The 142,928-nt window shown below is 33.6% G+C and overlaps 14 protein-coding genes, 1 long non-coding RNA gene and 3 pseudogenes across 21 annotated transcripts; 9 read left to right on the top strand and 9 right to left on the bottom strand.

Moving 5' to 3' along the window:
• Positions 1-199: 199 nt before the first annotated feature.
• LOC110738575 (polygalacturonase-like) lies at positions 200-2,648 on the top strand. The gene is made up of 5 exons (XM_021918972.1): positions 200-674; positions 1,240-1,561; positions 1,751-1,979; positions 2,091-2,301; positions 2,584-2,648. Exons 1-5 carry the CDS (start codon positions 200-202, stop codon positions 2,646-2,648), a joined length of 1,302 nt encoding a protein of 433 aa, XP_021774664.1.
• Positions 2,649-3,685: 1,037 nt separating this feature from the next.
• On the bottom strand, positions 3,686-5,919 carry LOC110738536 (polygalacturonase-like). Its single transcript, XM_021918939.1, has 4 exons — positions 5,455-5,919; positions 4,664-4,953; positions 4,308-4,536; positions 3,686-4,107 (listed from the first exon to the last, which is right to left on the bottom strand). The coding sequence occupies exons 1-4, from the start codon at positions 5,896-5,898 to the stop codon at positions 3,889-3,891; spliced, it is 1,182 nt and encodes a 393-aa protein (XP_021774631.1). The 5' UTR covers positions 5,899-5,919; the 3' UTR covers positions 3,686-3,888.
• A 3,045-nt stretch (positions 5,920-8,964) lies between these two features.
• On the bottom strand, positions 8,965-18,127 carry LOC110738673 (annotated as a pseudogene).
• Positions 18,128-20,566: 2,439 nt separating this feature from the next.
• Positions 20,567-26,842, top strand: LOC110738672 (eukaryotic translation initiation factor 3 subunit I-like). Its single transcript, XM_021919074.1, has 9 exons — positions 20,567-20,717; positions 21,013-21,204; positions 22,457-22,672; positions 24,138-24,265; positions 24,463-24,585; positions 24,665-24,754; positions 25,374-25,460; positions 26,149-26,228; positions 26,355-26,842. Exons 2-9 carry the CDS (start codon positions 21,021-21,023, stop codon positions 26,428-26,430), a joined length of 984 nt encoding a protein of 327 aa, XP_021774766.1. The 5' UTR covers positions 20,567-20,717; positions 21,013-21,020; the 3' UTR covers positions 26,431-26,842.
• A 265-nt stretch (positions 26,843-27,107) lies between these two features.
• LOC110738671 (eukaryotic translation initiation factor 2 subunit gamma-like) lies at positions 27,108-31,319 on the top strand. Of its 2 annotated transcripts, XM_021919072.1 has the most exons (9): positions 27,108-27,125; positions 28,023-28,128; positions 28,230-28,291; positions 28,557-28,669; positions 28,839-28,941; positions 29,276-29,503; positions 29,605-29,823; positions 29,997-30,257; positions 30,340-31,319. In XM_021919072.1, the coding sequence occupies exons 1-9, from the start codon at positions 27,108-27,110 to the stop codon at positions 30,646-30,648; spliced, it is 1,419 nt and encodes a 472-aa protein (XP_021774764.1). In that variant the 3' UTR covers positions 30,649-31,319. The 2 variants fall into 2 exon arrangements, with proteins under 2 accessions (XP_021774764.1, XP_021774765.1); XM_021919073.1 differs by lacking the exon at positions 27,108-27,125 and having other exon boundaries at positions 28,020-28,128.
• A 7,920-nt stretch (positions 31,320-39,239) lies between these two features.
• On the top strand, positions 39,240-43,202 carry LOC110738670 (polygalacturonase-like). The gene is made up of 4 exons (XM_021919071.1): positions 39,240-40,117; positions 40,891-41,180; positions 41,303-41,531; positions 42,724-43,202. Exons 1-4 carry the CDS (start codon positions 39,659-39,661, stop codon positions 42,943-42,945), a joined length of 1,200 nt encoding a protein of 399 aa, XP_021774763.1. The 5' UTR covers positions 39,240-39,658; the 3' UTR covers positions 42,946-43,202.
• A 339-nt stretch (positions 43,203-43,541) lies between these two features.
• Positions 43,542-47,384, bottom strand: LOC110738574 (annotated as a pseudogene).
• Positions 47,385-55,111: 7,727 nt separating this feature from the next.
• Positions 55,112-57,565, bottom strand: LOC110738573 (annotated as a pseudogene).
• Positions 57,566-60,704: 3,139 nt separating this feature from the next.
• Positions 60,705-63,365, bottom strand: LOC110738669. The gene has a single exon (XM_021919070.1). The coding sequence runs from the start codon at positions 63,057-63,059 to the stop codon at positions 60,912-60,914; it is 2,148 nt and encodes a 715-aa protein (XP_021774762.1). The 5' UTR covers positions 63,060-63,365; the 3' UTR covers positions 60,705-60,911.
• A 3,667-nt stretch (positions 63,366-67,032) lies between these two features.
• Positions 67,033-70,682, top strand: LOC110738535 (polygalacturonase-like). Its single transcript, XM_021918938.1, has 4 exons — positions 67,033-67,512; positions 67,982-68,271; positions 69,200-69,425; positions 69,679-70,682. The coding sequence occupies exons 1-4, from the start codon at positions 67,069-67,071 to the stop codon at positions 69,898-69,900; spliced, it is 1,182 nt and encodes a 393-aa protein (XP_021774630.1). The 5' UTR covers positions 67,033-67,068; the 3' UTR covers positions 69,901-70,682.
• Positions 70,683-78,364: 7,682 nt separating this feature from the next.
• LOC110738572 lies at positions 78,365-79,375 on the top strand. Its single transcript, XM_021918971.1, has one exon. The coding sequence runs from the start codon at positions 78,365-78,367 to the stop codon at positions 79,373-79,375; it is 1,011 nt and encodes a 336-aa protein (XP_021774663.1).
• A 5,795-nt stretch (positions 79,376-85,170) lies between these two features.
• Positions 85,171-88,760, top strand: LOC110738534 (polygalacturonase-like). The gene is made up of 4 exons (XM_021918937.1): positions 85,171-85,650; positions 85,906-86,195; positions 87,354-87,579; positions 88,180-88,760. Exons 1-4 carry the CDS (start codon positions 85,228-85,230, stop codon positions 88,396-88,398), a joined length of 1,158 nt encoding a protein of 385 aa, XP_021774629.1. The 5' UTR covers positions 85,171-85,227; the 3' UTR covers positions 88,399-88,760.
• Positions 88,761-89,333: 573 nt separating this feature from the next.
• LOC110738571 (ATPase 11, plasma membrane-type-like) lies at positions 89,334-94,569 on the bottom strand. Its single transcript, XM_021918969.1, has 19 exons — positions 94,534-94,569; positions 94,307-94,426; positions 93,947-94,027; positions 93,722-93,859; positions 93,470-93,607; positions 93,210-93,389; positions 92,915-93,115; positions 92,602-92,721; positions 92,378-92,497; positions 92,154-92,282; positions 91,974-92,078; positions 91,756-91,900; positions 91,495-91,659; positions 91,173-91,411; positions 90,859-90,891; positions 90,682-90,763; positions 90,354-90,580; positions 90,035-90,220; positions 89,334-89,931 (listed from the first exon to the last, which is right to left on the bottom strand). Exons 1-19 carry the CDS (start codon positions 94,567-94,569, stop codon positions 89,740-89,742), a joined length of 2,637 nt encoding a protein of 878 aa, XP_021774661.1. The 3' UTR covers positions 89,334-89,739.
• A 1,219-nt stretch (positions 94,570-95,788) lies between these two features.
• On the top strand, positions 95,789-97,717 carry LOC110738667. Its single transcript, XR_002514645.1, has 2 exons — positions 95,789-96,835; positions 97,453-97,717. It is a non-coding gene; the product is annotated as an uncharacterized LOC110738667 (long non-coding RNA).
• Positions 97,718-100,034: 2,317 nt separating this feature from the next.
• Positions 100,035-105,407, bottom strand: LOC110738666 (eukaryotic translation initiation factor 3 subunit I-like). 3 transcript variants are annotated; one of them, XM_021919067.1, is made up of 9 exons: positions 105,179-105,407; positions 104,788-104,990; positions 103,226-103,441; positions 102,308-102,435; positions 101,997-102,134; positions 101,817-101,906; positions 101,128-101,211; positions 100,584-100,663; positions 100,035-100,456 (listed from the first exon to the last, which is right to left on the bottom strand). In XM_021919067.1, exons 2-9 carry the CDS (start codon positions 104,969-104,971, stop codon positions 100,381-100,383), a joined length of 996 nt encoding a protein of 331 aa, XP_021774759.1. In that variant the 5' UTR covers positions 104,972-104,990; positions 105,179-105,407; the 3' UTR covers positions 100,035-100,380. The 3 variants fall into 3 exon arrangements, with proteins under 3 accessions (XP_021774759.1, XP_021774760.1, XP_021774761.1); XM_021919068.1 differs by having other exon boundaries at positions 104,788-104,977; XM_021919069.1 differs by having other exon boundaries at positions 101,997-102,119; positions 105,179-105,402.
• Positions 105,408-112,616: 7,209 nt separating this feature from the next.
• On the top strand, positions 112,617-116,328 carry LOC110738664 (ankyrin repeat-containing protein At5g02620-like). Of its 2 annotated transcripts, none has more exons than XM_021919064.1 (4): positions 112,617-112,911; positions 113,110-113,696; positions 114,609-115,018; positions 115,258-116,328. In XM_021919064.1, the coding sequence occupies exons 2-4, from the start codon at positions 113,150-113,152 to the stop codon at positions 116,119-116,121; spliced, it is 1,821 nt and encodes a 606-aa protein (XP_021774756.1). In that variant the 5' UTR covers positions 112,617-112,911; positions 113,110-113,149; the 3' UTR covers positions 116,122-116,328. The 2 variants fall into 2 exon arrangements, with proteins under 2 accessions (XP_021774756.1, XP_021774755.1); XM_021919063.1 differs by having other exon boundaries at positions 113,071-113,696.
• A 116-nt stretch (positions 116,329-116,444) lies between these two features.
• On the bottom strand, positions 116,445-123,205 carry LOC110738665 (type I inositol polyphosphate 5-phosphatase 13-like). Of its 2 annotated transcripts, XM_021919066.1 has the most exons (11): positions 121,693-123,205; positions 120,792-121,044; positions 119,750-120,560; positions 119,354-119,478; positions 119,005-119,089; positions 118,691-118,856; positions 118,551-118,591; positions 118,169-118,436; positions 117,960-118,083; positions 117,489-117,849; positions 116,445-117,259 (listed from the first exon to the last, which is right to left on the bottom strand). In XM_021919066.1, the coding sequence occupies exons 1-11, from the start codon at positions 122,594-122,596 to the stop codon at positions 116,918-116,920; spliced, it is 3,480 nt and encodes a 1,159-aa protein (XP_021774758.1). In that variant the 5' UTR covers positions 122,597-123,205; the 3' UTR covers positions 116,445-116,917. The 2 variants fall into 2 exon arrangements, with proteins under 2 accessions (XP_021774758.1, XP_021774757.1); XM_021919065.1 differs by having other exon boundaries at positions 118,551-118,856.
• A 6,488-nt stretch (positions 123,206-129,693) lies between these two features.
• Positions 129,694-134,066, bottom strand: LOC110738663 (probable thiol methyltransferase 2). 2 transcript variants are annotated; one of them, XM_021919062.1, is made up of 8 exons: positions 133,713-134,066; positions 132,375-132,510; positions 131,754-131,840; positions 131,400-131,500; positions 131,227-131,326; positions 130,840-130,886; positions 130,629-130,707; positions 129,694-130,152 (listed from the first exon to the last, which is right to left on the bottom strand). In XM_021919062.1, the coding sequence occupies exons 1-8, from the start codon at positions 133,907-133,909 to the stop codon at positions 130,099-130,101; spliced, it is 801 nt and encodes a 266-aa protein (XP_021774754.1). In that variant the 5' UTR covers positions 133,910-134,066; the 3' UTR covers positions 129,694-130,098. The 2 variants fall into 2 exon arrangements, with proteins under 2 accessions (XP_021774754.1, XP_021774752.1); XM_021919060.1 differs by lacking the exon at positions 132,375-132,510 and having other exon boundaries at positions 133,709-134,064.
• Between the last annotated feature and the right edge of the window lie 8,862 nt (positions 134,067-142,928).

Here is a 142,928-nt window from a genome sequence, read left to right as displayed (position 1 = left end):
TAATTCCACTTTATTGTTATATATTTGCATGTAACGTACAAATTAAGTATACATTTATGAACTATCATACAAATTAAATCCTATAAATACCCTCCACCTTTCCTTAATATCTTCCATCCTCAACACTCTAACTTCCTTCACTTTTATCATCACTTACAACATTTCTATCTTTTATTTTCTACTAGTTAATCAAAAGAAGATGGAAACCAAAGTTAAAGTAACATCATTCTTAACACATATACTTAGAGTTGTTCTCTTTACCTTATTTTTCGTCCTAAATCGACAACTCGTAGAAGCTAATGATATTAACTTGGTGAGCCTAGGTGCAAAATCAGACGGGTTTACAGACTCATCAATTGCTTTTATGTCTGCATGGAACATTGCATGTGAGTCACTAAACCCTTCCACAATTCTTGTACCACAAGGAAGGTACTTGGTTAACAAAGCTTTAGTATTTAATGGGAGGAATTGCAAGAACAAGGCTATAAGCTTTGTCATTAGTGGTACCTTAGTGGCTCCGGCTGACTTTGAAGTGCTCGGAAATGCCGGTACTTGGTTTTCTTTTGATGATGTCAACGGAGTTTCTATCTCCGGCGGGGTCTTTGATGGACAGGGCGCTGGCTTGTGGGCTTGTAAGAGGTCCGGGAAGACTTGTCCCCCCGGAGCTACCGTAAGTGAACCTTTTTTTTTCTTATGAAAATTAATAATTATTTGCATTTTGGTGCAAGGTGTTATTTTTGCTCACTCGATGATTAAATGAGCAATAATTATCAAAATGAAAAAAAAAATAAAAATAAAAAAAATCCTTTGATGCACTTTACACCCCATAGTATACAAGAATTTCTCTTCTTTCATTCTATCCTTATCTATGTAGCATGTAGCAACTACTAGAAAGTTGGTTGAGGACGGAGGACCTATGTCATCATTCTTAACTATTCAAAATCAAAATATAAATACAATTCCTTTTCAAAAAAAAAATATAAATACAATTAATTTAATGGAAAGTTTTTAATTTAATAGCTTGAATTGCATCAAAGTATTGTTGAATTTTGTGGTCAATACAAGCTAACTAAAATATATGAAGTATATAATTTCAATAAATTTTTATTTGTCTAAATTAATAATTATCAAAGTATTCTTATAGTTGTTGTTACTCCATATAATGTTATTAATGTATTGATTTATCACGAATGTTATATTGATTTATTTTTAGAGTTGACATGGTTATATAATACCTAGCTTATGATCTAATTAATACTATGTTTGTGCAGACAATTCGATTTTCAAATTCGATGAACATCGTGGTGAATGGGTTAACGTCATTGAATAGTCAATTGTATCATATTGATTTTGATGGTTGTAAGGAAGTAAAAGTTGAAGGTGTGAAGGTCTCGACTCTAGGTGCAAGTCCTAACACTGACGGAATTCATGTTCAACAATCAACTGGAGTAACAATCATGAATTCAAAAATAGGCACAGGAGATGATTGTGTGTCAATTGGAGCCGGCACTAGTAACTTGTGGATTGAAAATATTGATTGTGGTCCTGGACATGGAATTAGGTATGTATTGAGATCAAACCCAACCTAGAGTATATATGTTCATACTATTATTCTATTTGAATTTATATAAGATGTGTTATTTTGCAGTAATTGTTGTAAAAAAATAAGTCTTATTTACATTTCAAACGCAATAATGTCCTAAAATTAGATGAAGAGTAGGGATTTAACATATTTTACGTTGAATTTCAGCATTGGGAGTTTAGGAAAGGAGGTAAATGAACCCGGAGTAGTGAATGTGACAGTCAAGAGTTGTACTTTTGTCGGCACTGAAAATGGAGTAAGAATTAAATCATGGGGAAGGCCAAGCAATGGATTTGTAAGAAATGTTCTCTTTCAACATCTTACAATGGTTAATGCTCAAAATCCCATTATCATCAACCAAAACTATTGTCCAAAGGAGAAAGGTTGCCCTGGACAAGTAAGAAAACAACATTATTTTCCATTATTTGATTGATCATGAAAAACTAGTCATTCATATCTTCTACTATGCTAAATTACTAACTTCTGTATTGCCTAAATGATTGATTAGGTTTCAGGAGTAAGAATCAGTGATGTAACATATCAAGATATTCATGGAACTTCCGGGACACCAATTGCTGTGAAATTTGATTGTAGTTCAGAATACCATTGCACGAATATAAAAGTCGAAGACGTGGTTCTTACCTACAGAAACAAACCAGCTGGGTCATCTTGTATTAATACTGTTGAAAGCACACTTGATTCTATTGAGCCTAATAGCTGTATTAGGGGTTGATACTCTGTCATCTTGTATTAATACATACATAATTACATACTCGTACTAAGTAATTAAAAGTACTTATTCATATTCAGCACCATTAAACTATTTTGCTTAAATGATAATTATTAACCATGCACTTGTATTCTAATTTTGTGATGATATTGAACAAAAAAAAAAAAAAAAAAAAAAAAAAGGTTGTTATTTGATTTGTCTTTATATACTGATATTGGATAGAGATTACTATTTACTATACTATGGTTATAGACAACATTTGGAATCACAGGTGCTCTCCTTGGCATAGAGACTTCTTGTCTTACTAGCTCCAATTCCAATCTCGTTAAGGCATAAGAGTTACATCCTTCCGTTCTTTTTTATTTGATTGACATGGCTCTTCATTTATGTTTGCCAACACATAAATACAACAATTAAATATCTCTAATCATCAATTAATAAAATTTTTTAAAAAAGTTGACACTTTAAGTATTTCGATAATTTAATAATCATCGCATGACTCTCTTTTGTTATATTTATAAAACTAAAACGAGCAAGTAAATAATAAAATTTATTAATAGTGTTAAAAGTTAAACGAGTTAACATAAAAGAAACAAAAAAAAAAAAAGTAATGTAGTTCTCTAGTATGCGAATCAAAACTAACATGAGAGAATGGCAAATTGGTAATTGCAATTGTAGTGGGATCACTTCCTTTTCTGCCCTTTTCTTGATCATATTTTTTATTTTAGAGGTCTTCTCTTCTCAATGGTTGAGTAGTACTCAAGCTACCAGATTCCTCAATTTTTTTTTTATTTTTTTGAAAGAAAGAATCCTCAGTTTTTAGTAGATGCACTCCCTTTATTTATGTAGATAGGTTGATAAATTTTGAGACTTTATAGCAGTATATTTCAATGCAAACGCAATTTAATATGAAAATACTTCATCCATAAGTATGAAAGTCAAACAAATTGTATGTGAGATCTTTGGTTGAGACACTTTGGTTTATACTTTTCAAATAATTTCTCAAGTAATATTTCCTCCATTTCTTTTTAATATTCAATTGATAATGTTTGAAACTTTACACCATTTAACACGTACTCCATTTTTTAATTTATGAGTTATAGGAAAAATATAGTAATGCAAGATCTTGTAAGATTTGTCTTAATATATACTTCCAAAATCCAAAATATCAAATTTTGTAATTTTGTAATTTTTATTATATGATATTACAATATACGTAAGATGAAATAAGACATTATAAAATATGTATTAACGAGCGTGAAACTGTTAATTAACTAACGTAGAAATTAAAAAGAGCATAATAATAGAGGAAGTATCAAAATACAAGTATGTGCCAAAAGTTAGTGTAAACAATTTAAATAAATAGAGGGAGTATCACTTTGACTTTAATCATAATAGAAGTTTATATTCTTCAATATGTAGATTAGCATCCAAACTCCAATAATCGGGTTTGGCATAATTACATTAATGTAGATTAACTTACATATAAAATAAACAATAATTTGCTTAGATTATACATACAAAGATAGAACACTTGTGAAAATCATACTATAGGTACACTTGTGCACACTTGTATCTACAAACAACCCGTTGGCACTATCATACCTTTTGTAGATCCATCAGCATAAGTACATGATGAAATTGATGGTTGGTCTTTGTAGGTGAGCTTTACATTATCTAGTTTTATATTTTCACAAGGATGCTTTGAGCTACAGTCAAATTTTACGGCGACTTCTGTTGATGATGATCCGTGAATATCTTGATACACGATATCACTTATTTTCACCCCGGAAACCTGTCATACAAATGAAACAATTCAGAAACAAATTTATATAGTTATGTAACGTTTTTTTTTTTTTTTTTTTTAAGAAAAAAAATTATTTTTCCCCTTCACTTAAGTAAGGATATTGAAAATTTTAATTATACAATGTTAGTTTTATGTATGGTTATAATTTTAAATATGATTATTATAATTTAGTATGTGTTGTGGCTCACCTTTCCTGGACATCCTACTTTACTGGGGCAGTAATTTTGGTCAATTAATATAGGATTTTGTACATTAATCATGTTACACTGTTGGAAGACAACATTCTTCACAAATCCATTGCTAGGCCTTGCCCAAGACTTGATCCTTACACCATTTTGGGTGCCAACAAATGTAACATCCTTAACGGTCACATTTTGTACGCCCGCCTCATTCAATTCTTTTGCTAAGCTCCCAATGCTTCACGCAAAAAAACACGTCAAATACATATTAGCACTTATTCGAACTTAAGTAAATTGGACAACACTTATAGCAATATGATGTAATATTCGTACACATATAATGGGTTAGAATCCTTGTAAATTACCTGATTCCGTGACCAGGACCACACAAGACATTCTCAATCCAAAGAGCTGATGTGCCGGCGCCCACCGACACACAATCATCACCGGTGCTTATCTTGGAGTTCAATATGGTTACACCATTTGAGCTTTGTACATGAATCCCGTCTGTGTTAGGGCTGTTATTAGGAGCAAGCACTTTCACACTTTGTACTTTCACATTATTGCAACCAATAAACGCAATGTGGAATAATTGACTGTTTAATGATGTCAACCCTCTTATAACAATATTATTGGAGTTTGAAAACGCCAAAGTCTGCAAAAGAACCACAATATGTAAATATTTATTAAGTCTTAAAACCTTTATTTTGGAGAAAAACAATGACAAATCATCTTACTGCAACGCATAGTACTTCATCTGCTTTATAATATTTTAACTATTTTTCGTTTTGATTTATTTAAAATATTCGTAACATTTTGACTTTATTCTGGTTTTGGCAAATCATAAACCTTTTACTACCTTACCCCTCTTACACCATAACATTTTTTCTTTTTAACTACTTTTTTCTTACATTCACATACATTTCTACACTCTCTCCTTTGATTTGTCTTAATTCATATGCAAATTGTAAATGTTAAAAACATTACGAAACATATCGAGTTAATCTAAAAAAACATTTCTAACAATTAAATTACTCAATAGCCCTTGAAATAAATTATTGTCTTCATGTAATATATAATGAAAACAATTGTTTAAACTTACTAGTCATTGACTATTTATATAGCAAAGAAAGACCAATTCATTAAGCTAGCTTACCGTTGCACCTCCTGGACAACCACCCTTTCCGGACATCTTGCAACTCCACAAATCAGCTCCTTTTCCATCAAACTTCCCACCAGTTATAGTAACCCCATTCACAAACTCAAATGATAGCCAAATCGCCGAGTCCTTAAGAACTTGATAATCAGATGGCGCGACTATACTTCCCTTAACATCGATATCTATAGTGGTACTTCTACACTTCCGTCCATCAAACTTAATAGCACTTTGAATCAAGTACCTCCCTTTAGGAACTAGGATTTTCAATTTTCCTAACGAATTACAAGCTTCATTCCATGCCTTAACAAAAGCCTTAGTTGCATCCGTTTTCCCATCGGATTTCGCTCCTAGGCTCTTCACATTGTACGTTGGTAATCCTAATATGAATGTAGGGAAAAAGATTATGAACACACAAAATTTCAACATTATTATGGTTAGCATTATGCAATAATATTGACTTTTGTATGTAGTTTGTGTTCTAGGTATTATTGTAAAAATGTTGTACGTTATATATGGAGTTGAATGGTGGAAAAGATGATTAAGTTAGTTAAAAATTATCTAGTATTTTATGTTAATTAGTTTCTTGTTACAACAAAAGCAAGTTAAGATCACAAGAAATTGTCTATAGATTTAACTGCCACAAACTAATTAAAAATAATTAAAGTAAGATACTATAATTAAGATGGAGTAACAAGATTAGTTTCCTTTGATTAGCAGAAAGTGAAAAAGTATTATGTGACATATTTAAATGTTAAGACGTAAGTATGTAACCACTGCATATATTAATGCAAAAGACTTGTCAAAAATGATAAGGCACCCTCACAACAAGCTCAAAACTATATAAAGAATAAGGGCATGTTCACATTTACTGAACTGAGCTGAACTAAACTGATTGGAACTGAACTGATTGGAGCTGATCTGAACTGATTGGAACTGAACTGAACTAATTGGAGCTAAACTGAACTGAACTGAACTGAATTAAACTAAAATGAGCTGAAATGAATATTTTATGAGAGAAGGAAATTAGGAGCTAAACTGAGCTAAACTGATTGGAGCTACTGAACAGAACTGAATTGAATTGAATTGATTGGAGCTGAATTGAACTGAACTGAAATTAAGCTGAAGTGAACATGCCTTAAGATTATTTTTCTAATGTGTGTCTATAATAATAACAATAATAAACAACATATGTATAGTAACAAGAATATTATAAAAAAAGTTATAATCTGTATATATTACGAGAGAGAGAATAAAAGTTAATATGCGCTCCATAATTATAATTCTGTAAGCTTTCATCTTTCCATTTTAATTATACCGCATGTACCCTTATTATTACAATAGGAGTTATTTATTTTGACAATATATCAACTGAAAAATAAAGTATAACATACGGAGTATGAAGTATGTTTTAATATGTGTCCATGGATACGTATTAGATAAAGAAGAATAACAATATTAATAACAATACTCCGTACTTAAAAGCGGAGAAGAAGGGATGAATCAAGAAACTAGGTGATGGATGAAAAGTTGACTTTTAACGTAGATGACAAGAAGAAGAAGATTTGAGATAACTCAGGTTAATTTTTATTTGGTTGTTACGTTGTTTAAAGTCAATGCACATGTTATGTATTAAAGATTATGCTTTGAGCTTACGTTTTGGTTCCTGCATATGACCAATTGGATTCACAATTTGTATTCTGTTAGCCTTTAATTTATCGGTTTATTTGTTACAGATTTGTTGAAATTATTCGGTTTTTATGCTTCTGCAATGAGCCAATGACATACGAATTATGTCATATTCTTTTATTTTTTTTATAATATAAGGTAAGAAAAAGAGAAAATATTAGGAAACCCACCTCACAAGAGGAATTCCTAATGCATTTGAAGAAAGGATAGGAATTAAAAAAGAATTGTATATACTTCGTATGTTGTTGCATGCCATTTACGGATTATTACATTGAAAAATTGTTACTTGTACTCCTATCATTTTTTTTTCTATAAGCAAGTGTGTAACAAGATATAGTACGACTATAGTACTATGAGTACAACCATTATAAATAAGTATACAACTTTTAGATGAAAACTTGTTGAGGAAAAAAAAATTACTCGTTGTATAAGGAAATTTATATACGTTTTATTTTTTGAGGGAATTTATAATTATTACTCTAAGTGATGACTATAAGTGAGAAAATTATTTTGGCACACCCTTAATTGATTTTGGCACACTCCTATGTGAGAGCATAGTTTTCTATGCTCTTCTCACATAAAAGTGTACCAAAATCAATAAAGGATGTGTCAAAATCAATTTCCCTATAAGTGGTATTTGAGGTCTAAAAAGACTAGAATAGAGTATGGAGTACTGAATTTAATATTTTATATTATATTCAAATTCAACTATCAATGCAAGTACTACCTCCGTTACAGATTATGTGCAACGATTAAGCATTTTCCCTCTCTGCTTTAAGTCAAATCATTGGACATAAGTTATTTCAATTAATACAATTATATACAAATATAAATACAATGAATTTTAATAATAATCTCATAAATGAGTGCATGTGCACTACACACTTTCTTGAACCGAGTTAACCCAACAAGCCAATGAGAATTAAGATTATTTTGTTGTCCTTTGTTAATTTCATAAATATGATATTATGTGACTGTCCAAATAATCAAGTGATTCTGGTATTCTTGTATTGATCCTAGCTAGGTTGGTTAGGTAGATAGTGTTTGTTAATTTTTTTGTCTGCTTGTAATCTCTGTCCTTTGTAGTTTTTACAGTTAACTTCGGTTTTCTATAAAGATTCACATGTACTCGTATATGAGTTGAGTCATTTTTTTTTATTTATTTTTTTTTTTTTTAAAAAAAAAGTTGAGTCATGACCTCCTACTCGTATTTGTCTCAAGATTACACAGAGAATTCTGTAGCTAAATTTTTCTACCATAAAATAAATATTCAACCAAAAAACCCGTAAAAGTTTAGCTCTAGTTACCCTCCTAATAACACCTTTCTAAAAACAATTGGGATATATATATATATAAGGGTCTTGCGGCTTCAAAAATTTCTTTATTCTACATTTTTTTTAATAGAAGTTCTTTATTCTACTTGCAACTTCATATTAGAGCTATTAATTAAAAGATAACGAGCCTTTTAGATGTTCATAGGCTCTGTGTAATCAAACCATCAAGAAAGATTTATCTTTTACTAGATCGAAAAAGAAAAAGAAAAAAATGTAAGAAGGATAATACAAGATTACCAAAAACATGTGAAGATTGTAAAAGTAAATACTACTTCCGTTACATATTATTTGCAACGATTTGACATAAAGTAGAGAGGAAAAAAATATAATCGTTGCACATAATATGTAACGGAGGTAGTACTACGTACATGAGATTGAAGTGATGTATTGACATCGCTCTCACCTCGTATCCCTGAAGTCTAAGGATCAAATCTCACAGGACTCATTTGAGAAATTTCCCTTATCTCCCTCCTCAAATGAGCCCAAGTTACATAAATACATGATATCAAATTATGGAAATTAGCACAGTGAGCATGGAGTGAGCATGGTACTCATGGGTGTAAAATATACAATTAACTTCATATCTTCGCATAATCTTCATGCTGTTTGTTTATACTTATTGTTAGCAATTGATTCTATTTACGTTAACTTTGGGCATTGCAGACGTCACAGCAGAATCCTATATACCTGTACAAAAGCTATATTTGTGTAATTACAGACCAATCTCTCAGAAACAAAACAGTAGTTTCGTCACATATCTGTAACTTTATCCAGCAGTTTTCTGAACTAATAAATTTGAAATTTCGCGATTAGAGAACTGAGAGACCTACTTTAGAGAGGAAAGGCTTCTGAACAAAAGAACTCCTAAACTTCCAAGAGCTACAGTTGCGACAACAGGGATGGCAATTGATACAGAATCAAATGTGCTGCCTGTTCTGTCATGGCGGGATTTCTCTCCAAAATACTCGTGAAGAAGGCTGCTCAGAGTATCTAACTGATGCATAATTTGGCGTTGCCCTCTTGACACAAGCATCACCTGTTAAAAAGAAAGCATTAAAAAAGAAAATTACATCAAAAAAGATTCTGGGTAACTCTTATGGCAGAGGTCTGGAGACAAATTAAGCTACCAAGTCATAATATGATGCAGATATTTCCAGGTGAATCAAAATGGAAGCCATTACTAAACTCCATTACAATGTGAAAATCTGATTCTGGTATTCTATTTTCAGTCAGTCTAAAACTGATTGTCTGAAATGTCCACTATACCTCAACGCCATTAATGATAATGGCTTATTTCAACCCAAAAACTTTGCAACGGTTCTGAATTTAAAAAAAGTCTAATGTGTTCAATGAGTTCTCATGACATGCTCTAAAGATATATAGCTGAGGCATGAAAACCAGAAAACCTTGCACTTTCCCACCACTCAATTACTATAATTACAATCTTAAAACTCCTTCGCCCAACATATAATAGTTACCAACACTACACATATGTCACTTTCCAAATTATATCCTCCCTCGTGTCTTGAGCTCTTTGCAAAATCCCCTGCCTTAGAATGGGTTGCTTTTGACAAAGATAGCAAGACATCAAACATGCGGTGCAAAGACTGTTGGCACCTATCCAGAAGCAATTGAAGAATGTAGGTCTCTTAGTAATATATAGGAGTAATTAATCACAAAAATTTTCCAGAAATAACATTTCATAGTGCAGAAGCTGCCAGGACTTCATTGAAGAATTTCACCAATAATAAACATCTGTACCTTCAGACTTGAGCAAGCTCTAAAAAAGATAATTTCTTAGATTCTGGTGACTTGAACAATGTGAAGTATACATCAAACCTTAATTACAAGTGGATTAACCATGTGACTCTTTAGCAGACGGAGGGACTTATAACACAAGACAGCAAGTAACTTCAACGAAAATACTGAGATTATAAGAGGGTAAAAAAAATCAAACGCAATACCTCTTCAATAACTTGAGAATCCTTGGCCAATTGGGAAGATGAGGAATGAGGTAATGGTCCAGCAATCATTGGACCATTGTTTAATCCACCAGCCATAAGAAGTTGAGGTGTAGAGCCGTTACAGGCTTCAGACTGTAGAGCCAAGTTTTGTTGACTAGCAGATACCTTCCCAAGGGAAAAATTTGTGTTCAGTGCTTCGATACTAGATTTTAGCTCATCCATTCTCTCATTCAGCGTGGATATCTGCTCTGAGAGATGAGTCACAGCTCCCTGATTGGAAACAACCCATAAACTCATGGAATTAATGTAATGACTTAAGTCTTTAGCAATTTTAAAAGCATAGAAAGCACACAATCAGACAGTTCTTATGATATTAATGATTACTCTCAATGATGATGAGTTCATTAAAGCACAAGCCTAAAGGTAAAGTGGAAAAATAAGCAAACAAATCTGTAAAAGCTTTCTTTTCGTTCCTCCATCATATATATGTAATTTAAACAGCTAGTCAAAGACATTACTTTATGATATATAGTGCATTAAAGTTATTAGTTATACTAACTTGGTTTGCAACGCCAGCGGGTGACTGGGGGACATTTCCATTAAAACTTCTTTCAGCCACATTGAGCCTTGTCATTTTGGACAAATGCTTCTCTCGGTGTGTTGAAAATGAACGTGAAACAGTCCTGTCAAATTATAACAAGAGATGTTTCCCATAAGCCCCAAAAAACAAAGAAAAACAAAGAAAATGAAAAGACAGATGTGATAGAACCTTGACTTGTGATGGGATGGACTATTAGATTCATTCAGATATTTGACCTTCCAGTCAGCAGAAGCTCGAGAAAGTGCCTCTTTAGGACTAGAAGCTACTTCATCGTCTATGCTGAGCCTTGTCTTCAAATCATCTGGCAAAGTCTGTAGATAATTGGTTGTGTTAAGTAGAGAAATACAAGTTCAAGCAATAAAACATACGAAGTAAGTTATAAGAAGTAATACCATGACATCATTTACAAGTTTCTCCAGCTGGATTTGTTCAATGTAAGTACGTGAGACATACGAACCATCCAAACCCAGCTGCTCCGCTACAAACTTAATATACGAACGATCTTTTCCTTGAACCTTCAAAAAAAATCAAGTTCTGAAAACACAACTAGAAGCCCCCAAATCAACTAAAAGGCACATGTGCATTGTGCATGGATCTTTGTCTCACGACATTTTACCACTCGGGTTAAGTAACTAAAGAAAGTAAAGATAACATCGCATTGTAATATCAAAAGTTTTTGACTTCTAATTATGAAATTTATTAGCAGGCCATTCATCCATTAATAACTGAAAGTACACAACAGAAAAATGGAAGCAAAAGAGGATATACTAGCAAGAAAGTTTATTTACGAGTTCACATATTTATATGATATGTCCCCCTAAAATATTATCACTCCCTCCCATCCTACATTTAAGGGTTTCTCTCTCTTTTTTTTTTTTTTTTGGTAGACAAGACGTCCTATATTTAAGTTAACAGAAGAAGATGGCACCAAAATGGGGCAAGTTTTATTTAAAGTAGAGAGAAAATTTTAATTGATTAGGGTATGCTAACTTATAAAGTTGGACGGCAATAAATAGTATGTGATGAAGGGACTAAGGGCTTGTTCTCTTACGTTGAAATTCAGTTCAGTTCAGTTCAGCTCAGCTCAGTTCAGCTCAGCTCAGCTCCTAATTTCCTTCTCTTATAAAATATTAAGTTCAGTTCAGTTCAGTCAGAACAGGCCCTAAGACATTGTAAATTTGTAATTGGATCTCTCTTGAATCTTGATAGTCGATACGCATAATTATACTGTTATTAGGTATTTTTGTATGATCATGCTAAATCCTTTATTATGCAGCAATGGGATGATTTAAATATTATATCCATACACATGAGCATTAAAATTATAGCAAATGAAAGGATAGCTAGAATGGTAATACCTGGATGTACTTGCGGTTTAGCTGTTCTAGCCAATCAATTTTCACAATAACCTTATCATCAGAGAAAACATGGCTTCTTCTTTTCAGGATAGCCGCAATAGTATAACCCAAAGCCATCAAACCACCAAGAAGACGGACACTGACTTCAAAACTGATTCTTGGCGATATTATGAAGGGAGTGTCCGTAACCCATTCCTGAAATCAGCAAGTAGAACTACTTGAACAAGAGGCTCATCTTCACATGCAAACCTCCTACACTACAAAAATTCCCATAACAGATACAAATAGGTATAGTCATAGTTATCTACCAGCAAGTATTATAATCATTAATTATATTCACATGTAAGGTTGTGCAAATCATATCCTAATTGCTTCTAAGAATCTACTCCTAGCCATTGTTTATGGTGCACATTGAATTTTTAAGTGGCCCATAAAATAAAAGGTCACTTTTGGTTCTTTACTTCTTTGTGTTGTTATAGAAACTACAACTTATGGCAACTAGCTTCATCACAGCAGAAAATTCCAGAACATGGCCTTAGAATGCAAAGATCAACTCAACTAGGATAACTGGTTTTGGGTTAATAGTAGTAAAGATTAACAAAACACACACACACAGCTATTGTTTATGGTGCGCATCTAATTCTCAAGTGAAGGTCAGTAATAAAGATTAACTGATTATACACACACACACACACACACGCACACACACACACACGCACACGCGCACACACACACACACACATGACCAAACATACACGCGCGACCAATTTTCACTTAACTATGATTTTTTGTTAGATTTGTCATAGTAAGCCTTAAACTCACATCACAGTCAGGGCTCTCAGGAGACATGTAGAGAAAATGCATCTGAAATGAATTTAACAGTAGTCAAAAGACAAGAAAGTGAGTAAAAGAAGGCCCAAAACCTCAAACATGAGATTATATTTTCCATCCCTGTTCCTCATTCTCAGGTATGACTGGCAAGCTTCAGGATCTTCACCAGGTGGTAGAAGGTAAATATCATACGTTTCCTCCTTATTTTCCTTGTGTTCCTCTGACACACTGATTTGATTTGCTCTTCCTCCACAATCTTTGTTGACTACAACAAGAGAAGTCTCTCAGTACTAAAGATAAAGATGAAACATCAATGTAATGTATTTAAAAATAATCAACATGGTAACTGGACAAAAACAGAAGCGAAAAACGAGCAGTCAACCTTCAAAATATATGTGGGGTTCTGAAAGCCAGTAAAAGGATTAAATTTGTTCACAATCTTGATATGAGCTGTTCGAGGATCGGGCTCAATAAACGCCTTATACATAGGATACACCTGCCATAGTGAACCACGATCAACATTCACAGTACATAAAAATGTTTCAAAACAAATATGTAGTATTACACAAAAACTTTAATATCAAACAAAAGGAACAATAACAAACTGTTTCAGAGATCTGATGAATTATTTCTTCAGGATCCTGCCCAGCACGCTGGATGTCCCGTAAAACACGTTTCACTAAGTCAAAATGTACTCCGCCAGTAATAGACACACGAAGATCCAGGAAAGGCCTCAACTTCTCACTTAATGCATAAATACCCTCGATTATTACTATACGAGAGCTGGGTACTTCAACTGTTCTGCAAAATGACCAAATGTTAAGCAAAGAGACCTTGAAGAAAAAGTAATTTATAAATCATGACAAATCTAATCAGTGCAAGTTGCCAAAAATTATGATTTGACAGTTTTCACTATACAAATCCCAGAAATAATAAGCCAAAGTAAGAGAAGGAATGAAGCCAAAATCTGAATCATGCAGTACTTCACTTTGTTAGGTTTTTAAGTTATTATTATTATAAGATAAGATGAAGGAAGATGTCAAAATGAGCTTTGCAAAAATTAAAACTGGAACAGAAACAGAGCTTTGAAAATACCTCTAGACGTGTGACAGTGCTTACAGAGAAATGCCTAAATAGGCCCTACAGTTTTCTCAGTGATATTCTTAAGTTTGCTAGGATACCACCAGTATAATAGATGCTCGGCATATTGATCCACAGGATGATCTCTTAAGTTATAATTATAGAGGTAGCACACAACTCACTCTCACAAACCATACAAACATAGGAATGGATAATTGAGATGAGAATGAGGGGACACATTTATCTCAGCACCTTACATAGTGCTACAGAATCAAACTAAACATCTATCTCTATACTGAAAAGGCTTATTATGGAGCACTTAGACTTTATTGAGGTATTCCCAGGCTAGACAGAATGCGAAGTCAGGATATCGAATAACTCTTTTGGTGCCAGGTTACATCAAAAAAAACATTGTGTTCTTGCAACCTTTCCTATCTTCTACAATTTTAAGAAAGATTCTTTCCATCAGTCTTTTGATGAAATTTAAGCACGTGTACAAATATTTATGTTCCATACATATTTACCCCAAAATATTTCATACATCTAAACCTTCCAAGACTTTTCATGTAGTTTGCAAGGAATATTGTGCAATGCCCTAAAGTAGAAGCGTATTGTTGTGTCCCCCAAAAAGGTCATAATTGACACAACAAAGATCTATAAAAGTTTGATGCAGAATAGCTCCTTGCAAAATGTCAGTTCAGTGAGCCAAGAAACTGATGCGTCACAGCCAATGGCCTAATAATTGCACATGACATATGGTTACTATTGCTCTTAACTTTGTGTATGCAAAATTTGAACATTCTCTTAGCTGCAGAGCTTTAATGTTAACACAAAGAAGGACCATGCATATCTGTTGTAGAATACAGCAGCTATGAGAAATATATGTGACAGGCTTCCTCATCTTTCAACTTTCAATCTAATCAAATGGAAGTTGGCTATATAGTAGAAAAGTTAGCAGAGAAGAAAATAACAAGATGCCAACCTGTAGCCCGTGCGAGAGCTAGACTTGAAATCATATATTGGAACCTCAATAGGCTGTCCTGCTCTCAGATCTTATATATTTTGAAGCAGTGTGTCATAATCTGTCAACCGTGGATCTGGTTCAGGATAGAAATATTGTTAGCACCAGATTTCATATTTATAAGTGAGAAGTATCAAGATTTACTAAAGATGAAATTTTATCACAAAATACCCACAGCCAGGGAAACAAGTGTAGCAAAAGAAATACTCTCCTCCCCCCCCCCCCAACTTTAACAAATAACACAAAATATTCCAGAGCGTTGCCATAGGTTCAACTTTTAATTTTACTTCGTACACACACACACAGCGAATTGACTACTGAGAAATTAAAGTTTCGTCTTGATAATAAGCGTGCAAGTCCACAAGACCTATTTGTGCTCCAAGGTCCAAGATAATTATGCATAGGATTAAATGTTATGAAATTTGTGACGAGACATCAAAAAACGGATGATAAATGCAAGAGCCATACTGAAACTTTTTGTTCACTAGAATTTCTTTTTGTTCCCCATAGATGCTCGACGCATATATATACGAACGGCATGAAAGTATAGCTTTCAAAAGCAGTGAAAATCTCCAAAAGAAGCCAAGTTTAATACTCTAAACGTGTCAGAAATATGCATTGTGTATATAATTTTAATAAATCCTTGCTCTCGAGTAGAATATAACAGTGCACATGAAAATTATTTTATTAGCCAAAATGGAGTGCTTAAAAATCAGATGAAGAGAGGATAGATTTGAGGCCCAACCATCAAAATTCCCATCAATGATTCGGCTGGAGTCATTATAGTTGTCCATTGATATAACAGCAATACTAGGCATAAAGTTGAGCGTCTTTTCAGTGAACACAGTCTTCCCTGCACCTGAAGGACCAGCAACTCCAACTAATATTATTCCTTCATTATTCTGGGCTAACAACTGACAAGCACGGATCACAACAAAAAATCCCTTCTCAAATTTTAAATGGGCGTCAATTGGGACAATCTCATAGCGATCGGAGTCCTTTCTCTTCACTAACTGGACTTGATCCCTCAAGAGGTTAGACCGCGGCCGGGGTGATTCAAACCCATTTGCAGCATTTTCACCCATATAGGCTGTGAACAAACTGCAAAAATCATAGAGATTAGAATGGCAATGAAATTCATTGCAATTCTCTTAGTCAACTTAATGCCTCCCAAAAATTTAAGTAATTAAAAACTTCTGTCAGAATTGAGTTCATATGCCCCCACCTTCTATCTAGTCAGTACCAACAAAGTTCATATATAAATTCATCTTTAAATATCAATTAAGAAAGCTACGAAGAATTTGTGATCAAATTTCAAATTGCAAGATATTATATAGCAATATAATGGACGATGACACTGCATGTTTTAGTATTACAATTTTACAATTTAGAAGCTCTTCTGAGTTAGAATCAATAAATAGAAGCATCATATTATATCTCCTGGAAGTTACACTATAACGCATTTTGCAAGAATACCATTCATTCAAACAGTCTACACGAAATCAAAAGGTCTCCTAGTGAACAGATTGAACACATCAGCCGCCCACCCCTCAACCAAAAAAAAAAAAAGATTTTCTACATATTGCTCCCACATTTTTTAGTTTTCTAGTAGGACTTCCCTTTGTTGGTACACTCTAAAATCCATACAATCCCCTGAAAATCGAACTACAGTAAAACAATCAAGTTTTGTCTCTACACTAGCCATTACAGCTAGACAACAATGCTCCATGAGTCGTCCATGGCATCGAAATTTAACTCGATTTTTTTTTTTTATTACCTTATATTCAAATTTTTCACTCCAATCCCCCTTTACTGGTGTAGCCCTTCAACCTCTATTCTAAGTTTATCCACTCCTTTCCCCTAAAGTCTCCTCCCCTAGCAACTCTCCTCTCTCTCATCTACACTTATTCGTCTCCTTCTGCCGTGAATTCTGCCCTATCTCATCTAATCCCATAACCCTCTTCCTCGTTTTTCATATCCCCTCTTTATCTTTATCCCTCATTCTATAGATGATCTCAATCATTTGAATTTCAAGATTTCCCCCAACTTTTCGCCTCATAACACAGCTTAAGCAAGGTTTAATTACTTTAATAAACAAGAAGCAACATAATTTAATCTAATTCAATCCAGTACTCATACAATTCCCATAAAAAAGAAACAAATAACCCCAACAGAATTAAAATTCAGATAACAAAAACCATTAACAAGTACCCAGTAATCTTAATAATGAAATAATCGCAACTTTATGATATAAAAATCAAAATAAGCAATGAAAAATGAAATGAATTGCAGGACACTGGACACCACAAACTTAGAACACACCCAGAAAGCAAAACACTTAAATAAAGAAAATGATCGTAAACACCCAAAAAAATCAAACATGTAAAGATTATTGAATTGGGGTTGTGATCATCAGCATACCTGGGAATTAATTTGTAGCTTGGAATTAAGAAGAAGATGATTGAATTAAAGAAATTGTGCGTGAAGGGAGTTGACAATTTGTTGGGGTTAATAAAGATGTTCTAGATTATGAATAATCGTCCACTACACAAGTCAATAGTGGTCTACGTGATTCAGACCTTCAGTGGTGCTGGACCCAAACAATATAAGATACTCCATCATATACCTCGGCCATCCTAATTTTTTATTTTTTTTTAACAAATCAATTCATTAATAAAAAGTCATCTGACATCTACAAATGAAATTTAATCTAATATATTTGAATATAAAGGGTCATTTTTTTAGGCTATTTGACATACCAGAAAATAAATTTTAGTCAAAATTTTAAATTAAAGAAATCTAAGAGGTTAGGTTCCAGCCAAAAAAAAATGTAAGATTTCCTCAAAAAAAAAAAAAAGTAAGAGGTTAAGAGATCACAAGAAAAATATACAAAAATTAAGACAAGGATTTCCATGTCACTATATATAATTTTTTTTTTTAAAGAAACTAATAAATTGAAAATTATGAAAACCACATTCAATTAAAATTAAAAAAGTATTCAATTTTATTTGGATTAGATTGAAACATATGGAAATTGGTTATAATATAACATACATCATATATTTAATAAAAATAATAAAAAAAAACTAATAAACTTAAAAATGATATTCACATTTAATTAGTAATCTGTTTAAAAAATGGATTAGATGAAGAAAATAATGAAATACGAGAAGTGTTTAATAAAAATAAACTAATTAAAAAAACCATGTTCAATTAAAAAGAATATATTAGTTTTGGATTAGATACAAAAATAAATAAAAAACCTTTGAAAATCCTTTTCTCTTAATTTATCATCTCTAATGTTAAAACTTTATGATCACTTTAAATTTAACAATTTTCAATCCTATATAAACTCATCTAATGTCGATCCCACACTAATAAACGTTAACTTTCATAGGCAAAGAAACTTTTTTTAAAAGTTGAACATCATGTGATCATGTCATTCCTTTTTATCGTGTTAAATTATGTGAGAGTTTTTAAATTATTTACTAAAAATATTATAATACTAATCACGATTTAGGATTTAATTATTTGAGGATTTGATTTTATGTTCCACATAGGTTACAAAAATACTAATCATGATTTACTATTTTAATTATTTGTTAAAAAAATATCTTAATAATGTCGCATTATAAATTACATAAAATTTCAATCAATTTTTATACAAAAATTATCTTTTTTTAAAAAAATAATTTTAAAAATACCGTACATCGCACAAGCTTACATCTAGTATTGTAATTTTTAGAATTAACAATTAAATGTACTTTGTATGTTAAAAACCCTTGACGTCAAATCAATTTTTGTTGATGTCCAGTTTAAAATATGAAACGTGTTGTTGTTTTATGTTAGCTTTTGCAAGCTCTACATTACATGAATAAAAATTCAAGTTTATCATGAGGTGACGGATATATAATGATAAAGAAAAAAAAAGATTTATATACCATTAAGGTCCTCTACTGAACTGAATTGAATATTTATGAGAGAAGGAAATTAAAAACCGGATTGAACTGATTGGAACTGAATTGAATATTTTATGAGAGAATGAAATTAAGAACTGAACTGAACTGATTGGAACTGAACTTAAATGAAAATAATTTGAAGAGAACATGCCCTAACACCATCAAGATTCCACATAAGGTCTGTTTTGATTGACTGAACTGAGCTGAACTGAATATTTAATGCGATAAGGAAATTAAGAATTGAATTGAATATTTTATGTAAGAAGAAATTAAGAATTGGATTGAACTGAGCTGAACCTGAAAATAATTTGAAGAGAACATGCCCTTACTCATTTTCCCCTCAAATTACTACTTTGTCGATAATTAGAGCACATGACCATCTTTGATAATAAGCTACAAATATGAAAAACTAAGCAACGTAACTTGTTTGAGGATGGTAGCTTAATCAAGCTCTATCTATGGTTTCATTCCAATGGTAAGCTACATGCTTGCAATTTTATTTAATTTATAATCAGCAAGTCTCTTTTGTATATCACTAGGTTAGATCATGTGCCATGCACCGTGATTGTCATAGATTATTGATAGACTAATATTATAATCATAAATTAGTCGAGGAATAATAAAAGTATGTGATATGTTAAATTTTAAATGTAGATTCTAATACACAATTAAAATAAAAGTAGGCAAAACATCACAGCAATTTTTTTTGGTTGTAAAACAGATCACAAAATATTTTTAAGAATATATTTTTTGGTTTATAATTGTCAATTTTTTGTTTAGAAAGATTTGTGAAATCTTTTTATTTTAAATATACTACATTAATATGAAATGTGTGCAACAAATAATATTATTTTTTAAATTGATTTATTTCCTTAATTAATAGTTTTTTATATAAAAAAAATAATAACTAAGGACACACCAGGAGATGACACATGTCACTGCTGGTGTGTCTTTTAGTATATATATAGTAAGTAAGTATATTGATTGGAGATCTCATATACTCCTTTGAATTTTAATATTCATCACTTTCTATAAAAGAAAAGTTTTGAGTTAGATGTATCACCTTTTCTTTTAGTCAATAATAGAAGTATTTCTCTATCTCGTAGTCTCTACATGCGCCTAAACTTGTCAATTTAGGTCAACGGGTTGGATACTGGTCAAAAATAAGAGAGGTGAGGTTTATATTTCGTTTAAAATCATTATAAAGCCCAGCCCGCTTGGGTGATGGTATTAAGACGCAGCCCAGTTATTTATTAAACGGATCTGACCCATTTATAATTGGGGCAGGTTAGGGCTTTTAATAACGGGTCTCCTCTCTCTCTTTCTCTTTCTCTCTCTCAGTCTCTCCATTGAAGCGCACTCAACCTCGCATATTCGCACTTTGACGTTCTCCATTACAAACTATTCGTTCTAAGCAGCTTCTAAGGTAAATTGTTGTTCTTTTAGTAATCATCTTATCAATTTCACAATCTAGGGTTTTGTTTTACTCTATTGTTGATTCAATTGTTAGTTTAGTCAATCTAGGGTTCTTAAAAGGTAGATTTTTTAACTATTTTTGTTTATAATTTCTCAATTTATGAAATACTATAACAATCCAATTTGCTGCTTTGGGCAATTTACGTTGATATTCATAAGCGAGAAGAATTTATACCAAGTATTATTTTTGTACCCTAATTTGATAAAATGAGTCTAATTTGTTTGCTAATTTGTTAATTTTGTAGTTAAAAATATGAGGCCAATTTTGATGAAGGGCCATGAAAGGCCTCTAACATTCTTGAAGTACAATCGAGACGGTGACCTTCTCTTTTCATGCGCAAAGGACCATAATCCTACGGTATGGTTCGCCGACAATGGTGAACGGCTCGGTACCTATCGGGGACACAATGGCGCGGTCTGGTCCTGCGACATCTCTTGTATTGCTCTATAACTTTTCTGTCTAAATTCTTTTACTTTTGAGCTCAAATAGTGTTTATTTGACTGAATTGTATTGGTTTTTTTGTTTGATTAATAATTAGGGTATGTTGATGCTGTGTATGTTAAAAATAAGGTCACGGCTATTCTGGTTTTGTTGATCATTGATACATTTGTGTATAGTGAAAGCAGCCGCCTTTGGGCGATTAAGATATAAAGATAGAATATTTTTAGCATATTGATAGTTTTGTAACTTTCGTTATGAAGTTGGTATTGGGGTGATTTGGATGATTGTTATTATGTAGGTAACGTTAAGTTTGTTAATACTACATGGAAGTTTAGAGAAGGATATGGTTGATGGCGATGTTTGCTGGAGAGTCCAGAGAAGACAAAGGAAGATAAGTGGTATAGGGAGGATTCGAGAAAGGTTCTGATTTTTTCTCTTTTAAAGTGGTATAGAGGAGAGTCCAGAGAAGACAAAGGAAGATAAGGGGTATAGGAAGAGGATTCGATGAAGGTTCTGATTTGTTCTCTTTTAAAGTGTTACAGAGAGCTGTTCTGCATTTAACATGTGTCTCGCAGTTGAAACTTGTTTTATTCACTGCATTATTGCAAGTTTGCTACTGGATAAATTCAATTTGTTGTAAATTCTGAATTATCTCAAGTTTGGTTTAACCCTGGTAACTTTAGGTTCTTTGAAGTTGTATTTGTTCTGAGATAAGTATCATGGATGAACATTTGAGAAAAAGTTTATGATCTTTTTTTTTTTTTTGGGAAGGCCTTTCCTTCGAAAGTTTTTTGAATTTGGGGTAGTTGTATATGGACTGTAGTGCAGAGAAAGAATTCCATGCGGAAAAGAGGATGAAGATAGGGGATGAAGTGTATTTATAAATGAGGAGGAGGGGGGTGGTTTGTGATTTCTTTAATGTTGGTTAATTGCCGAGTTGGAAGGAGGAATTTGGAGTGGGTTGTATAGGAATTTTTCATTTAAACCTTATAATAATTCTGTTTCATAGATATGACATTATTATAGATTTCCCTTTTTAGGTTATTGTTAAACTTCGTATTGTCTTGGTATAACTGAAACTTGGGGCTGTTTACTGAATGTTGAGCAAACTTCCAATGATCCTAAATCTTTCTTTAAAGAGCTATTATAAAATGTGGATTTGATTTCATTATGAATATATCTAAAGTACCTACACTTGTTTAAAATTATGAATTTGTGCCCTAAACTGATGACTTCTCTTCTTTCAGGGGATTCTTCCCGCCTAATTACCGGAAGTGCAGACCAGACTGTAAAGCTCTGGGATGTCAAAAAGGGAGAGGAATTGCATACTTTCAAGTTTGACTCTCCTGCGAGGTCAGTGGACTTTTCAATTGGTGATAAATTAGTCGTTATCACTACTGACCCTTTCATGGAGAAGACATCTGCGATTCATGTATATCGCATTGCAGAAGACGATGATGAACGTAAGTCTGTCTTTATGTTTTTGATTTTCTGGACTTCTTGGCCATCACTTCTGGCTTAGCAATGTTTTTTGTTGTGTTTATTTTTAACTACCATTTATTTCACTCGCAAGCTTTATTTTGTATACTGTTTGTCTGAAACTCTGAACCCATTCCACCCTTCTTTGGAAAGAAAGAAACTAAGGTTGTGTTTGGAAGCAATTTTATTCGTAGATTTTCAAGTTTTAGGGGCTGGTATTGTAGAGTTGGAGGTACCTTCTACAAACAGTGCTTTGGAATAGTTAGAATTTGTAGCTTTAAAGCTTTGAATTGGTAGATGTTGCTTTTAGAGGTAGAAATTAGTGTTTCTTTTTCTTTTTTCTTTTTTGTTTATTCCTAACAATTGGGAATCTAATTTTACCCGACACTTATTTTTGAGCTGTTGATCTAACATCTCAACATCTTACATCTACTTTTGCATTTAATACATCTAATTGCTAGTAACAACTACTACTTTTAAGAATGTTAATAGGACTTAGGCGTCTTTTGTTTATGAGATATGTAATCTTGGCAGATGATGCTTTGGGGGCATTATCTACTTTTAGCAAGCATGTAATTATTTTTTGATTTACATTTTTTTATTTAGGAGGTTTGGGATACTTTTTTTTAGCTGAACAGAATTATCTTCACATTGAATGGTACTTAGATTTTTTTAATAACTTAGATTAGCTCAACTTGTCAAGCTGAAGTCTCGGAACTAATGTACAAACAAGCCCCCAAATGTTTTGCAGTCCTTCAGTTGTTGCTAAGTTTTGCCCTATATTGTGCGGTCTTAAATTCACTAAGGATAAATGCAACTTTCAATCTGTAATTTATGTGACTACTGATACTTGAAGGAATTTAGGAGTTACAATATATCATCCTGATATGCTTAATTGAACTTGGATATGAGACAATGCACAAATTTCATGCTCTTTCTTTCTTGCTGGCATGCGAGATTGTTGTTCTGCAATTTATGTTTGATTTTATTTCTCCACTTGCTATCTGGAATACACTATGGAATCGTTGTATTTCATCACACATTTAGCGATGTCTTTTGCATGTAGGTCACATTTGTTTTCTTCACTATCAAAAGGTTGATATAGGATATCTTGTGGCCTCACATTGTACGATGCACCCTGTTCCCATTTCAGATGATCATGTTTGCTTACTATGTAGAGAATGTGAGAGGCAGCCTTTTTTTTATAAGCAACATGTAGGCTTTCTGTTTTTCAGTAAACATTACTTCTCATATCATGTGAGGAATTCATTAAATAGGCTTAGCCTTGTGGGCTCGTCACCCCACACCTTCTCTTATTTTGTAGGCTTTTGGTTTTTGCTTCTTTATCTATATCTTATTTGTGTGCGTATAATCACACTTTTAATCCCCTCACTTTATTTCTCGATATCTGCTTCTGAAGATGACATCATTGTTCATTTTGATTTGCAGAGAGTGATGAAGCTGTTCTTGTTATGAGGGGCCCAAATGGAAGAATTAATAGAGCTGTTTGGGGGCCTCTGAACAAGACTATTATTAGCTGTGGTGAGGATGCTATCATTCGCGTATGGGATCCTACGGTAAGTAGCAGTACCAATTATATCATTTCATTTTGTTGTAGTTTGTTATATACTTGTATACAGATAGCCTAGAGTCTTGGAATTTCATGAAAAAACAGTGCACTTTTTAATCCTGTTATATGTTTTACATATGTTTGGGGTTCTTTTTTCTGCTTTTGCCATGTTTGGTGGTTTAATTTTAATACTTCAATTTGCAGACAGGCGAAGAGATAATGTCAACAAAGGACCATGAAAATGGTCACAAAAAACCAATAACATCACTTTGTCTATCTGCAGACAAGTCACATTTCCTCACTGGTTCGCTGGATAAATCAGCTAAGGTTGTATAATTATTAAATTAGTAGGTAGTGTTGATTTGTGGTTCCTTTTGTACTAACATGATTTTTTTTCTTTCTTCAGCTCTGGGACACAAGAACTTTAACACTTATCAAAACCTACGGTACAGAACAACCTGTGAATGCTGTTACCATGTCTCCCCTTCTGGACCACGTATGTTACTTGATTTTTAATTTTAATTTTACTTTTTTTTTTTTACTTTTTTTTTTTTTTTAATTTGTTGTTGCCAGTTTTACTTGCTGTGTGGTTTCTATATCTGTGCTGCTCCAGTTTTCCCATGGAAATTTTCCTTTGGTAACAAATTTGGTATTTGAATTTTTTTCACTATAGGCTGTTTGATGAGTTTTAAGCTCAACTGGATCAACATCTATGTCTCTTTCATCTTGTATATCCCCAAACCAATAATTCAACTGTCATCACGAATCATGATTAGTGAGAGATTTGTGTGTGATATCAAGGGTAGGATAACATAATGTGTTTGATGTATTTAGTTTTTGTTGTGATGGGACATATTTAAGTGACTCAGTTATGTGCAATTATTATTTATTGTGAAGTGGTATACAGATTATGAGTGCTTATATCTGACTTTAGTTATCCTGCTTGAGGTTAAAACCTTTTTAGAAGAGGTATTAGGGGTGATGATGATAATAAAGGATACCTCTAATTGTGCATGTGGTGCAGCAGAGCTTTATGTCTGTGTATTCTGTAATATTCTCATATATTCCTATTGTTAGGCTACTTCACATTGTTTGAACTGTGCTGTTTTCTATAGGTTGTGCTCGGAGGTGGTCAGGAGGCATCACATGTGACAACTACAGATCATCGTGCAGGAAAGTTTGAGGCAAAATTCTATGATAAGGTAAATTACAAAAATAATTTTATGTGAATGAAATATTGATTTTGCTATTAGTATGAATGGGTAAATATGGGACTGAAAGGACTTATCAGCTTACTCAATTGCATTCTGTCCATAAATAGTATAAACTTAATTCGTAAAGACTTGTTCCATTTTTATGTCGATTTCTTCATGTAATGCATAACTGGTCAAAGAAAGAGCATGTAATCTCCCCAATGCTCATGGCTGTGGTATAAATATGCTTTATTTTACATATTTTTCCATAGTCAATCAAGATTACATGATATATTAGTATGTTATCAGCTTAAGCATTGCACTTCATATATATTTGAAATGGCACCTAACACCTCTCAGTAGACTTGTAGCAAACACATGTCAAGGCTTTTGCAAAACAAACACCTAAGTTTTCTATTATAGAGCTTTTTTTGCATAGTAAATTTAGCAATGCACATCATATTTCTTTTGAACTGGTATCCAACACCTCTCAGCAGACTTGTAGCAAACATGTCTCAAGGCTTTTTGCAAACCAAAAACTTGAACACCTAACTTCTCTATTTTAGAGGTTTTTTTTTCCTAGTAAATTTAGCAATTACTTTATGGTATTGGTTGCAAAGAAAAAAATCAATATTCACTGTAACTTGCTGAATTTAAGAATTTCCTTAGTTATTAATTTGTATTATTTTGATTATAGATCCTCACGGCAGAAATTGGAGGTGTTAAGGGGCATTTCGGGCCTATAAATGCCTTGGCGTTCAATCCTGATGGTAAAAGGTAAATAATCTCGCTAGATTACATCCATATTTAGTGCTTTTTATTCACCAGTTTTTCTTTATCCTTTGGAAGTTATCATAAGGGTTCATGGAAGATTTTCTAAAGTATTTCTGTTGTGTTATGCAGCTTTGCAAGTGGAGGTGAAGATGGTTATGTGAGGTTACACCACTTTGACCCGGATTATTTCCATATCAAGCTCTAAATATCTTGAATTAGCCTTTTTACCAAGTGTAGTTTGCAACGAAACAAGAAAATTTTCCCGAGTAATTATGAAGACACTGCTACTGTTTTTCGTAGAATAGCCTATACAGTAGCTTATAGCGCTAATGCTGTCCAGAAGCAGCTTATTGTATCTTAGCCTGGTTTGAGCTGACCTTTGTTTGCTTCATGTGGCTTTGTTCTACTGGTGTTCTTCTGTCTTTTGGTAATAAATCTTGTTTTAATTGCCCAAAAATTAGTCCTTTTTATTTTTGGTTCACTATAAGATTAGTCTGTACTCTGTAGGCTTTCTTCTATTAAGTCGCAAAAACAGCCTTGTACTATTATTTATTACGGAGTTGTATTGTTACTATAAATTCACTGGTCTTCAGCAATACAAGTTTTTGGTTGTATCAGTTTTCAATGTTCTCTTCTTGCCTTCTACTCCTCCATATAGCATTGGTAAACCAATCTTATAGAACTACTTAACTTTTACATATTGCATTAATATAGCCTATGGACTCAAATTTTACCTACTAATTCCACAAATTCTCTTTCCCCTTATCACATTAGCAAGATCTTAATATAAAAAGTTCACACTTAATGTTCAGATGTGAAGACACTGGTATTATTCGTTGGCCTCTTACTTTAATTTTCAAATGACAAAGCCTTGGTTTCAAAATGATTCAGAGTATCATAGTAGGACACAGTCCATGTCGAAGTGTCCGAATAAATAAAAAATAACTGACATGATATTTAGGTGTCTCACCCTATCATAGTAGGACAGTGTGAAGTGTCCATATATCGTAGGTGATATGTATGTTAGTCAGTCAAAGGAATCGTGTAATTACTTGGATTATTTGGCCATGCACGATGCATAAGTATTTAACCCTAGTGTTGTACCTACACCCAAGTAGTTTCTCCCACCCTCACTCATCATTCTACCGGCAAAACCTTCCGATCTCTCTGATTTTTAAGGTTAGTAATCTCCTTTTCCCTTTAATTTCTCATATTTGAAGTCATTTTATTTGTTCTTGTAATTCATACGCTGATTTCAATTTTCGTATGTGTTCTACTCATTATTTCTGATTATGGGGTTTATGAGTTTTGTATGGGTAATTAATTATTAGGTAAATATTATTAGCAATTATATCTAACTTGGATTTATTTATCGTTCTTCATGCTGTGAATGTATGTTTAGTTTCTATCTTAGTTCACCTTATTTCAAGAATTGTTCTTTACATTATTAATCTTGTACGTATATCTTAATTTGGGAGGATTTAGTATTATGGTGTAATATTATATTGATGTTTGCATTATTATAGATAAAATTATTAACATGGATGTTTAATTTGGCGTGGCAAAGTTTTCTTTAGCTAATCCCATTCCTTTTTGAATCAATAATCTGATATATATTTTTTCAAAAGAAATCAATAATCTTATATTAGTGACCAAAATCCTTTTTTTTTTTAAACTACAGTTTGAGTCTCTTATATACACATGGTTAGTTTTTGGATAAATAGCGAGTTGAGGACTTGACTTAATCTGCTCAATATTTAGTTTTTAGGGAGGGAAGCTTAGACTACCGCGATTAAGATGGCACGCAAAGGATTGATGGAGCAAGACTTGAACAAGTTAGACGTGACAAAATTACATCCTCTATCGCCTGAAGTTATTTCTAGACAAGCTACAATTAACATTGGTATTTTACGAATTATTCACCAATGTAAATAGATTTAAATTAGGATCATTGTTTTTCTTAGATACATTTGAAATATGTATTCCCTTGATTATATTTCGTAGGAACTATTGGTCATGTGGCACACGGAAAATCTACAGTTGTGAAGGCTATATCGGGTGTTCAGGTGATTTTTGCCAAAATTCTATATACATGAACACTTTTTGTTTTTGATTTCTTATGAGATATTTGAGAAAGTGATCTGAATACAACCAGACGGTGGAACCAACTCGTGTTTCAACTCGTTGCTGCATATCTCTTTAGTCCTTGAATTGGTATGGTTTGGGATTTGGGAACAGATATTCGTGTTTGGTTTGGGAAGATTTTTTTTTGTATGTGTTTTTTATAGCTGAAGAGATCTCTTATATATACTTCGTATTTCTTTTATGCAGACTGTACGCTTTAAGAATGAACTGGAACGTAACATCACTATCAAACTTGGCTATGCAAATGCCAAGATTTATAAGTGTGATGATGATCAGTGCCCACGACCAATGTGCTACAAGTATGTTGTCGATCTGTTATGCCTAATGATCTACTGAGTTGAGCTTAATAACTCGACAATTATGCTTATGCTAGATTCTTGTTCTAGCACCTGTAGAACTGCTCATTGAAGATGAATATGTCCTGAAGTTGAGCTCATGTGTTGCAATTTTGTACTTTTTCTTTGGCAGGGCATATGGAAGCGGAAAAGAAGACACCCCCTTGTGTGATGTACCTGGATTTGAGAATGCTAGGATGAAGCTTCTGAGACATGTTTCCTTTGTTGATTGTCCGGTAATCTACTGCTGCTGCAACTAACAGCCCTTGATTTCTATTATACCTGATTTAGCTGTATGCTTTTTATATTGGTACTTTGATCATTATTTGTGTAGAAATAATCAAGTTATTTTCATCTTACCCAATCTAGCTTGGCTGCTTGGGTGGGTTGTGTTTTCTTTGCATGTTTTCACACATTTTCATCTATAAACTCTGTTCTTTTTGTTGTTGTTGACCCTGCTGATACATATCATCGATTAAAAGGGTTTGTGTTTAAGGTACGACTCATGTGAGTTCTTGTTGGATTTGTCGTGTTTGTCACAATGTTTACGTTTCAAATTCTTTTTGACAGGGTCATGATATTCTTATGGCTACTATGCTTAATGGAGCTGCTATTATGGATGGAGCTTTACTTCTTATCGCTGCTAAAGAGAGCTGCCCCCAACCTCAGACTTCTGAGCATCTTGCTGCAATTGATATCATGCAACTTAAGCATATTATCATCCTCCAAAATAAGGTTGATCTCATCCAAGAAAATGCTGCTCTAAACCAACATGAATCCGTTCAGAAATTTATTCAGGTAACTTGTTTCGAATGGTGAACCAGCTGACAATGCAATCGTCCAAATTCCTTTGATGAGATGCTGAAGCATGTTTCTGAAGCACCCCTTGTTTTCTTCAGGGAACTGCTGCTGAAGGAGTCCCTGTGATTCCAGTTTCTGCCCAATTGAAGTACAACATCGATGTTGTTTGTGAATACATTGTCAAAAAGATTCCTATTCCTAAGAAAATTTTTGTCTCACCACCAACTATGATCTTGATCCGATCTTTTGATGTTAACAAGCCAGGGTACGAGGTTGATGATATACATGGCGGTGTTGCTGGTGGAAGTATCTTAATGGTTCCTGTCTTTCTAGTAATCGTAACAAATTTCATGGGATTTGCTGTATAATCAGCTGTTAGCTAAAGTTTCCATTTCTGCATCTCACTGTTTCTTTAATATTTGTAATACATCATACTTGGTATATGTTATACTTTGAGAAATGTTCTCATTATATGTTGTTTTGAATGCAGGGTGTCTTGAGGGTTAACCAAGAAATCGAGGTACGGCCTGGAATCATAGTGAAGGATGAAAGAGGCAACATTACGTGCACACCCATATACTCGAGGATTGTTTCTTTATATGCTGAGCAGAATCAGTTACAATTTGCTGTCCCAGGAGGTCTGATTGGGGTTGGAACAACCATGGATCCGACTTTAACCCGAGCTGATAGATTGGTAGGTCAGGTACTCGGAGAGGTTGGATCTCTTCCAGATGTTTACATCGAACTAGAGGTAATTTTAGTACTATTTATTTTTCAGTATGTTAATAGTTATTTTGGTTTCTGAGCTCCCTACTGATGGTACATACAAACAGGTGAATTTCTTCTTGCTTTGGCGGCTGATTGGTGCGAAAACAAAGGGGACTGAGAAACAGGGAAGGGTATCGAAACTGAGCAGAGGAGAGGTTCTTATGTTGAACATTGGTTCCATGTCGACTGGTGCTCGTGTAATTGCTGTCAAACAAGAAGTGCATTTGGCAAAATTGCAACTTACATCTCCGGTTTGCACAAGCAAAGGAGAGAAGATTGCCCTGAGTCGCCGGGTTGAAAAGCACTGGCGACTCATCGGTTGGGGACAGATTCAAGCTGGTGTTACTCTTGAGATCCCACCAAGAGCAGTCTGAGTAACAAGTTAACAAGTGAGTGAAAGAGACTAGATAAGAAAAAAGAAATGTGGGTTGGGAGGGAACTTTTAGGTTCAATTTATTTGAGATGGAGGAGAAAACCAATTCTTATGCTTGATTTTGGTACATGTTTCAAGATAATATTTGCATATGATGCTATTAAATTTTTTTTTTTTGGTTTTTTTTTCCCCCAATTTATTAATTTTTCGTGGGAATTTAATAGTGTTATGTATGCAAGGAAATGGAAGAAAAGGGAGAGAAGATTGCAGAAGGGGGATTGTTTCCTTTAAATTGGATAAAGGATTATTGAGGGAAGGAAGGGGAGAGGGAGGGAGGAAATGAGGAATCCATTTTCCTTTTTTAATTACTAAGTACTCCGTATAATCTATCAAAAATTGGAGAAAAATTGGAGAGATTTGGAGAGGAAATGAAACTTTCCATTTCTCTCCCCTCCTCCTCTTCCCCTCCCCTTCTTATCTATTTCTACATTGTTATCCAAATAAAGCGTTAATTATCTAAGAAAGATAAATGCATCATAAATTTTTGTTATGGGTTTTGGTTTTATATTATGTTCCGGTACGGTGAAAAGAGAAATTTCACCTTTTGACTTTTAATCCTTTTTTGTTCTGGCAAATTTCCTACTAGGGCAATTAATGGGCTGTTATATACAATGTTTGTTGTAATATAAGAAGTATTTTCAAGGCTACAATGAAATTAAAATAATAAGATCGAAAAGTTGATCTTATGACAATGGAAAGAGTACGGTGTGTCGTGAAGCAAATTCGCTGACTTGAAAACAAAATTCCGGCGCATCGGGGTGCACAATTGTATTCATCGGCACGTTCTCTAAGGTTAACACACCACTTCCACACAAAGGCACTTTTGGGTGGATGGTTGCATTGGCACCAAGTAACTTATGGTCAATATAGAGTATGTGTTTAAGCTTGTGTTTAAAGATTATGTTCAAGTATGTCAAAATCAGAAAAATGATTCTTCTATTTATAATGATGGATGAAAGAATATGAAAGAACATAGAAGAATCTCCAACATCAATAAGGGTGATAAACTCAGAAATTAAGGCATATTAACAACCCCTTAAACCTCCCATTAATTGAGAGTTAAGAAGAAGTTACAAAGAGAAGAGGAAGAGAAAGAGTTGGAACTTCCAACGGTCACCTAAGAGCTCTGTTTGGTGGCGCGCCCGACAGGGCGAACAAAAGATGAAGATCATCTTTACTCTCGCACCCGATTAGGCAGATCTTGCCCGATCGGGGCGTCGGTACCAAGGTCAACATTCCATTTTTCTTCCTTTATCCCAACAATGTTTTCACGATATGGTAATATATTCCTGTCAAAATTGCATTTCATAACTCAACATCCTTAATATTTGATGTTAGAAATGAGAGCTGGGATAGGTCCTTCAATTTGATGTCCTAGATCATCAACAATAATATTCTTCCTTTCTAGAATTAGATTTACGGATTACGGTTTCTCTCTTATAAAGAGTGCGTTGTTTATATGAAGTCATCTTAATAATGATGAGAGAAACCTTTTTATTGAAAGGAAGAAAAATATTAAATTAACCTATGAAACAACAAATCTAAAGATTATACTACAAAAATAACAAAATTGGAGCTTTCCACTCACAAAAATCAATTTAATTTTTTTTATAAAAAAAATCACCAAGGGAGGCTAACTTTTATGAGAGAAGGGAACATTATTTATTTATTTATTTTTTGACAAATAATAAAAAGAGACTACAAACTAATACTAAAGCAAATAAAATTAACCGCCACTTCCCTGGCAATTTGATGAGCTTGATGAACGCGCGAATGATCCGCCTTATGTATGCTGCAGTACTGAAAGGTTAAACCAAGTAACCGAATCTTGCAAATGAGCCAGAGGAGAGCCACATTACCATGACCGTCCCCCCGAAGAAGGGTGACAAGATTATATAAGTCCGTAAAAACCGTGATAGAAGGATAACTTCGAACAGAGGCCCATTGGAGGCCATACAAGCACGTAAGAGCCTCTGCATGTAATGCTGAGTTACACACCCCAAAGTTGCTACCTCCTATGATCCTATCATCCAACGGGTCATCATTATCCAAGCACCAGCCCATCCCTGCATGAAGAGAGTCTTGAAACCAAGCGCCATCAATTTGTAGTGAGAGTAACGTATTCCCATGGTTACTCAGACCAAGCTGAGCTGTGTAAAAACCAGGCGGAGGAGAGGCACTGAGTCTACTGATGAAACAAATGCTGAATGAGTGTCCATGACCTTCGCGAGCTGTGAATCAAAGGGCCTGGCAGCAGAAGAATCCCTAAAGATTCTAAAGTTCCGACATAATCATAAACTCCAGAGCGTGCCGACGAAGGTACCTAAGCGAGCACGGGAAGACCCATCCTGACTAATAAAAAGTCGGATATATTCTTGGATCCAATCCGAAAGAGAAAGGTCTCCATTAAATTATGAGCGGATACCAAGGCATCCACTCCTCCAAACTGAGCGTGCATTAGAGCACATTCTAAAGAGATGTCGTAAATCCTCCGAGTCTGAATGACAGAGGTCACATGACACATCCTGAAGGGAACATTATGAGTATATGACATCTGCTAGTTAAACTAGTGGGTTAAAGTATTTGAGTTGAAATTTTAAGATTTTAAAAAAAAACAATGTTTTTTTTTTTTAAAAAAAATAGAAATTACTCCGTATGAAATAAGTTAAAATTGTACATCTTCGGAGTTCATGTTACGCTACTGTTATCAATTGGATAATCCGCCCACACAAATAGATGATAAAATTTAATTATATTATTGAATCAAATTTCGTTTATGATTTATTTGTGTCTCTTATGGGTTGATTATCCACTAGATAGACAAAGTTTTGTTCAGACGCACATCTTCCTTGTTCAATTAAGGGATTGGATCACGGAGGGAAAATATTTCTTGCTTGGAGACACTGATTGATTAGATTAGTAATTAGTTATTTCAAATCTTTTGCTTAGTAATCCAAAAAGATGATTAGAAATGGTTGATCATGTGAGATGGTAATCATTGGAAGGCTTAGAGATTAATTAACCAATAATTGAGAATAACATTATCATTAAATCCCATGTGAGTTGGAGTTCCTCCGTAATGAAAGAAAGAAACAAGGGAATGTAGTATCCTTATGTACGGGCAGCTTGTGCGACTTTGCTAGTAATTTTGATATTATAAAATTAAGCCTTAATTATTAGATTATAATAATAAGTGAATTACTTGACCTTTTTTTTCTGTTATCAAATAATTAAATTTAAATAGAATCATAAACAAATCCATCGTGTTTCTCCATAAATTTCGGTATTGGTTTATGGTTACATTCACACTTTGAATCCTTGGCTTTCTTAGGTCCTTCTCAATCTATAATGTGTAAATGTACATCTATTATTATTGTTAAAAAGTCATTAAGAAAAAGGAATGAAGCCGATAACGTGTGAACAAATTAATGGAAAAACAAAATAGTCTTGGTTGTTTGGTGTACAACATACATTATTAGAATTTTACACAAGATGACTAATGCTTAATGTCCATGGTATTGGAGTAGTCCTATCTGAAATTAGATATATTTCTTGATAGTCCCATTTTACACAATAGTTGATGGCGTAATTCTAGGTTAGAAGGTTTACATTTACTTTGATTACAAAGATAGTCCCATTTTGACTATTTTATAGTCAAACTTTTAAAATTTGACCAAATATAAATAAATAAATAAATAAAAGTCATATGAGATAGTGTTGGATTCGTCTCAACATGTGTAGTTTTATAGTATCATATCTTTATATTTTTTGTTAATACTACGTATTATGGTACGGCCTCTGTTAAGTATTAGGGTTTTTTTTTTTTTTTTGAGGGGCTGTTAAGTATTAGTTGAAACAAATTAATAAAGTGGTTTTATTTGTGAAATATAAAAAAAAATCCTTTATTGCGGACGTAGTATATAATTAAGATATTGATGATCAAAGTCTCAAAGGTGCATTTAAAAGACCGAACAAATTAAAATGGGATGAAAGGAGTATAATTAATTTTGGAATTAATTAAGTCAACTCTATGAGAGATAATCATGGAGTAAATTTATTTTCAGTTACTACCATCAAAATTTTTGCTTTTTTTTTTTCCTCTCATAAATTTTCATTATAAGTCACTACCAATTAATTAAATGACGGAAAGTATGATGAATTGGAAAGTGTCATTTCATAGCAAACAAACTGAGGTATATATCTTATTTTTTTTTGTGAATTAGAAGCTCAAATTGGTTCCTCAAGAAACAAAAATAGCCCCCAAAAACTTTAATCGTGCAATTCTCTCGTCTTTGATTCGATCTTATAAGTATCAGTCCCCAAGATTACTTTATGTAGCAACAACACTAACAACAAGACGGTTTCCAATTTCCACTAAGGCTTAGCTTTGTCATTTATCATTACTCAATACTTCCGTTACATATTATGTGTAAGTAGTGTAACAAAGGCCTTGATATAGACTCTTAAACAAATTTTTAAACGGACACAGAAAAATACATACATATGTGCAGAAGAGAGAGATAAAAAAATTAATAACTTAAAAAGGAAAGAAAATATTTATTGCACATATATCCTATGTACTCGTAGTAAGACTAGTAACTATTTGTAGTAAATGTTTACATTAATATGAAACGGAGGTAGAAAAAAAAAAGTGGTAGTTCTAACTTCTAATAAATCTAAATAGTGGATAAGTCCAGTGGGGCTTCCTATTTCCTATTGATTATATATTCATAGTAGTTTAAGTCTCGTGCCATGCACGGGTTTTATAAAATTATTTAATAAACTATTACATTAATTTAACAATTATATTTTAACAAAGAATTACATTTGTAAACTTCAAAAAAAAAATGTTTTACCTTTTTTTTATAATTATTTTACAATGATGCATGTAAAGGTTATTGATGCGTTAGACTTTATAAATATGAAAAAATAAATAGATAAATAAATTAGGGGTTATTGATTATTTAGAACCCATACTATATACCTTATCATATCCCTATTTTGTTGATACAATTTTGACATACACATTTGTTAATACAAGTTTAATTAACTTTAACTTTATTTTTCTATATATAAAAATCAAATTTTTAAAAAAGAGTGAGTTAGTCGTAGGTTTTTATTATAATACATAAGTAAACTAAGGAACATAATGAAACATCAAATACTATTATTAAAAAAAAAAATTAGCATGAGATTATTATAGAAGGCTTTTCCTAATAGTAATATTAGCATGTGAAAATATTATAGAAATATTGGAGAATGTTACAAAAATTATTTAATATAATATGTATATATATTTCATTAAGAGAATATAATTAACGGGCTATAATTATTTTTCTTGGAAAATTGACGAAATTAAAAAAAAAAAAGGAAAGAAAAATTGAAGGGAAAAATTTTAACTAATGAATGACATGTGTCATCGCTAGTTTCGCTTTTAGTATGTATTAAGTTATGGATGACTAGTTTTGTGCCCCGTGCGATGCCCGGGTTGTTTATGTACTTTTAAGATAAAATTATATTATGATTCAATTTAATTGAAAATAGAATTCTTAATTAACCTTTTTTTGCCACAAAGTCTATCTATATTTATCCAATGTGGTACGACACTTGGTGCGTGAAAAATTAAAACGCTAAATGATGTTGTCTTGTGGCCTAATTATAAGTTTATTATTTTGTATTTTATCGAAAATAAAACTCTAAACTAACAATCTTATTCTAAATTAACTTTTTATCTTATGAAGTCTATCCAAATATATCTAAAGTGGTGCGACACTTGGCGATTTTTATGTATAAAGCCTATTAAAATCTATTTACGGTGGCGCGACACTTGGCGAAAAGTTGAAACACCAAGTGTCGCTATTTCGTGAGCTGACTAAAAGTTTAGCTTTATATATTAGTTATATGATTATTGATACGTAAAGTAGGCAGCCAAGGGTATTGTTTCGGGGTTTTCTGATGTCCTGCGGGAGAGTTACAATTCCGAGACTGGAACCGGACGCCTGTACCTGCAAAATAACGGAGACTCCTGAGAGCTCCGCCTCCAACGGTCAAGTTAGTACCTGATTAAGGAGTAATTAATACATAAATTAAAGTAATGAGATCTCTCTAGGTGAGAGTGCTTAGTGTTGGTAATCTGCGTCGTAAGCGAGATTAGCCGGTTGTTAATAACTCTGTTCTTCTCTGCTTAATCTCTTGATTATTCGATTCTGTGATTAATGAGGATTAATCGAGTATTTATAGCCTTGGGAAGCGTGCAACTCTCTAGGTTTAAGGTAAACCTAGGGCTGACCGGGCCTCTAGACTGGACTGGGCCTTGATGGCCGGTTTTCCCATTTGGCATGGGCGGACACGTGGCGTGTCTTAAGTGGTCCGTGGAGGACGTATCTGTGATTGACACGTGGCAGGTTCCTGTTGGCCTTCATGAAGAACACGTGGCGGAACCTGGTTGGTCCACTTGTCAGTCGGTGATTGGTGGATAAAAATCCCCTAATCAGGTATGTCTTCAACTTTGTAAATTTGTAATCATGCAGGCCGGGTTGTGATTATTAATTTATTAAAAATAAAATAAAAAACAAAAAATAAAATAAAAAATAAAAACCCTTAAAAGTGAAATTTTAAAATAGATTTACGAATCAACTGTTGCATGTCTTCAACTTTGTAAATTTGTAATCATGCAGGCCGGGTTTTGATTATTAATTTATAAAAAATTAAATAAAAACAAAAAAATTAAATAATTAAATAAATAAATAACAAAAACCCTTAAAAGTGAAATTTTAAAATAGATTTACGAATCAAATGTTGCACTAAAAAGTTGACACATAATTAGGCCAATAATAATGAAATAACCTTACAAAAAAACTTTATGTTATAATTAGCTGGATGAATATATAATATAATTAGGGAGGGTCAACAAAAATCACATGGTAGGCTTATCCCTAGAATATAATGAATTTGGCGTAGAACAAGGCAACGTGATTACATGATTAAACAAGTAAGATCCCTGACATTTTCACGATCAATTATTAAATGCATCAAGGGTTTATGAACCAAATTAGCCAGACCAATCATTGCTTTGTTAATTAAATTCCATCTAATTAGCAATGTTGTTTGATAATTAAAGATAACGTATTATCTTATAAACCTATTAGGATATATAGGGCATGCTTTTTACTCGTATATTGTCTAATCGTGTTTTAATTTCCTAATTTAAGGTTTGATGTATTGGAATGTGTGTTAATGGAGTATCATTAACTTATACTCCGTACTAATTGACGTGCGTTAAGCCGTTAATGAAGTATATGTTAATACTCATTGTGAAGTGCAAATGCTTTCATTGTTAGCATCACAATTTCTTAGAATAGGGGTTTTAGTGTTCCACCAAATCACTACCCATACCATGTAGTACGTCTCGATTAAATGGCAAGGATAACAGAATCCCTACCCCAAGTACATACATTGTTTTCGATAATTGTGTAATCGAATTGTCTCATGTGGTTAGTTAGGTAGAAGCATATATGTTTGACACTTTCTACCTTTTTATAATCACACCGTCTGGAATTTTCCTCAATTCACAAACAATTTTAATATTGTTTTTATGATTTATACGTTGGAAAATATATAATTATGTGGGATCTTATTATATTTGTCCCGAAATATACTTTCATAATTTTACTACATATTTAATTTATAAAATGTACATTGTTAAACGTGAAATCATCAACGGAGATTTATTTTTTTAAAAAGGTACTCCGTATTTCATAGTAGAACAACATTATATCAATATTGTTTGAGGATTAGGTCCAAAAACATTTGGTTAATTCTCTTTGTTTTCGTACCAAGTTCTCTTTACCAAGCCACATAATTCAGGACCCTAGTTGTTGCGTGAGCTAGAATGTTTTTGTGAATCATAGCAAATGGCAAATAGGCTGTTGGTTAACACACTTGCCCCGGAACATATTTAAGTATCTTTTTCTTTATTCTTTCCTACTAATTACTAACCTCAAGTCTAGAAGAGATTTATATAACATACAAAACAAAATCCAAAACTAAGGTAAAAGCATTAGTATCCGAGTTTATAATGGTTGAGTGAGGACATTTTTTTTGGGGTGGGGGGTTGTTGGTAAGGAGAAGGGTTCTACCGAGGCAAGACCTCTCACATGCAAATAAGGAACGGGAGGGTAAGGGTTGAGTGAGGACATGTTATCAGGCTAGGCAATTTAATTAGGAAGGGGTGGGGGTGGGGGGAAATCGTACGGAATACAACATATTTAAAATAAAATCTTGCTAACGAATGCCCCCAGGTAGATAAACATTTAAAACATTACCTAAAATGATATTAATTTAGGAATGCAAGATAAAATCACGCGTCTCAGTGTAACTAATAATGTTTTTAATTTAATCTTTTTACTTTTAGCTATCTTATCCAACGCTCTAAGGACATTCGTTAGCTTTTGCATTTAAAATGTTATTTTTATTTCCCTCTAATAAAATTTAGCAACAAACTCAGGTTCAACCTATTTTCTAATTAGATCAAGCAACTAGACAACTAGTATAACCCATTTGATATGATTAATTGGTTACACTTACAATAATTAATTAGCACAATAACCAAAAAAACTGAAAGGTTGCTTTACGGCGCTCTACGTTATGGCCTTTTTCGTCAAAATGTAACGGTAATTCGGTAATGATCCTCTGTACTCTTTCCCACCATCTTCTCATCTTCCTTTAACTAACTTTTCAACTCCCACCAAGGCTATTTTCGTCATTTCTCCCCTTCAAATTCTCTCCTAAATAAAATAAAATAAATATTCCTATGTTGTTATTTGAACTACCTTCAAATTCCTATAAATACCCTTTTAAATGCATGTAATGCTCCTCAACACACCCAAACTCAATTACTCATATACTAGCTCTAATTTAAATTTTCTCCCTCTAGAAAGTTCTAATTTAAAATGGGGAGAACATTCACATTTTTTTTCTTTACACTTTCTCTCCTGAATTGTGCTCTTATTATAGCAGCTAAAGGAGTAGGAGGCGCCTTGTACAATGTTGCCACATTCGGGGCGAAACCCGATGGGAAAACGGACTCTACCAAGGCATTTGTGGATGCATGGGCCGCCGCTTGTGGATCCACAGGGCGGCCCACAATTCACGTGCCCCAAGGCCGATTTTTTATTGGTAATGCCATTACTTTCAACGGGGCTAGATGTAAAAATAAGGGTGTTAACTTTGATATTAAAGGCACCCTTGTTGCACCCTCGAATTATCGAGTTCTTGGCAACAAGGGTACTTGGCTAGCTTTTCAATACGTCACCGGAGTGTCGATCTCCGGTGGGGTATTGGATGGTCAAGGTGATGGTTTATGGGCTTGTAAAGTGGCCGGCAAAGGCGGATGCCCAAGTGGACTCACGGTAAGTGTATAAATCTAATTACATTGTCATTCTTCTAAGTTATTAGTCCACGTTACATGAATTTGGTCACCAAATTAACGAATGAAAAAAAAAATGTAAATTGGTCAATGAAGACTTCAATAAGAAAGTAGCTAAACAATGAAAATTTTCTACAAAAAATTATGCAAAATTTGGTGATTACCCATAAGCAAACATAACCTCAATTTTTATTTTTTTTTAAAAAAATGATTTTTATTTCATTAAATTTAAAAGTGGTCATACAAGTCATTTCCAAAAATTATTATCAATTCCTTAATAATTATGTCCCCTTTAAGACTAAGACGTTTTAATACAACCGTTTAATGGGAGTAGCTTACATGTGACTTGATCCAGATTGCACGGGGTTGCAACACGGAGTTAATCAAGCATAAACCATATATAGCATAACGTAATTGACATTATTATTATTATTGAGATAGCATAACAAATTAACAGCCCATAAAATAATGATAAAGTAACTAACATAATACACCTGAAATTCCATGTGATTTATTGTGTGTAAACTATAGTAAAAACATTCAGAATCTCAGAGATAATATAACACATGGTTTTGATTTGGTTTGTTTGAGTACATATACTACCTTCCTTTCTGTATGATGGTACACAAGGATAATAATTAGTACGTGTATAATGTACTTGTCGTACTTGTAAATTATGATTATTCATTTTGGGGATAACTTTATTTTTTAGAGTTAGCTTATTGAATGTTATTGTTGTTTCTATGGTGCGTGCAGAATATTGGGTTTACCAGCTCCAAAAATATTGCGATCAAAGGATTAACCTCACTAAACAGCCAATTATACCACATTGTATTTGTTGGTTGCCAGAATGTGAAAGTTCAAGGCGTGAAAGTTTCAGCTTCCGGATCAAGTCCTAATACTGATGGAATTCATGTACAATCGTCGACTAGTGTAACAATTCGAAGTACTACTATTGGTACCGGAGATGATTGTATCTCGATTGGCGCCGGAACCACGAATATGTGGATGGAGAACATCAAGTGTGGACCTGGTCATGGTATCAGGTATATATTCCTCGATTTTCAATTGGAATATATAATTGTCAATACACAACCTAAAACACGTGGATAATACGATTTTTTTTTCTATATTTTGCTTACCAAAATAAATAATTATAATTGTGCAGCATTGGAAGTCTAGGCAAAGAGATGAATGAGCCCGGAGTACAAAACATAACAGTGAAGACGGCAACATTTACCGGTACCCAAAACGGTGTCCGAATTAAATCTTGGGGAAGACCTAGCAATGGGTTTGTAAAGGATGTATTATTCCAACATATTACTATGGTCAATGCTCAAAACCCCATTATTATTGACCAAAATTATTGCCCCGGAAACAAAGGTTGTCCAGGAAAGGTAACACACCTTACACTTTTGTACAATTTTCGACTTATAATAATTATACTTCGTATATATCAAATATGTATGTACAAACGCACTTTTAAATAATTTGTAGTGTTAGTAGAGCTGTCAGTTTCTGACCTGAACCGTTAGACCCGACTGTTTCCAACCAATCCGAAAAGGAACTGAACTGTTTAAAACCCGTTTTTTGGAAACCGAAAACTTACCCGACCCAATTTTTTCCAACCCGAAACTGAATTGAACCGAATTTGTGCAAACCGTTACTAACCCGACCCGTAATCAAGCCAAACCGTTACAACCGGAACTGAAAGCAACCCAAACCGATTACGTTAAAACCCGATAGAAACCCGACCTGTTTATAAACCGAAAACCGTTAAAACACGATAAAAATCCAATAAACCTAAATCGTTCCAACCCGTAAGCTATTGTGACCGAACCGGTTATAATCCGTAACCCGTTGTGACTGAACCGTTTATCAATCGTAACCCGTTGTGACCAAACCGTTTAAAACCTGTAACCCGTTATGACTGAGTCATTTACAACGTGTTACCCAATATGTTTATGATCTAATCTGTTTCAACCCACTACTCGATAAACCCAACTCATTCATGACTTGACTTGATTATAACATGACTCGTTCCTACCCGTTATCTGACTAATTCGACCCGATAATCCAACTCAATTTAAACCGATATGATTTGATTAGAAACCCGCTTCAAATTGGGTAAATTCGTTTTCAAACCAACCAAGTTCAATCTAAATCGATTATAACCTGAAACGATAATGATTGGACCCGATTTCACCCAATCTGTTTTGAACCGAAACCCATTTTCGAACTGACCCAGTTAAACCCAAACTGATTATGACCCGAACCTATTACGACCCGTCCTGATTAAGACCTGAACTGTTTTCAAACCGACCCGCTTCAACCCAAATTGATTATGACTCGAACCGACTAGAACCCGACCCGATAAGGACCCGATCCGAATAGAAACTGCAATTAAAAAAACCAAACCGAACTGACCCGATAATTTTCAAAACCGACCCAAACTGACCCGCTTATTATTTCAACCCGTTATAAACCGACCCGTTATAACCCGAAACTGATAAACCCAACCCAAACCCGAATTGTTTAACCGAATTGACACCCCTAAGTGTTAGCTAATCTTCATCTATGTATTCACAGGTCTCAGGAGTAAAAATCCACGGCATAAGCTACCAAGACATACATGGATCGTCGGCTTCTCCGGTTGCTATACATTTTGATTGTAGCGCGAAAAACCATTGTACAGGGCTAAGATTGGAGAACGTTAAGTTAACCTACAACAACAACAAACCAGCCTCCTCAATGTGTGCCTTTGCTGGTGGATCAAGCTATGGATTAGTTCAACCTAAAGGGTGTTTGTAGAACTATATTTCGGAAATTTTCGAGTTCTATACGTTAATTCTTCCCCCATTTTTTTGTATGAGGGAAAGAGTGTACGTTCCACTAATTGATATTCAAGCTAAGGCAGTAGAGTATTGGAAGTGCATGCATGTAATTACATGCCTCCAACTCTTTAAACTTGAGTTTATGTTATTATCATATTTGTAAAAAGGTGTTGTTTTGATGCTTGCTTAATTTGTATGTTGATTTCCAAGAATGTAATTGAAATTGCATTATAATTATTTATTGTGAAATTTTAATTTCAACGGGAATGTTTCAGTTATTTTTTTTTTTAAGTTTTATGGTGATACGACGTATAATTTATGTTTATCTACTTTGGTAATTTAATTTACTGGTAATCAAAATGGTGTCCGAATAAATAACATACAAAAAACGTACTACTCCACAATTGATCAAAATAGAATAATCTTGGTATGAAAGAGAAAATTAGTGTACAAAAATGTAAACGTTAGTAAACAATTCTAGAACTAACTAGAGGCCGTACATGCAAAAATAGTGAAGTAATGAACCGATCTGACATCTATAAATACATTATATTATATTATATTATATTTAATCTTAGAGTTTAAATTTAAAAAGCAACATGTATATCTAAACATGTTTTTCACATTCTATATAAAAATGAAAAAAAATAAATTAAAATAAATAAATATAAATATTTGAATATAAATTAATCCAAAAAATATATCAAAAAGTATAAATAAATTAAATTAGTAGATTACTCAAAACAACTTTTAGATTGGACCTGTTGTGAGTCAAATTTATATTTTTCAACTTTATGTTTGAACAACGATGCATTGGGCTACATTCAGGTTGCTAATGACCCATGAATATCGTAATATGTCACGTCACTTATTTTCACCCCAAAAACCTATTCACAAAATAAAAATAAAAATCATTAAAAGATTTTACAAATATTTAAAATAAAACTCAAATTTAATCAAAAATAAAGTTTAATATACCTGTCCCGGGCAATTCTCGTTATTGGGGCAATATTTTTGGTCAATAATAATTGGATTCGAGCATTCTCCATCGTGAGAGGTTGAAAGACAACGTTGCTTACAAATCCATCACTTGGCCTTCCCCACGACTTGATTCTCACCCCATTCTCAAAGTCGACATTTGTACTGTGACATTGTACACTTTTGGCTCAAATAAAGTTTTTCCCAAACTCCCAATACTTATGCCATTCCCAATACTTATGCCATGACCGGGACCACAGGCAATATCTTGAATCCACAAATTTTTAGTTCCCGGTCCAATTGAGATACAATCATCACCGGTAGCAATTGATGAGTTCAATATTGTAACATTAGTTGACGATTGTACGTGAATGCCATCAGTATTTGGGCTATGACCTGAAGGAAATCGTAACCCCTTGCACTTTCACGTTTCGACAACCATCGATAACAATATGATACAATTGACTATCGAGTGACGTTATACCATTTATTTCATTGTTTTGGGAATTTAGAAAACCTAAATTCTACAATTTAATAAAAAGTAAATGTTAATTAAGTATTAAATACTAAATTTAGAAAACCTAAAATATTAGGTATTAAACACGAAAATTTCATTGTTTTGGGAATTTAGAAAACTTAAATTGTTAGATATTAAATACGAATATATTCAATTGATTATAATGTATAGTAAAATCCTGAAAAAAAAAACAATAAATAAAAGTAGATACTACTTACCTTGAGCGTTGATTTATCATATTATGTCTAGATGCAAATATAACAACGTATGCATGCCTTTATATATATATATATATATATATATATATATATATATATATATATATATATATATATAAAAACATATGCATGCCAATATATAAACCGCATATATATTAAATTTTACATATAGAAAATAATTAACTTACTTCGACACCACGAGGGCATGCTCCTTTTCCAGATCGTTTACAATTCCATAGTTTAGTTCCTGCACCGTCAAACACTCCACCAGAAAGCGTAACACCATTGACGTGATCAAATAACACCCATGTTTTTGAATTTTGAAGCACCCGAAAATCATTAGGGGCTACTATGGTACCGTTTACAACAAAATTAATCTTACTACTTTGGCATCCCTTTCCCGAAAAGGTAAGGGATTTTCAAAGAAAGAATTCTCCTTCGCGAATATGAATTGTAGACTCGCCTGATGAATCACAAGCTAAATTCCAAGCCGCCTTCAACGCCTTGGAAGAGTCAGAGTTTGAGTCGGGTTTAGCCCCGAGTGATACTACATCATAGAGTTGTAGGTTGCGCTAACAGAGTTTAGGTTTAGGGTCACCAAAATTATTGACAATGTTGCAATTACGGTCTTCATAGTTTTTATTATTAACAAAAAGCCACTGTAGTTATTAAGAGAAAGAATACCTGAAATTGTGGTGGGACTGTTTAATTTTTAAGAGAAAGAATATGTGAAATTTTGGTGTTTGAATCTTTAATTTATAGATGTTGGATACTAATAGCTAGTTTCATAAGCATAAAAAAACACAATTTACGATTATGGATGGATAATTTTTAATCTAGCGAGATGATTTGATAAATTTTCATTAGATTCTAATTATACATATATAGGTCTTTTTTTTATCTTATTCTTTTCCGTGTACTATCAAATTTAAATAATATAGTAACATTAATTTTTCTTGGATAAGATATGATATAAAATAAAAAAAAAAATAAACCTATATTTATCTCTACCGCTAAGTGATTAATCTGATGATTATTTTTTAAAATTTTTAAGACAATCTTTTTAAAAAATTGGTTGTACAATAAATTTATTGTACATCCGTTGTAAAGTTTCTCTATAATGAATTAATGATCCAAAGTTATCCTAAAATAAATAAAAGTTACCCTAATATATAAAAGTTACATAAGTTTTATTTAGATAAAATTACACATAACTTAAAATCACATCACAATAGTTGAAATTAAATTATATTTCCGCAAAAAAAAAAAACAAAAAAAAAAGTAATTATATTACCCTTATGAAACTTATCCCAGTGACTATTTATCTTAAAACTGCATAAATGTTAAAGTTTCCAAAAGGGCTAAAAGTTACCCAAAATTAGTTAAAAATTACCCAAACATTGCTCGATGTACATTAAAATTAAAATTATTGTAAATTGGGTGTATACTAAAGTTTGGTTTATTTTTAACGTGAGTGTATACTAATAATTTTTTGACAATATTTACCTAATAAACTTTGCAATATATTGCTACCTCCAAGAGTTACTGTATTACAATCAACATTCTACAGTGTTTATCTACTACCACTGTACACACGTTATTTTGTAAAAGGTTTATACAATTTGTTTTATTTTTAAATCACCTAGTAAGTTATATAATTGTGAGGTCGCAATTCTAAATTATATAAAAAAAATAGAAAATAAAACCTTTTCTAAAAGCAATTTAATCAAGATACAGATACTATAAGTGTTTATCCAAAACAATTTAATCAAGATATTATAAGTGTTTATCCGAAACTAGAATTAAACAATTAATTGAAAACTTAAGAGACTAAATAATAAGTTGACTTTTCCTAAGATCTATGTATATGTAAGTAAAAATAGAATACCAAATCCTCTCTTTTATGCTGCTAACGTTTCCCCTCAAAAAAATCAAAAAAAAAAAAAAAAAGTAAAAATAGAATACCAAAAAAAAAGGTTTATTTAAATTACCATTTTTTTAAAAAAATGAAGGTATGTAGTGCAAAATGTTACGGAGTATCTGAAATGAATTGTGAATTACGCACGAGTTTAAATTATATAGGTAAGTTTTTAAGGATTAACTCGATGTATAATATATTAGCGTTGAAATAGTCATATTAATGTGATGCTAAAAGTTTTACACTCTTACTATTATGATTACTAAATTCCGTAAGAGTGAAGGAAATTATAATAGTATTGTAACCAGTGCATATTTACTGGTACTAACAGATACAAGTATAATTTTAGAGATTAAAGAAAATTAAGCAAGTTTAGGTTGAAGGTTGAAGTACACCAAAAGTGACCACATAGAATTGTTACAAAATGGAAATCCAATTTGGTTGACGAGTTAATAAGTTTTGGAAAAATTGGAATGACTCCAACGGTCCAACCCCAATATCTGGGTGAAAAAATTGCACCAAATTATTGGTAGACTTTGCTTTAGTAAACGCCTAGATATATAAAAGTGCACAAAGTCTTATACGAAGTATGTGGCTGGCCATACCGTAAGACCAATCATTATAGAGATTATTTCGCTAGTGTAATGAGGGTTACTTGCGCACAGAGACTAGCTGATAGAAGTGTTAAGAAATCTACCTTAATTACTTGACTTCCACCTCCTTTTTGTTGGGTTTTTACCAATTCGTCCAATCGGATTTGTAGTCATTGCTTTATTGACCGACATTACTAATGATTTTAGCATTTGATCATGGACAAAGAGAATACTATTTGATGAAATCAATAGAGTATAAAATTTGTACTTGTTAAACTTTATTATCTGAGATACTCCCTCATCAATAACTATATATTAAAAGACTCATCATCAATGACACATGTCAGTTTCTGATGTGTCCTTAGTATTTTTTAAAAAATATATATATATTTAATAGAAAATTTATTTAAGGAAATTATTTGTAAAATTTAATAACTATACAAATAGAAATGATGTTTACCTTTTTTTTTTATATTCACATTCAATTAACTAATTAATATGGAAAATTGAATAGCAAAATACTTCCTCTGTTCTTTTTTTTACTTGACCTGTTTCTTTTATCACGCTTGTCAATGCAAAACTTTAACTATCAATAACTTTAATTCTCTATAAGTTAAAATTTTTAAATTTACATATTATGATAGTACTTATTGAGACGAATTCAAAAATATCTTACATGAATATATTTTTCATTGCATATTATTTACAAAAGACGGTCAAAGGAAGGGTGATGAATAGTGTTAAAGTCAAAGCGGATCAAGTAAAAAAGAACGGAGGAAGTATAATCTTTGTAAATATTTTTAAAAAATACAATCTTCTACTACGGAGTATAAGTTTTTATGTGGCAAACATAATATCCGTTTCAAGGATACAATTGAGATAAACAAAAGTTAATGACTAAAAATGAAATATTACAATATATGATCACTGATAAGTATATACACACATATTTTTTTTTTGTCAATAACCGTGTATGGCACGGGACCTAACCTAGTATATATATCTAAGACGTTGAACTTTTTTCACTATTTATGTACTCCCTCCGTTTCAGAATGATGTTTCTGTTTCGTAAATCGATGCAAATTTTTACCCATCTTTGACCAAAAATATCTTTAATCTTACTCTAGCAAAAATTATAAAAGTTAGATATTAATAATCTACTCACCAACACGAATCAAACTATATCCCACATGACTATATTTGTTCTTATAGATTAAGAGAAATTTAGAAGATTATCGCTTTTTTAAAAAAGTCAAATATTCCAAATCAGAACATCATTATGGAACGGAGAGAGTATTAAATTTGACCATAATTTTTTACGAACATAATGAAAACATACGGAGTATTTTATCATAAAATATGTTGTTCGATAGATATTAATATAAAGTTTCACAATATAGTTTTAAAAACTAATTTTCATTAATATTTAATTATCATATCATATCATATTATATCATATCATATATAATAAAACTAATATATAAATCTAAACTTTTAGGCAGGTCACGAGGCAACGACATTTGGCGTTTTAACTTTTCGCCAAGTGTCGTGTCATATTGGATATATTTAAATAAAATTCATAAGATAAAATATTTAGCTTAGAATTCTATTTGGATAGAATTTTAGGATAAAATTGTTATTTTAGAGTTTTATTTTCGATAAAATACCAATATTTCAGATGTACAAATTGAATTATAATTTTATTCAAAAAAATAATTGGATTATAATTCTCAAAAATTATCATATAGATTTATTTTTATATCATAATTTTTTTGGAACAAAGGAAGTAGTTCAAAGTGTAAAACATCCATTGCATAAACTAATTGGTTAAAGATATACTTCACAACCTAAATTTTTTTTATTACTAGGTAGACCAGTCAATTAGGGTCGGGTCATGAGTCATCACGGATTGGGTCACTTCAGGTTACGAATCAAGAAATTTTCAACTCTTGCCCAAAGTTTTGGGTTCGGGTCAACCCAACGAGCTTTGAATATTTTTTTTTTCTCTCATTTTTTATTTTCTTAATGTATTAAATCGAACATTTTCACCAACATTATTATTAGTTATTACATTCATACTAGATAGTAAATCGTCACAATATTACATCAATTCCTAACTAGTTTTGTATCAATGATATATTTTAAATTTGATATATTAAAAATTTATCTTAAAATTCAATAAATAACCTGGTAATCGCACGGAGCACAAAATTATATAAAGCTAAACTTTTAGCTGGGTCACGAGACGACATTTGGCATTTCAACTTTTCGCCAAGTGTCGTGCCATGTAGGTGACATATAAGATTTAATAGAGGTTACATAAACGGAGGGTTGAGAGAGATTTAGAAGTGTCTCGTAGGGGTAGATTGGTCATTTCACGCGGGATTTAAATTTTGCCAATTTAGATTAAGTGGTACAAAATACACTCTCGGTGGTACACAATATAATTTTAGTGGTATTTAAAAAAAAGGTTCAAATGTCTGATTAGGCTGTCAAATAATACCATTACATCTCAATGGTACAAAATACACTCCCGGTGGTACTCAATGCGGTTTTAGTGGTACTTATAAAAATCCTCACTGGTACACTGGTACAAAATATACTCTCACTAGTTATGGTCCCAATTTTTTTTGTCGTTTTTGCACGTGAAACCATTTCTGAAAAGTTTTAGTAGGGCCCACACCACCTTTTTCACTCTTCCTATCTCTCTCCTCCTTTCTCTCTCTTCTTTTTACTTTTATGTTATTTTAATGGTTGTGAGACATTTGCATTTGTCTCACAACCCTCCATTTTTACTTCCTCGATTTAATACGGCACCTCTGACCCTAGATAAGTGAATTAAATATAGTTTTTTTTAGGATAAATAAGTTAAAATTAAAATAGATGGTAAATTTCAAAAATATCTTATAGATGTTATATATATTTATATCATAAAATTTGTTTTAAATTACTGTATAAATGTTTTAGCTTAGGTAAGATAAAAAAATACTTGGCATTTTAACTTTTTGCCAAATGTCGCGCTACATAGACAACATAAAAGGACAATTGTTTTGACATGTAGGATTTATTTGAATATTTTCTTTAAAAAAAAATTGCATAGATTTAGATAGATTTTGTAGGATAAAAAAGTCACGTATTTTAGAGCTTTATTTTCAATAAAATTTGGATAAAATTCTTAGGATAGATTTTTATCTTCGATAAAAAATCAATATATATATACCAATATACAATTCAAATTATATTTTATTCAAAATAAATATTTAAGTACTTCAAAATAAATCTATGTATGACATATTTTATTAATTGACATAAAATATAATTTACTCATTTATTAATCAAGTCACGCAATATAACATAACTTAAGCAGTATGATTAGACAGGGCACAAGATTATGCATTCCATCTTTTCACAAATTTCATGTTACGTAAGTAACAACTAACCATTATATTCAGGGCCGTTTCTGAAATTCCGGAGGCCCAGGGTGAACTAATATATTGGGGCCCTATATGTGTTTATTTATTTTGTCCAAATATTAGGGACTTATAAATTTTGTATTATGTAGTTTTATTTTATTTTATTTTATTGAATAATAATAGAATATATATATATATATATATATATTTTTTTTCCTTATGTAGGAGGAAATTTCTTTTTATTACTCGAAACAAAAAAAAATCGATTTTATTTAGTTGTTGTTAAATAAAAACATATTCTATGGAATATTAAAAGTTGAATTTTTTTTTTTTGGAAGAATATAAAGTAATATTTTGTTATTATATTATAGCATATATTTATGCAGTATAAAAATTGAATAAGAATATAAAAATTGAAATTTATATTGGCTACAAATATAAAGTAATATTTTGTTATTATATTATAGCATAAATTTATTAAAATTTTGTGAAAATTAGATAATACACCCGGGTGCTCATGGTGCACCCGGGTAAACAAAAAAAGGCCGAAAGAACATATAGTGTTTGATAAAGAACATACCTATATTTAACAAAGAACATACCTTTAATATGTTCTTTGAGTGTGATCAGTGTGTTCTTTTAGTAAAATTATATGTTCTTTACATTATAACTTATGATATTTAACATATGTTGATAAACATATTTTTTTTTTGGGTTTAATAATACAAAGTATGTTATTTGAATTTGGCGTGTATGTTCTTTAAGGTCGTAGTGACGCCCAAATTCTATTTTTTTATTATCATATGTCATATTTAAATTACTTTTATTATCATATATTCTTTGAGTTTGATTAGTGTGTTATTTAGGTATTAACTATATGTACTTTACAATATAAATTATGTTCTTTTAACATATGATATTTTGAAATTTGATATTGAAATCTTAAATTATTTTTAATTGAAAATAATGTTAGAGTAAAAAAACTAAATTATTATGGGAAGTTGAATTTTTTTTTGGAGAGATAGAAAACTATTTTTTGGGGAAATGATATCTTTGGTAAGGATTTTTTAAGAGGTGATCAACATTGGCATGACTCGCATCCCGAATCGATCCGGCCCGAAATAGGGTGGGTTTGGGAAAACCTAAAAATGCATTTTTAGTTAAAACTCGAACCGGGTTCGAAAAAAGCCCGAAAACCCGCTACTTTTCTACGGGTTTGGGCACGAGAAATTATGATATGGCCCGGCCCTACTCGATTTTTATCACCTCTAAATTTTTTCCGTTAGTAATGTGTAATTTTTCAGAAAATTTTATCAAGTTTTTATCTCATTCTTTTTATTATATCTTTATGTTCTTTGGTAATGCATGTTTTTGTCAAATACAAACATGTTCTTTGTCAAATACATGTATGTTCTTTATGAAACACAGGATGTTCTTTCCGCCTTTTTTTTATTTATCCGGGTGTAAGATGAACACTATACACCCGTGTGTATAAACTACGGATTAGTTATAGGCAGTTTATAGCATCATATATATACTTATCAAAATAAAATAATGTAGAAATTTAATTCATACAAAGATTGTCAACAACCTATGCAATACAAATGTTTAACTTATCTCTCTAACAAATGATATTGGTCACTAATCTCACTAGTAGAATAAATGTATTGGGAAGCCCCAAATGGTATTCCGCTTGCAATGTTGTAAATGGCAAGCGGTTTAGGGTGAACCGCTTGCCAAATTGTAAATGGCAAGCGGTTTAGGTTAACCGCTTGCCAAATTGTAAATGGCAAGCGGTTTGGAACATGAACTGCTTGCCATTTCTTTAAAAAACCCTAATTCTCACGCTCTCTCTCCTCTTCCCCTCAGTTTTCACGTTCTCTCTCCTCCTCCTCTCTATTTCTCACGCTCACTCTCCTCCTCCCTTCCATTTTCACGCCCTCACTCTCTCCAGCTCTCCTCCATCTCCTTCTCTTTCTTCTCTCATCTCTGTTCTCCATCTCCATGAGTTAGACCATATTTTCGAGCAAATTCGAACAAATTTTCGAGCAAATTCGAGCAAATTTTCGACCATATTTTCGAGCAAATTCGAGCATAGACCATCCTTTTCGAGCAAATTCGAGTTTAGACCATAATTTTCGAGTTTTTTAGGTCAAATTCGACCATAAAACTCTAGATCTAGAGTTTTCTTGGTCGAATTTGACCCTTAAAACCCAAATTTCAAGCCAATTTCGAGGTTATGGTGGAATTCATGGTAATTTTTATTTTTTTAAGTTTTTTTTTTAATTTTATGGTGATGTGTGGTTGAATTGATTTGTTTCAGGCCGATCTGGTGTTGGTGAGGGTTTTGGTGGGGGTCGTGGTGGGCGAAGTAGGTTGGGATCTGGTGTTGGTGGGGGTTTTGGTGGGGGTCTTGGTGGGCGAAGTACGTAGGTTGGGATCTGATGGATGGTGGGGTCGTTTTACGCGAAAATGGCTGGGATTTGGTGGATGGTGGTGGTGCGCATGCGTGGACGGTGGTGGTGCGCATGCGTGGACGGTGGTGGTGCATGTGGACGGTGGTGGAGCAAGTGAACAAGAGCTGTTGTTTTTTTTTTAATCAAGCTGTTGTATTATTTTTATTAATTACTTGTATTAATTTTTTTTTTTTTATGAAATGTAATACTTATAAGTTACAACAATCAATTAATTTATCTAAATATTATTGGTTTTACATATAGTTTGTTCGTGTATCAATTTTAGTGAAAAACACCAAAAAAAAAAAAATATTTTTTATAGCCATAATGGGCAGCGGTTTGGCGCCAAAACCACAAATGGCAAGCGATTCTGAACCGCTTGCCATGTAAAAGGCTAATGGCAAGCCCCCTAAAAGCATGCGGTTCAGAACCGCTTCCCATTAGGGGGTTTGAACCGCTTGCCATTACATATTTTTTACTAGTGTCTGTTGTTCATTATCTAGTATCTTAATAATTTTACTTTATTACAAAAAATTGATTGGGTACAAATTAAAAATAAATAATAGAAAATAAAAAATGTTCTCCACTAGTTGATTAAAACTAAATGAAATTTGATAGGTAATGCTTTGTATTGTCCTATACATAGTAAAATACTTGTATGAATTAAGGATATGATAGAAAATGAACAAAAATTATTTTCTTGATTAAGTTAATAAAGAAACTGAAGAAAGAATTGAAAAAGTACCTTTTAGTTGAAAGGAGCCCAAGAGAAAGAGAGAAAAAAAAAAGGGAAGAATTCTAATATTGAAGCTAAGTGTCATCGAACCCACGACCTTCTAGTTAGCAAGATGTGAAATCATCAAATTTAAAAACCATCGAGCCAAGCACACAACAGTATTATCATATGCAGCTTGTTTTTTTATAAATACATATTAATAACTTAGAAGTTTAGGAAATTTGGGGCCCTTAGTTTTCGTGGGCCCTGGGCAACCGCCCCGGCTGCCCTGGGTCAGATACGGGCCTGATTATACTGACAGGTATAATTGTTTTTGGATAGATTAAAAGTTTATATTAATGATATCTTTTAAAATTTTGCATATAGTTAAAAAAATTATCCTAAAATTTAATAAACAAATAGGGCATTGCACAGGGCACAAAACTAGTACAAAAATAAGGCACCCGTAGTGCATTGGCATGTGTACAATGTTGGTTGTGGCATATGTTTTGGGACAGAGGGAGTACATATAGATATATATTGATATATTATAAATATATTCGTGTGCTTCAAACATTAGGTTAAGTTTTTTGTTGCGATAGTCCTATAATTAATATCGTGTTGGAGCCAGTGTGACACAAAGGTCACAGATTCATATGTCATTCATCTCCACCTTCAAGTGGAATATTAAGCGTTGGGTATAAAGAGGGTTCATGTTGCATTCACACTTGAAACCCCAAACGAGGAGTGTGATATAATATATAAATCGATCATGGGGTTCAACCATCATGGATTCATGGTTAAGGCCCAGAAAAATGTTTTATACTCTATTATATATTATCAACACAAAAGTGATAAATTGAGTCATTTATCTAACCTCCTAAAAATAATTAGGATCTTTTAACAAAACGGCTAATTTGTTAAAAGCATTTACCAAAACGGCTAATTATAAAATTTAATTTCCAAACTAGCTAATTTATTAACTTAAAAGTAATTTTATCTATGTCTTATTTTTCTTTGAACTTGTTTGGTTCACTTTATAATACTATTATTATTAATATGCATAAACATAAGAAAAACTTTATACATAGGCAGTTGATTGATTAATTTATTACAACTTATAAGAAAAACTTTATACATAGACAATTCTAGAATTAACTAGAGGTACATGCATAAATAGTGGAGTAATGAACCGATCCGACATCTATAAATACATGATATATGTATGATTTAGTGTGTAAGTATTCCACCAAAGTTGGCGAATCATTCTTGTTAAAAAAAATGTAAATCATCATATTTAACCTTGTTTTATTTGACTATAATTAAACTAGTAGATTAGTTTAAACAACTTTTAGGTTGGGTATCCCCAAAAGTTGATCCCTCACAATTGCTACAAAAAGAAGAAGCTTGTTTGCTCTTATAAGTCAAATTTATATTCTTCAACTTTATGCTCGAACAACGATGTATTGGGATACAATCAAACTTCATAGCAATTGATGTTGCTGATGATACATGAATATCGTCATATGTCACGTCACGTCACTTATTTTTACTTCAAAAACCTATTCACAAAATAAAGATAAGAAAAATCGTTATAAGTTTTACCTATATTTGAAATAAAAACTCGAATTTAATCAAAAATAAAGTTTAATATACCTCTCTTGGACAATTCTTGTGATTGGGGCAATATTTTTGGTCAATAATGATTGGATTTCGAGCATTTTCCATCGTGAGATGATGAAAAACAACATTGCTTACAAATCCATCACTTGGCTTTCCCCATGACTTGATTCTCATTCCATTCTTCGTATTAGTGAAAGTCGACCTTTGTACTGTGACATTGTGCACTTTTGGCTCATGTAAAGTTTTTCCTAAACTCTCAATACTTATGCCATGACCGGGACCACATGCAATATGTTGAATCCACAAATTTTTAGTTCCCGGTCCAATTGAGATACAATCATCACCAGTAGCAATTGATGAACTCAATATTGTAACATCAGTTGACGATTATATGTGAATGCCATCAGTATTTGGGCTATGACCTGAAGCAGAAATCGTAACCCCTTGCACTTTCACGTTTCGACAACCATCGATAACAATATGATACAATTGACTATCGAGTGAAGTTATACCATTTATTTCAATGTTTTGGGAATTTAGAAAACCTAAATTCTGCAATTTAATAAAAAAAATGTTAATTATATTTATTTTTTTGAGGAAAAAAAAAAGTTAATTAAGAATTAAACACATATATTTCATTATTTTTGAAATTTAGGAAATTTAGAAACTTAAATTGTTAAATCTTAAATACGAATATATTCAATTGTCAATCAATAATAAATATATTAAAATGATTATATAATATATATTAAATTTTACTCTATCAAATAACTTAATTGGTGTAGCCATACCATTGAGATCAAATAACATATACAGTTTCCTCAATGTAAAACTTACCATCTAACAATAAATAAATGTAGATACTAGTTAAATTAGAGCATTGATTTATCATATTATGTCTAGATGCAAATATAACTAATATATGCATGCCAATATATAAATCGCATATATATTAAATTTTACTCATAGAAAATAAATAACTTATTTTGACACCACAAGGGCATGCTCCTTTTCTATATCGTTTACAATTCCATAGTTTAGCTCCTGCACCGTCAAACACTCCACCAGAAAGCGTAACACCATTGACGTGATCAAATAACACCCATGTTTTTGAATTTTGAAGCACCAGAAAATCACTAGGGGCTACTATGGTACTGTTTACAACAAAATTAATCTTACTACTTTGGCATCTCTTTCCCGAAAAGGTAAGGGATGTTCGAAGAAAGAATTCTCCTTCAGGAATATGAATTGTAGACTCGCCTGATGAATCACAAGCTAAATTCCAAGCCGCCTTCAACGCCTTGGAAGAGTCGGAGTTTGAGTCGGGTTTAGCCCCGAGTGACACTACGTTATAGTGGTTGTAGGTTGCGGGCTAACAGAGTTTAGGTTTAGGATCACCAAAATTATTGACAATGTTGCAATTACGGTTTTCATAGTTTTATTATGTAACAAAAAGCGACTATAGTTATTAAGAGAAAGAATACGTGAAATTGTGGCGGGACTGTTTAATTTTTAAGAGAAAGAATACATGAAATTTTGGTGTTTGAATCTTTAATTTATAAATATTGGTACAACTCCAACCCCAATATATGGGTGAAAAAATTGCACCAAGTTATTGGTAGACTTTGCTTTAGTAAACGCCTCATCACTTCATAGTCTAGATATATAGAAGTGGTAAGAAATCTACCTTAATTACTTGACTTCCACCTTTTTTTTGTTGGATTTTTACCAATTCGTCCAATCGGATTTGTAGTCATTGCTTTATTGGCCGACATTACTAATGATTTTAGCATTTAATTGTGGACAAAGAGATACTACTTGATGAAATCTGTAGAGTATAAAATTTGTAGTTGTAAAACCTTATTTTCTGATATACTCCCTCATACTCATAATATCTAAGACGTTGAATTTTTTTCACTATTTATATATTAAATTTGATCATAATTTTTTACTAAAACATACGGAGTATTTTATTATAAGATATGTTGTTAGATAGATATTAATATAAAGTTTCATTATATAGTTTTATAAACTAATTTTCTTTAATATTTAATTATCATACATATATAATAACTAATATATAAAGCTAAACTTTTAGCTAGGTTACGAGACAATTACACTTGGCGTTTCAACTTTTTGCCAAGTGTCGCGCCATGTAGGCGACATATAAGATTTAGTACGATACATCTGACTCCTAGATAAGTAAATTAAAGATAGATTATTTAGGATAAATAAGTTGAATTTAAAATAAAATAGACTAGATGAATCCTGATGAACGGTTTGTTTGAATTTTTTAAAATAATTTTTTTTTATACATATATTTATGTGCTAAAATTTGTTATATGTTTAGATAAAATTCCTAATATCAAAAGATAATATTTTATATTTAATTAATTTAAATTGGAAAATCTTATTCGCCAATTTTGCTTATGTGGCATTTGAATTATTTAATTATAAAAGATTTTAATAATCTCCTATTTAATTGGTTACTACTAAAATTTATAATCCTACATGGCACACTAAGAAAATTAGATCTTATGTGGCCGCAATTTCTACCCTACTCCTGGAGTACTGTGAGCATGATACTCCAGGGGTCAAACGATGTCGTTCTATTATCTATCCCTACCTTCTTCTTTGTTTTCCCCTTTTTCTTCTTGCTATACTTTGTTTCCTGTATTTTTTTTTCAATTTCAGTGAATTTCTTCATCCCTGTTTTCCTCTTTTTCTTCCAGCTATTCTTTTTTTCCTCTATTTTCTTTCAATTTTTGTGAATTCAATCAATTTTTTTCTTTCAATTGCAATTTTTGAAAAATAAAAATAACACTAATTTAAAATAGAATAACAGAAGATATGGTTTATTTGAATATCACATGTTTAGAACAAAATAACAATAGACTTTAAATAGAATAACATCAATTTGTGTACAAAGTAACTCAAAGTTTAACCTAAAATAACACATAACTTGATAACTGAATAACTTAAACTTCTATTGAAAATAACATAAGATATTAAACAAAATAACAACTTAACTCAAAGGTTAAGTAGAATAATAAAGGATACATTAAAATAACAAAACAACACAAATTTAGGATTTCATTAAGATAACACATAATAAAAATAAAATAACATTAGGCTTAAAACAAAATATCATCATTTATGAAACAAATTAAAAAAATGGTGTTTTAGAAAAACGTTAAATAATTCTGCCAAAACAAATCTACTTTCAAAAACTAAAACAACACATGATGATCAACCCAAAATAACATTAGATTTTAAGTAGAATAACATTAGATATTAAGCAAAATAACATCATTTAAAGAATAATATTAACAAATTAAAACACATTTTAGAAATATAGATCTGACTTCACAATCAAAATAACATAATATGCAATGCTGAATAACATAAGCCTAGAAACAAAATTGATCAAAATAATAAGAACTTATCTATAATTTTTGTTTTCAAATATGCAATTTCATCTAGTTTTTCAATATCATTTAATTGGTTTACCCTACTTGCTTGTTTTAATTGCAAATTTCATGTTATAAATGTACAATTGCAAAATAATTTATAGATAAAATTAAACAAATACTTACTTCCCTTGATATGCATTTCGCTAATTTATGTTGTTTTTGGACATGATCTTGAAGTTGGACAAGAAATTTGCAGGAGTAGTTCAAATGGATAGAGAAAGTGAAAGTAGTGGAGTAGAAATGAAATGATTTAATTTTTTTCATCTACCTTTCTTTTATATATGGAGTTAGTTTCATGTTATTTGCTTTTCCTAAGTTGCTATTTTGTCTAATTAGCCTTGCATGCTTTAATTTCGTTTATTGGGTTTTAATCCCATATATTAGATTGGGCTGGGCCCTGGAGTACAATACTAGGTACTCCAGGAGTACCTAATACTAATTGCTCTCTAAAAACTCGGGAAAAAACTCCCCTTTATATATATATATTAGATTGTAAATTTTGAAAATATCTTATAGACATGTTATTTTTATATCATAAAATTCGTTTTAAATACTATATTAATGTTTTAGCTTAGGTAAGATAAAAAATACTTGTCAATTTAACTTTTCGCCAAATATCGCACTATATAGCCGAAATAAAAGTATAATTGTTTTGATATGTAGGATTTATTTGAATATTTTTTTTAAAGTTGCATATATTTAGATAGATTTTTTTGGATAAAAAAGTCACGTACTTTAGAGCTTTATTTTCAATAAAATTTGGTTAATTTTTAGGATAGATTTTTAATTTCGATAAAAAAATCAATATACCAATATACAATTTAAATTATAATTTTATTCAGACTAAATATATAAGTACTTCAAAATAAATCTATGTATGATAGATATTTTATTAATTAACATAAAATATAATTTACTCATTTATTAATCAAGTCACGCAATATAACATAACTGCGGTATGATTAGCCAGGGCACAAGCTTAGGCATTCCAACTTTTCACAAATATCGTGTCACATAAGTAACAACGACTAATCATTATATAGACACGTATAATTTTTTTGGATAGATTTAAAATTGCAATGAAGATCTAAAAAATTATGTTGTAGTTTTAAAATTTTGCATATAGATTTAAAAAAAATTATCCTAAAATTTACTCCGTAATAAACAAACAGGGCATTGCACAGGGCACAAAACTAGTACCCCCTCTGTCCCAGTATACTTGCAACATTTTGACTGGACGCGTTTGTCGATGCACATATTTGACCGTTGATATCTTTTATTATATATTTGTATAAGTTATAAAAATTTTATATTAAGAAACTATACATTAAAATAAACCCAACAACATCTTACATGATTACATTGACTTTTATATAATAGTTAAAAAAGATGGTCAAAGGGAGATATGTGAATAGTGCAAAAAGTCAAACCGTTGCGAGTAATTTGGAACGGAGGGAGTATAAAAATAAAGTCATCAACCTAGTGCATTGGCATGTACTGTGTACAACGTTGATTGTGTCATATGTTTTGGGACAGAGAGAGTACATATAGATATATATTTATATAGTATAAAATATATTCGTGTGATTCAACCATCAAGTTAAGTTTTTTATTTTGTTGCGATAAACCTATAATTAATATGGTATCGGAGCCAGCGTGACACAAAGGTTACGGATTCAAATCTCATTCATCTCTCACCTTCAAATGGATTATTGTGCGCTGGGTATAAGGAGGGTCCATGTTGCATCCACACTTAAAGCCCAAAGCGAGGGGTGTGATATAATATATAAATCGATCATGGGGTTCGACCATGGTTAAGGTCTAGAAAAATATTTTATACTCAATTATATATTATCAACACAAAAGTGATAAATTGAGTTATTTATCGAACCTAGTAAAAATAATTACAAGCTCTTTGGTATTAGGCTATACCATTTTTATTAATATGCATACATAAGAATAACTTTATACATAGGCAGTTGATTGATTAATTTATTACAACTTATAAGAAAAACTTTATACATAGGAAGTTGATTAATTTATTGCAACTTATAGCATTGTGCTCCAATTGATGCATCAAGTGTAAGCTCCATACCAAACTTATTCTTTATACTAAGCCAATAACAATCATCAAACAAGCATTTACGTTCATCAGTTGGTTGGGCCACATCTACTGGGCTCAGAAACTTGGGCCCCCATGCTGGAGTTCCATCCTCAAATGAATTATGGGTCAGCCTCCGAACATTCGACCCATCCACATTTGCAATGAAGATCTCCCCATAAGGCTGGTAATGATGTGGGTTTGATATGGGCTCAGCTGATACGGCAGCATAATCTGAAGTAAACACAATGCTCTTCCCATCTGGGCTAAACCATGGGTGATTCGCACGACCGCCCGATCCACTTTGGATCACCTTATGGAGCCCTGTTCCATTCGGGTGGATCATGAATATTTCGAAGCTTCCACTACCCGGATTCTCACGATCGGTTGCAAACGCGATCCATTCCCCATCGGGTGACCAATTGCACATGGTGTCGGTCCATGGACCCTCTGTTAGCCTATGGATACCACCTGTCTCACCTTCCTCGGCGTCCATTATGTAAAGATTCTTATAACCCGATCTGCCTGACCTAAACACGATCCATTTACCATCAGGTGATGGTGATGGGAATGCATTATTTTCACCTCCATGGGTTAGCTTTTTATAGCTCAAATCATCATTATCCACGTTGATTGCAATTATATCAACTTTAGTCCTTTCAGATGCAAAATTTGGACCAACACTAGTATAAACCACACCTTTTCTTATCGGGTCCCAAGCAGTTGTAAAAGCCATTCCTTTATGAACCAACTTCTTATTCGACCCATCATGGTTCACAACATAGAGAAACCCATCATCCAAATCAGCCAAATAAGCAATCCGATCACCCGTGGGCGAGAAAGACGGAAATGACCCGTCAACTCGAAATATAGAGACATCGGGAACCGGATGCTTAATATTTTCAAGTAGAAGTATTTGATCCCCACCCGTTCCCTTCTTCCCGTTCCCCCCAATCTTACATTTATGGTACCCTACTCGGGTTCCATCGGGCGATAAAAACGGGTTAAAGTGATGGTTTTTGGGCGAAACGGGTCGGGTCACATCCTTAAACACCTTCCTCTTAAGATCAAATACCTCAATATGTCTATAATTACTTTGAGGTCTTCTAGTAGCCACAACAATAAACTCATCATTACCCGGTGAAGTACCCGGAGTGAAAGCATGCAAACCCGGTGGTGTGACCCGTTCAACCACCACCGACTCGGCCTCAACTCCGCCAACTCGTGGAAGACTCGCCTTGTAAACACTCCACCACCCATCATTCTCATCCCTCCTATGAAAAAACAACGTATGATCATCAACCCAACTTGGCCACCCGCCGTGCTCAACAACCTTGACCCGGCCCGACCCGTCTCTAGTAAAAAACACATAAATATCTGTCCCAAGCTCCTCCACCTCCCCACCCCATCCCTTCTCACCATACGACGCCACGGCCGTGTAAACCCCCGAAGGCGACATGGCAGGGCTAAAATCCGCCACCCCAACCGGTGTCAACCTTCGAGTTTCACCACTAAATATATCCATAGAATACACCGCTGCCCAACTAGTCCTAGGCACACCCGAATCCTCACGAGTCGACACGTAAACCAACTCTTTCCCAACTAAACTCGGGCTATCTTTCATTGAAACCTTCGACTTAGTTCCATCTAGTAATGGAACTCGTACTCGATCTCGATCACCCGCCTCGAGGGCGACCCTAAACCCGGGTCGAGTCCATGAATCATCAGCAACATCAACAGAGTCAAGGAAGATACTGGAAGTCCCGTTTCGTTCGGTGACGTAAACGATCTGGAAAGTAGAAGATGAAGTGGGTTGATTTAGGAGAGAGAAAATTGAGGATGAATTAATGGGGAAATGGCCATTAAAATTGACTGAAACTCCATCAGTGAGTTTGAGTTCTTGATGATTGAATGAAATTGAAGGTGGAGATTGAGTTATGCTAATTGGTAAAGTGTAGATGTCGAATTTGTACCTTGATCTTCCTAGTGTTGTAAAAATTATAGATGATTTTGGGGAAGATGATGAAATTTTGCAGAAATTGATGAGAAGTAATAATACGATGAGATTAAAAATTGGGTTATTCATATTTTGAAAATTTGAAGGTTGATAATTTGATAATCGTAGAGTTTATTGTACTGAGATAATTGATAAATTAATAACTTTAATAAAATGTTTGGGTTTTACAGAAAACAGGTGATTTTCAGGGTTTGTTTGTTTTTTTTTTTTTTTTTTTTTTTTTCCCCAAATTTATGATAGAACAGTGTAAGTATATGTGGATATCATGTTGAAATGTTGATAAGGTTGTTCTTTATTAGTGAACATTAGTATGACACTTAGAATCTTAGATAGTGATGTATCTTTTAATTTTGTATTAGTAGTACTAGAATTTTCTTGTAATGAAGATTGAGTCGAATCATTTTAACGTTAGCTTATACACACGTAGAACTGTAGGAGTACTTCGTAAAAGATATGGACTTTGAGCAATAGGGCCAAGGATGATAATAATATACGAAGTAATATCAATGGTTATATTCCCTTTGTATTCTAATGCTTGCCATTTATTTGTGTAAGATAATTCGACCTTATTTTTAGGTGTAGCAAATTGTAACTTTACTCTTGTATTTATGGAATTACTTGGCCATGTTTGGGTAGCACTATCGAATATTATTTTCCATCCAATTAAGATGTTATTGAGGCCCATTTTTTCATTTTTTCTGGCCAGTTAATTAAGGACCTGTTTACATTTACTGAATTGAGCTGAGCTGATTGGAGCTGAACTGAAATTAAGGTGAAGTGAACAGGCCCTAACTCTCCCTAACTACCTAGAACTCAATTGAGCTCCCAAACCCTAGAGATCAAAACCCCCAAATTTATTTAAACTCATAAACCCTAATCTGAATTACTAATTTTAACCCTAATTATGTTAATTGCATCCAATTAAAACTTGCAAACAAATACAGTAAACAATGAATTAAAAGATTAGCGTGAAAATTAACTAAATTACTGAAAAAGTGAAAAAGTAGGTCCGATAACGTATTAATTAACTAAATTATTGAGAAAAGTGAAAATTAACTAAATGTTGTAAGAGACTACCCTTGGTTGAAAAGTCATTATTGACTTTTATTTTCCGACCACATCACGCGCCAATTAACAAAAAAGGAAGGAAAGGTGAATTAAAAGTCACGTGATTGGCACGTGATGTGATCAACACCGGAAAATGAAAGTCAACGGTGACTTTCCGACCAATGATAGTGTCTTACAACATTTACCCTTTTATAAGGTAGTTTGTTACAACATTTCTTTTTATTAGATAGTTTCTCACAAAAAAAAGTGCTTTAGTTTTTCACAAAATATCCAATAATTTACTTACATTTAAGGAAAATAAATAAAATTGTAACCACAATCAAACATAAAACAAATTAGGTATGTGAAACTATAATTAAGAGAGAAACTTGGTTAATTGAATTTTATATAGACATCTATACATTAACGTCTTGTTAAAATAAAAAAAAGTCAAAAGTATAGATTAAAAATTAAAAAAAAATCATTAATAATTGATGACATCATACATAAATTTGGTGGGAAAAATTTAATGTGAGAATGACACGTAAGATTGTTTCATAATTGATGATGTCAGCAATGTTTTGTTTTAGTAATAGTTAATAGATTTTAGCATTTTTAAAATAAAATTCTAAAATCAGCCTAAAGTTGTCCGGTCCGGATTTTGGACCGATTTTTTCGGTATGGTCTGGATTCGGTTCTAGCTTAATCAGTCCGATCTTCAATTCTTAAAATTAAAAATTTCGGTCTTCCGTCTAGCGATGAACAATCCTAATTATTGTTATTTTTTTTATTTATTTTTTTTGGATGAAACTGAATGTTAGATTCTTATCAGATTATTGATAGTTTTATGAACTTTGAAATTATTGTATCCCAAGTTACAAGTACATACATGTCAAGGTGAAAAGTTGGATGTATAGACAATACTTATTTTATGACGTATCATACATTGATTCACAATAAATTAATAACTTGTTAGCAAAAAAAAAAAAAGTTGGTAGTTTACGAGTATGTTGCAAGTATCATAGTACGTACATGTTCTCGTTCCATGAACTAAATTCTTGCATTCCAGAATGACCCCCTTTCGATCCGGTTGAACAAGCATACTAGTATATGATTTATTCATTTATTTCCAAGCATACTAGTATATGACCTATTCATTTCATGCTACCGTTTTACATTTTCTTTTCCATATTACGAATTATATCATATTGCGTACTCACTCTATCCCATTATATTAGTCTCATACTCATTATTTGGTCTCTACTCCTCTCTTTTCTCATCAGTCCCACTTGCAATCTCATACACAAATTTTGCTTCATTTCTATTCAAATTAAACTTTACTCTATAAAACAATCATTAAAGGACGAAAAGACTATTATGTAATATTGCTATAGGTACACTCGAAACCATACATAATATAAATTGATTCTTTTCTCAACTTGAATAGGTACAAATTTGTACTTTCTAGCACTGAAAAGGTACAACAAGAAAGAGAGAATTCATAATACGGCAAATTATAAATAAAATGAGTAGAAATCTCCAATAGGATCCAATGGCCAACTGTTACGGCAACAAGTACTCCGGCATCTCTCCACGTTTCACGTGGCAAGAGTTAATTCGTCCATACCTAAGACGGCTCGATATACACACATATTTATGTTCATTGGATCACCCATTTTATTTTTTTTTTAATACTTTCTAAAATTCCATATTTCTTTTGTACGATTGTTTCTCCTACTAACTCACATGCATCGTGCATGTTATTCTTTCCCCTTAATTGCGCCTTTAACTTTGCACTTCTAACTAGATCACCTAAAATAAACTACTATACATTTTTGTAATTTATTCTTCATGCATGAATTAAGCAATATTATCATGATAATTGACACTAATTTTGGCCATTATGGACTTATAAATGGCCAATCAATAAAAATACATATTATAGAGTTTTAGAGTTATAGGTACTAATTTATAAATTCTTGATTTGATGATCTAATTGTTTACAACCTCTTTTAAATGCATGTTTTTACAACCTCTATCTTCTAAGTACATGTTGGACAATTAGATTGATATCATGACCATATAATGTTTGTATTACATGCATGAAGTTAACTTTATGGGTAGAAAGTTTTATTGATTTGAACGAATCTTACATCATTAATTAATATATACTCCCTCTGTTTCAAAGATTCTACTACTTCCGTTACATATTATTTGCAACGATTTGACATAAAGTAGAGAGAAAAAATGTCTAATCGTTGCACATAATATGTAACGGAGGTAGTACTTATTTTTTATTTTGTATGAGCTGTATTTCAAATAATTTAGCTTATTAGTTCGTTATTGCTTTTAATTTATTCCATTTTAACAAACTCTTAGCCTTATACTATATCATCATCTTACTTTATATGGAGTTCTATTTTCATTTTTTCAATCACTCTCTTCTACTATATCAACTTATTTCATACACCCACTTACCTTTACTTTGCATCTCTTAATTTATTTATCCACAATTTTATATGGACACATATCCTAAACATAATTCAAATATTGAGCCAACTAGTTATCGATGTGATAACTAGACTCACTAATCTTGCTTTTCAATCTTTAAGCACAACGCATTTTAATAATTCTTCAAATGTTTGATACCTAGTAGGGTTTGTCTCAATTATTTTATGGAGGTTATAATTAACTACTCCATTAGATTAAACAATATGAAGCAGAAAAGTAGGCTATATTCTTTCTTGCATTGTTTAAAAGGGAGACAATACTAATAAGATCCTCATTAACATTAATCAAATAATTAATTATACATCTTCACATGCTCATAAAGATTACTCGTACATAAGCAATGGCACCATACGTACTAAAGGACATAAAAGACTTAAAATAACATGATTTATCTTGATTAGTTGACTAATAATCATTCATAAGATCTACAATCAAAATTATATATATATTACACTTATGATAACACAAAAGCCACAATTATAACACTTATCCTTCTTTCCCTAAAATTTGCAAAGGGAAGATGGTTAAGTTATTTCCTCTTAACAATATTACTAAGCTCTTTATCATCTCTTTCTTAGTACTTGTTCTAGCAAAGCCAAATGCAGCAAAGAGTGTAGTAAATTTCGGGGCAAGGCCCGATGGCCGGACCGACTCAACCCAAGCCTTCCAAAAGGCATGGTCTTGGGCTTGTAGATCGACAAGGCCGGTCACACTCATTATACCACATGGAAAATTTGTGGTCCGACCCATGTTCTTCAACGGTCCATGTAGGAAACAGGTCACCTTAAGGATAAAGGGTACAATCATCGGGCCATCGGATTACCGGGTTTTGGCCCGGTCAAGTGTATGGTTAATGTTTTACAATATTAATGGTCTTGTTATTAATGGTGGTACCCTTGATGCTAGGGGTCACGACTTTTGGTCATGCAGACATCGTATAGGGTATTGTAACAATGGAGCACAGGTATAAACTTAATGCATTACTAATTTTAATTTTATAAATGGATATATAATTAATCTTCTTTGTTTGTGGTATTTTTGTTCATGATTTTAGGGAATGATATATGTTTCTATTAGACTGTCAATATATAAGTTGATAGTATCATAGTATAGCACAAGTAGTGTAACATATTATAGTTAATATGTTACATTTTGTAAAAGTATCTAATACCTCATAATTTAAAAAGTTGATGTCATGTAAGAAATTGCATTTGGTCATGCAAGGCAAAAACCTAGCATGTAAGTACTTGTATAATAAGCAAATTTATAAATATTGACGTGACAACTACGTACAAAATATAAATTTGCTTATTATACAACTATGTATTATTTAATCTCGCTATTTAAGCTATATTGTTTTTTTAATCATTATTATATTTTTTTTTTCGTCTATATCATTCTCATAATGTCTATTTTTGTGTAATTTGGAGCAGTCTATATCATTTGTATCATGCAAAAACGTAGTGTTGAATGGATTGAAGTCACTGAACAGCCAAAAGAGCCACATGAGTATAAAGAACTGCAACAAAATAAATCTCAATCACTTGACACTTAGAGCTCCGAGTGGGAGTCCTAACACTGATGGCATTAACGTTCAACACACTAATCACTTTACCATTTATGGTTCACTGATTAAGACCGGAGATGATTGTATTGCCCTAGGACCTGGCACCCAAAACGCCGTCATTAATAAAATTGCTTGTGGTCCTGGCCATGGTATTAGGTATGTTTTTTACATGTTCTTTACTCTTAGCTTTATGTACACAAAATTGACCTATTCAGTTTGTTATATTTGGTTGTCACGTCAATAATTTAAATGAAAATATTAATACTTGATAATTAATTTTGTTTGTCAAAAAAAAAAAAAATTAATTTTGAATGAAAGAAAGGCATTACTTTTCATTTGAAGGGAATAATGCAATTAATTGAATGTTTGATTAGCATATAATGTGGATCCAATGCTGCCTGATATTTTAAGTAAATAAATGTTGCAACTACTGCCTACAATTAAGGATGCCTTCTGTAATTAAATTTAATATAATGTGAAGTAATTAAGGGTGTGATTAATTGATTATCTAAGTTAACTCACTATATTTTAAGTCTAGGTCTATACTGACTCTTACAAGGTGTAGGAGTTAGAGTGTGATCTTAAGCAATAATAGTCTCTTTTTGTTTTCCCTTCATCATGGGAGGGAGAAAATAGTCTCATTTTTGTATCGAGAATCCCACATGACCATATTATTTCTAGTTGCACAACATATTTTTGTATTGGTATTGGTGCAACACAAGTTATGCTTGTTGTTGGTGCAATACAAGTTATGCAACCATCGCATAATAATCTATAAGATGTGTAGGGTACAGAAGGTTGTAAAATAAGAAAATGACTCATATAATAGTTATGGACTTATGGTATACAATCATCTCGATAGTATCACATCCTAATTCTAATATCGTTGTAAAGGTTTGTAAAAATTATGTTGCACATTTTAATCAGTACGTACAAAATATCTATATTCGGAGTTTAATTAGCTCCCCCTATCTATGCCCTACTTCACCCCTCTCCCCAAAATATATCATATTCATGTATAAGAGTTATATATTAATTATATGAATATTGATGTAAATTTAAAGTATAATTTTTTATTTTGCAGTATTGGTAGCATGGGAAACAGCCTACGAGAATCTGGAGTAGAAAATGTATTAGTGTCAAACGTAGGGTTTTGGAAGACAACAAATGGTGTAAGAATCAAGTCATGGGCTAGACCTAGCAACAGTTTTGTCCGTGGCATCACGTTTCGAAATCTCAACATGTACAATGTTTATAATCCTATCATTATTGATCAAAAATATTGTCCAAATAACCAATGCCCTCATCAGGTAATATTTTACTTCGATACTCTGTAATTCTTTCATCAAAAAATCGACTTAACTAAACGAATAATGGAAAATATGTACTCCGTACATGACAGTTAACTAAACGTAATTTGTGACATGTTTAATAACAATTGTTATAATAGAAAATAGGTTATTTTAAGGTCCGTTTTAACTCTATTTGATACATAAGTACTTATCTATTACTCCGTATCTATTATTACTAACATAGATTGTTATTTTTTTTCTTTATTGACAGAATTCCGGAGTGAAAATTAGTAATATAAAGTACATAAATGTAAAAGGTGTATCAAGAACCAAAGAAGCAATAATATTTACTTGTAGTCCAAGTAATCCATGCACAGGGATCAAGTTGAAAGATGTTAGGTTAACTTTTGGGAATAAACCAGCAATATCAAAGTGCAGCTATGCTCGTGGAAGTAGTCGAGGCAAAGTTACCCCTCGAAGTTGCTTATATTAGAACTCATTTCTTATGAGTTAATTACACATTGTTACTATAAATTAAAGAAGCTTGTTTTTAATATTTTAGCTTCTTGATTAAACTTAGCTTAATTGTATGTATAAACTTCAATGATTGATGGCTTATATATAAATGGATGTTTTATTATTACATTAGGGCCGGGCTCTGTTTGTTTTAGTTGTAAACATTTAATGGAAAACTATAATTTTTCATTGTAACGTTTTTAATTAAGGGATAGCATAATTGTAAAAATGATTTCTCTTAGTTTGTATGATTACAAGAAAACTTATGGAGGAAGAAGTATATGAGAGTGTAAAAGAGGAGATGAATGAGACTTATCTAACAATTTGTTGTAGTCTTGAGGATGATTTTCATCTAATTGTATTTGATAAATTGATAAATTTGCGATTCCACGCCACATGCATAATATTTCACCAATGAAACAATTTCACTTAAAAAAAGAGAAGCAAATCCTCCCTCAAAAGAAGAGAACAAAAATCCTGTCTTTCTAACGAAGAAAAAAAGATCCTCCTAAAGATTGAAAGAAAAACTTTGTCTTTCAAGGAAGAAAAACTCAAAAAGTTTATACATACAATTAAGCTAAGTTTAATCAATAAGCTAAAATAAGCATTATTGAGTATGTAGGCTAAAAGAATAAGCATCTAACCAAAAAAAAAAAAAATTGAATTTGTGAAAATGAAGAAGAGCCTAATTAAGGAATGACTTAGGGCATGTTCAGCAGTATTTTTTATGTAGTTTAAAGGTATTTTCACCAAGTCAAAACACTACTTAATAAAAATTTGACTGCTAGGCTTATAGGCAATGTATTGATGTTGGAATCTATCTATCTATATACTATACTAAAAGAGAAGCGGATCAATGTGGAGCTGCCAAATGTCTGTCTCTGATTCGCTTCTCTTAATATAGTAAAACAATAATATATATATATATATATATATATATATATATATATATATATATATATATATATATATATATATATATGAAGCACAAAAGATAAAGTAACTAAATTCAATTATGGTAAATAATTGAAAATAAAAATATTACTCTATTTATATCTGTATTTTGTATATGACTTAATGCATATCATCTATTCATGTTTCAGAGTATTATTAATGTATGATATTCTTCTTAATTCTTTACTAAGTAGTTGCGTTAAACGACTGTTTAAGGAATCGAGCTGAGTGTTTCTTTTTTTTTTCCTCCAAACATTATGAGATAAATAATGATCGATTAAATATATGACTTTGGATATTTTGAGATTATATGATAAATAAATGCTAATTACTTATTAATCATTTTGCAAAGAAGATGAGTTAATTGTTAGCAAAAATTGTGCCAAAAAATTATGACAAGCGAATCAATGTGGATCTTAGAGGTGTCAATTTTGAGTGTTTGAGTCGCCTTCGGCAAGGTCGGGTAATTTTGAGTGTTCGATTTATATCTTATATTTGTAGTACTATATACGAAGTATTAAATAAGAAAAATTTATGCCAAAATTTATGACAAGTGGATCAATGAGAGCTAACAAGTGTCATTTTATGACTCGCTTATCTTATATCTGTAATATTATATGTAAAAATTACATATTTATAATTTTATGCTATAATTTTTTTATTCATTCATATTTATAAGAATACATGTCATAATAATAAAATACATTACCAACATGATTGATTAGTTGATGATGAATTATGTCTTTCATTCATATAAATCTTACAAGTAATAAATACTCCGTATCTTTTATTCAAATGTTAGTTTTTAATATTGATCTACATCTATATATTTATGTTGTATATTCAATCAATTGGTTATCGTACGACTACTATGTAAAAGTTTTTGGCACAATGCTTATGAAAGTATATATGTAGGTAAGATATAAGGTTCTTATTGTGTCAATAAAGATTTAGTATTCTTCTTCAAAAAAAAAAAAAAAGATTTAGTAAATATGACGGGTAAAATAGATATTAGGTTGTACATCTATCAACGTCAGTTTTGTTCACTTTATTTTCACTTATTTCAAGCGTAATAAGTTCAATTAAGTTCAGATATATTCAATTTAGTTTTAATAAGTTTTAATAAAGGTTACCCAAGTACAAATTACAATTAGAATAAGTTTTAATAAGATGTTAAGGTCTAATAATTAAAAGAGAAAAGTTCAAATTAGGTGAATAAAACACACCCTAAACCGATTAATATGACAAGAAAATTTTAGTTTTAATTCCCTCCACAGGAGATAGAAAATAACTTTTCTTTAATAGAACAGAATAATTTATTCGGTTTTTTTTTTTTCACAAGTTATTCGTTTTTCAATTAATTAAATAACAATATAAAAAATAAAAAAGAAGTAAAACATATGAAATACAAATGACAAAGTACTATTCATATCACATTCCTTAATATTTGTATTAGCCATTATTGTTAGTGAATACTTTAATAATTAATTTGTTAATGTAAATAAGTCCATTATTACTATAGCAATTTTTGGTGCAACAAGCTAAGCCACACCATGTGGTAGGAGTTTCTCGAGTTTTTTTTTTTATTTTTTTTAATTTTTTTTAGGGGTTAATTAAGTTTTTCAGTCAGGGTTACTCGATCAGGGGTTACTTGAGTTTTTAAGTCAAGGGTTACTTGAGTTACTCGGTCAGGACTTACTTGAGTTTTTCAGTCAGGAGTTACTCGAGTTACTTGGTCAGAGGTTACTTGAGTTACTCGATTAGGGGTTACTTAAGGGGTTCGGAAAAGGGTTACTCGAGGGGTTTTCTCAGTTAAAGGTTACTTAGTCAGGGGTTACACAAGTTTCTCAATCAGGGCTTACTCGAGTTTCTCGGTTAGGCCGCATTCAAAAAATTGTGACTCGAGTAACCCCTGACCGAGAAACTCGAGTAACCCCTGGCCAAGAAACTCAAGTAACCCCGAAAACTTAAGTAACCCCTGACCGAGAAACTCAAGTAACCCCTCCCGCATGGTACTACAGGCCGCATATAAATTTTTTTGTTATTACTAGCTAATTCATATATTATTTATCAATATCGATCTATACATACATATTTGTGTTGTATATTCACTCAGTTTTAGGTTGTGCGACTGTTATGTATTTTTTTAGCACAATGCTTAGACAAAATATGTACAGGTAGATAAGATATAAGGGTACTTAGCTTGTATACTGCATAATGATAAAATTATGTCTATAGATTTGGTGATTATAATGGGTAAATAGATATTATATTGCATAACTATTAAACCGATTAATATGACGATAAAATTTTAGTTTTGAATCCCTCTATAGACTACGGGCAATAGGAAACGACTTTCCTTAGCTTGTGTAGTGCATATTTTATTCATTTTTAATCAATAAAATAGCAATATAAAAAATGAAAAGGAATAAAATAACAACAATAAAATAATTTTCATATCATATAACGTAAAAAATATATTGACCATTATTGTGGTGATTGGTGAATAGAATTTTAATAATTAATTTGTTAATGTAAATATGTCGATTTTTACTAATTGAATTATTTTTGTTTCATTTTTATGAAATTAAAATTTTGATTTTTAATACGTGCATCGCACGAGAACTATACTAGTAATATCCAGTAGTTGATGTAGCCTTCATCAAAAGCTAAACTACTAACTCCGGTTTTTATTAGTTGTAACATACGGAGTATTAATTTTTTATGTCTCACAAAAAATACCCTTTGTTACAACTAACAAAAACCGGAGACAGTATTAGCTTTTTAAAATAAAAGGTAGTTGGATTTTTTTATTCCCTCTATAGATCTAACATTGCTTGTTTGGTTGCATTGGAATTAAAATCCTATGAATTAATTTTGTTTTAGAGGAAGTAACTTTTTTCTTCTATTTCTTAGGATTTTGTTAAACATTTCTTGTTGATATAAGGGAATTTGCATATCATGTAATATACTAATATATGTAAATTTTAAATGACTAAGGGGAGTCGAGGAATTTAACTTGAACTCAAAATTCATAGCTAATTGCAATTTCTTCATTTTGCAAGTTTTATGTTATCCAAACATTAAGGATCTAAGCATTTCTTAAAATATTTTATTGCTTATGTCTAATAATTTAAGTGCAACCCATATAAGCACATAGAGGTAACAACTACTCAACCACTACCTTATCAGATGAAGTACTTAAAGGGTGTTCGGACCAAAAAGTTGGAATGGAATAGTATGAGACTAAGCATCCCAACCATATGGATTAAAAATTAAAAATTATTTTTCAAGTTAGTTCGGTTCACTACTATTAATGAGGGAAGTACGAGGGAGACCCCTTGATGAAGTGGCACGTACAAGAGGTCGCCTGGCATCATCCAGGTACTTGGTTTTTTGTGATATGAGCCTTTGATTGGGGTCCTATTTATCTTGCTATGTAAAAAAAAAAAAAAATGAGATATGGCATGGGAGGTATGGGTCAAAGACTCGGAGTGTTTATATTTGGGCCATGCATGTGGGCTTATTTCCTTTTCTGTTGGGCCTTTTATTATCCTCTTTTCAAACGGGCCAAATTAAAGATTCTCTTTGGGCCCCAAGCACCATCAATATCCGCCGATTACATACTAAACTAAATAGGTAACATACTAAACTCAATCAATGACATCACTATCTATCTATAACTTCTTTAAAAAAAAAAAAGTATCTACTCCGTATCTATAACTATTACTAAAGTTAAACCGTTGACATGCTCATTTTTTTTTTTAAATTTTTTTTTATCTTTCCAACAAATATCTATATATCTATAACTATTACTAAAGTCAAAATCACTGACATCATCTTTGTACACATGTCATTTTATAATAAAAAAAATTTCCCTCCAAAATTAATTATGACTCATCTATTTTTAATTTTTTTACCTTTCTAACAAATAAATTTAAATATGAGGAGATTATTTTTTAAATAAATAAATAAAAGTATGAGTATCAATTACTAAAAAGTAAAAATGCATTAATGAAGTTTTTTTTCCTAAAAACACTCTTTCATATGATTTGTTGCAAATTATTAATTAATTAATAATATAATATTGATAAAAGTATCTTTTAAATTCCTAAATCGTGCATCGCACGAGTACTAATCTAGTTAATTTAACAAAAATTCTACCAATGTAGGGAATATTTCAAGCGTTAATCCCCTAGCTTGAAACCCACTGTGATCATACACTAAAGTACGGTGGCGTCCAAAGGGAAAGAAGATAGAGCAAAAGAGTCTCCAACAAGTTTTAGGAACTTGTAAACCGTTCACGAGGTGAAGGTTACACCCTTTAACGATCCAAGAGATCGTCAACTCCATAAGGTCTTGAACCATATAGGGTTCAGGGATGAAGGTACAAATCCAACCTATTAGAGTTTGAACCAGCCCTAATAATAGGCCTCTACTTTATTCTGATCGTATTCATGTGCGCTTTCTGACTAACATGCAATCAATAGGATTAACCCTAAACCTGTTTATCTATGTTGGTTGAATTTAATGCACAAACAAACTATTATTGGCGATCACTTGAATTATAATCAAATTAACCCTAAACAAGATTATTGATTATCTTATTAAGCGTGATTACAAGTACAAATTCCCTTTAAACATGCATAAAAGGTGTGATCAAGCAATAACGATAAATATCAAGCAACAAAATAATAATAAATTATAATTAAAATAATCATAAAAATAATAATCATGTTAAAACATAATAATAATAGCAAGATCCTAGGCATGATACTAACAAGATTAATAACAAACCCTAGCATGTCACTAAACAATAAAAATCAAAGCTTTAACCCTAACATGATACTAACAATCATAAATATTAGGAAGAACATAAAAGGCATCATAGAAATCATAATAATAATAATAAGCATGCTTGATTTAAGGAATTTATTCTTTATCCTAAACATGATACTAGGAAGCAATAAAACATCCTAAAATGATACTAGGAATCAAAATAACAATCTAAGCATGATTTCTATATCATAATAACAATGTAAACAATTAAAGCACTTACTTGGATGTCTCATACCTCTTTCTAATAATAAAATACACACGTCAGTAACTTCAAGGAAAATAATAAACAAAACAATTAAATCAAATAATTGTAAGAGAGATTTGGGACCAAACCCTCAGAAATTAAACCTTTCACGTCTAGGGCGAAGACAACTTCGAATATGGCTAGGTGTTTCTAAATCTAATGAATGCGGAATTTTTATATTTGAGATAAGGCTAGTTTAGAAAAGAGAGAGAGAGAGAGAGAATAATCAAGAAAATCTTGATGAGAGTTGGTGAATGAAAACGGGGTTTTTAGAACGCTATTTATAGAAAAATCAGCCAAAAAGATAAAACATAAAAAACAGAGTTCTGACGCGTAAAACGGATGTTAGCGCTAGGCGCTACAGCTGGCGTTTGGCGCTGACAAAGTTTTTGACGCGTTTTCTTAAAATCAGATAGAAATTGCCGTATAGGAGGATAAAATCGTATTTTCCTCAAAAACGTTCTTTTATTCTGATTAAAACTCTAAAAAGTCAACAAAAGTCAATTTATCAATGCTAATTGAATTAGGAATGAAAAGAACCTTCTAGAAGAATCTAGAAGCCTAAAACCATTCCTAATTGCATTAGGAATGATAAATCTATATTAGGCCCTCCTCTAGATCATTGGGCCGCATATAAGGCTCAAACCGGGCCTAGTTTAGTAATTTGGTCATAACTTCCTCAATATTCATCGGAATTGGGCTTATAATATATCGTTGGAAAGCTCTTTTCAAACCCTATCCAACTACACTATTATCGGACCCATATCATGGAACAACCAAACTGGATTGACTGTTTTCTCAAAATAGGTTTTCAAAAACAGAGAGAGGAGAAAAGAAATTAAAACTATCCGCAACACTAGACTTTCCACACTTTCACTTCATTCGATTATGATTCGACGTGAAAGGTACTCATCACTGGGTTTGGTTTTGGGGAGACACAAATGGGTGTCTACACAACCAAATATATAAAAATAAAAAACTTTCTAAAAATAAAAAACTTTTCTATCTGTTACTATATATTAAAATATATAAAAAAAAAAATTCTAAAAAAAAAAAACTTTTCTATCTGTTACTCTATATTAAAGGAGGAGTGAGCTGTGGAGGAATGGTTAATCCCTTCATCTCCCCCAGGTGTGATATGGGTTCGACTCCTTATTCCCTCCTCTTGTGATAGGAGGGAGATTTCCCTATATTTTAACGTTTACTCTATATTAAAACAAAATATGTAAGGAGAATTATTATCTAATTATTTATTGAGAAGGTATTGTGTGGACAGACAACATGTTTCGTCAGTCCGGACTGACAAAATGCGGATTTTTTATGTCCTCAATTGGCGGGATGGTACGTATCCTCTATTGGCTAAATAATATCCTCTACTAATTTGATGATATCCTTTATGAGCTATATTATATCCTAGGTTGGCTGGATAATATTTCTATTTCTAGATGATATATATTCCTGAACGATATCCTCTATTGGCCGGATATATTTTCTACTAACTGGATAATATCCTTTATTGGCTATATGATATCCTTTATTTGCTGGGTGATATTTCTACTGACACAATCATAAATGATATCATATAGGTAATAGAGGATATCATTTAACCATGATATAATATACCCAATAGAAGATATCATCCAGTCAATGGAGGATATGTATAACTTGTTTGAGGATATGTATAATTTGTTTGATAATATGTATGCGGTGGAACCTACATTGAAATGCTCGTATTAAAGGTCATGAGTATAACATATGTTGCTCATTTCTCAACCAAAATACATGCATATGTTATCAAAATACTCACAATTCAACATACAATCATATTGGACAATCAATTTCAATAACTATACATCACATAAGAAAGCCCCAATTCGATTTATGGGTAATTTTTCAAAAAAAAAAAAAACCGAGAATCTCAAGCTTTCTCTCTCTTCCGCCATGGGTGACCTCGCTGCTCTACTTCGCTGTAATCACCACCAACTTGTTATCAAGTGGAAACTTGTTCTTCATCGCAAGAAGATGGCGATGATATGATAATTTCTTGAGTCTCGACTGACGAAACATTGCGTGCAACTTGCCGCATCCAATACTTTATGTTATTTATTTTTATGCACATTTTCTACCCATTTTAATTTAATTAATTAACAAACTTTACACTCCATGTGTTTCATAATTAGAAGCCTATTTTCCTTTATCATGTGAGTAATAAATGTTAGAAATAGGCTTCTAATTATGACACGGAGGGAGTATTTATTTATTTAGGTTTACTATTGACTTACATTTATATAGATATTTCTGTTAAGATAATTATGTAAATATATTATCTTAGTCAAATGTATATATACTGTTAGCCTAGAATAGTGCTAAGTAGATAGCTTTCCCTATTTTATAGCCTTAATTAATGGCTTACGTTAAGCCTTGTATTTGTATATATTCACAGTATGATGAATGGGAAAATCTCACGGAATTGATTCCTTTATGGTACCAGATTTGCCTAGGTTATTTCCGCTGCAACCTAGTCTCTCTGCCCCTTCTCTTCTTCATCCCTTTCATCTTCTTCTTCCCTGTTTCTATAGCAGCCATGTCGGACTCCAAGTTCCACCCCGCCATGACTGTTTCAAATATCAAATCCAACATTATTCCCGTCACTCTTGAAATGGAGAATGTTGAATACTCCATGTGTGCGGAGTTATTTAAATTTCACGCAAGATCACATAAGGTTCTTCATCACATCATTACTCCTAAGAAGAAGGCCCCTGCACCTTCCACGGATGAGGAGAAAGAGATGTGGACAATTTTGGATGCAACAGTGCTCGGCTGGATTTACTCTACAATCTCACGCGACCTCTTGAATACCATCATGGAACCTGACTCTACGGCAAAGGAGGCTTGGGAACATTTGCGTGACATTTTCCAAGACAATCAAAACTCCCGAGCCGTCACTCTTGAACAAGAATTTTCTAACACCAATATGGAGGATTTCCCTAATGTTTCGGCTTATTGTCAGCGGCTTAAGAGTCTCTCCGATCAGTTGAAAAATTTTGGTGCACCGGTGGATAATAATCGGCTTGTTCTTCAATTGGTTTCGGGTCTCTCGGAACCTTACAATGGTGTTGCTACCTTGATTAGGCAGAGTAATCCTCTACCTCAATTTTATCAAGATCGTTCAATGCTCACATTGGAGGAGGTTGGTTTAGCAAAGCAGGCGGTTACGGCGTCGGCTATGGTGGCGAGTGCTCCACGGAAATCATCAAATTCCGGGGGTGATTCCGGGAATTCTCGTGACAAAAATCATAAAAACCAGAAAAAATCCGGCTCCCGCAAGCAGTCTGGTGGTGGACGCGGTGGCGCAGGTGGTCAGTCCGGCGGCAGTCTCGGTCAGAGCTCCGACAGTGTCCCCGGTCAGCAGTAGCAGCAAGCTTGGATGCCTCTTCCACCATGGCAGCAAGTTCAGCAGTACAGGCAGTACCCTCCTCGGGGTTGGAGTCCTCAATGGGCAGCCCCACCTTGCCCTTATCCAACCCAAGGATGGGCTCGTCCAACAGGCCCACAGAAGCAGCAACCCGGGCTCCTTGGTCCACGACCTCAGCAAGCGTATGCAGCTTCCCATCAGTCCAATTCCTATGCTCCGACGGACATTGACTCGACTTTCAACACTATGACTTTGCAACAACCCGATCCCTCATGGTACATGGACACCGGAGCAACTTCTCATATGATATCTTCCAACGGTAATCTCTCGTCTTATTTTAATTTGAGCAATCATCATAATGGTATTATTGTTGGTAGTGGTCAAACAATTCCAATTCGTGGTTGTGGTCATACTACTTTACCTTCCCCGAACCCTCCATTGTCCCTTTCAAATGTTCTTCATGCACCCAAACTGATAAAGAATCTAATTTCTGTTCGAAATTTACGACTGATAACTGTGTGTCTGTTGAGTTTGACCCGTATGGTTTTTCTGTGAAGGATTATCGGACGGGGATGCCAATAATGAGATGTGATATCCAAGGGGACCTTTATCCACTCACTAGCACTTTTTCAAAGTCTTCTTCATCCACCTTTACAGCTTTAGCTTCTTCTGTTTGGCATGATCGTTTGGGACATCCGGGTTCTTCTATTTTAAAGTCTCTTTGTAGGAATAAAAACATTGAATGTACTCACTCTTCTAGCTCTAGTGTTTGTCATTCATGTGTACTTAGAAAACATGTTAAGTTGCCTTTTATGTCTTCAATTTATAATACTATTATGCCTTTTGATATTGTTCATAGTGATCTTTGGACATCTCCGGTTTTGAGTTCTTTGGTCATCGTTATTATATGCTTGTGTTGGATGATTATTCTAAGTTTTTGTGGACTTTCCCTTTAGCCAAAAAGTCGGATGTGTTTGACAAAATCTTAGTTTTTCAAGCATTTATAAAAACCCAATTTGAACGACCTATAAAAACTTTTCAATGTGATAATGGGAGGAAATATGATAATGGACCATTTTGGGCATTGTGTGAGTCTAATGGTATGTCTTTCCGTCTATCATGTCCACATACATCATCACAAAATGGAAAGGCCGAGAGAAAAATTAGATCATTGAATAATATTATTCGAACTCTTCTTGCTCATGCATCTTTACCACCATCTTTTTGGCATCATGCTTTGCAAATGGCAACTTACCTTCATAATATTCTTCCGAGTAAATTACTAGAGTACACGTCTCCTCTCCAAGTCCTCTATCAAAAGGCACCATCTTACTCTCACTTAGGTGTTTTTGGATGTTTATGTTACCCCTTAATTCCATCGACTACCATTAATAAATTACAACCTTGTTCTACACCTTGTGTATTTTTGGGTTATCCACCGAATCATAGGGGTTACAAGTGCTATAATTTATCTTCTAATAAAATCATCATTAGCCGCCATGTTCTGTTTGATGAGAGTGTTTTTCCTTTTGCTAATTTGTATACTCCCCCTTCCCATGCTTATGATTTCTTGGATGAGGGACTTAGCCCATATGTCATGCACCATCTTCCTTTATCCGGGCCTTCCACATTAGCCCAAGATATCTCTCCCTCTTCTCCTCATACAGGGCTGCCGCATACCACTACTTCCAGCAGCCCAGTTCGTCTCACAAGCCCACCCGTGCTTTCTCCTTCTCCTAGCACGCTGCCAACTGATGGGCAGAATAGGTCTCGGCTTGACCGTGGGCCTGTTCAATCAGCCACGGCCCAGACAAGTCCTACCCACGCAGTTGGGCCAGCTGCTGGTCCTTCCTCCCAGCCCAGTCATACTCCCTTGCTTCCACATTCACGCCCATAGCCCCCTCCATCTACTATAGTGACACGAAGTAGACTTGGTATAGTTAAGCCTAATCCAAAATATAAGAATCTTAGTGCTATAACTACTAATGTTACGAAATCCCCTTTACCTCGTAACCCCATTTCTGCTCTTCGTGACCCGAATTGGAAATTGGCCATGGATGATGAATTTAATGCTCTTATTAAAAATAAGACGTGGGAGTTGGTGCCCCGTCCGCCTGATGTGAATGTTATTCGTTCTATGTGGATTTTTACTCATAAGGTGAAATATGACGGTTCTTTTGAGAGGCATAAAGCCCGTCTTGTAGGTGATGGCAAAACACAATAGGTTGGCATTGATTGTGGGGAAAATTTTAGTCCGGTGGTCAAACCGGCTACCATCCGCACTGTGCTTAGCTTGGCATTATCCAAAGCTTGGCAAATTCATCAGCTTGATGTTAAGAATGCTTTTCTACACGGTGAGCTTAATGAGACAGTCTATATGCATCAACCTCTTGGTTTCCGTGATCAGACCCATCCTGATTATGTATGTTTGCTACAGAAATCGTTATATGGTCTTAAGCAGGCACCCAGAGCTTGGTATAAGCGTTTTGCTGATTTTGTTGCTTCTATTGGTTTTACTAATAGTAGGAGTGACAATTCTCTATTTATTTATCATGATGGCTCGAATGTGGCTTACTTATTACTTTATGTTGATGACATTATTCTCACCACTTCTTCTGATGCTCTAAGGCGTTCTATTATGTCCCGTCTTAGTGCAGAATTTGCTATGAAGGACTTGGGTCCTTTAAATTATTTTCTTGGCATTGCTGTGACAAGGCATAAGGGTGGTTTATTTTTGTCACAACAGAAATTGCTGAGAAGATTATTGAAAGAGCAGGAATGAGTTCTTGCAAGTCTTCGGCTACTCCGGTTGAAGCAAAGCCGAAAGTTGGTGCTTCGGGTTCCCCTTTTTCAGATCCGACCTTGTATCGTAGCCTTGCTGGGGTGCTGCAATATCTTACTTTTACGAGGCCAGATATCTCTTATGCCGTGCAACAGGTATGCTTACACATGCATGATCCGAAAGATACTCATATGGCTGATCTGAAGCGGATAATTCGATACATACAAGGTACACTTGAGCTTGGTTAATTTGCATCTTTATCCATCATCTACCTCTACACTTATATCCTATATTGATGCTGATTGGGGTGGTTGTCCCGACACAAGACGTTCAACGTCCGGATATTGTGTATTTTTGGGTGATAACTTGTTATCTTGGTCCTCAAAACGCCAACCTACTCTTTCCAAGTCTAGTGCAGAGGCAGAGTACAGGGGGGTGGCCAATGTGGTTTCTGAGTCATGTTGGCTTCGTAATTTATTATTGGAGCTACATCGTCCGATTAAAAAGGCAACCTTGGTATATTGTGATAATGTGAGTGCTATTTACCTTTCGGGTAATCCGGTACAACATCAACGTACCAAGCATATTGAGATGGACATACTTTTTGTTCATGAGAAGGTGGCAAGGGGTGAAGTCCGAGTCCTCCATGTTCCTTCTAGACATCAAATTGCGGACATCTTTATGAAAGGACTACCACGTGTTTTATTTGAAGATTTTAGAGATAGTCTATGCGTCCGTCCTCCTCCCGCTTTGACTACGGGGGTGTGTTAAGATAATTATCTAAATATATTATCTTAGTCAAATGTATATATTCTGTTAGCCTAGAATAGTGCTAAGTAGATAGCTTTCCCTATTTTATAGCCTTAATTAATGGCTTAGGTTAAGCCTTGTATTTGTATATATTCACAGTATGATGAATGGGAAAATCTCACGGAATTGATTCCTTTAATTTCTATATTTCAATTACTTTTCCGTATAAATTTTAAATTCGAGTATGGCTTAGACATTATCTAGTTATCTCTATGGGCCTGTTCACATTTACTTAATTTCATTTCAGTTCAGCTCCAATCAGTTCAGTTCAGTTTAATTAAGCTCCAATCAGTTCAGTTCAGTTCAGCTCCTAATTTCCCACTCTCATAAAATATTCATTTCAGCTCAGTTCAGTTCAGTTCAGTTCAGCTCCAATCAGTTCAGTTCACTTCAGCTCCAATCAGTTCAGTAAATATGAACAGACCCTAAGTTTGAGATCACGAGTCATTAATTCGTTCAATTCTCACATTTGGCTTTTTCAAAATAAGAGGTAAGGTGGCAATCGAGTGGATGCGATACAATAAAATCGATAAAATTATCACCTAGACCTTTAATTTAATATCTATATTCTATATCTGAAATTGTTGAATACAAATGGTACAATAATTAGTGATAACAATATAAAACGGCGAAACGCCAAACATCTTCGCGCATCACATTGCGACATTTGCGAGATTTAACTTATGGTTTACCTTAGAGGCTTTGACGGCTTAATAATACACATGTTTTTATGTCTTACTTGGATTTCTAAAATTCAACTAATAAGTACTATTTGTACTTCTTATTATGACCTGTACTTGTTCTCAATTATCACATGACAATATTCACTTATTACTTTCCCTTAAATGCGGCTTTAAGTGCGAAGCCAGCTTCGTTCTACGTTTAATTTGCCGAGTACAATTTCTATATGAATAACAAAATAATTTTTTCTTTAAAATGAAGCTAAAATCATTATAAATTTAAATAGGGATAAGATGCAAGATCTACGTACATTCATACGTGAGATTTGTTTATACATACATCACATCTTTAAAGTTATAACTTGTCATAATTATTGTAGTCATATACTTGTATAGTTTTAAGCTATCTATTAAACATGGTCCAAGTAAATAAAATGCATTAGATAGAGCAAATAAATCTTATTAACCAAGGTTAAAATTATGTTGTTTGATTAATATTTTTCATATGGATCACGCATTGATGCACAAGCTACATATTTTTTGGACAATACATGCGTCAACAATCACATACAACAAATCCCCTCATAAGGAGGCCAGGGGGTACTAATTCTTTCCCTTTTTCTTACCTTCAAAAAATAAAAAATAAAAATTCATGTAGAATGAATATATGTTATCAACTTATCATTAACTAACATGTCTTTCGAATGAATTTAACACATTATGTTTGGGTCTATTTCTAAAAATTCTTAACATTATAACCACAATGTTACATTATGCACCTACTCAACACATAAACAATCTCTCTTCTTTTTCTTAAAATTTGTACAAGTACATATAGTGATTAGTTAATGTTAAAGATCAAATCGAAACAAAGGTAGTATTTGTAACGTCTATCTATATAATTATGCCTTTCTCATGTTTTTTAAGTAGAGGTGTTAATTTGAATACATGGATTGAGTTCAGCTAGTGAGGTCGAGTTAGTTATTGATACGTATATTTTTAAGTACCTAGATTGAAGTTATGAAGTGGCGGTTCCCAATTACTGGTTTAAATGAGCTACAAATGAGTTTAAAAACACAAAATTCTTCACCAAGTAACTTATTAACGACAAATCAACAATAAGGACATACAGACATTATTAAGTACAAGGATTAAAATGCATAAAATCAATAAATACGTGAAAATATTCCTAGCTTATATTGTAGACTTCAAAGATTACAAGTTGAGGATACGATTGTAGGTCATAATTGGCTCATTACCCAAATTAATGACTATACATTGATTATAAATTAAATTATGCTATTGCATTATTGTTTCTTAGGAACTCTACAAGATTCTCATGAATAATCACTAAGTATACATCTTCACATGCTTAGTACGTATTTGATAACGTAATTTACTAACATGCATGATCTAGCTAGATTAGTTGACTTACAATCATTTATAATAAGATTTACACGTACTTTACATCCACAAATTCATTATATATAAGTCAAGTTACTTATCAATTTATCATAGCAAAATTAAACAAGAGCCTCAAACTTAAACATCTTCCTCTCAAACATAATTGTTAAGGGAAGATGGTTAAGGTTTATTTTTTTGTTATTTCTCTCTTTTTACTTGTTCTTGTAAAGCCAAATGAAGCATATAGTGTGGTGGCTTTTGGGGCAAGGGGTGACGGCCGGACCGACTCAACCCAAGCCTTCCAAAAGGCGTGGGCTTGGGCATGTGGATCGGTTAAGCGTGTTATACTTGATGTGCCCTCGGGTAGATTTGTGGTCCGACCTATGTCCTTTAACGGACCGTGTAGAAATCATGTAACCTTAAGGATGAGAGGTACAATAATTGGCCCATCGGATTACCGTGTGTTGGCACGTTCAAATGTGTGGCTTATGTTTTACAATATTTATGGGCTAACTATTAATGGTGGTACCATTGATGCCGGGGGTCATTCTTTTTGGTCATGTAGGAAACATAATGGATATTGTTACAATGGAGCTCAGGTATACACTTCAATTCCTTCTTTGTTCATAGTTTCATAGTTATATAGCATGTCATTCATGTGTTGGCGCGTACATTTCACACACTAATGCTTCGCGCATTCAGTATGTACTATGACAAGTAATAGTTAGCTAACAGTTAGCCATTTAGTCTTATCACTTGCTCATTTATGTTTTTGTAAATTTGTAGCCAGCATTTTTATGACTAATCAATCTCAAATTTCTCATAGTTACATTTTGTTTTTTTGTTTGGGGCAGTCCATATCGTTTGTATCATGTGGTGGCATAGTGGTACGTGGGCTAAAATCAATTAACAGCCAAAAGAGTCACATGAGCATAAAGAATTGCAATAATATGGCTATTAGTTACTTGACACTAAGAGCTCCGAGCGGCAGCCCCAACACGGATGGCATGAATATTCAAAACTCTAATCGTATTTCCGTGTACAACTCCGTAATTAAAACAGGAGATGATTGTATCGCCATTGGACCTGGAACCAAAAACATGGTCGTTAATAAAATTGCTTGCGGTCCTGGCCATGGTATAAGGTATTAACTTCTCCTTACTTTAATTTAACCCCTTTCCTCCCATCCATCATCTTATAATAAGTTTTCACGCAATTTTACTGATATTTTGTTTTATGTGCTGGTATCAAAATTAACAAGTAATAATGTATTGATATTTTAAATTAATTAACTTTTAATATGGAGTACTAAATACTCAAGGGGTCAAATAATGCATAACAAATTTAAATGGTCATATATGGAGTAATTAGCATGTATCATATATATGGATCCAATGTCTGATAATATAATATAAAAAATTTACAAGCCTTAATTCTCCTGTTAAACCTGCGACTGGAGGTGTGATTATTGACTATCCAACTAAATAGAAGTAAACTCCAGCAAAATATTAGTACGGAGTAATATTTTTGGTGTTTAAGGAATACCTGATTCATCAAGTTTAAAGCAAATAGTATTATTTAAGGTTCAATATAATCTATCGAGGTTTTATATAATTAAGGGTCTGTTCTCATTGACTGAAATGAGCTAAACTGAACTGAACTTATTAGAGCTGAATTGAATTGAATTGAAATGAATATTTTATGAGAGAAGAAAATTAGGAGCTGAACTGAACTGAACTGAAAATAATTTGATGAGAACAGGCTCTAAGTTGCTACATATTCATTCATAGTAGTACAAATGAAAGAATATTATATTGATCAACTTCTTTCACTTAAACAGTTTCTAATTTGATTACTCTTATAAATTTTTTGGTCAACTCTCAACATTTTATTATTCAGAAATTATAAGTAAGATACTTTTATGAATATATACACCTCAAGTTTTAATAATTTTTGTTTAACAAAAACAATATTTCTAAAGCGTAAAATCATTGTTTATGAAGATATATTATTTGTTAAAGTTCGAAACCTATTATCGGATTAAGACTTCAAGTACGTATCAAATATTGAACATGTTATTCATACTATGTATTTGCTTTAGTAAGAATACATATCTATATTATTATTATTATTGTTATTTTTTTTTTTGATTGGTAAGGAGAATAGCTCTACTGGGTCAGAACCCCTCACGGGTCAACCCTGCCCGGGTTAGCGGGTTAGAATCCCACTCCCCAAATTGTCACTAGTGGGAATTGAACCTCCAAATGCGTATCTAAATTATCAATAATTATTTGTATTGCAGTATTGGAAGCATGGGCAACAGCTTACATGAAGATGGTGTACAAAACATAGTTGTATCGAATGTTGTATTTTATAAGACAACATTTGGTGTTAGAATCAAATCATGGGCAAGGCCAAGCAACGGCTTTGTTCGTAACGTCATATTTCGCAACATCATCATGGAAAATGTCTATTATCCCATTCTCATTGATCAAATGTACTGCCCTAATAATCAATGTCCTCGACAGGTAATTTCTTGCATCAATTAGGTATACTCTACCTCATTTTATATAACACATGCACATACATTGACTTTTTAGATCGAATTGTTACATACTATAACACCTACCATATAATCAAGGGTAGTAATTGTGTGCCTATTTGTTATGATGATATCGATGATCTAGGTTAAGTTGACTTATATATTGGGCTTAACTTAAATTTCACTCGTGACCTGTTCTATTCACCTTAAAAAAAAATATTAAGTAAAAATAATTTCAGTTCAGTAAAATTAATTTAAGTTTAGTAAAAATAATTTCAGTTCAGTAAAATAAGTCCAGTTCAGTAAAAATAAGTTTTCTTAAAGAAGAATTATAATAGAAAATCAGTAAAAATAATTTCAGTTCAGCAAAAAAAATTTCAGTTCAGTAAAATAAATTTAAGTTCAGTAAAAATAATTTAAGTTCAGCAAAAATAATTTCAATTCAGTAAAAATAATTTCAATTCAGCAAAATTAAGGTGAAGAGAACAGGGCCTGAATTCAATAAAATAAAATGATCCATAGATCAAGGTATATACGCGGATCTATCTTTTGCTCACATGTACTTTTATTTATTTGTACATGGCAGAATTCAGGAGTGAAGATAAATAATGTGAGTTACATAAACATAAAGGGTACATCGCTACGCAAAGAAGCAATACAATTTACTTGTAGTCCAACTAATCCATGTAAAGGGATCAAACTGCAAGATATCAGGTTAACCTTTGGGAGTAAACCAGCAGTTTCAACTTGCAGCTATGCTCGCGGGATTACTCAAGGAAAAGTTTCCCCTCGAAGTTGTTTTTAGACTTCATTTCTTCCATTGTTCGGTTGTAATATTACACTCTCTCACATTGTCCTCTACACTGTCATGGCTAATATGTCGAGCACAAGTAGAGGGATCATCATTCGATACTTGAAGGATTATTAAGCAATTAAGCCTTTCGGTTCAACTTGTACACTTCAAAGAATGAGGGTTTACAACTCGTTTGTTGATTTACTTTCATGTAAACAAAAAACGAATTGAAATAGCCTGACATTGTGGTGTATTATTATATCTTGATGATATTACTTGTATCATTATTCATGCTTTAAACTTTTGATGTAATGATGTTTGTTGTGTTGTATTTTAAATGTGTACTTCAATCGAAAGTCTTAATAAAGTTTCATTCCTTTAGAAAAATGATTATTGATTGACCATGAGATTTCATAACCTTCATACACATTGTGATAAATTTCTAACTGGTCACTCTCACATTAACAACTCGATCTATAAAGACTTTACACGTCTACTATAGTAATTGATTTATGATAAAAACTCCTAATATGTGATTACGAGAATTAAAGGACCGAGATCACATATAATTCATCCCTAATATTATATCCCGATCCAAAACAAAAACGTTTAGCACTAATAATCATACTCTCATAAAAAATGAATGAGAATTCTTGGCAAAATCCAAGGTTAGCTTAGTCACAAGTAAATAGTGAACTAGGGGTGTCCGTTTGGTTTTCGGTTTGGATTTAGTCCAAATCCGATCCAATCCGAACTATAATTCGATTTTCAATTTTCCGATCCGATCCGATCCGAATTTCTCTCCCAGTCCAATCCGAATTAAAATTCGGTTATTTGGATCCGATCCGAAAATCGGAATTATAAGACATTATTTTTTAGCGCCTAATACGATTATAAAAATAAAGCTATAATGCAAATAAAAGTCTTCAAAATTCATGATTAAAATAAGTAGTTCAACATCAAGTCATTAGTTAATTAATACAAAGTCTCCCTAATTTATTTTATGTCATAGCAAGTATTTGAGCTAAATTTCAAAAAACAAAGAAATCATTATTTATACAAGCTTAATTTTACAATTCGGTTTTCGATTTGGATTGGATCCAATTAGGTTCAATCCGATCCAATCCAAAAATCCGAATTTTAAAAAAATCTCAATCCGATTTAAAGTTTGGATCCGATCCGAATTGATAATTCGGTTTGGATTGGATTTCGGTTTTAATCCGAATTATGGACACCCCTATAGTGAACCGAAAAAAAATATTGTCTACACTTTTAATCGCAATGTGCTGCATGATGAGCTTATGCTGACGAACCATTAACCAATGTACAATAAAAACAGGTTGTACTTGCAGCTCAATTGGACAACCAATCGCTTTGCTTGATACGATCAGAGGCGCTTTCACTCACAGCATAATGAATGTACAACCTGATAACGATGAGTGGTACATAGAATATGATGTCGTAGAGCCAAATGACACCAGCCCAACCCCATCCGATCCCTTGGATTATGCTCCAATCGGCATAAACAGCAATGACAGTTGCAAGCTGCCGAGAATGAGAAGCGAGTTAAGCTTTTTTGTTCAAGCACAAATAATGAAACACAATGCAAATAACTTGTCATAATCAGGAAAATTAATGTAGTGATTACCAGTTTAACACATAGACACATCAGAAGAAAGCAAGTGTCAACAACCGGATTTGACCATCTTCGCGATTGAGTCACAAGTACTAGGCCATGAATACTGATGCTAACTTGAAGGTATATTGCAGATGCAAGCTTTCTATAGTCACTGCTATGAGCTGCTTCCATGAGGCTTGTCACTCCAAAAACACGCTACCAAAATCAAGAAAGCGAAAAGACATGTATTACTTCATCTGCTTCTAAATAATATGCTACATTTCTATTTAAGACCGTTCAAAAAAAAAAAAAAAAAAAAAAAAAAAACAGAACAAAATGATCTTTGTACCTGAAAGAAATCCTTCTCGAATGCTATCCAGAAAAAAAAGATGGTCATGAAAGCCAAATAAACACCTAGAGCTACTCCAGCTTTAACTATCTTAGGTAGTCCCCAATGATCAGGCACCATAAGAGAATGTCTAGTCCTATACGTTCCATAGGTACAGCTTAAAACTGCAATAATGCATTGATCTCTGTTACATACAAGAGTTCGATCTTTCAAAATCGAAAGCATCACTATAGATACATCTCAGTAGATAGGTCCAGACCAAGGCCTCGTTGTGCCTATAAATAATTATTATCGATAAACATGTAAGCACAGGTTACAGGAGACACACCTTCATTGAAGACAACAATTTGTAGCATCATTATGGGTGGGAAATTAAATTTCCATATGAAAGCCAGCAGCATGAAACCAAGCTGTAACACGATAACATGAGGAAAAAGAGTTAAGTGGAGTCAATTGAAACTTTTATCAGGTTTGATGTTTTGAAGTTGAAGGATTAGTTACTTACAGTGGTGTAGACAGTGATTGAAACGATGTGAATCTGTAAACAGAAGGAAATTTTTTTTTAAAAAAAAAAAATTAGATGTGATGAATGAGTCATGTATTGACAAAATCATGTATTAGACCATGTTCTTTTCATTTGATTTTCACAAAGGTATTTTGTTGATCGACTATTGTAATTGTTATAAGTTGATATTGATTTTTATTGATAATATGGAAGAGGACATAGCCTATGTAAGATAGTAGACTGGAATCGTAATGTGTTAGACAAATGAGACATCGGAAAATATATGATGTCTAACATAATGGTAAATAGCTTACGCAGTAATCTTTAATTTTCTGTGAGATCTGTCGGCATATTAGCACAGCTCTGATGATGACATTAAGACCAGGTTCTGTGAGGACAAGATCTGAAGCTTTACGAGCTGCATCCGTTGCATCTGCCACGGCTATGCCAATATCAGCCTTCTTAAGGGCAGGGACATCAGTAACAACACTACCTGTTACTCCACATACGCGTTTTCTAACTTGCAATTGTTTGATAATTTCATACTTTGCCCCTGAAGCAAAATAGACACCAAGATTCATCAGAGAAACAAATAGGTAAACATATCTACATAAGAGACAGTATGTATGAATATACCTGATGTAATATCTGTGAATCCGTCAGCTTTTTCAATCAGATCATGAAATAAAGAGGCAGAAATTGTCTTGTCCTTGCTTTCCATAAGCAAAGATGACACAGGATACATATTGGTTCCCATACCCAAATGACGACCACCTTCCTTTGCCATTGCTAGTTGGTCACCTGAAATACAAAAACATATCAGGAAGTATCAGATTCAGAACACTAACCAGTAGTACAGAGGAGCGCGATTACTACCACAATCTGAATACAGCTAACCTGTTAGCATTTTGACACTAATACCAAGATCAAAAGCCTTTTTTATTGCGTCAGCACTGTCACACCTAGGAGTTCCGAAAAGTGGAATGATACCAATCAATGTCCAGGCATCATCAGAACAAATTTCCGTCCCATCAGTAACTTCCTGTATGAATTTCATGGACATCAACCAAACTGCTGTCACAAGTCTCAACAGAAGAACAAGGCCTGATTATTACCCGATATAATACAGCTTGCAAATGCCACCCTCGCTGTGTGAACTTGTCAATCACTGCATGAACTCTTATCTCTATATCTTTCTTGTTACATGCCAGATTTAACGCCTAAGAGCCAATTGAGAGCATTAAACAAGATGAGAATATGAAAGACATTATTACCACTAGGTCGCGAAGCAGTACCTGCTGAGGAGCACCTATGCAAACTCTGTGAATTTTTCCATCAACATCTGAGTAAGTTACTGCTCTGAGTTCATCAGTCGGAGTTTGGTCAAATGAGAAGCGAGTTCCTTTCTGAATGCGAGCCAAAGCCTGAATGGAAAAGGGATATAACATAAACTGATGTGACATAATAGCCCCTAAAAAACAAACAGAAATTTATGTCATATATCTTATGCATTATTTACCTCTTTTGAGTTGAAGAACATTTCAAGAATGGCAGCATCTATTTCATCATTGGTTTTAGTCTGACATACTTGTGCTGCCATTGCAATAACGGTATCTGCATCTACTCCCTTGTCGAAAGCCTGAGGAAGATTTACAGATTTTCAAAGCAAATCCTGGACTTTCTAATGACATTTGCAGCTACAGCATCCATCAAAACTGTAATTTACAAGAAAATAAATTATACCTCAATCATTGTCATGTCAACTGTGAGATTGTTCAGTACCAAGGTTCCTTTTGTATCACAGCAAAGTACATCCATGACAGCTATATCCTTTATCGCAGTCAATCTCATTAAGATAGCGCCCTGTAAATAGTTTTGATAAGTTAATTTCGATCTCTAGGTGACAATGATAACATGTAGTCTATTCTACCTAATTGATTCTAGACATCATGACACAATTGTTCATAGAATTATAAGCAAAGATGATTATTGAACCCTAAATAAGAAATAGAAAAGATGAAGTAGAAAGGTAGAAAAACTATCAGCAAGCACAAACCTTCAGGCCATGTAAGTTCTTGTAAATCACAAACAAAACATTGGTGTGAAGAGCAATGGGGATTCCACCAATGAGGAGAACAAGCAGATTGTCAATTCCGCGCCAAAATGCTATGTGCTGGAAAAGGTAAATGAAAACAATCTCCACCAACACCCCAACAGCAACCAAGCACAAGCATACATTCCTAATGCCAACCAAAACCTAAAAAGGAAAGAAAAAAAGCAAAATAAAGGGTTAAGAAGATAGAACAAGTAGCTATATATTTTTAGTGTCGAAATCCACTAGAACTTTTTACCTTAACCCAACATTTGACTTCATTGATGCTAAAATCCAGGCAAACATTTTTCCTAAAGAAGGTTCGAGCACCAGTAGCAATGATCACAGCTTCACATGCTCCTTGTTCACAAATACAGCCAGAGTATACTGCATCCCCTGCTCTCTTAGTTACTGGAGACGAAACTCCTGTTAAAACATACTGCAAAGCACAGGAAATCATATATTCAGCAACAATAGATGCATGAAGTAAATATATTGATAACTCACATTACAACTGACCTCATCAATTATTGCAGCATCGTCTCCTTCCAGTAGACGCGCATCAGCTGGAATGATGTCTCCAGCATTAATACTAATTACATCCCCAGGGACCAACTGTGAACTATACTCCTCACTCCACCAACCATCTCGCAGAACCTGATGAAATAATCAAAACTTTAGTAAACAGCCTCAAAATACAAGTGTATAGTCGCGACTCTCAAGTGATACTGTGATCAGATAGACCAATGCAAGCATTGAAAGCATGCATACCTTTACTTTCCTAGCTAAGGGTGCTATGACGGAGTTTTGGTGATTATAGATATCTTTCTCTGTAATATAACTCATAATTGGAGCAATTAAAAGCACAAGAAAGACCAAAACAACTACTGGCCAATGTAGGTTCTTGCCCTGCATCAATCACATAAATCTATTGAGTCGAATTGCACTAGCAGTATTTCATAGAGATACAAGTATAATTAGAAACCCGATGCTCACCCAAGCAACGGCAATGGCAATGATTGCAGCTGCCACTCGAAGACTCCACATTGAGCATAAAGTCTTCAGGAGAAAACTCTTCTGTAATGCACCAGGTTATGAACTAGCAGTGTAAGATTTACAGTATATAACCCCAAATTTGAAAACATGTATGATTATCTAAATGAAAAATGTCAGATTAATATAAAAGAATTTACGAGTGACTCATGTCTGTCTCTAATGTACTCTTCAACTTAGTTCCAAATCACAACTAGCACCACATGATGGCGGCTAATAATATGAAACGATTAGCATTTTTATTTTCTACTTGTCAAATCGTTGCAAATAATATGAAACCGCCAAGAAATCATATACAAGTACCTTTTTATGTTGATACTTATTGATGCCAAATATGGCTAATCTTTCAGTAACAGCCTCAGAAGTGAGGCCAACTCTGCTACACCCAAGTTTTTCAAAGACTTCATCAACAGGTACATTGTACTGTAACCACAAACAAAGATCAAAACAATTATACATGCTATGATGCTATATAATCAATGTTAAACCAATCAGTATAAAACCATATTGTATTCGAGATGATCAATTACCCAATCAATGCCATCCGAAACTCGAGACGTGGTCATTTTAACTCTTTATTGTTGAGTGTTTGCCAGAAACTCCAAGCAGTACAAAGCGAGTGAATTCCTCTAGTCAAAGCCTATGCATAACTAAAATCATATTATCGCTGAAACAATGCTAAACTCTAAGATGAAGGGTAATTTTTGTTAAGAGTATAATAAAAGTTTAAAAATATCATGTATTACCTCCGTTAATTATTATGTGCAACAAAGTGATATTATTTGTGAGATATAAAATATTCTTTTGTTGGACATAATAATTAACTGAGGTAGTATGTTTTTTTCAAAAAAAAAAAAAAAATCATGTATGCTTAATGGTTAATACGGCATACCTTGAAACCCTCGAACAACGGAACAACAGTTCATATAAATTAAGTCCAATTATTTGCTTATAAGCCTCCCTATTTCAGGTTACACTAAACTAACCTAATCACAAACCAATGACACAAGGAGGGTATATGATAATTTTGCTGAATTCGTTTTAAAGGGATAGAAATGACAGACCATAAACCCTAGAATTTTTTTTTTAGTAATTATCTTTTATCCTCTTAACAATTTTTATCCAATTAATTACCCCCTCCAACCCCTTAAGGGTTAAGGGGCCGTTTGGTTCGCAAAGTTGTATGTGTTTGGAATTAGGAATAGGCTTAAGGTGGTATCGAGTTAGAACTTCATATTTAAGTTTAATATCTCACTATTTTCTCCTTTTATATGAAATCTAAAGGAATGGAATGAGTCAAACCCACCTCCCCCAAGTTTTCTACCTCAAACCCATGAGAAATAATTATCTGAACTCATACCTTATACCTATATTTTGCAAACCGCCCCCTTCTTCACATTTCTTTTCACATGTAAAATATTACTAGTGATAATATTGGTAATTGTTAAAGTGTCAATAATTATCCAAGGAAAAGAAAAGATTTTGATTACGGAGTATTAATTTTAATTTTTTAACTAAAAGCACGAAGGGAAGTACCTATAAACATGAACATGAGTACATGACTATGTTTATCTTACATACTGGAAAAACTTTGTTGTTTAAATACTTTTGCCGAGGAACAATCCACCAATTATAAGGTATTTGTAGTATTATACAATCAAGCTATGAACAACAATGCAAAACGTAAATCCAATTAAAGTTTATACTACAGGAAAATGTCTAATCGTTACACATAACCTGTAACAGAGGTAATATATATAAGGTATTTGTTGTTTATTTACAAAAATGTCATTAGATAAACAAAATCATCAATATATTATATTTTCTCATAAATATGATGGCATGCATAAAAAGTTATTGTAGGAATTAGAAACCATGTTTAAAAAGTAATTGGCTAATTTACATTCGGAAACAAAATAAGGCATTGTCATGGATTAATTTTCTTGTTCTTCTTTTTTCCCCTCTCTATATTTTTGAAATCTCTCTTTAAGTTCTCGAAAAGACTTCAGTAAGTTCAGTCTATCTTCTGGCGGAATATAACGATGGCCGTAAGGTGATCAGTGGCGGACCTGGGCTTATGCCTGGTGGGTCAAGTGACTCACCAGGGCCCAAAAAAAATTTTAAGTTTTTTTTTAAAAAAAAAATAAAATAAAAAATTCTAACGTTTGAGTTAGCCCTAGCCCACTTCGCCAGTTCGCCTCTTCCTCTTCGCAAGTTCGCATCTTCCTCTTTGCCTCTTCCTCAGACCTCAGTTCCTCTTCACTAGTTCGCTTCATCTTCCTCTTCGCATAATTTCAGGTTAGTCATCTACTCATCTTTCGGCTTTTTTTTTTATTTATTTATTTAATTGTTGATATTACTTGTTAGTTGTTAGTTATGAATTATGATTTAGTAATACTAAATTTGAACCCTAAATCCCTAATTGTTCAATAATCAACTCAATTTCAGAGAATTTTGCATTATCTGAATTGTGAATTTGTGAAATGTTTGAACCCTAAATCCCTAATTGTGAATTTGTGAAATGTAAAATGTTAGTTATCAACTCAATCCCTAATTGACTAATTGTTCATAATCTACTGCTCTTCGCTAGTTTGCTCACGTCTCCAGTGCTGGCTGTGCTGCTGGCCTGCTGGCTGCTGCTCGCCTAGTCGCCTGCTCCAGCCTCCAGTGCTCTGTGCAGCTGTGCTCTGTCCTCTACTGCTCGCCTAGTCGCCTGCTCCAGTGCCTAGTCGCTGACTTGCTGTCTTGCTGAGTGTTGGGCATGGCAGTGCTGCTCCGCCTGCTCCGCTGCTCGCCTCAATCATTCAGCGCCTGCCGCCTCCGCCTAGCAAGGTAGGTAATCATCAATTGATTCTTTTTTTTTTGTGAATTTTTGATCAAATTTGCATTACTTGTCTCTTAAAATTAGTATATACGGTGAATGTTCATTGAATTTGCATTATTTGTGTAAATTGTGTTTTGACTGTTAAATTGAACTTATTAGTTTATCTGTTTATGTCATTATGTGAAATTGTGAATATGTGATGTCGGAAATTGTATAAGACAGCAATTAAACTATTAGTGTAAGGAGGATTATAAATTTATAATTAGATTACAGTTTAGACTGGTTAGTGCTTAGTGGTGCTAGTCGCATATTCGGCTGGAAGTTCCGTATAGACTAGTGGAGATATTAGTTTGTTGATTTTAGTCTTGTCAATTTTAAGCTTTTTAATTATTAGTTAGTATTGTAATCTTGTCAATTTTCTATTTGGATGATCTTTGTAAATAATTTTTCTGGGGAATATTGTTTGATTTAGTTGAATATTGCTTGATTTAGTTGAATATGAACCGTCCAACCAATTATGAATAGGGGTAATTCGCTGTTGGGGTTATTTGCATATGATTCATACTTGTGATTTCATTTGTTTTGTTAACTTTGTGTTTGATTAGGTTGTTGAATTTATATGCAGGGAAGACTCAGCTTATCAATCATTTTCTAATCAACAAGAGTTGGTATATTGTTAATTTGCCTGGATATGGGTGAGTCTCTGTAATTTTGGTTTTAATTTGGGCAATTTCTGTAATTCTTGAGTCTATTTCATGCTGGGAATATTGTATACTTGTATTGTGAATCAATTGTTATTCGTGTTTATTCCTGATCATATGCTTGAATCATATTGAAGTGCCAAAAAAGGATTGCTTTTACGCCTTGAGGCATTGCTTCAAAATTATTGATCATCCTGTAAAACATGTTGCGGACTGATATGTATTTAGGCTACATCCCCGCTGTAGTTAATTTGGTCTCCAATCGTGTTGTTTATTTTCAAGTTTAGGAAGTAAATGTCTCCTTACATATCATTGTGAAATTTTTTTTTACATATTTGATTATCGATTGTGACTCACCAGTCGGAAATTCCTGAGTCCGCCACTGAAGGTGATGGTGGTACGAAATAAAGCTACACAACAAAAGTACAACATTAATCAGATCAAAAACTAATGATAAAAGGATTTTTAAAAAAATAATCCCATTAAAAAAAATAATACTACCTCCCGTTACATATTATTTGGGACGATTTGACAAAAAATACAGAGGAAAAATATCTAATCGTTACATAAAATAAAATAAAATAAAATAAAAACACACACAATTCAATTATAACACCACATAAAATCCTACAAAATTAATTTCACCGCCACTAAGCCATAATTGAGGCATGTCAATTTTATTGGTTTGAAAAATTGAAAAAAAAAAACTATCCTTTACAGCTCCACCACCGGCGCCACCTTGCCTCAGCCGCCGGAACCCCTCTCCCCCATCAAAACCGGCGAAACCAACCAGCAACATCGTCGCCGAACTCCTATCCCAGCAACCAAACGTTGTAAATTGAATAATAATAAATTAATAATACAATACTTACCCACCATAAAAAATAACCAACGCTATAGATTCAACTACTTGGCCAAAAGTGGTTGTAGATGTCAAAAGACCCCTCATACCCTTCATCTTCCTTGTTGCCTATAAACTCAAAACTAGGCTTTTTATTTTTCTTAGAGAACAGATGCGTCTGAGATACAATATCGTATGGGATTTCCAATATTTATAGACCAGTTCTTAGTGTTTAATTTAAAACAAAAAGAAACAGGCCCTTTTAACGAGGCCCAAAAACACATGTAAACATGAGTACATTTTAAACCTACACACCCTTAGACGTGACTCTGCCTGCAACCTTTTGTAGAGTTCTCAAAAGCTGACCTGAATCGGCAATGATCTAAACCTAATATGTACTCGAACAATGGGATGAAACTAGTGACCTGTAACCCGACCTGAATCGATCCGATGTTAACCGACAACCGATTTGATCCAATACTTTGTGACCTAAACTCAAACCTGCACTCGATCTAATAGTAACCGTCAACCGATTTAATTCGACCCGACAACAATCCGAACCCGAGTTAGTACCTGTAGGAAATATTTCAAGCATTACCCCAAACTTAACCCCACTGTGATCATACACTTAATCATGGTGGCGTCCAAAGGGAAAGAAGTTAGAGAAAAAGTGTCGCCAACAAGTTTTAGGAACTTGAAAACCGTTCACAGGGTGAAAGTTATAACCCTTAACGATCTAGGGATGAGGATATGAATTCAATCGAAAAGAGAAAGAACTCGTCCTAATAATAGACCTCTACTTTATTCCTCTCGTATCTATGTTGGTTGAATATTAATGCACAAATAAATCTATTATTGGCGATCACTTGAATTATAATCAAATTAACCCTAAAAAGATTATTAATTATCTTATTAAGCATGATTACAAGTACAAATTCCCTTTAAACATGCATAAAATGTGTGATCAAGCAATATAATAAATCAATAAAAAAAACATAATAATAGCAAGATCAAGATTAATAACAAACCTTATGTTACTAAACAATAAAAATTAAAGCTTTATTCCCAACATATACTAACATGATATTAAAAAAGAAAATAAGAACCCTTTTGGCCTTTTCTAGCTTTAAAATCTATACTTATATAATTAAAAGCGTTCCTAAAACAGAATAGGTTTCACGTGTCACTTTGCCACATGTCATTATAAAAATGGTTACAACAAGACTTGAACTCAAGACCAACAAGTCTTATTATATTATAACCAGTCCCATATATATAAGGATGTTGTGAAAGTTAATCCAATCCAATTCAAATTGCTATACTCCCTTACTCTTTTGCAATAGCTTTGATTTGCTTATAAGCCTCCCTTAGCCACCATAAACCAGAGATAGAACTGATACTTTGTATATCATAAACCCTAGAATTTTCTTTAAGAAAATATCTTAATATCCTTTACAATTTTTTATCCAAAGTACTAGTGATAAACTGATAATACCTGTGATTGTTAAAATATCAATATTTATCCATGGAAAGAAATGGTTTTTTTTATTGTTAATTTTTTTTTTTAAAAAAAAAAAAAAAAACTTAACTTCAAAATAACTCCTCAAGTAGGAAAATTATTGTTGTCGATGCACAGTTAATTAATTTAAATTGTAAAAGATAATATTTTATATTCAATATATTTAAAGCTTAATATGTAAATAATCAGGGTAAGGTGTAACCTCAAAATATCCCAGCTCTAAAACATTAATTGATTAAAAGATTGGTTCATAACTTACAAATTTACAGTAAATATACTAATAAATAATAGTACCAAGGATTCGTTGCTTATGCAATACTCGTAGGTTAATTTTTAGGAAAAAAAACAAAGGCTATCTCAAGATATTTACAACTTGTGCATGCCAACTATTTTCGTAGGTAAGTCTTGGGGGCGGTACTCAAAATTTGGGACTAAATCATGTCAACATTGTTGCCCTTGATGCTCTTCTCTCGACATAATTAAAAAACATGATTAGAGCTTGATATTGAAATAGTCTGAGTCCAAGTGATGCAACCTCACGTAACCATCTTCACCTCCACTAGCAAAACTGCACAATACAGAAAAAAACTTGAGAAAAATTTCCATAGAGCTATGACACAACCTTATAAAAATAACTTCCAAGAAAGAGTAGACAGCACTACTAAATACAGATGTAACCTAGCGCAATTATTTACCTTTTACCATTAGGATTGAAGGCCAAGGCATTCATAGGCCCAAAATGTCCCTTGATACCTCCAATTTCCGCCGTGAGGATCTGCAAGCAAAATAACATAAATTAATTATGTTACTGTGAATGTTGGTTTTAAATGCATAACCATCAAGAAAACCTCTAATATAGAGCTGTTAGGTGTTTTAGTTTTTAGGTTTGCAAAAGTCTTGATACATGTTTGCTGCAAGTCTACTGAGAGGTGTCGAATACCAAATCAAAAGAAATATGATGTTCAATGCTTAAGCTGATAACATACTCATATATCATGTACTCTGGTTTATTAATAGAGCAATATGTAAAAAAGAGCAAATTATTACTGCAGGCATGAGCATGGAGTCTTACATGCTCTTTCTTTGACCAATTGGACATTTAGATGTAGGAATTGACATAAAAATGCAACACGTCTTCAGTAAGCTGAGTCACTGAGAAGTCTTTCAGCCCCCGTTTTACCCATTCATACTAATAATAACAAATGCAATCTTTCATTCACATATAATTGTGTAATTTACCTTATCAAAGAATTTAGCTTCGAACTTTCCTGCACGACTATCTGTAGTCACAGATGATGCATCAATACCACCTCCAAGCACAACCTGTAGGAAAAAACACAGTTCAAGCAATGTCTAATGCTGTAGGCTTATATAACATCTTTACAGATTGTACGGGAAAACAAAAGGCTCTGCTGCACCACATGCACATTAAAAAGGTATTCCTACATAACATCATTACCCTCAATACCTCATATATAGGTTCCCACCTCAAGCAGAATAACTGTGAGTCGGCTATAAGGAGTCATGACCCGGGCCATATACCAGTTCACAATCATTACAAATTGTACATAACTATGAGTCACTTTAATTTCTCCCATCACTATACTAGATATCAATAACAAATTAAAGCATATCATTAGGGTAGCAATAAATCAATCCTGACATCTCTCATTCATCATGCTAACTGCAGTCTAACATAACTATGGTGATACAAGTACAAAGTGAGATATATGATGATCCAGCTGAGGCTTAAGACTCATCAAGTCATCAAACATCCTGTAGTGAAAACCTTTCAAATACCAAATTTCTTGCCCTAAGGAAATATTCCATGGGAAAACTGGACCAGTGCAAATATAGACGCCACACAGCTAGTAAAACTGGCAACAACTTAGAAGAAAAAAAATGAAATGAAAATTCAAGTAACATACATGGTCCAGTAAAGGAGACATGGCAACAGCATTCACAGGTCGCTCTGTACTGTAGGATTTAAGGAGAGTTAAAGTCCTTGTGTCCCAGAGCTGAAGAAAGAAAACAAACCATGTTAGCACAAAAACAAACAAAAATCAACACAGCAACTTAATTCGTTCAAATATCATGAGATATACAACCTTTGCTTGATTATCCAGAGAGCCAGTAAGGAAATGTGACTTGTCTGCAGATAGACAAAGTGATTTAATAGCTTTCGTGTGACCATTTTTATGGTCCTTTGTAGACATCATCTCCTGGCCAGTCTGCAATTTGAAGCACTAAAAATCGAACCAACAAACATGGAAAAAGAAGCAAAAAAGAACTCAAGCATACGCAAATCATATAACAGAATTTTAAGGCGCACTGTTCTTTCATGAAGTTCCAAGACTTAAGGCTATGTGGATACAAGTATATAACAAACAGAAATGATACAATTGGTAGTGCTACTTACCACCGGATCCCAGACACGGATGATAGCGTCTTCACCACAGCTGATTATGGTTCTGTTTAAAGGCCCCCAAACAGCTCTATTGATCCTTCCAGTTGGCCCCCTAATGACAAGAACAGGCCTATCACTCTCTGCAAATCAATGTAAACAATAATGTCATCTTTGGGAGCAGATTTCAAGGGAAAAAAGTGAGAAGGGATAAAATTTAATGGATATACACACAAATACATAGACAAGTAATGTTAGCGAAAAGCAAAAGGCCTACATGTTGCTCATAAAAAAGAGTTGGTTATTATTTTCAGCTAAAAAAGTAACCTAAGCCTCATAAATAAATAAAAATGTACTTCGTATATCATAAAACAATTACCATGCTAAATGATTAGAAAATGCCCCCAAAGTATCATATGACAAGATCACACATCTCTTTAAAAAAAAGCACACATAGCATCATCACACTTATTAAGACCCTTATGGAAAAGTAATTGTTCTTAGTAGATGTTAGTGTGCAGAACCAATTAGATAGATTAAATGTACGAGTAGAAGTAAGTTTTTGAGAAGTTATCCATCTAGATCAACAGTTTATAAAGTGTGGTGATTCTAATTGTTAGGAAAAACAAAAAAAATAAAAAATAAATATGAAAGCAAAACTAATTTTAAGCATTCCAAAGCACTATTGTTAGAGTAGAAGCTACCTCCATGGCTCCATCTCTACAAACTAAGCCTTGAAACTCTAAAGGCTACAAATAAAATAACAGTTCAGAGTCTTCAAACATACAGTACACAAAACCAAAAGCTAAGCTTGCAAGTGAAAGAAATAGTCAGTTATAAATAAATATACAAAACAATAAAATAAATCCTAAGCCAGAAATGATGTAAACAATCAGGAAGTCCAGAAAAGTGAAAAACATATGCCACACTTACGTTCATCAATGTCTTCTGCAATACGATACACGTGAATTGCAGAAGTCTTTTCCAAAAATGGATCAGTGGTGATAACAGCAAATTTATCACCAGTTGAAAAATCCACCGATCTTGCAGCAGAGTCAAAATTAAAGGTATATAATTCCTCTCCGGTTTTAAGGTTCCACAGCTTTACTGTCTGATCCGCACTGGCAGTAATTAGACGGGAAGAATCCCCTAAAATAAAAGATATGATCAATAATGGGCACAAATTCACAACTGTAAACAAGTGTAGAAACTTTAAACATATTCATGATAAAATTTAACCCACTTTTAATTTGCTCAAAATTCAGTTAACAGTCCAAAGTTTAAAGTATACCAAAATAATATGAAGTTTCACAATAATCTTCAAGAGGTTTGACTGTAATAATGTCATATCTATGAAACAAAACAATTTTGTAAGATTTAAATGAAATCAAACCCAAGAAACCCTTTCTCGGCACTATTTTTAGGATGTTCAGTTCAGCTCCTATTTTCCTTCTCTTATATAATATTCAGTCAGTTCAGCTCAGTTCACCTCAACTGAGTTTAGTCAATGAGAACAAGCCCTAAGTTCAGTTCAGCTCCTAATTTCCTTTTCTTATGAAATATTCATTTCATTTCAATTCAGTTCAACTCATTTCAGTCAATGAAAAATAGCCCTTAGTCCACTTCCTTCTTCTATAGGTCTAGCTTTAACCTTTGCATCACTACAGTCAATATGACACCCCAAAAAACCTCATATACTTGTCCTCAAATGTTCATACATAATACATCTTGGAACAAACACAAAAAAACAAAAGTATAAGCCGGATTAAACCAAACTCAAGACAATTTCGAATTTACAAACACTCGAATAGCTAGTAGCAATAATACGGATTGAGTTGGTTTAGAAGTAATCATGTAACCATCTTCTAAGGTCTCTTGTAATCTACCGTTTCCATCAACCATATCCTTAGAGTAATAAGTAATTTAATAACATCCAAACCAACCTAAAACCTTAACTTCGTATCATAACAAAAATTGTCAAACATGCTCAAATTATTTGATCTTAAAATAGTGGCTGTTTTCACCAATACACAAAATATCAATAATCTCAAAAAAAAAAAAAAAAAAAAAAAAAAAAAAAAGCTTACTATGTCTTTTTGAGATGATTAGTTAAGGTAAACAAACAACTAGGAACAAAGTAGGTTTAGGTATTACGTGTAAATATTTTTTAGAATAATATGTCCGTTTACGTTATATGATATCGACCTAAAAGCATGGCACTACGTGTAAAAACTATTTTGAATAATATATCTGTTTACATTATATGATCGCGACCTAAAACCACGTGTTACAAATCTATGTTGCAAGTATTTTGAATAATATGTCCGTTTACATTATATGATATCAACCTAAAAGCACGGTATTACGTGTAAAAATTATTTTGAACAATATTTCCGTTTACATTATATGATCTCGACCTAAAAGCACGTGTTACAACTCTATATTGCAAGTAAATAAAAACGGAGAAAGTAGAATAAAGAGTAATAGAGTATTACAAGAGACGTCGCACGAATAAACGGCGCCGTTGTGACCGGAATAGGTACCGAGGCGTTCTCCATTGTCGGCGTACCAAACGGTAGGATTGTGATCCTTTGCGCATGAAAAGAGTAGGTCGCCGTCTCGATTGTACTTCAAGAATGTTAGAGGCCTTTCATGCCCCTTCATCAAAATTGGCCTCATATCTACCTAAATTTTAACACTTTAGCAGACAAATTAGACTCTTATCAACCGAATTAATCAAACATTGGTGATAAATATCGATGTAAATTGCGCAATAATATTTTAGCAACAGTTTGAATCGTTTGATTGACTACATTGACAGTTAATTATTCAAATTAAACCCTAAATTGTGAAATTGGGTTACTAAGATTACAACAAAAATCTTACCTTAGAAGATTCTTTAATGGAGGAGAGAGAAAGCTCAGAATCGGCTTCAATGGAGGAGAGAGAGAGAGAACGTACAGCGTAAAAAGAAGCTCCAAAGGGATGTAATGTTAGTACAATATGGGAGATTGGGAGGAGGTATTTAATTGTAACGGACGTAATATAAACCGTCGGATCTAAATATTATCAACCGTCAGATTGAAATAATTGAATTTATTTATGGTAATGTTATATGTAGTCCTAAAAGCATTAAATATATTTTTGAAAATTGTATAAAATTAGGAATTCAAGACAAAAATACGCGTAAATAAGTGCAATTAGTGTTTATATAATTTTTTTTATAATTTCTTAACTTTTTACGATTTTCAAGTGTAAATTTAATGCTTATATGTAGCCTTAAGGTTTATGTATAACATTTTCCTTTTTGAAAAGGTTAGATAAAAAAAAAACTCTACCTACTCTGAAACTCTGTAAGACCGTAATTCCGCATGAAACTAAGAAAACCCAAGCCCTTTTGGAGTCAATCCAACTTAGTGAATTAAAAATTTGGGAAAGTACGGATTAGGATAAGTTGTTAAGGCTATAAGTAAAAGGTAAGGATGTTAATGGGTCCGCCCCATTCTCACCCAATGGAGCGGGTATGGATCCTGGTTTAGTAAGTGGTTGGTCGAGGATAAGGATAACACTTTGTACTTGTCATATACCTATATTCATATACTTGCATTAGTTTTGAAATTACGGATTTTTAAGTAGTTTTTAGAGTAGAGAGTAAAAGAGAAAAAAAAACAGAGCGCATGTGATATGAGATAGATAGGGGGAATTTATTGACTAAAAAATGATGCATCTAAATTAATTCTTCAATAAAGTGATATATTTAATAAAAATGGATGAAGTATTAAAAAACTTACCCAAAAAAATTTATGTTTATGAAAAAACATATTAAATATAATATAGTACTTGGTAGTATGTAGTAAATATAATATTTCGTAATAGACTTAGGGTCTGTTCAATTCAACTTAATTTCAATTCAGTTCAGTTCAAATCCATTCAGTTCAGTTCAGTTTAGCTCTAATCGGTTTACCCTTATTGTACCATAAAGAAAAAACAATTATGTAGACTGAAGTATTGATTTATTTAGTGTTCTTTTTAATGTTAGAAATCATATAATACAAAATATGTGTAGCATTGTTGATAATACTCCGTAGTAAATAAAAATAAAATCAAACAGTTGACATTATAAAATTTTTATAATATTTATTTAACAATAAATTTCAGGAAAGAATGTTGTGGTTTATAAGTTACTAAAAACAATTATCAAAGTTAGTACTCCAATCCTGATATATGAATTATGAATAATGAAAAAAAAAAAGTCAAATGTGATAATTAATTTAGAATTAGAGGAAGTATTTGGTAATCTGATTTTTTTAGCTATTGTATACTATTATATGATAATTCTTGATTGTATAGTGGTTATTCTAATTTTTTTTTTTATTTTTTTATTTTGGAATAATGCAAAATTGGGTGACTATGCACCATTTTTCACTCTTTGTTACAGTATCAATTTAAAACTATATTTAAATATAAAAAATAATTTGGTCCATAACCTATTTCTTATTATTTTATCCCAAATCAAGCAACTTAATATATTATTTTTTATGACCGCATATATTCAAACTTTCTTCTTTTTAAACCCTGATGTCATATATATTTTTTTATTTCACATTTCAAAAAATTTCATTCATTAATTATATTAGGATGAAGATATATATTCATGATTTCTTTATTATAAATAATAATTATATACATTAAAAAGTAATTACTTATATATAGGAATTTATAAAAAAGATATGGTTAGATATCTTTTTTTTTTTTTGAAGACATATGGTTAGATATCTAAGTTGGTAAATATATTATTTTATGATTTTTTTTTCCTAAATTTTGGAAGAAATTTATGTAAGGTGACACGTGTTATTGCTGGTGTGTCTTTTAGTATATAGTAAGTATAGTATGATTGATTGATTGATTTTAATTTTATAAATCTTCTGAGTTTTCATTTAATACCTTTTTTTTTTAATTTGGAAAGATTCTAAATTGTGGTAACATCTAGCAAAGTTTATAGGGGTGATTTCGGTAGTTCAAAAATTGTACACCAACTTTCCACTTTCCTTCCCTTTATTTTACAAAATAGGGATACATAAAACTATAAAAGACATCATTGACATTTAAGGTTTCACATAAAATGACCAATATACCCTAATATCTATTACTCTATACTAAGGGTTCGTTCACATTTATTGTGTTAGGAAATAAGGGTGTAATTGTGTTTGACTAATGCGGAACAAGTCAATGAAATTAAGGACGAGAAAAACAATAAATTAAAGAAGATAAACAAAGAACACAAGGATTTACGTGGTTCGGTTAAAATAGACCTACATCCACGGGTGGGGGATTCGAGAGCTTCTTCACTATAATGGAGAAAGAAACAAGAGAATAATACAAGGAGTCCTAAATCTAATGGCTCAAAAAAGGTATGATCTAAATGATCAACTACAGGGTCCTTTTATAACATAAGGAAACCCTAATAAAACCCTAAGATTGTTTCCCAAGTATTACTCAAATAGCCGTCATAGAAAAGATATAATTTTAGGAAATATTCCATCAATTATCCTAGAATAACCTAACTACCAAGCTATAGCTCGGCAGCTAGCTCATGCCTGCCGCAAGTCCTCATAGGGCCGAGCTATAGCTCACTCGCATAGAGCTATAGCTCGTAGCCTCATTGCAAATTTCTAGCTTCGTCAGATTTTCGTAAAACAGTCATAACTTTCTCGTTTCTTATCGAAATTGGGCATATGACCTATCGTTGAAAAACTCTTGAACCAAGCTATCACTTCCAACTTGAATAACCTCAAAATCACTTGTAGTTTGAGAGATATCTGCGTTCAAAGTCAACCCTACTAGATTTTGAGTCACAATTTAACATATTGAATTGAGTTGAACTAAACTGATTGGAGCTGAACTGAATTGAAATTAAGTAAATGTGAATAAACCCTAATTTGGAGTTTTTTTTGGGGGGAATATCCTTTTTTTTTTTTTTTTTGAAATCAATATTTCCTCCTAAACTCTACTCTTTATTTTATTCTATGCAGAAGCATTAATTTTCCTAGATTATTCATTATATATATATATATATATATATATATATATATATATATATATATACTAGGTTAGTCTTTTGCGATGCACTGTTTTAAAAATGAATTACTTATAAGTGTGTAATTAATTTAAATATTTAAATTTTGACAGGTCTTCAGAGAATTCTCTCTCCCAAAACAAAAACCCTACCGTTTTTCTCAAAATTCCTCCGGCCATGAGGCTCGCCAGCTGGCGTGCGGCTCACCGCCCATGCCACAACGTCGGTGAGCCTCCGATCTACTTCTTTAGGGTGTTTTTTTCTTTTCTCGTTTTGGTTTTTTGTCCGGTCGGCCTTGCAACTTGCGCCGCTCCCCCTTTTCGGCCGCCTCTTTTCCTCACCGGCCTTGCAGCCGACTTGCCGCCGTCCTTCTTTTCCGCTTCCCCGTCGTGCCTCTGCTCCACCGCTTTTCCTGTCGTCGCGACGTTTTGTAGGAGAATGGGGAGGGAGAGTTATCTCCCTCCGAGTCCCTCGCATAGGGCCGTTCTCAGTCTGGTGTTTCCAGCCGTCGTTGCCGCGGTTCAGGGGTGTGTGGGGTTTGGGCTTCTCGGGCAGGTCTCGGCGGTTCGGGCTTTACAGTCCGGCGGTATGTGGGTTGGGTTGGTGAACCTCGGAGCTTTGGTGGTGGTGCTCGGATTGGCTGCGGAGTGGGTTGTTAGGGTTACGTTCGTAGTTCTTGTTTTCAAGTTTCCTTCTGATTTTTCTTTTAGTGGTGTGTGTGGTGTTTGGGTCTCTTTTTTCCGTCTTTGTGTGTGTGGTTGAGTTGGGTTTGTTATTTTTTCTTTTTGTGTGGTGTGTTGGTGTGCTATGGGGAATGCAGATCGGTGTGCCGATCTTCTGGTGCAGGATTTGAGTCGGGTTTTTTGGCTATGGGGCTTTGGTTTGATCTTTTGTTGGTTTGGGCTGAAGGGTTATGCTTCCATGCTGAAATCCGTGTTTGAATCGGAGATTGCCTTGTCAATGGTGAAGTGCACGACACTAATTTTGATTTCAGGTCGAGGAGTATAGGATTCTGGGTCAATGAAGGTTCACGTCAGAAACTACAACTTATTGCCAGACCCCCTTGCAAGAGGCTGCATAGGACAGCGTTATATGAGTCAAGGGTATTTCAGAAAGTCATTTTGCGCGTGCAATTGTAGTTTATTTTACTTCGAACTTGTAATTGGTTCTTTTGTCTTTGTATCGTTCGATTACGATTTCTTATGTAAGTGCCGTATGGCTTATTATTAATGAATTTTAATCTCCCCCTTTCAAAAAAAAAAAAAAAAATATTTTAACAAAAACATAATAAATTGTGATCATTCTCATAAGATTAATAGAGCCAAAATGAAGCATATACGTACTAATTAACTACATAGATATAATTAGCATTCGTTTTTGATATATTATAGCAAATTTGAAGAATTAATAAAGAGAAGGAAAGCCATATTCTACAATCACTAATGAAATGTAGGAGATTATTTTATGGAGGAAATAAAAGGTGGAAGCTAGAGACCAACCATCAATTATTGTTACTCCATAAAAATTTGTATAGTTGGCCAATTTAGTCATAAAAGTTTTTAGAAAAATGTATAATTTATCATTTCCGAACATTAGCTCTACTTTGAAAAGAATTTGGCGGGGATTTTTTTTTTTATAAGAAAACGACACATGGACAATGACAATATTGACGGTAATTACTTTGGTAATAGTGAAGTTATAGATAAATTATTATACAATAATTATTTTTAAGACTATTATTATTATTATTATTATTATTATTATTGACGTTATATTTTTAAAAAACTTCTAAATTTCAACTATCAATAATTTAGAAAACCGAACATAGCTCGAGAATCATCTAGTGATTGTAGGAAGATGCTTTGTAAGCGAGACTACCTCCACACTATGGTCTCATTCACTTCACCTTATTTTGTTGAATCGAATTTAACTTTAATGAACTAAAAATATTTTTGTCGAAATTTTTTATTTTTTGTTAAAAGTGATTTTCTGTTATATTTCCTTTTTAAATTTACTGATTTTTACTAAATTAAACTTATTTTTACTAAAATTAACTTATTTTTGCTGAATTAAAATTATTTTTATTAAATTAACTTATTTTTACTAATTAAAATTATTATTTTGAAGTGGAGTGAGATGGCCTATATGTCCCTACAAAATTTAGTTGGTTTAACCTCATTGTTAGCGGTCTTCACGATTAGCACATTTAGCAGCCATCATTTTATGGATAAGTGGATACATGGTAGTCACTCTCTAGGAGTCAAAGTCCCACTTTTCTTTTCTTTTCTTAAAAAAAAAAAACTTATTTAATTATATATTTATTTATATTTATTAAACTTTAAATTTTCTTCACTTGTACCCTAATACTTTTATATTTTTTTTCCCTTTTTATTGCCATGACTTCCCTTTGAGACTACTTATTTGGTGCAGTTTTTCCCCTAGCAACCTCGCTCTCTCACTTCTAACCAACCCCACTTAGTAAGTATATTTACGTTTTTTTAGCACGCTTAAGTATGTTTCATTCATTCTATTTAAATACTCCGTATTAAGTATCTTAATTTGGGATGAGCTCATAAAAAATAAGTTCAGATTAAACCTTATCGCTTTATCTACGATATTTTATAGCTAAATCTTTTTGATTTCATAAAGGAAATTTTTTTATGAAAATCATATATTTTGAAATCACACATCAACACAAAATACAAATTTAATAAGACCTCTTATTATGTACAACTAGCCTTCTGGCCCGTGCAATGCACGGTTTATTTATAGGTATACTATATAAATAATTATTTATTAATATATTTATATTGGCAAATGAATAGTTTATAGAGGAGAAAAAGAGATAAAAATTGAATGCAATTGTAGTAGAAATTAAAACAGGAGGACAATAAACCAAACAACATTCAATAATTTATACATGTATTGAATTAAAGTTTTTTTTTTCATATGAGAAAAGAGATTTAAAAAAGAAAGATTAAATGAAGTGACATGTGGCATTGAAGAAAAAAAAAATGAAATGTACATGTGGCATTATAGGGATGATGGTTTTTGTTTTTAAATACTAAGTATAGATAGATAGGTATATAATAGCTCAACGACTCAAGGTTAAATTAACTCAAACAATCAAATTAGATTAAAAAAATCCAGTTTAAATTAAATGAGAAAAAATAGATATATTAAATATGTCACTTTTTTATTAAGTAATGGAATTAAATACATACAGTATAACAAGTCAATGTATGCAATTTGAACTTAACTCATAGTAAAAATTGCTCTATCCAGTTGGTTGTTTAGTGTAGTGGTGATTGTGACTATACTTGGTACTTTGGTAGGGAGGACTCGTGTTCGATCTTTCGTAATAACAATCGGGAGGGGACTGAAATCTAACCACCCAAGACTGATCCCTGAATCCGGAATAACCCAAAGGGTGAATTGGGTGGAACTCAAAAAAAAAATAGTAAAAATTGCTCTACAAGGCAATGATTAAAAAAAATGGAGGGAATTAGTTAAGTAAATTACTGAAGTATTTAGACAACCCAATTTTTTAATTTTTTTAAAAACAATTAGGGGTGAAAAGTTTGGTTTGCGGTTTGGATTATAGCCAAAACCGAATCCAATCCGAATTAATTCAGTTTCAGAAATCTCAATCTGGATCCAAACCGAATTAAGATTCAATCCAATCCAATCCAATCCAATCCAAGCCGAATTAATTCAGTTTTTCAAATTAGAATCCAATCTAAATCGAAATTTGTTCCTTTCTTTTGCAACATTTAAATCCGAAACTCGAATTTCACCCTTAAAATTCCTACAATCATTTCTTGTTAACTACATTTTTTGTGAGAGAGTAAGATATTGAGAAAGAAGAATTGAGAATTAGGTTTTTTTTTTTTTTTTTTTAAAGTTTATATATAAAAGGGGAAAGTGGTTGTATAATTTGAAAAAGAAAATGGGCTTAAAGTATTGGGTCGAAATTCGGTTTGTAATTTGGTTTTCGGTTTTTTTAAACCCCAAACCGAATTAAATCCGTAATCCATATTTTTTATATTTTCCAATCTAATCCAATCCGAATTCTTATAAAATCCAAACCGAATTACTAATTCGATTTGGCTTTCGGTTCGCTTCGATTTAAATCCGAATTACTTTCACCCCTAAAAACAATGTAGACAACCCAATTTTAGACATTTTATATACTATAAAAAAAAATAAAAAAAATTAACGGAATCCATCATCAATTTTGTCATACTAGTGTAATCAAAAAAGAAAAAGCATGTGGGAGCAACACTACACTACAAAAACTGTCACCTCTCAAACAAATTAAATCTATTCAGTATTCATAAACCTAGTAATAATCATTTTCCAAATTAATTTTCGTACTTTAATTTAATTCTATTAATGGAGAGTAGTAGATATAATTGTTAGGAGCTTGATTTTTCAACATCAATTTCAACAGGATGATTTTGGTCTCTGCCTAACTGCGCAATATGTTGACTGAATTTCTGGGTTTGGTGATTGCTTTTTCCTTGACTGTTTGAGCTGAAAGGTTAGATTTTTCTTCTTGATACAGTAATTTGAATTGTGTAATTGATTATTGAATTTGTGGGTTTTTCTGGGATTTTGTTGAATTTGAGTTTCTGCAAATTTGATTGCCAGTTTTTTAGTATGATTTGATATCTTAAATGGGCACTTTTCAATTTGATAGGAGATTTATTCTTGAAATTGAAATTGGGGTTTTGAGCAGATTAAAAGGGAGTATTTAGTAACAAAATTGGAGCTTAATTATGGAGAAAGTAGGGGATTTAGGAGGTAAAACAATGGAGAAACAATCGAGTATGAGACGGGTGATAGAGAAACAAGTAAGCTTTCGAAATGTTGGGGAGAAACCTGAGAGTTCTGGCAAAACTATGGAGAAAAATGGGAGTTTTCGAGGCAGTGTAATGGAGAAACAGAAGAGTTTTCGTGGATTGTTGGAGAAACAGAAGAGTTTTCATTTGAAGATGGAGAGGCAATTTAGCTTTGGTGGCAATGAGAGGAGGAAAAGCAAAGAATCCCCGGGTAAACGAGGCGATTCGCCCCTTCATTTGTTTGCTAGAGCTGGTAATTTGGGTAAAATCAAAGAGATGTTTCAAAATTGTGAGACTAGTGATTGTAAGAAGCTGCTTTGTAAGCAAAATCAAGAAGGAGAAACTCCTCTTTATGTTGCTGCTGAGAATGGGCATGCTATGGTGGTTGCCGAATTTTTGAAGCATTTGGACTTGGATACAGCATCAATAGGAGCTAGGAGTGGTTATGATCCTTTTCATATTGCTGCTAGACAAGGTCATATTGGTAAGGATTTCGATTCCTTTGGCGAAACATTGTTCTTGTATAAGTTCATACTCAACAGTAATGCTTTGGTTTGGCTTTGACTTATGTTGTTGTATGTCCGTCTAATTATTAACCATGTCAAAGTGTGTATTTCTTTTTTAACATGTTAATCAACCTTGTTTTGTGATTACTATATACTTGTAATCTTGTATTTACTGGCCAGCATCCTTATCAACTGAGATTATCATTCTGTCTCTTATGATACTTTTAATTATGTTTGGACAGCAGCTTCAAAAGGCTATTAGGGGGTAGCAGTTGTAGCATAATCAAATTAGAAACTTTTGTTGTGGAAATGATCCCTTTACTAGTTTCGACTAATTACTGTCAAGTGTTCTGGTGTGATGCTTTGTACATTTAGCCCCATAGTGATACTTGGTTCTTGTTGTAATTAATGGACAAGGGAAAGCAAAAACAAAATGTATAAGCAGATCCACAAATATGCCTAAACTATGTATTCCTATTTAGCTATTTGCCTTGTCAATGTTCTGCAATTTGGCTTTGGTATACAGCAGTTAGGGCCTTTTAGCAAGTGTACTTGAAAGGGATGATTTAACATCTATGATTAAAATTTTGAATGGCCTATAACTTATATGCCATGAAGTTCTAGTTCTTGGGTTTTTTATTTTTTTGTTATTCTTATGAATCCTTTGAGCTGGAATCAGTTGATGGTTTTTCTGATTTGAGGATGCAGTCTGCCTTTGGAAATTGTTTTGTTGTGTAGATTTGACAGATTTGTTCTGTACTTGCTAAGCATATGTTCTTATGGTGTCCAAGTTGATGATTGCCTGTGACTTGTTGCAGTAGTTGAATTACATATTGAATGTTTGGTTAGTGCTGCTTAATCTCTTACTGATGCGGCTGTTAATTACGCAGAGGTGCTTAAGGAACTTCTCAGTACTTTCCCAAACTTGGCCATGACAACCGACCCATCTAACACAACAGCATTACACACAGCTGCTACTCAGGGAAATATTGATGTCGTGAATCTTCTCTTAGAAACTGATTCAAACCTTGCTAAAATAGCCAGAAATAATGGTAAGACAGTCCTCCATTCTGCTGCAAGAAAGGGATATTTGGAAGTGGTTAAGGCCCTTTTACAAAAGGATCCAAGTATTGGCTTCAGGGCTGATAGAAAAGGTCAAGCAGCACTTCATATGGCCGTGAAAGGCCAAAATCAAGACATTGTTATTGAGTTGCTTAAACCCGATCCTTCCATCTTGAGTCTGGAAGATAACAAGGGAAACACAGCGTTACACATTGCAGCAAAGAAGGGTCGTGCCCAGGTTATTTCTTCATCCTTACAATTCCCATCTCCCACAGTAGTTCCTGACTTTCTAGGTAAACCTTGTGCATTGTTATCAACATGGTATATAGGCCAAATCATAGCATGGTTGTGTCGATTTGTGTGATCATTTAGCAAGTGATGCATCTGGAATTTTTTGTATCGTAAATTAGGTGATACCTGAGTTCTGTAATGTCTGGACTGAACAGCCTTAAATATGTGAACCATTTAAAATTGCAGATTGTCAGTTGCCTTCTACAGTTTGAAGGCATAAACATCAATGCAATCAATAAAGCAGGGGAGACTGTGCTTGATATTGCTGAAAAAGTTGGACCACCAGAGCTAGTTACAGTATTAAGAGAGGCTGGAGCACTCAGTGCAAAAGAACTTGGGAAGCCTCCAAGCACAGAGAAGCAACTTAAGCAAACTGTGAGTGACATCAAACACAACGTGAAGTCGCAGCTGCAACAAACCCATCAAACTGATGTTAGGGTCCAAAAGATTGCGAAGAAGCTCAAGAAACTCCATACCAACGGTCTGAACAATGCGATAAACAATGCTACGGTTGTCGCTGTTCTCATAGCAACTGTTGCTTTTGCGGCTATTTTCCAAGTTCCTGGCCAATATCTGGAGACAAAGGAGCCCGGGGAATCTGTTGGTCAAGCTTATATTGCCAATAATAAGGCATTCATCATATTCTTTGTGTTTGACAGTGTGGCATTGTTCATCTCACTTGCTGTTGTTGTAGTCCAGACATCTGTGGTAGTCATTGAACAGAAAGCGAAAAGGCAGCTCATGTTTGTGATAAACAAACTGATGTGGGTGGCTTGTGTCTGCATCTCAGTTGCATTCATTGCTCTCTCTTATGTGGTGGTTGGCCGGCATAATAAGTGGCTTGCTATATGGGCAACAGTCATTGGAGCTGTGATTATGATTCCAATCCTTGGCTCCATGTTCTACTGTGTGATTGTGCATAGGTTGAGTGAATCAAAATCCAGACGGTTGAAGAAAGCTGAGAGCAAGTCACATTCCTATTCTATGTCAGTGGCTGAATCAGATCCAGAATTCTTGAGCACTGAGTATAAGAAAATGTATGTACTTTAATAATTCAGAAGTTCAAATCCAGAAAAAATAGCTATGTATAATTTTGTGTAATTATGCCTGATCGCCTTGTATTAAAAAATGATCCATACCATTAGCCTGACAAGGACTGTCTTTCAGGACAGGCAGTGGATCATTTTTCTAGCTGTAATGTAATCTCTCTAATGCAATTAAACCTATTGCTGGTCATCTTTATGATGGCGTGAACCAGTTACAATTCTTGATTTCAGTTTGTCAGATTTCAGTTTTTACAGCAGCTGCTGTAAAATAAAGGTGTTAAGACTAGAGAGTTAACTACACCCGATCCAAAAATGAAAGTGAATTTGATTGGTCAAATCTAATTGGCTAGTACTAGTAAACAACACCAGAGTGCAACAAAATGCACAACTGGAGGAAGCAATAATGAACTTTTACTATTTCAGCCTTTCATGGTTAATTAAGTGCAACATTTTACCACCTACATATTTTGTTTACTACACTTCTTTACACCGAAACCATTAGATTTTTAACATTACAGTGTTTTCATGATAAATGAAAAAAAGAAACTCCTGCGGCTAAATAAAGAATAAAGAATCAAATGAATAGATGAAGATATGAATCCTACAACCGATGCATGAGGATTGAAGCTCTTCCAAGTGAAGGTACCGCGACTGGTTCCATGTATTTACAGTCAGATGTTAGGTCATTCTAAGTAAGAATTGCAAACACATTTCCAATTCCACCCCAGTGGATAAAAGAAGGCTTCCGGAAAATCTAGTTCTTTAATTACGAGGGACTTCTTTTAGGACTCCCCTTGACATCAACCACGATCAACCATGTCAGGGTTATTATCACGACGTTGGCTCTCTGTTCGGTAGTGGTAACTGTTATTTCCCCTCCTAGAAGAGCTGTTTGTTCTTGAGTCAAATCGAACTGTCCTTGCTGAGTAGCAATGGCGTACACGGATCCTGTGTGTTCTAAACTCCATTAAGCTACTGCATCGAACTTTAACTGTCAAAACGGCTTCCTTATCTCTGGTGTCTTCAGACCACCAGTTTTGAGGAACACCTTCAACTAAATCTCCCAATGTGTGGAACTCTGTATGTCGCACTGTGACATCCATGCTTTGCTCCGGGTAAATCAAACCACATGCAGGCGTGATCTGCAAATATTAAGCACCATTTTTATGCACATAAATTTCAAATATGAAAGAAGATAATACTTCTATAAAACTGTCAGCAACTATTTTATGTCAATCCTAACAATGATATGCCTGATGAATTCCCTGCCCAATAACAATACCTACTTAAAAAGTCACGAGGTAAAAAAAAAAGGCGGTGTTCCTGTGATAGTTGTTTATTAGCCATCACACTAACTATGTGAAACATTACCTCAAGCCAAGAAGGAAAGCCAAAGGAAGCTCTTGGACGAAGTTCAGTGGGTTCCCCAGTGACATTGATAGTGCATTGACCCTCGCATTGGATATCAAACACTACCTTTTCGTCTTTGCTCTTGTTAGTAATCTGGAGGACAGAACTTTCCTGGTTTTGAAGAGTTATGCTACCTGTGCTAACTATTGTTTCAGGTATCTCAGAATATTCTTTTAGCAGTGTCTTAACTTCGTCACTGGTATTCATAACCTCACCAAACTCGTTCCTTCTAACTGATCTTTCTACTCTTGCTAGACGAACACTGAATTTACATCGGACAGGTTTATGATCACTGTCATTAACATCCATGCAGGCTTCATACCTGTTATAGGAAGAGTGAGTGTGAGTTTGTCGAAGGGGAGCGCAGTAATTATAAGAAATTTGGCTTTTGGTTTCAGGGCCTTTGTAGAATATAGTTCCAAATAAACATACATTTGAATTGAGGCAAGTATTGGGCAGTTCAAATTGCACTCTGATACAGGACCATTACGACAATCACGGTATATTACTCTGTCACACCAAGCAGGAATACGCTTCTTCTCACCAGAATCATAGCCTGATATCAGATAAAAGATTGTGTGAAATGAGATGAAAGAGTGGAACTTAAGCACAACAACATCATCAACCGGAAAAATGATTACCTCCTAACCCAGGTACATTCCTTTCAAATTTGTAAGTTGGAGGAAATTTAATCATGGCCTCACGCATTCCTTGGAAAACTTTACCAGCTTTCATTTCAGCTCGAAGCTGATCCTTTTCTCTTAGCCAATCGAAACTTCTTTGGGAAACAAAATCTCTTGCTTCGTCGTATGATATTCCAAAGAGCCTATAATTAAAATCACCGAGAAACACAACCATGTCTGCTTCGGATAAATCAGTCCTCGCCTCTTCAGAATTCCCATTAGCACCCTGCAAGCACAGGCACATAGAGCTTAATCAAAAGTGCACCAGTCTAAAGAAGCTGAAAACTTCTACTATATGGAATCAATTTGAACAAATAGTAGTAATCACATTGTCACATACATTAGCAGTTCGAAGCACTTGAGATGCAGAAGAAGCTCCAGCTGCAAGACAGAGGAGCAATGGGAAGCCAGAACGATAAAGTAGCCAAAATAAATATATGCATAAGGCAAGAAGGCAATACAAAAGCAGACATCGCATACCAGCAGCAACGTTAAGCAAGTGAGATTGCCGAGAAAAGACCATTGATCGGAAGATATGGTCAAAATCTGCATTACGACGATTCACTGCTTCCAAATGCGCAGCTAAGTGACAGTTCACGAAACATATTATTCTATCATGGATTCTCAACCTTAATCCAACTCCTCCCTGCAAATAAGGTTTAAAATCAATGTGTAAGATTAGAGGCTTGCCAATTTTCCTTGAACTATAAATGCAAGGTATGCTTGCATAAACTTCGTATGTAAGGCTATTGCGTAAAGGGCTACATGAGCAATACTGAAAAGAAGGAGTTTACCTTGTTACCAATTGTTCGGCCAAAACCACAAGCAACTGCTGCAACATCAAGGTCTCCAGCATGCATCCTCAAATTCTTTCTTACCCTGAAACGTAGAATAAAGATCATCATACATACATGGAAGATGGGATGCCAATCAAAGTAGCATAGTTGGTTAAGTATCGGGTCTTAGTCTAGAATCAAACCCCGTCTACATGATTGCCCTTTGTGGCCCTTTATATACCAAAAAGCAGAACAGCGACCATGAATGTATCATGGCAGCAATGAGTTATGTTCAATCAAAGAACTGGTAGAAGAGGTAAGAATGTAAGTTGTTGATACAAGGAGGTTAACATCAGGATTTAGTTACCAGATAGCTATGAGCAAACCAGCAAGCTGTCGTGAACCTACACGCTCAAAAGCGATTCCTTCATCTAAGACCTTACCAATAGCTTCTTGCCAATGCTGCCCAATGGCACTCCCTTCTAGTCCTACCTGTATGTACAAGAGAAGTTAAGAAAACATCCAAAAGTTGCATTTGACTTTCTTACTTTAAACATTGAAATTGTTCATTCCAACTACCTTTATGTAACAGTAGAACATACTGATAAGCATAATATTAGACTGTATAGACTTTATATCTAGTTGGTTACCATATATGAAGTATATATATAGTAATCTGATATGTTTATGTTTTTTAAGTAGTTTTGTTGCAGAATTCAATAGAAATGTCAGAAAATATACAGAAAAAAAGGGGGATTCTCACAGTTTCTTTTGCTGCAGACATGGCAAGAAAGCCAGCTCCCATTTCCACTTCTTGCAACCCAACCACAACAATTCCAACATCTGATACTACAGAACCTAGCCATGTTCTGAGTGCTTCAGGGTTGGCTTTCCCTTGACCAACATTCCATGATCCAACTAACATCTTTATACTTTCTCCTCTCGTGTATGTCAACTCTTTTGAAGACAATGCAGAACGTATTATATTGTCGATTGGCCCAGGGGACATAAGGTGCCATCCACGTATACCACCATGAATAGCCATGCTGAAGACGTAACCTCCACCTATTGCCATCTTTATAACCGGACTGCTATGAGCAACCCACCCTGCTAAAAGATTTCCTTCAAGGTCCAACAGCTGAACTACACCACTAGCATATCCTACCCATATCCTTGGACCATGGGTGCAAAAGCATAGAACAGCAGAAGGATGATGATTAAAATCTTGGACACGGTTTCCATTTGAATCCCATTGCAAAATTAAGCCATGTGAACCTCCACTCCAAATCGTTCCATCAGTAGTTAACACTAGTGCCTCAGTCTTCTTGTTATCTTCATTAAATGCCCCTGTACCTCTTGTAGCAACTCGGCGTACAGCATCTGCTGCACCCATTAAAGCATTACGTGATCTCTGCAAAAACCCTTGAGGCTTTTCTTTCTTTGACTGAGAAACAAACTTCACTTTCATCTCATCCTCTACCTGTGGTTGATCCTGTGGCACTGGCATCTCAGCTCGATTTTCAACTTGGCCATCAATATTAAACACTTTAATAAGTTCCTTGGTACGAGCATCCCTAAATAAGAAACCGATTATTAGGCTTATATCTTGAATATTGCCACAATTTTCACTATTAAACATGAGTTTACTATTACAAAAACTTTGTAATACAACTCATCTCATAACAAAGAGAAAAAAGACAAGTTTCTTGTGATTCAAATATTTGTATAATCATCTGAAAAGAATATAATTATATGGTACCATAAAGAAGATCTGCAAGTTAGAAATTAAGAAGGCGAGGGCATACCATAATGAGAATGATAGAGAAGTGGCACACCACACCCTTCCTCTAGCATGATCAGACAGCATAGCCTTAATATCTGAAGAAGAGATGTTGCATACACCATTCACAGTAACTTGGCTCCTCAAGTCCACATTCGCCCTCTCAACCAGCAAGGCAGCCATGTGCTTTTCCTCTGCTGATAGAGACAGCGATTTCTCTATCGAGTCCCATGGCCAAACTTTGATCACACCACCTTCTCCACCAGACCATAGGTCGCCTGCAGAACCAGAAAAGTCAAAGTTTATACAAGTGTTGTCCCATTTTTATTATTACATCAATTCTAAATTTAACAAACTAGTGTTAGTTGTCCAATTTTTATTATTCCTTCAATCAGTAGATTGAAGACAAGAAATTAACTTGCAACCAAAAATGTTGACAACCTCATTAAAGATTATCTCCATCCACTATAAGTTTGTTTCGATAATTCCTTCAAATAGAACAAATGACATTCAAGAAATCTTTATTATCAATCACATCCTATAATTGAAAATATGAAAGTATTTCTCCACTATACTCATTCTTTCAACCACTTCATTTTAATTTTCAATCCTACAAAAATTGTTCAAAATTTCATCAAGTCTTTGAGATATTGCCAATATAAAAATGAAGCGGTCATAATAACATAATTTGCTTAAAAAATTCACCCATCAAACATAAAATTAAGAACTTGATTCAAAGAAACAAAAACCTGATCCTGTAAATCAAATTCAACTACCCATTTTCATCCTTATCAAACCCAAAACATCAAAATTCAGAATAATGTATTACCATAATCAACCATTTTCCATGAATAAAATTTAAAATATTCAGCTCATAATCACCAAAGAAATAAAAAAAAAATGATTAAATTGTTTGATTTAATTACCATAGCAAGACATGATCATGGCAAGAACAGGTCCCTTATGAGCCTGCCAAGCAAGACCTTCACGAAACGGTGGCGACGACGAATCATCAGAACCATTCTCAATCGGATCCATCTTCCAGGACCGAATTTTACCATCCTTGTGTCCAGTCCAAACAAGCCTATTCCCATGATCAACCACCATACACATTGTAGGCGAAGTCACAGCCGACTCATAAAACGGCGACGTATCCTCATCCCCTCTTTTACTTTTCCCGCCAAAACCGGTACCGGCCTCGTAAGCATCCCGAAAGTACCAGAATCTCACCCCATTCTCCTGCCCTGCCCACAGCTGACTCTCCGTACATCCTATGGTACGCAAGAATCTCCCCACCTGAGTCTCCCTCAAGGGGTGAGGCCGGAGCTCCAATGCTGGGGGCCGTGTCGGGTGCACAGCAGACCTCGTCGGAGCCTTAAAAATCCCGGTTCCACCACTGGCCGTGAACTCCGCCATTGCGGAGGGCTGATCATCTTCATCAGTGTTGTTTGAACAGGAGGATGACATGGTGGTAGAAGGGAGCGAGAAGGAGTGATCATACCGCGGGTTCGAACCGGGACACGAGATGGAAGCGTAAGGGAAGAAGTCACCATCGTCGTCGGAGTCGTTGTAGAACGGCCCACCAAGGTGGCGTTGGTGGTGGTGGTGGTTTGACATTGCATTGGAGATTCGTGCTTCGTCAAGGGAATGGTTTCGGAGCTGGTTCGCCCGCTTTGAGGAGGTGTCGTTGGCGGCGGCGGTTGCGGTGGCGCCGGCGGTGGCAGCGGTGGTTCCATGGCGGTGTTGGGAGCTGAGAGAATGGGCTTTCCGGTTGGAGGGGCCGCCATTGTTTGGGAGAGATAATAACACGTCGCGGTCTTCGTCGTCCATTAATGGCGGGAATTCTTTGACTTTTGCTAACTGGTTGATTAACTTGATCACAGAAAAATAAAATTAAAAAATAATTAAGAATTAAAAGTAAAAATGAAAATAATAATAATTATTAAAAGGATGAATTTTGTGGAAATGGAGGAAGATGGGAGAATTAGGAAGAGAGAGAGAGAGGGTGGAAATGAGAAAGAAAGGTAAGAGAGAAAGGAGAGGACGAGGAAAGGTTTGAAAAGAAGGAGTGGAATAGCGGGAAAAAAGGGGGTGTAAATGGACTACATTGTTTTTAGTTATTGTTCGTTGTCTGTCATGTAAGATTAGAGAGAGAGAAACAAATTTTTTTATGAGATAAGAATGTTTTTACTTTTTAATTTGTATTATTATTATTATCCCTTTTGTAACTTGTCAACTTAAATCAGGTAACACGCGCAATATATGATGCTAAATATGTGAAATGAATATAGGCTTGTGAGTAGATTGAACGAAACTTCAGATAGCTTTATTAGAGCTCTATTGATAAATATTAGGAGCATTGATGAATTTACAACATGGCGAACAAGAGGTTGACTACTTGACTTGACCTTAAGTAGTATACTTGCTTGATTAACACCCCTAATCGCATACAAAGCTTATTTATACGTACATTATAGATTTTTATATGATTTGGAATGACTATTTGTATACATATTGTATACATTTCAATGTACAAAATCCAATCAATGTATGTATACGGAGTATAAGTTTTTGCTCAATCTAGTTTCTAATTTCACAAATTGTTAGTACTCCATATGTGAAGTTGACATTAACATAAAAGCATCCAAAATTACAGAATTTGTATGAATACATAACAAATTTATGAATATGAAAGTCATAAAAACAAACTAAATATCCTAAAAATGGCGTGCTTTAGTTACAAGAAAGGTTCCTAAAATAAAACATCCAAGTCAATGAAGGTTTTATAATGAAGAAAGTTGGCATGTTCTGAACATACGAACCAGATTATCATAATAAAGTTTTGATTATAAAAATGTTTGACTTCTGCTAAAATGTTGGAAGTGTTGGATTTGTGGGCGGCCATAAACTTGTTGTTCTTCTTAATGCCAACGTTTCAACTTACACAATCTCTGATGGGTCCACGACTTATTTATACTGTAATCAACTTTGAATATGAGCAACCAATATGCATATGTTTATAGTTTACCAATTGGTTTCAATTGACATTCACCACTCTTCGACTCCTGCCGTCCTAATTAGGGGTGTCAATTTGAGTGATCGAATTGGATCTGATATGATCGCGTTGGGTCGGGTAAAATTTTAAAGTTAAGTCATACTAAATAGTTAAGTCCATGCGAGTCTGATGTGGATTTAAACCCCTTAACTTAATAAAGAATCTAAAATCACACAAGTAACACAAGCCCTTCGAATTTCCTAAGAAAATCGAACAACTTAAGAATAACGAACCGGATATGACTTTGAAAACGACCACTCCTGGAACGAATTCAACGCCTCTCAAATTACCTAGACCACTCCTGGAACTAAGTACTTTGATGAACAAAACTTAGACTACTCCTAGAACTAAGAATTGAACGTTCTAATTATCAAAACAACTCCTTGAATTGAAAACTAGCAAAAGAATTTGTAAGCAATTAAGCAAAACAAACAATAAACTTGTATTGAATTTTCTGGTTTTGGTTTTTGTGTATACAAAGCCACGAAAAATCCCTTATTTATAGACTAAACTAACTATTCCTAAGTCTATTCGAACTAGGAAAAAAACCCTAGCCTTGATCCCCAAGTATCCTAGATAGAATAGGAAAACCAATTCTAATGGAACTAGGAAACTAGTAATAAGACTAGTTCTAATTAAACTAAAACTTCTTAAAACAATTCCTAATTGACTTAGAAATTATTTTAAACTAAAATAACAGAAATTAAGAAGATTCCTAATTGCTTAAACCAAGAAAAACCCTTTCAAGTGAAAGGTAAAAACTTGCAAGCAAAAACTCTAGAAAAAACTAAGTTAGGAAAATCTTTCTTTTCGTACTGCCGCCGAACCACCGTCTCACGCGCTGCCATCATCGACACGCGCCCCACCAACGTGTAGCTGGACTCAGGCCGGAGCTAGGGAGCCGGCGCGTGGCACCCAGATCGGCGCGTCGCCGCCGCTGCTGTCGTTGGAACCTAACTGGTCCTTGACTTTTTCTTCAATGGCTGCGCATGTTAACCATTCTTGATTCTTTACTCCAAGCTCGAACCCTATTGGCCTTAAAACCAATATGATTGGCTCTTCAAAAGAATTTCCCTCTTGATCCACATCATTCTCCCCCTCTTCAAAAGAATTTGTCCTCAAATTCACATCATCTAGGTAAGGAGTCAAATCACCAACATTAAAAGTAGCACTTACATTACCATATTCGCTTGGTAAATCAAATTTGTAAGCACTATCACCATAAACTTCCAAAACCTCAAAAGGGCCGTCAGCTCTAGGCATGAGCTTGTTCTTCCTTTTGTTTGGAAATCTTTCCTTCCTTAAGTGTAACCAAACAAGATCTCCCGGCTTGAATGTAGGTTGCTTGCGCTTTTTGTTTGACCTTTCTTTGTAGACGTTATTCATCTTCTCAATCCTTACTTTAACTTGTTCACATGTCCTCTTAAAAACTTCAAGCCGTTTCTTAGCATCAATATGTTCAATATTATCTCGACTATAGACTAATATATCATCAAGGTAAACGACAATGAACTTATTTAAGAAGGGTCTAAGTACCTCGTTCATGAGCCTCATGAATGAACTTGGCGCATTGCATAGCCCAAAGGGCATGACCATCCATTCATATAATCCTTGCTTAGTTTTGAAAGCAGTCTTCCATTCATCTCCTTCTCTAATTCGCATTTGATGGTAGCCACTTCTAAGATCGATCTTGGAAAATATGATAGAACCATGTAACTCATCAAGCATATCTTCTAGTCGTGGCATAGGAAATCGATACTTGATAGTAATGTTGTTGACCGCTCTTGAATCAATACACATTCTCCATGTACCATCTTTCTTTGGAACTAGTAAAGCTGGAACCGCACAAGGGCTCATGCTTTCACGAACATAGCCTCTTTCAATCAATTCCTCTATTTGTCTTTGAAGCTCTTGGGAAGCCGTAGGATCGCACCTATAGGCTGGTTTATTAGGTAGAGGAGCTCCGGGAATAAGATCAATAGCATGCTCTATTCCACGCAAAGGAGGTAGACCTTTAGGAAGTTCCTCTGGGAACACATCCTTAAATTCATCTAGCAACTCTTCTATGTGCATGTTTGTTGAGGAACTTGTGGATTTCGCCTCTTTTATCACTAAGGCAAAGACCGTGGCTCCCTTTTCTACTTCACTCTCAAGTTCCTTAGCATTCAAAAAGAAATTCGGCACTTGCTTCTCTTTATCTTTGGTATGACCGTAGCTTGAATTAGGGGGTAGAGGATTGAGTTTGAACCTTTTGTTTCCTATTTTGACCGAATAAGTATTTGCCTCACCATCATGTGTAACTTGACGATCAAATTGCCAAGGTCTCCCTAAAAGAAGGTGACAAGCACTCATAGGAATAATATCACACCATAACTTTTCTTTGTATTTGCCAATGGAAAAGCTTACTAAGGCTTGTTTCTTCACATGAAGTCCCTTAGAATCATCAAGCCAACTCAACTTGTAAGGATTCTCATGTACTCTTGTTGGAAGGTTGAGCTTAGTAACCATCTCTGTGGACGCCACATTGGTACATGAACCACTATCAATGATCACCCTACAAGTTCTATCATCAACTTTGCATCGAGTATGAAACAAACTATCTTGTTGACCTTGAAAAATAATTTCTTCATGTAAATTCAGTCGCTCCATAAGCATATGTTTGTTACCAAAGCCAAAATCTACGTTATCATCTTCATGTTTTTTCTTCTTTTTATGACCTTGAAGTAACTTTGCAAATTCATCCATAGATTTTCGGATCCCTTCCTCCATAATTATGTGAAAAAAACAGAAATAAAAGAACCCTTATCCACACAGGTATATCCCACAAAAATCGCAACACAACTTGGAACAAAATCGCACACAACGAGCAGTAAGTATTAAATCGGACCAAAACTGACACAGTTTCGGAAAACAGTCCAGTTTAATAGCAAACGAACTCGAAAAATTCCGAAATTTCACAGGCAGAAATTAGACAAAATTTCACCCAAAATCAAAAAAAGAATCACCTGAAAAGACCTTGTAACGAAGGAGAACGAGCCTTCTGAAGTTGACAGAAAAACTGGTTATCCGAGAACAAGTGCGATTTGATGAACGAATTGTTGAACGATCAAAACCCCTGAAATCTGATACCAATTTGATGTGGTATCACACAAGCTCTGATACCAATTTGATGTGGATTTAAACCCCTTAACTTAATAAAGAATCTAAAATCACACAAGTAACACAAGCCCTTCGAATTTCCTAAGAAAATCGAACAACTTAAGAATAACGAACCGGATATGACTTTGAAAACGACCACTCCTGGAACGAATTCAACGCCTCTCAAATTACCTAGACCACTCCTGGAACTAAGTACTTTGATGAACAAAACTTAGACTACTCCTAGAACTAAGAATTGAACGTTCTAATTATCAAAACAACTCCTTGAATTGAAAACTAGCAAAAGAATTTGTAAGCAATTAAGCAAAACAAACAATAAACTTGTATTGAATTTTCTGGTTTTGGTTTTTGTGTATACAAAGCCACGAAAAATCCCTTATTTATAGACTAAACTAACTATTCCTAAGTCTATTCGAACTAGGAAAAAAACCCTAGCCTTGATCCCCAAGTATCCTAGATAGAATAGGAAAACCAATTCTAATGGAACTAGGAAACTAGTAATAAGACTAGTTCTAATTAAACTAAAACTTCTTAAAACAATTCCTAATTGACTTAGAAATTATTTTAAACTAAAATAACAGAAATTAAGAAGATTCCTAATTGCTTAAACCAAGAAAAACCCTTTCAAGTGAAAGGTAAAAACTTGCAAGCAAAAACTCTAGAAAAAACTAAGTTAGGAAAATCTTTCTTTTCGTACTGCCGCCGAACCACCGTCTCACGCGCTGCCATCATCGACACGCGCCCCACCAACGTGTAGCTGGACTCAGGCCGGAGCTAGGGAGCCGGCGCGTGGCACCCAGATCGGCGCGTCGCCGCCGCTGCTGTCGTTGGAACCTAACTGGTCCTTGACTTTTTCTTCAATGGCTGCGCATGTTAACCATTCTTGATTCTTTACTCCAAGCTCGAACCCTATTGGCCTTAAAACCAATATGATTGGCTCTTCAAAAGAATTTCCCTCTTGATCCACATCAGAGTCCAAATCTGAATAGGATATTTTTCGGATCGGGTTGGATCGGGTGTGCTTTTGACACCTCTAGTCCTAATGTCTCATTATGTCTCTTATTTTCAATCTACTATGTACGAAGTATAAGAATTCATTTTCTTCGTCACGTATGCCTGTACGGTTTATTCTCTCCATTTTAAATTAATAGTCCAAGATTGATTTCGATGGAATTATAATGAATTAATTAAAAAGAATATTTTATTAGGGATTTTTTAAAAATAGTGATGGCTGTTTTAATTATTGAACCCAAACAGAGAGGAAAAAAAAAGTTTTTATAGATCGAGAATATGAAGAATGCCTTTTTGGTCCCTTTCGTTTGGTGGTTAGGAATTTTATTTACTATGATTGGAATTATTATTAGTGCATCACCACTAAGAATATGATAAATACAGGGTATTCATGTAAAACCATGTCATTAGACTCATTACACTTCTAAAGGGTTGAAAGTTTTCGGATAATGTTACTCCGTATTAGAGACAACTAATGTGATCACGTGGGAAATCAACTAATTTAGTTGATTAAAGTATTAAGGGATGAAACTTAAAATATGAGATCGAATCCCGTCATCATTCTCTCTACACCAATATAATAAAAATAAAAATATGACAACTAATTACATATAGAGGGGTATTTAAAAACAAATTGAATGCGACAATTTTCTTATTTAATTGCCCTTGTACTCTGTGTAAGTCTAACCTTTCATGGGAAAAAAAAAATATATTTCTTATATTCAATAAAACTACACTTATTGTAATAGGTTCAGAGGTTGTTGGTTGGACCACAATCATTGTAATTGAGATGTTGCAAAACACAAGTGATCATAACATAGAGCAATTATAATGAGGCACGCACATTTGACACATATATGTCCCTCATGCTGCAGCTAGGAAGAACGCTGGTACAGTCACAGAGAGACCTAAATGGATCATCGGCTGGATTCGTCTTTAACGTTCTATCTCTAGGGTGTATATTGGTATATCAATTCCTCACAAGGTTCATGAAATTGAAACTTAGGGTCAGTTCTCTACGACAAATCAATTGATTCGATCTAATTTTTAATAAGATGACCAAGATTAGTCAAAATAAAACGGGTGCAATAGGATTTTCTGCACGATGGGCCGGGACGCTGTATGGGCCAAGGAGTGATGGTACGTTGGACACAGTAGTTAAGTTGCAGGGTAATAAAGGTGGATGAAAGAAGGTAGGACAATGTCTGATTTGATAGTATACTAACACTATAACTCTTGAAACAACATAAATATAAGACCAAAGACAGAATTGCCTTGTACAGTTTTTTTTTTTTTGACGGGAAATAGGACCAATTTATTACTCAGACCATGAACGATCATGGATTACAGCAGAAGATGCACAAGGGGGGATCTCCTCAATCCACACCCTTGTACTCTGTATAAGAGGGGATCTCTCACATGAAGGTGTGCCAAAATCAATCTTTGGTGTGCCAAAATCAATCTTTGGTGTGCCAAAATCATTTCCCAATAATTATGTCTCGTTTGGTACACTTACTAAGTAATGAGATTGATTGTGGGGAGAATTTATGCAGTAGTTGCTACAAAACCCCAGTGTGACAATGTTGAAAGGGAAATGAAAAAGGGGGTGGGACTTGGGAATGGGGGCAAACACATTTGAATCCCACATACTTGTATGTATCGAACTTTCGCAGTTTTCCTTCAAACAAAGAAATACTCTGCATTACTCGTTCAATGATAGATTGATAGAGAAAAATGGTGACGTTTTTAATATATATACCTGAGGTATACAGTAATATAGTTTTTAACCGACCTTTAAAGTGTTCTGGAACACAAGGTCGTATTAAAAATTCCTATTTTTATTCATTTTTTCTTAAACATAATGCACCATTGTTGATCTTCAATTGCGTAAATATATGGCCAATATTCTCCGGATATTATGGTGGAGTGCTTTCAGGCTTCAGCTTTGGTTAGACATGTACATGAAAGCACTTCCTCATTACCTTTATAGACATCCAAATTAAAATTTTCAATAGGAATGAATAGAATGATAGCAGCAGGGGCACCTTTGTATTTTTTTTTGAAAGAAGGGGCACCATTGTAAAGTTTGCAAAGTCTTAGGGCATTTTCAAAGCGATGACGCTGTCTTCGTCCTTCGCCACCTCCCAAGCTTCTCTCTTCCCTACAAAGAAAGCTTAGTCTTAGAAGGTCTCGCAGATCAACCATTTCCTACCCCCACATATGGGAAAGAAAAAAAAAAATGACAATACAGACCTTTTGTTAAATCTCATCAACTATGACCAAAAACTAAAAGATGATACAGAATGGAGATTACAAAGTTACAGAGTACTTCTTAAGATTGATCTAGAAAAGTAATTTTAGATCATCAACTCAAATACAAATTTAAGTAATTATGGTCAAAGTTTGTGTGTTTTGACCAACGGTCATAGATGTGGCGTATTACTTGCTAACTATGACAGAGGTAACACTAAATACTTGTATAATTGTATTCAACAAGACAGAACAGAGTGAAGTGCAAAGTAACATGCATACGAACACCCATATATTAAATTATTGAACCTAAAATGCATCAAACATTTCATCAAAAGTAAGCACATTAACCCTGAAAATGCCAACTTTAGCAAGATAGCAACTTACCTTACGAGGGTCCACTGCTAGCTCATTTTCGACAATAGACATGGCTTGAAATCCTAGGGGATGCAAAACCTCTTCATAGCTACATGGAAGAAATAGATCAGGTAACCACATAACTCAAGATGACAACTCATGACAAGATCAATAAGTCAGCAAGGTACAAGAGAAACAATTCAAAACCAAAAGTTGACTGAGTGAAAGGGAAAGGAATTACTCGGTGACAGATGTTTTATATGGAGGTCCACCTTCATGGTCATCAATCTGCCAAAATTTAAACAAAGTTATGACAGCAATTTCCTGAAAATGGCCCTTGTAAGAAAAGCATTATAAAGAGCTAGCAGCAGCAAAAATATCTGGTTCTTCTTCAATCTGGCACTGATGATATAATTCTTTTCACTCAAAGGGTCTAATGTGAACAACTTCATGCAGTTGCTGGGTAAAGATGATGTCTGTGGTTTCCTTAGTTTTTTCCATTTGATTTTTTTTAAATAAAGAGTATGTTAAAAAGTGAAATAAATAACTGATGCAATTGTCAAGTAATAAAACTAGAAGAACAAAACCAGAATTTGTGAAACAAAGCATAACAGATGTTGAGAACAACCGGAAACATTAAGGTTATAAGCTCTCCATCTGGTTTTAAGAGATCTCCCATACGGGTTGCCCAAGCTGGCCGCATATTTGGAACAATAGCACAAAAGAATCTGCAATTTCAGACAAGATTGTTAATATAAATTATGTAGGAGTTGAAACAAAAGGTATTAATAAATCACTCACGTGTAATCAAATATGAGGTCAAACAACTCAGTAGGCTCCCAATTGAAAAAATCTGCTTGCAAAAAGGAAATATAGTTTGCATTTGGGGATGACGAAGCCAGCTGATTAGACAAGATGTCAGAGTCATAGGACGCAGTTAGAAGCAATTCAGAATACCCAAATTACAGGATGAGCAAAAGCTGATCCCCGGAAATAAAGATTTTGGTGTTGGTATAAGCTGTTTTCTTTGCATAGATTTTGGTGTTGTTTAATAACAATTTTTTTGTTATGTTATTTTGTTTTTGTTAGTCAAGATTAGAGAAAATTAAAATTAATTTAAAACTAAAGCCACAAGAAACAGGGAAGGTATATCACCTCTCTTGCTTTCTCTACGGCAACCTCTGATATGTCCAATCCAATAACGTAACGCTCAGGAGATGCAAGTGTTATCACATCATAACCCTATAATAGAGGAATATTCATATAATGCATTTGATAAAAGGAAGTCAGGAACTTATGAATTGAGATTTTAAGCAGCAGCCACAATCACTCTTACCATGAAGAGGGATACAGTGACCTAAATCACTCCCACATATTAGAGCAAACCATAAGGTTTCTTAGCGCACAGCTAAGTCACTTGTCAAGTAAGTGATAATGGGACCAAAAGGATCTTTGTAGGATGTAGTTAGTTGTATCGGCAATAGGAAAAGGCCAAATGCTTGTAATAGGAATCACAAAAGAATTTTAATTAACAAGGCATGTAATAAGATGGAAGTGGTTTAAAAGACGTGAGCAAGAAATAGCTAGTCGGATGCCACATTAATATGAGAACAGAAGTGTCAGATGATGGACATTGTACTGCTTGTATACGGCAATTCAAACTAATATTTGAGGGAAAATATGTAACTCAAGGAGACATGTAGTAATGAAAGTAGCAATGGGAAAATCATGAACGTGATCAAAATTAAATACCATAATAGTATCAACGAAACTTACACTACCACATCCAGGGACAAGAGCTCTTCCCTTAGGAAGAGATTCTGTTTGAAGAAGGTGTTGAAGAACTGGTGTTGGTTTCCCTAAATCCCATGGTGTTACTCTTTCCTCCCAACATCTTTCCCACCCATCTGATAATATTTTACATAAAACTCAACAATCCATAGTCTATCCAAAAGGATAAAAAATCAATATAATGTGAAAATGCAGAAGAGAGATATTGAGATAATTATAATAAAAATCACAAAGCCACTTTCTTGAAACATGCTGAATAGAGAGGGAAAAACAGCGGTGACTTCTATGTATTCTAGAGATTACTTCTTAGTTTTTTTGGGGGGAAGGGAGATTTTTTTTTTGGGGGGGGGGGGGTAATATCTATTGGCACGCAATCAATTAGTGCAAGAGACGGTGTCACACCATCACCGAATGGGGCTAAGACAAGCTGAACCAAAGGGGGGAGGGGGGGTGGTAATATCTATTGGCACGCAATCAATTAGTGCAAGAGACGATGTCACACCATCACTGAAGGGGGCCTAAGACATGTTGAACCAAACAAAAGGTCCCAAACTACCTAGTTTGTAATCCCAATTATGATCACTATTGTCATACACTTAGACCCCTTTTGTCCATTTTTAATACTCCATAATACTAGAGGGAAAATTTGTTACTATCATCTCATATCCTTAGGACTAAGAAATTAGCATAATTTCACCTAAAACCCCTCATAAACAGTTCCGTCTTCTCCATCCACTCCACATTCATAATCTACATCATAAGTGAAGCTGTTCGAGAAATCCAATCATAAACTATCTTTTCTTATTTTTTTTGTCAGAAATTTGGGCTAATATCCTCACTAATAAGCTAAAATATGGCAATGAAGGTACTAAAATCCAACAAGAATTCGACACGGCATCCGACAGAAGACACAATACCGCCGAGGAGGCCATCGTTAACACAAGAGCAACATGCTATCACACAATGAAAGCTTACACATCCATCCAATTCAATTAAGCAAGTATGATTCCAAATAAACTTCCATTTTAAAATTAATCAAAATCAAATTGACCAGCTTAGCTCAATCGCTATAGACTTCATTCACACAATAACCTAACAATTTCTTGGATTAAATCAATTAATTCACCAATTATACATTTTTAATCCAAGTTTGAATTCCAACTTTTCAAGATACTACGTTAATCAGTCAATCAATAAAAATTGATTAGTTTTCCGAAAAATTAAACTAAAAATGCCTCAGAATTCAAACAAAAATGGCAGGTAATTAAACTAATAAATTGAATATGAATTTGTAGATGAATTTTGAAATTGGGGGGTACCAGTGGGTTGGAGTGAAGGAATTCTTGCAATTTGTCAACGGAGGGGCTGAACTGAACAGGTTCGCCGGAATTTTTATGCGCCGCCATGAGTGGTGCTGCTGTACGGTGGAAAAACCGAGGAAGAGAGCGAAATTTGGTCACCCACGACGGCGCTGGTCTAGCGAGAACAGGTAATGAAAAGGCCGACACTACTGTACACATTGAGTCAAATTTTAAAAAATAACTTTTTTTTTTTTTTAATTTTTTATTTATGCAAAACAAGGGGCTAGGCCTTGATAAACATTGTCAAAAATTCTAATAAGAGTTTTTGTTGGAAATAGGTAATGCAAACGGATGCTCGCGTTCGATCGGGCAGTGTTCGCCCGATCGGACGGAGGTGGCTAAGGAAAATAGGTGAACTCTCGTGTCCGATCGGGCGGCCCTCGCTCGACCGGGCGGCGGACTCGAGAAACTTAATCTCGCGCCCGATCGCGCGACAGCTCGCCCGATCGGGCCCGCCTTTTTTCCTAGGTCGGTTTGCTTTGCGTGTTTCCTTTTCCGGGACTCATATAAATACGAGTCTTGCCTTTTCATGTGATTATTCACTTTCTAACCGAAAACACAAACCTATTTTTTGAGATCTGAACATTTCTTGAGCAATTCACTCTTCGGGTTCGGGTGCACGAATTACGGGGAGAGTTGCGTTAAACTTGGGGGGCGTGCGTCATCAGGAAACCTGTACCGGTGGTGGCGTATTTCGCTTCTAAGGCAGTGGATTATTGTTCCACGACGCGACTGTGAGTTGAATCTTCAATCAAGTATTTTTCCTTTCATTTTCTCTACTTTGTTATTGGAATCGACAGGTATTTTACCAACAATTTAGAAGTGAAATAGTATTAATTTATTATACTGTTGATAGGATTTATTCTGTAAGTTTAGTGCTGACCAACTCTTATGACTCACCTGGTTTGTTCTAAGCTTGTCTGATTTGCAGTAAGGTTGCTTAAGCTTTCTAGCATGATTGATTGTAAATCAATGGTGTGTATTTTAAAACGCATGCACAGGTGACAACTTAGAAGATGAGGCATTTTTTGCTCATGATGTTATATCCTTTGTGATATGTATGGTGAGTGGGGGTTAGATTTGAGTACTCTAACTTGTTATGTTAAGTTTTTCTTGGCATGTGAGTTGAACTTCTTGATGCATGTGTGATGTTACTATGGTTCGCATTGATAGAGCTCATTTGCTAGAATGATCATAAGTTGTTGACTTCACATGCATGTTGTTAATTGAGATAAAGATGTATATGTGTCTCTAAGCCAAGAGACAAGTACAAGATAATGTGATAAGCAGAATGGTTCTAGGCAGTATGCCGATGAACTAATAAAGGTACGCATCAATCTCATTATTTTGATGTAGAGAAAGTGGTTTGGTAAATTATATTTATCATGTCTAAGCCAGAGTTATTTTCATGATTTGGCCTTGATGTTTGATTCAAATGTGCTAATGTTTTGCAATCTAAATGATGAACAAACTATTCTTGACGTGTAGTGGTTTTGTTGTAAACTATATTGTTCATTCTGTTTGTCAAGAGAGAATTACTCAATTATTGTTTGAGTTTCAGTTAGTACAGGGTTGAAGGTTAGAGTGAGAAAGTTTCTCAAGTACCTATTCAGTAAATTATAAGAGACATTGATTGAATGAACAACGATGATTAGTTGAACCTCTTCAGTGTATGATTTTTACATGATGAAGGGTGGTGCTCTGTTTCGAGTGAGCTACAAAACAAATTGTTGTACACTATCCATTATGAAGCAAAGGTTCATTAGATTGGATGACATGGTCAAGAAGATGATTGTTGCAAAAATCAATCTCTGGAAGTTTGTCCATTGTGGGGGTAAGTTGATCCTCATGTTCTCTACATTATTTTTCACAAGTGTCTATGTATGTTGTCAGGAACTACAGATGTAGTGACAAAGTTAGACAGATCTTGTGGAGATGATACTCATGTTAGAGTACGTGAAAGCAAAGAATAATCAAGCAGGTCCTTATACTAGGATGAAGCACAGGTAATTGCTTGATTGTCTAAGAGAATATATTTAAGATCCTGTGGGGTATTTTAAATTATTCTAGTGACGAAGTTTAAAAAAAATTGAGTCTACGTCCTGAAGTGATCTGGCTTGATAACCCTCTAATTTATATGGTTATGAAATGCTTTGGTAGACTTGTTGCTTGATGTTTACAGGTTGAGCTTTAAGTGCTCTTAATATGTCCATAACCCAGATTGGGTGGTCAATTGAGACAACTTACATGGACACACCGAAGTATTTTAATTTATTGAACTTTTGTTCTGAATGGGTCTAGAGCCTTGTTTTGGTTGAGTCATTGTTGGATTTACACCATTTATGTTTATTGAATCTGTAACTTTTTTCAGTGGTTTGTTGATCAGGTGGATTCAGTAAGGTTGAGCGTGGCTCTTAATGTCATTTGTCTAGTTATTCTTTGAGCAGGGATTGATAATGGTTCTTAAGTGGATTTAAAACCATTAGCCCAGTGGTTCTTAGAGTAGGATTGATAATGACACCGAAGGTGGAAGGTTGAGCATTGCTTGCTCTTAATACTACTAGCCCAGTTGCTTGAGAGTAGGGAACGACAGTGATCCTTAAATGAATTAGAATCACTAGCCCAGTTACTACTCGAGTAGGGAACGATAGTGGTACCGAATGACTGAGGTTGGGAGTATCCCTTAATGCATCTAGCCTAAGAGCTCATTGAGCAGTGGATTGATAGATGCACCGTCGAGTTGATAGGGTTGAACTTTTCGTTCTTAATGTTCTTATTCCATTGCACAGAAAATCTTGGGTTTGCAAGGTGCTTGAATGTGTTTTAAGCTTGCAAGGAAAGACCCTAGATGTGTTGGGAATGTATATTTTTTTTACACAGACGGAACACCTACGTGAGTACGAGGGGTGGCCTCCTTCAAGGGAAAATTGTGGTGTAGTTTTCCTGAAGTACTCATGAGAGCCCAAGGTGTAGGCCAAGATTGGCGGAGTTGCTTAAGCTCTAAAGTCAAGGTATGTGTATTCAAGGACCCTTCCTCGCTCCTAGGAGTTCAAATCTTAGGATACTCACTAGAAAGTGTTGAAAACCTTGTGCACTAATGTGTTAGTTCAAACCTTTGGATACTAGCATTTAAGTACTAAGACTTTCATTTACTGTTCAGATTTCATGTTGAAGATCCGCTCGCATTAGTGGGGGATTGTTGGAAATAGGTAATGCAAACGGATGCTCGCACCCGATCGGGCGGAGGTGGCTAAGGAAAATAGGAGAACTCTCGCGCCCGATCGGGCGGCGGACTCAAGTTTTTGACGAGCCCGATCGGGCGGCTTCGCCCGATGGCTCGCCCGGGATGGGATTTCTAGATCGCCCGACCGGGCGCCCGATCGGGCGCCTGATCGGGCACCCGACCGGGCGGTGTTCGCTTGATCGGGCGCGACACCAGGTCTGGAGAAACTTAATCTCGCGCCCGATCGGGCGGCAGCTCGCCCGATCGGGCCCACCTTTTTTCCTAGGTCGGTTTGCTTTGCGTGTTTCCTTTTCCGGGACTCATATAAATACGAGTCTTACCTTTTCATGTGATTATTCACTTTCTAGCCGAAAACACAAACCTATTTTTTGAGATCTGAACAGTTCTTGAGCAATTCCACTCTTCGGGTTCGGGTGCACGAATTACGGGGAGAGTTGCGTTAAACTTGGGGGGCGTGCGTTATCAAGAAACCTGTACCGGTGGTGGCGTATTTCGCTTCTAAGGCAGTGGATCATTGTTCCACGACGCGACTGTGAGTTGAGATCTTCAATCAAGTATTTTTCCCTTTCATCTTCTCTATTTTGTTATTGGAATCGACAGGTATTTTACCAACAGTTTTTACACACAACGGGGTAGGCTTGAAGACACATGGGGCTTAATAAACTACTAAGCTCACTATTTCACCAAAACAAAAACTACTAAGCTTCCTTCTAAGGATTCAAAACCATGGATAGATTAGGCCATGAGCCAAAAACCATTAGATGATATACCAATTATATACGTGCCATGAGCTAAAAATGTACTCGTTATAGTGTTGATGGGTTTTAGAGCCTCTGATTAGCTCCTACGTGGTCATATGTAGATATAGTCATATAGAAGATGGAGGTCGAGGGTCGGGTTTGCTTTGTGAGTATGTAGTTGTTTACCTGCTTTGTAAGAGAGGAAGGGCATGATGTCAGGAAAGAGATCAATGTTTATGATCGAAATAGGGTAACTATTTCTTTGGAAATAAAAAGGCAATATATATACTTAATGGATGCTTAAAATTTATTGATAAACAGGCATGGATCACACTCGATATAACTGTCCACTTTATACGATCAAGGAGGTTCCACCTCAAAACCATATGACAATAAGGGGAGTAGCTCGAAGTAGTCCCTTAGCCTTATAAAGTGGATACAATTATATACTTTCTTCAATGTGGGATACACATCCCAAAACAAAATCTCACTTATTCACTCAACTAATGTGGGACAACACACCACTCACATGTGGGCTCAACAAATTGATGATTAAAGTTTTGTATAGACAGACGTGATAAATGAAATAGGTCAAGTAAAAACAGAACAGAGAAAGTGTAAATTGTTGATGTATTATTATTAAAATACAAACGTATATGTATCACCAAATTTTAATTAGTAGTTGAGCACACAAAATGTAAGTAGTTTGTATTTCTTGCTATATCACAAACAAAAACCATGCATATATAACACACATAATTATCAACTTACAATTACATAGGTTGTATGTAGGATAGCATAGTACAATGATAAATATAGTTGTTGCACAGTAGTCCAAATTACATTGTCAACACATCATGACAATCAAGGATTGATCTTATTATTAACTAGCCTTCTAGCCCGTGTAATGCACGGGTTGTTTATTGAAAGTTGTATTGAAAGGTAATGATTGAGGAAATACCAATAAATCATTATGGGGTGTAATGTGTAATCTAAAATATAATTAAAGAAATTAGATTTTTAGGGCTCTAATTCAAAATGAGGCTTTAAAAAAAGAAGGTGAAGGGACTAAAATTAAAGACAAAAAAGGAAAATAAGGTTGAATTGAATAGGGGAGTTGAATAAGAAGTGTGTATGAGAGAGATGAAAATATAAGTTTAATGAAATAATTAAGATAGTGTAATAAAAAATTAAAAAAAATGTAAGAAGACATGTGGCACATCTAGTGTAAAAGAAGCTAGAAAAGGGTAATAGAATGGAGACATGTGTATTTTTCGGTTAGAGTTTTTAAATACTAAGTATAAATATAGATATAGATTTGTGTAATATAAGAAAGAGCATACAACATTATTATCAATAACTTCATCAAAGACAGCAACATTGAAATTACTTCAAAATACAAACAAAGCATATATAGACTACATGGCCAGGCCATTTAATTTGTTGATTCAGCTTTTGTTCTCATCAAGCAGCACAATAGGAAATGTGTCTTAGTTTGATGTCCTCTTCCACCTGCCAAGTTTTTCATAACCCTGAAACATACAATCAAATACTACGTTATATTAAGTCATTCTTCAAGTTTAATTTCTATAGTCAATACATTAAGAAATAATTTCTATAATAGGCCTCAAGAGTCAAGATGTATTATACATCTGACTGTAATATATTGTGTGTATATATATATATATGGACGCGCACATTATATTACACCTAGTTACCATCTTTATTTTGGTGCTATTATTTGATGAGAGGAAAAATAAATATATACTTCGTATATTATTAGTGTACTATTACACACCCGTGTGTATGATGAAATAAAATACTACTTCCGGTCCAAATTACTCGCAACTTTGGAATATTTTATACCTCTCAAATAATACCCCAAAGTTGCGAGTAATTTGGACCGGAGGTAGTAGTACCTATATAGATGGAATAAGGATAATGTATGTATGATTGCTAACTATGGAATGAAGTTGTATGTAAAGTTACCTTGTGAAAATCAATTGCATGCTCGTTGTCTGTTATAGAAATAGCCTTAAACCCATAAGGAGCAAGCACTTCTTCATAGCTGCATGCAACATCATCATAATTTTAATTTGTTTACACAAATTATAGACATTACAAAATATAATAAGAGGACATCACAATTTTATTTTTATTTTTTTTTATAATCATTGTAAATACTCCAAATAATTATAACAATAATAGTATTAAACTAGTTTAGTTCCGTGCGTTGCACGAATTAAGTAGCCATTATTTGTTTAAAAAGTTGTCAATTTTATATTAAAAAATTCATAATCTTATTAATTAATGTTGAAAGCAGCACTGTATTTATTTAGTTTTGGAATATAGAAAAAAATGATGATGTCAAAAACAGTTTAGGCGGGAAAATTTTTAATTAGAAATTGACATGTGTCCCTTAATGATGTCAGCATGTTTTGTTTTAGTAATAGTTAATAGATTAAAATGTACGGGTAATAGAAAATTACTCTGAAATGGATACTTTGTAAGGTGGTCCACAAATATGATCACTTATTTGCCATAAAAAATTGTAAGAAAAGTCAGTGTTTAATTACCAAAACTAAATGCTCTATAATTGACTATATATCATAATGAATTAATGATATAATAAATAAAAGAGAGAAGATTAATCATTTTTTTAAATTGTGAAAAAGGTTCAACATTGGACCGGAAACATGGGGCGCGCCCCAGTTTCTCTTATTGAGAAACATGTTGCGTTTCTCTAGTGGCAAAGTTGTAATAAAATAGACTTGGGAAATGTAAACAAATATTTTTTAGACCTGAATACATGCTGACTGGGAGTTCCACTGAAGCATGTCACGTGGAGCAGAGAAGTAGGCAATAGACGGAGAAAGTAACGACGTGCTTCAAAAGTTTTCAGGTTATCGTGAACTCCAAAGTAACTCCAACAGTTACCACACAGTAGAATATCAATACCACAATAAATTCAAAAGTCACCATAAAGTCGAATTATCAAAACCATAGTAACTCCTAAAGTTGCCAGAAAGTAGAAATTTTGTCGGTTCGTCACCGGAGCGAATATTCAATCTTCAAACCTCGTCGGAGGAAATGGCTCTGTCTGGGAGGAAAGCTGGTGTAATACAGAGTTGTATAATTACGCTGCAGTGTGATTGATTCCAGTTCTGAAAGTGGGCTTGTATCCAGATCTGAGGTGGTGAATCGCTTCAATGGAAGGTTAATTCCGTATAATCTCGACTATGAGCCTGAATTGTCATCGTTCACTGTTATGATTTGTGATAATTGTATGAATTAGTGTGACTGATAGAAGTTAATTTTCTAAAATTTGGGGGTTGAACTTTGTCTTGCTAATTTATGTAATATAAATATTTTTGAAACTTGGTACTACATGGTGTCATGAATTATTGGTACTCTGTGTGTTTGTACTGTGTTACTGGTGGGAACAGGGGATTGTAAATTAATTTTATTATTTTATGCCGTTATTATTTTAATTTTGTTGGTTTTGTTGGTAATTTGTGTTACCGTGTTTCGTTGTTTGTTATTATAATAAGATAGGAGTAGTGTGAATTAATCACACACTGAATAATATAACAATAGAAGAAGACGAACTTACCTCGCCAAATTAATAGATACCACCGCGCAGAGAACACCCTGGTATCGGATTTCACCTTTCGCCACACTGCCCGTCTGCGTCCTTGTAATCCCCCGTATTTTAAAAATATTTTATAAATGAAATTTTATTTTATTTATAATATTTATTTTTTATTTTCCGGAATTTAATTTTAAAAGTTTCAAATTATTAATATGGGTTGAAAATTATTTGAACAAATTATTTTATGCACCTTTATTCTACAATTTATGTCCAATCAAACAAGCTTAACCCATTTGTTTACTTAATTGACCCATTATTTTTATGAGGCCCAATCTTCCTTTTTACCCTACAATAATTCTCTCCTATAAATATCCCATGAATCTCCAAAAATTTCCCACACAAAAAGATTAGTCTTATTTTCATCCTCCTTTGTTATATTATTTTGCTTAATGTTAATTTAATGGTTTTGGGTTTTGATTTTAGTATAAAGACTATATTTTTAGTATCAAATTATATTTTAATGATATAAAGATTATAAATTTCATATTTATATTTATGTTATAAATTTTCATATTTTATGAATTATAAACCTAGGGTTTCAATTTATTGAAAATCATGATTTTAGGGTTTTTATGAACAATTGATTTAGGGCTTTTATAGTAATGATGTTTTGAAATTTTGGTGATTATAACTACTGATTAGTTTAACTTGATTCCAGATTATTTTGAACACGTAGATTCATGTTTTAATTTTTAGATTTTCGTTCGTTAATATTAATCCCGTTTTAATCCCGATCAGATTCTGAACTCATCCGATTTTGATGAAAAAGTAGTGTTTTCCATGTGGAAACAACGTTTTAAGAAAGAATCACTACATTTAGCAGTGAGCACCACCCTTTCGTGGCCAAATTCAGCCTCTAAATATGATTTTCGGGCAGTTTTTTTTATTTTAACGAAGTTTTTTATACTTAAAATATTATTCTTGAGTTTGATTAATAACATTAATTATGTTTAAAGTTAATTAAGCATAAATATATATGTTTTTATTAAAGTTTTAAGTGTTGGAAATAGTTTATAAGTACTACTTTTGATGTTTTATAAAGAGGGTTTAATCACCCATTAAAAAGGGAGATTATTAGGGGTTTTAAATAATTTTCAGATTTTTATTAAACTTTAAACTTGCTGTAATTTCATGTATAAGAGTGTATTTTAAGGTTTTATGAAGAAATTTTAAAGAACTATATATAAGCCTTTAATTTTAACTAAAGGGAAGGTTTTAAAGTGTTGTTTGATTTGGATTTTGAAGGTTTTAAAGTAAGTTAGTATTGCTGTAAATTTGATTGATTGGGTATTGATTGAGATGTTATTATTTGGCTTAGGAGAGGAGTTTATTGAAGGTGATTTCTAGTTAGTAAAGTGGCATACCAATTCGTTTGCTCAAGGTACGTACAAGTTACGAAACCTTGCTTGTAGGTGCATGTTTAAGGACGAATCGAGAACTTAGTATCATGTATAGGGTTGACTGGGTTAAATTGTTTGGTTATACATTGTGAATTTCAAATGATGTGCACTATTTTATATTGCAAGTATTATTTGTGCTCTA

This window comes from Chenopodium quinoa, unplaced genomic scaffold (assembly GCF_001683475.1).
Source record: "Chenopodium quinoa cultivar QQ74 unplaced genomic scaffold, ASM168347v1, whole genome shotgun sequence".
In the NCBI taxonomy this organism is placed as follows: domain Eukaryota; kingdom Viridiplantae; phylum Streptophyta; class Magnoliopsida; order Caryophyllales; family Amaranthaceae; genus Chenopodium; species Chenopodium quinoa.
The sequence above is the reverse complement of the archived record's forward strand: the minus strand, read 5'-3'. Positions and strand labels throughout refer to the sequence as shown.

Bases quoted from the DNA above. Each gene is read 5' to 3' on its own strand.
- LOC110738575 (XM_021918972.1), top strand. From the start codon at position 200: ATGGAAACCAAAGTTAAAGTAACATCATTCTTAACACATATACTTAGA. The intron at 1,980-2,090 runs GTAAGAAAACAA...ATGATTGATTAG, and splicing joins AGAAAGGTTGCCCTGGACAA to GTTTCAGGAGTAAGAATCAG. The intron at 2,302-2,583 runs GTATTAGGGGTT...TTGGAATCACAG, and splicing joins TTCTATTGAGCCTAATAGCT to GTGCTCTCCTTGGCATAGAG.
- LOC110738536 (XM_021918939.1), bottom strand. From the start codon at position 5,898: ATGCTAACCATAATAATGTTGAAATTTTGTGTGTTCATAATCTTTTTC. The intron at 4,954-5,454 runs GTAAGCTAGCTT...GTTCTTTTGCAG, and splicing joins GTTGTCCAGGAGGTGCAACG to ACTTTGGCGTTTTCAAACTC. The intron at 4,108-4,307 runs GTGAGCCACAAC...TTTGTATGACAG, and splicing joins AAGTAGGATGTCCAGGAAAG to GTTTCCGGGGTGAAAATAAG.
- LOC110738672 (XM_021919074.1), top strand. From the start codon at position 21,021: ATGAGGCCAATTTTGATGAAGGGCCATGAAAGGCCTCTAACATTCTTG. The intron at 24,586-24,664 runs GTTGTATAATTA...TTCTTTCTTCAG, and splicing joins CGCTGGATAAATCAGCTAAG to CTCTGGGACACAAGAACTTT. The intron at 25,461-26,148 runs GTAAATTACAAA...TTTTGATTATAG, and splicing joins AGGCAAAATTCTATGATAAG to ATCCTCACGGCAGAAATTGG.
- LOC110738671 (XM_021919072.1), top strand. The intron at 28,292-28,556 runs GTGATTTTTGCC...TCTTTTATGCAG, and splicing joins AGGCTATATCGGGTGTTCAG to ACTGTACGCTTTAAGAATGA. The intron at 28,942-29,275 runs GTAATCTACTGC...TCTTTTTGACAG, and splicing joins TTTCCTTTGTTGATTGTCCG to GGTCATGATATTCTTATGGC.
- LOC110738670 (XM_021919071.1), top strand. From the start codon at position 39,659: ATGGGGAGAACATTCACATTTTTTTTCTTTACACTTTCTCTCCTGAAT. The intron at 40,118-40,890 runs GTAAGTGTATAA...TGGTGCGTGCAG, and splicing joins GATGCCCAAGTGGACTCACG to AATATTGGGTTTACCAGCTC. The intron at 41,532-42,723 runs GTAACACACCTT...ATGTATTCACAG, and splicing joins ACAAAGGTTGTCCAGGAAAG to GTCTCAGGAGTAAAAATCCA.
- LOC110738669 (XM_021919070.1), bottom strand. From the start codon at position 63,059: ATGAATAACCCAATTTTTAATCTCATCGTATTATTACTTCTCATCAAT.
- LOC110738535 (XM_021918938.1), top strand. From the start codon at position 67,069: ATGGTTAAGTTATTTCCTCTTAACAATATTACTAAGCTCTTTATCATC. The intron at 67,513-67,981 runs GTATAAACTTAA...AATTTGGAGCAG, and splicing joins ATTGTAACAATGGAGCACAG to TCTATATCATTTGTATCATG. The intron at 69,426-69,678 runs GTAATATTTTAC...CTTTATTGACAG, and splicing joins ATAACCAATGCCCTCATCAG to AATTCCGGAGTGAAAATTAG.
- LOC110738572 (XM_021918971.1), top strand. From the start codon at position 78,365: ATGGCTTACGTTAAGCCTTGTATTTGTATATATTCACAGTATGATGAA.
- LOC110738534 (XM_021918937.1), top strand. From the start codon at position 85,228: ATGGTTAAGGTTTATTTTTTTGTTATTTCTCTCTTTTTACTTGTTCTT. The intron at 85,651-85,905 runs GTATACACTTCA...TGTTTGGGGCAG, and splicing joins ATTGTTACAATGGAGCTCAG to TCCATATCGTTTGTATCATG. The intron at 86,196-87,353 runs GTATTAACTTCT...TTTGTATTGCAG, and splicing joins GGTCCTGGCCATGGTATAAG to TATTGGAAGCATGGGCAACA.
- LOC110738571 (XM_021918969.1), bottom strand. From the start codon at position 94,569: ATGACCACGTCTCGAGTTTCGGATGGCATTGATTGG. The intron at 93,116-93,209 runs GTAAAAAGTTCT...TTTCCTTTTTAG, and splicing joins AAGTCAAATGTTGGGTTAAG to GTTTTGGTTGGCATTAGGAA. The intron at 90,581-90,681 runs GTGTGTCTCCTG...ATGTATCTATAG, and splicing joins AATTGTTGTCTTCAATGAAG to TGATGCTTTCGATTTTGAAA.
- LOC110738666 (XM_021919067.1), bottom strand. From the start codon at position 104,971: ATGAGGCCAATTTTGATGAAGGGGCATGAAAGGCCTCTAACATTCTTG. The intron at 102,436-103,225 runs GTAAGTGTGGCA...ATTGATTTGCAG, and splicing joins TGCAGAAGACATTGATGAAC to AGAGTGATAGGCCTGTTCTT. The intron at 102,135-102,307 runs GTAAGTAGCACT...TTCGATTTTTAG, and splicing joins TCCGTGTCTGGGATCCGGTG to TGCTTCAAATTGCAGACTGG.
- LOC110738664 (XM_021919064.1), top strand. From the start codon at position 113,150: ATGGAGAAAGTAGGGGATTTAGGAGGTAAAACAATGGAGAAACAATCG. The intron at 113,697-114,608 runs GTAAGGATTTCG...TTAATTACGCAG, and splicing joins TGCTAGACAAGGTCATATTG to AGGTGCTTAAGGAACTTCTC. The intron at 115,019-115,257 runs GTTATTTCTTCA...TTAAAATTGCAG, and splicing joins CAAAGAAGGGTCGTGCCCAG to ATTGTCAGTTGCCTTCTACA.
- LOC110738665 (XM_021919065.1), bottom strand. From the start codon at position 122,596: ATGGACGACGAAGACCGCGACGTGTTATTATCTCTCCCAAACAATGGC. The intron at 121,045-121,692 runs GTAATTAAATCA...CTGGTTCTGCAG, and splicing joins CATGATCATGTCTTGCTATG to GCGACCTATGGTCTGGTGGA. The intron at 119,090-119,353 runs GTAACTAAATCC...TCTACGTTTCAG, and splicing joins GGTTTGCTCATAGCTATCTG to GGTAAGAAAGAATTTGAGGA.
- LOC110738663 (XM_021919062.1), bottom strand. From the start codon at position 133,909: ATGTGTACAGTAGTGTCGGCCTTTTCATTACCTGTTCTCGCTAGACCA. The intron at 131,327-131,399 runs GTGAGTGATTTA...CTGAAATTGCAG, and splicing joins GACCTCATATTTGATTACAC to ATTCTTTTGTGCTATTGTTC. The intron at 130,887-131,226 runs GTTGTTCTCAAC...AAATTTTGGCAG, and splicing joins TTATAACCTTAATGTTTCCG to ATTGATGACCATGAAGGTGG.